The sequence below is a fragment of the Strigops habroptila genome, chromosome Z (genome assembly GCF_004027225.2).
Source record: "Strigops habroptila isolate Jane chromosome Z, bStrHab1.2.pri, whole genome shotgun sequence".
In the NCBI taxonomy this organism is placed as follows: domain Eukaryota; kingdom Metazoa; phylum Chordata; class Aves; order Psittaciformes; family Psittacidae; genus Strigops; species Strigops habroptila.
In genome coordinates this window covers 82,530,874-82,675,052 of record NC_044302.2, presented here as the reverse complement: position 1 = coordinate 82,675,052, position 144,179 = coordinate 82,530,874, and the positions used below count along the sequence as shown (strand labels likewise).

The 144,179-nt window shown below is 40.2% G+C and overlaps 3 protein-coding genes across 11 annotated transcripts in view; 2 read left to right on the top strand and 1 right to left on the bottom strand.

Annotated features, from left to right (window-relative positions):
• Positions 1–58,167: 58,167 nt before the first annotated feature.
• On the top strand, positions 58,168–116,377 carry MAP3K1 (mitogen-activated protein kinase kinase kinase 1). Of its 2 annotated transcripts, none has more exons than XM_030512739.1 (20): positions 58,168–58,392; positions 92,487–92,637; positions 95,002–95,208; positions 96,965–97,165; positions 98,077–98,193; positions 98,748–98,896; positions 101,346–101,467; positions 102,222–102,303; positions 102,431–102,608; positions 103,384–103,674; positions 104,106–104,227; positions 105,260–105,351; positions 105,597–105,786; positions 106,111–107,386; positions 108,309–108,461; positions 109,878–110,040; positions 111,487–111,618; positions 112,650–112,792; positions 113,262–113,393; positions 113,732–116,377. In XM_030512739.1, the coding sequence occupies exons 1-20, from the start codon at positions 58,385–58,387 to the stop codon at positions 113,879–113,881; spliced, it is 4,059 nt and encodes a 1,352-aa protein (XP_030368599.1). In that variant the 5' UTR covers positions 58,168–58,384; the 3' UTR covers positions 113,882–116,377. The 2 variants fall into 2 exon arrangements, with proteins under 2 accessions (XP_030368599.1, XP_030368598.1); XM_030512738.1 differs by lacking the exon at positions 58,168–58,392 and adding an exon at positions 58,849–59,480.
• Positions 116,378–118,590: 2,213 nt separating this feature from the next.
• Positions 118,591–127,369, top strand: SETD9 (SET domain containing 9). Of its 4 annotated transcripts, none has more exons than XM_030512740.1 (6): positions 118,591–118,754; positions 119,688–120,052; positions 121,843–121,966; positions 123,163–123,278; positions 124,519–124,624; positions 127,225–127,369. In XM_030512740.1, exons 1-6 carry the CDS (start codon positions 118,669–118,671, stop codon positions 127,310–127,312), a joined length of 885 nt encoding a protein of 294 aa, XP_030368600.1. In that variant the 5' UTR covers positions 118,591–118,668; the 3' UTR covers positions 127,313–127,369. The 4 variants fall into 4 exon arrangements, with proteins under 4 accessions (XP_030368600.1, XP_030368601.1, XP_030368602.1 ...); XM_030512741.1 differs by having other exon boundaries at positions 118,606–118,754; positions 119,688–120,013; XM_030512743.1 differs by lacking the exon at positions 118,591–118,754 and adding an exon at positions 118,821–118,893.
• A 6,768-nt stretch (positions 127,370–134,137) lies between these two features.
• Positions 134,138–144,179, bottom strand: part of MIER3 (MIER family member 3) — a 22,949-nt gene continuing 12,907 nt past the window's right edge. For all 5 annotated transcript variants that reach the window (XM_030469936.1, XM_030469937.1, XM_030469938.1 and 2 more), the window contains 4 exons: positions 140,426–140,520; positions 138,460–138,587; positions 138,132–138,277; positions 134,138–138,048 (listed from right to left, as the gene is read on the bottom strand). In XM_030469936.1, the coding sequence (XP_030325796.1) occupies positions 137,591–138,048; positions 138,132–138,277; positions 138,460–138,587; positions 140,426–140,520 (827 nt within the window). In that variant the 3' untranslated portion in view covers positions 134,138–137,590. The remainder of the gene's footprint in view (positions 138,049–138,131; positions 138,278–138,459; positions 138,588–140,425; positions 140,521–144,179) is intronic.

Genomic DNA, 144,179 nt, shown 5'->3' with positions numbered 1-144,179 from the left:
GCAGCAGAGGATACTTCACTACCATCTTCAAAAGAAGAAAAGCTGTGAGTGGCTTGTCCCCCATAAGTCCAGCTGCAGAGAGAGGGGTTACTTGGTCATTGTGGCCAGGGAGTCACCTTCCCTTTGTCTCTACTTTCACTCAATTTACACAATTGCTAGCATCATACTGGTACAGTCTTTGCTCTCCCATCTCTTTTAGCCACGCAAACTTCTCCATACTTTGTCATATGCTATTGCAGCTGTAGGGCCTGATCCTGTTATATCTGGGGTCCTTTATGGCCCTCAAAATGCCTTTGTGTTCAACAGGCAGCCCTAGGACTGGTTGTACTACTCCCAGGTTTGGGCAAGTGAAGACTAAACACATGGATGGGCTGTGGCCGTAAAGCTCAGTCCCGCTCCCATGGAAGTCCACAAGAGACTCCCACCATTTCACTGGGCACCAGCGCAGGCTCCTTCCAGTTCTCCCAGTGAAAGATGTCTTTCACAAAAGTTTCACTTCAGCAAGCCAGGGCATTTTTAAAACCAATAATAACTGGGAGAAAAATAAAGCATGGTTGTGCATCAGTGAAATAATTTACCTTTTTTTCTGCTTCTGAAACAAGAGTCCCTGCAGGTTCTCTGGTGGCTCCTTTCCTGGAGCACCACAACATCCCCTCCTGCAGATGAGAGAGTGTCCCTTTGGTTTGCCATGGTGGACCTAGGCTGCACCATGGTTGCTTTGCCATCTGCAAGCTGGGCTGCCAGGAGGAGCGCGGAAGGCATCAGGGGTCCCTGCAAGACTTTCCCCTCCCGCACCAAACCCCACCAGATGGCAGAAGCATAAGAGGGCTGGATCAGGGAGCTAGGGAGAGCCTGGAGAGAAGCCTGTGGGCTTGGACTAGTGTCACAACTCACCTCTCATCTATGACCCTTGCCCGTGGAGTACCTCCTCACAGCTGATGAGCTTGGGCACAGTAAGCTTGACTTCAAACTGGGTGTCTGTATTCGGGGTTCCTGTGTTAACATCCCACCCTATCCTCCCAGGGCAATGTCCTTACAGCAGCCCAGCATGGCTGACATACCCCATTTCATCTGGGACTGTCATGTCATCTGAGACTCACCCTGTGGGGTAAATTCACTTAAGTCAGCACCTATCTGTGTATGCTTCAGATCCTCTCTGGTTTTGCTGTGCAGAACCAAAGACCCACGCGACAAGCACCCTTTCTGGTTGTGTGCTTTCATGGTGTCCACCACAGTGGGTTTGAATCTACAGAGGTTTCCCTAACACACTTGAGCAGACTGAGCGATAGAGCATGCAGGCAGCTGAAATAAATCCTCTGTGCTATTGCTACCCCCGCTTTTTAGCTGCCTAATCAGGGCATAGCAGCAGCAAAGACAGAATTGTTTAATAACTTCTGCCCAGCATGAAAGACACAGAGGAATACCCAGATACCCAGGGAGAAAGAAGCTGCCCTTGGGCACAGACTTTAGATACACAACAATGAGACACAGGAGGGGGCACGACACATGACATTGCCTCTGGCCAAAACCTATTTCTCAGTGAAGTGTTCAGCAAAACAACAGCTATCACCACCACAGAGCTCTCTGGGTTGTCACAGGAGATGATTACACTGGTTAGCCTTGAAGTTAAAATCAGAAAAAAAAAATGTTTGGATCGATTCTTGCTAGCAATTGAAAAGAGAGGCTCAGACTGCCCTATATGGTAAAAGTGCAGCTCACATTCAGTGGGAAAATGTGGATTTTATTTTCTTCAGTTACAGTGGTTAATCCTGTCAGCTCATTTTAATAATGCTTTTTATAAACTCACTCTGAACCAGATGTGCTATGTTATATTGTGTTCTTTTTGGGGATGCTGGCCATTTAATCCGCATTTACAACACATTAATGATGCTCACATATAAAGAAGGGATCCAAAAGCTATGGTCCAATAATTATTTCTAACTTCTTTCCAGCACATTTTTCAAAACTCCTAAATTTGCTTTATCTCTACAGGATAGGGCTTGTCTGCATACCAGGTTTGAAAAAAGATAAAAGATCCTGGCTTGACCTGGGGTTGACCTTTCTGTACACAAGCTCTGCTATTGTAGAGGAACCGAAAGCAGCAGTGCTTAGCAAAACCAAACCAAACAAGCCCCAAGAAGCAGGCGGAGGGGCTGGTGCGGTCGCCCCACAGAGAAGTGCAGCTCTGAGTGCCAGCCCCTGCCTCTGAGCACCCCAGTGCCTGAGAGCCAAATCTCAGTGCAGACCTCAGGGAGCATTTGTCAGCAGTGAACCCCAACAGCCATGTTCCTGCCCAGCTTTGGAAAGCCTTGTGTCTAAAAGCAGATCCAAACAACTGTGGTGTTTGCTCACATCTACTCTTCAGAAGAAAAGGTTTTTTGGTTTGGTTTTTTTTGACTCAAACTTGCTGCAAGCCTCCTTGATTTCATCATCCTGAAAAAGGCACGTTCAAAGCAGGCTGCAACTGCTCAGAGATTGCTGAAGAATCTGGACTTGCAGTTACTTGCAGGAATTTGGATTATTACTCATCCTTTAAATCTGAGGCATTTTATACCCATGCAACTCCTAATTACAGAAGCTGCATCAACTTTGTGATTCCCTGGTTTTTAATGGGTCCTGTTATGTGATATGAGGATTTTTCACACGGACATGGGAATACACTCTTGGCTTCCTGGCCTAGTTCCCACATTTGAACTACTGGTGCTTTGACTTTGCTGCAGGAAGCTGCTGACCATGCTCCTGCTCTGCAGATCTTTGCTGTGCTCTGCACATCTCTGCTCTGCACATCTCTGCTGCTTAGCAGAACAAATCAGGAAGGGATATTTCCCTTAAGAGAAAATTGCCTCCAACTGAAAAACCCCACCACTTTTTAAAGAATTTCTTTGTCAAAAATTGGTTACGTTTTTGGTGGAACAATCTGAAAAGTGAGTCTTTGTGTAAAACCTTAGAGATGAGGGAGTCACAGCTTAGGGGGTACTCTGCAGTAAGGGCAGCTTCAGGGCTGACTGTGAGATGAGATTAATCTCCCTTCTTTGGTGCTGTGAGCTTGCTGGTAAGGCTGGATGATGCCCTGGGGGTGGCATGGGTCTGGAAACCTTTTGCAGCCCCCCACAGATCTTCTTCCCCCACTCCCACTAACACTCCATGGGCTGGCTTGCCCCGAGGGGCTGAGACACCCCCTGCACCTTAGCAAGAAGCTCAAGAGGGGATTTTGCTCCAGGGCACCCTGGGCCACTCTTTCCTAAGCAGCCAGCCAGTCTCACTGATTTTAATGCAATTGCTCCCATGAGTGACATGATCAGGATTAGGCCAGAGAAGTCCCACTCCTACTGCTGGCTATATAGATCCCTGTGTCAAAACCAGTTTTCCTTACAATATTCAGTGCTTCCTTTCCCAGCACTGGCCAGCCCTTGGCCTCCCAGAGTAGCAACAGATTACAGATGAAGAGGCTGAGAGGAACAACCTGACCTTCTCACAGGAGCTGCAGATCAGCTTGTGCTCTGGAGGAAAGGGGTGGTCTTACTGTATCAGAAATAGTGCAGCTGCCCGAGCCACTGAAATATTAACATGCTGCATCAATTTATGTGCTTCCTGAATGAACTATATTTTACTTTTGTCAGCCATCTGTTTTTCAGACTTGACATTGGTGGTTTCAGTTCTGCTGCTAAAATGCACTTTGCACTCAAGAAAATATTTCCTGTTCTGGTTCCTTCCCCGTGGCTTACAGAAACTGCGAGAGATCAGACAGCGATGGAAACTGTGGTCACGTCCTCCTGCAGCTGCTCAGCAGCAGAAACACACATGCAGCCAGCTACTGTTGCTGAGAGGGGACACAGACAGTGAAATCAACTGCCTGCCCAGTACCTGTGCTGAAAGAGAGCCCATACCAGAGCCCGGCCTACGTGGAGGAGGGAGTGAGACTCTGGGAGAACCGTCGCACTTACCCTCAGGGTTGCTCCCCTGCAACCTCTCTTGGAGCAGACGCACCCTCCCACATACAGCAGCAGGGCCAGCAGGAGCACTTCTGCCAGGATGTCTGTGCCTGGGCACAGCTGTACCTGGGATGTCCTCCAGTGCCTTGGCCCCAGCATGTGCCCTTGCTGTGCCCTGACCTAGCTGCCCCTTCATGGGCCACCATGCCCCAGGGCACAGCACCCTGCCCCAGCCCTGTGACCTCCTCTGCTTCTCGGCATTCCCTGTGCAAACCCAGCTTCTCCCAGGGCAGGGGCTGCAGCATTTAGGAAGCAACAGGGAAGGTGTCTGAATAAATGCAGACAGAAGTCTATTGAAAGCACAGAGATATTTGCCTTCACCTAAATAAATAAATTAAGCTGATTTAAGCAGTGGCTGGCAATTTCACGCTTTAAATTGGCCTGCATCTGGACAATCTGATTGGGATCAGGCTCTGTGTAAACTGTGAGTGATTTCACACTTCTATCACATTTAGTTCTTGCTATTATTTAGATCTAGTGTAAAATTTCATAAATGAGTACATAAACAACAGTGTTGCTCAAAAGGCACTATTAACAGGGAAGGGGAAGTCTAAGAAGTCAGTGCACTTGCCCAACAGGGCTACAATGGGCATCTTGATAATTAAATACTATTGGAAACGTGCATTAAATGGAACTGAGGCATGTATAGTAGTACACTGTGACAATACCAGTGGGAGCAAAGTTAGTCAGACCAACACTTCAGGTGCTTTATTAAGTCGGGGTGAATAATGTAGAAATAGCCATCAATAATTTAACCAGCGATTCACTGAAACGCTGAGGGATTTAAATTATTAAACAGTGCTCTTTGACTAATTTATAGAGCTGGATCTAAAACATGAAAAATTATTACTCAAACAATTTTATTATTTGACCACAGTTAAACAATACACAAATGTGTCATTTGTTTCTTAGATGTATTTATGCCCAGTGCTGAAGCTCTTCTGCTGTGGGCATGTTCATGGCTGTCAAACACATATGGCTGCCCTGCACACCCCAGTATGTGCATGGCACACATTGTCCTGCTGCCATAAACACACTGAAAGTTGTGAAATCAGTTTAAGTGGTGCTGATACTTACGTTTCTCTTTCCATCCATGATCCATTTTTATGCTAATCTTGCTATTAGCTGGTTGACACCAGTAAGAAGTGTGAACAAAGGTGTGTGGCCATTCCAGAGCCTGTTTATCCTGAATAAGGTATTTGAGTTTAGCTGTCACTCTCTGCTCCGACACTTCTGGGAATGCAGGGTCCCAGGTGCAGGCAGGTATTACCAGGTTGCTCAATAGTGTTCTGGATTACCATCTTCTCTTACAGACGTCTTTCCTGAAGCATTGGGCATCTAATTGCAACTAGAAGATTGAAGTTCTTCTTTGAAGTCTCTGTCTTTTTCTGTCTCTTTGCAATTAGGCTGGACTATAGTGTATGGCTATTTTTTTTTAATTTTGCCAAGCACAGGCTGCTTGCAATTTATACAGAAAGGAGCGAAGAAGGAGACAAAGATAGAAAGAAGGAAAAATTGCATGGTAAGGTCACTGGAGCACAAACTAAGCTTTTGGATATGTGAAGAATATCCAGCATGATGGAGCATTCATCTCTTCATATGAATTTCAGACGTTTTTCCAATACAAACACTGATAGTCACAACAAACCAACAATAATTAATCAAGGTAGCCAAGGTATTTTCTCCTTACTTATTTGTAAAGTGCAACATAGCTGTTTACACAGCAGTCTGTGAGAAACACAGATGGCAAGAACACATTGAAAAGGCAGCTCTTTCATGGCTTTCACCTGGCTTGCTCTTGAACAGACAGCATTCTTTATAAAACAGCAAACAGAGCAACATGGGAATCTACAAATTGTATCAGACTCTTGCAAAAGAACTGATGCTTTATCTTAATGTACATCTGTAATTACAAAGATTGTGAGAAAGCTGCAAAATAAACCGCAACCCTGGAGGATCTGGTTCTGCACATCTAACTGAAGGGAGCTGACAAAAACTTCTTTATGTGAAGCTCAGAAAGCACTGAAAGCTGAAAAACAGAGTTATATGTTATTTGTATATCCAAGCAATTGCCCAGAAAGGTTTCAACTTTTACGGTTAGATTTTGTACTGAAAAGAAAATGTAGTAACCTTTACAGTGAATGACAGCTCTGTGAAAACATAATACTGTGAGAAAATATATTACATTACATATTGCATCATGAGGTGGTTTAATTAATTAGACAATATTAGTTTCTGTTGACATCAAGTATTCTTCCTTTACCAAATCAAATCACAGACAATTTCACAATCAGAACAACATGTTTTTCACCAGAGGAAGAAGTAGGTAATCATGTTTTAACACCGTGGCCTCAGTTCTCAGGTTGTATTAACCTGCATTCTGTGAAACGTTTGTGGAATGGATCTTACCTTGGACCCCCACCAGCCAGGGCTTCCTCTGCATTCAGAGAATTATGTTTTCTTCATGCTACTAGAAAAAAAGCAAGCTGTGTCAGAGCTGCAAATTGAGTACTCCATCTTCATCAGCATAATTTGTTGGATAAATAATGTGGTCTGGCAGCTAGAAAAAGGCCTGGGAGACATGTCTCCTGGGTTATGTGCCTGTTTTTGCTACCAGCATACTTTACAAACACTCAGGAATCTCATAACCTTCCTGTGCTTCAGTCTCCTGCTTTACAAAAAAGGCTAGTAGTAACTTTGTAAGGAGTTTGGAGAGCAGTGGGTAGGTGTTATCTCCAGCCTATAGATTATCATTGTTAACTACCAAAAAAAAAAAAAACAAAAACGTTGCAATATATTAAGGAAAGAATCTTTTTAAATGAAAGGTTTAGTAGATTAAGTGTTCTGGATCACATGGTAGAGGAGATTTTGTACAGTAACAGTTCAGCTGACATAAAATCATAGAAAAGTAGAGCTGGAAATGACTCCAGTAACATTCCCACATTATAAAGACGTATAAAGAATAACCACAGCATCCCAGACAATATTCAGACAGAGACAGGGATATAGGTTTAGGGAAGACATGGTTGCCACAATGATCCTAAGACAATAACTTTTAAAAAACTTTAGACAGTAACTACCTGTGCAGTTAGAAAAGTTTTCCTCCTATCTAACTATGCTGACCTTTAGTTAACTTAATTATATCTTATCCCACTTTTAATGAATTTGGTAAGCAATTTATTCTTGCATTTTGTTCCAGGTATAGATAGTGTGTACTTTTTCAGTTTTCTCTTTTGGAGTCAGAATAAATCCGGCTCTTCAGAAGCTGCGTTTTCTGTCATTGTTATCTTTGAGCTTCTTTGGACTTTCTCTTAATTGTTTGCAATTTTAAATGCTGAGTCCACAAGTCGAAAATTCACTCCAGTTGAAAAACACCCCAGCAAACAGAGCGGAGTTACCTCTCATGACCTTCACATGATGGTCCTGCTAATATTTAACATTGGCCATTTTTGCAACAGCCTTGCAGTGCTGGCTCCACTACAACCTTGGTGTTCTATAGCAAGATCAATGCCTACCCATTTTGCATTTTACACTGACCTCTTCTTCATAAATATAGTATATCACATCTGTCTTTATTAAATGTAATTTGCTCATTTTTAGTCCTTTTTCCACTCTTGAAAGGCCTTCCTTTTTTATTATCCTGTCCTCCAAAACCCAGGCAATCCTTTTCAGCCAATTTTGTAGGTGCTTCCTTTATTCCCTCATCAAAATCACAACGGAAAAATACTGTATATAGAGAGTACTCGAATGTAGAACACTGTAGGCATCAACAGAACATCAAATCATTAATGGCACCTTTCTGAATACGACATTTTAGCTGACTATGACTCAAACATGATGCATAGCATATGTTCTTAATTTGCTCATGGTAAGAAAGGATGAGCAAATACTGGCATGAGACAGAAATCACAGAATATCAGTTCTTTAAATGAAATCCTATTACCATGTTGAAAACATGGACTATTTTCATTATATTTTCATCATATTTCAACCTTAAAGAAAGGCAGAACTAAACAGAGTTGAAGTAATCCAGTCCTGTTTGTATACTTAATCACAAAGGTCTCATACTGTAGCAGACAGTACTTGAACAGCCACTGAATTTTAAGTTAATTTTTTTGAACGTGAGTGTGTTCCACTGACATTTAAATGTAACATACCCTTGGATTCAGCATGGCCCCAGATCAGAGCTAGCTGCGTCTTCTTTAACCTCTGTCAATCTCTCCTGGGCCATTTAGGAGACCACGCTCCCCTTCTGCCCCATTATAGCAAAATCTTGTAGCTTATCCCTCAATCTTACAGCAGGAGCCTCTTCCCCGCTGATGCATTTGCCTCATGGGCTCAGCCTGGCACAGCTGCCTTGCAAGATATCCCTTTGGGATCTGTGACCGCACTGATCCCCAAACATACTTTTCGTAATAGCATCAATTTCTATAGAGGCTACCACAGCAAAAAGCCCACACTCCCAGACAGAGGAAGGCTCCTCTAGTTTTGTACCCTGGGGAGGAGGGGGGCTGTTGGGTTCCCCATTCACCCGGTGACTAGCTGCCAGGGCTGGGCAGGGAGCAAAATGCCTTCTATATCTGTGCCTCCCTTCAAGCTTATCTGGCTCTGCATGAGTGCAAATAGCAACATAACCCTGCATCTCCAGCAGCAGCAAGTCACATTGTCAAAAATGGGACCTCAAGTTAAAATTCCCAGCCCAATCCCATTTCCAAAAGCTGTGGGTGCCCTACTGCTCCCATTGGGTGCACTTTGCATTACAGACACACGGTCATATATCATGGCAGTAATGGAGCTGGAGACAACTGCTGGCGCTGGGGCACATACTCTACCAACTAACCTGGTCCGCCCTCGCAAGTGCAGGAATTGTATGTCTGTACAAACAGAGGAACTTTCACTTGGTGGCAGAGGCATGTGCAGAGAAAGTCAGTTTGTCAGTACAGTCCTTTCCCCCTTGCAGTGCTAATGTGGATTGTGCCTGCATCCAGATGCCCCAAAATGCAGCTAAAACCATCTGCTTGCCTTTCTCCTTTTGACATTAAAAATGTTAAACATCTAAAGGGCAGAATCTGACTTCTGTTTTGCACTGATTTAATGGCTGGTGGAGGCACTGGAGAATCAGTCTCCTCCAAAATGTACTATCTGACAACAGTGCTGATGTTACAAGCTTAATGTGATAGGTTCAAACCAGCTTAATAACATCCAAAGTGCAATCATCACATTTCCATCCTGAGCTGCTAGCTCTAGGCGAGTGGATATTCAGCTCCCCCAGTCCCTCCCTGGTAACAAAGGAGAAAGCGACACACCTAGAAAAAACAACGGACCAAGCTGTTTTTGAATACCACATTAAGGCTAAATGCCGACCTGCCTCTGCTGAAGACCTTCTGAACATTGCAGCTGAGTCAATAATGTCTTTTCAAATCAGCTTATTCTTTTGCAGGCAGTTGCCCAAGCAAGCACTTGGAGCAATCAATCCCAGCCCATGGAACCTGGTTTCTGCAGGCTGCTCACTCTCAGCCGCAAGGTAAACTGCAGCTGGCTCTGTGTCTGCATAAAAAGTGAGCACCCTGCAGCGGATGTGCTGGAGACTCCCCTTGGAAAGACAACCTCGGGACAGAGGAGTGGCTGCTTTCATGGCTGTCAAGTGGAACTGCTGAAATCCTTGTGGGCTGGAACCCGAGCCTTCCCACACTGCAGGGGTCTCCTACACTCACGCAGTACATTAATACAAAGTCTGCCCTGGAAGACCCTGTCTGCTCTGCAGGTGCTTTACTTCAGATGTGGCTGCAGATCAAAGATCTTGCAAAGACCAGGGGAACAGCAAACTGTTTTCAAGTGCTTTGCTAGTTGTGCATGTGCAAAATGTGCCTTTAGTACAAGCACATCCCACATGCAAGTTGGCTGGCTGACCATGGAAGTGCCAGTTGCTGGGTCCAAACATTTTGCTCTATGTGAAACTCACCAGAAACTTCTCTTGAATGTGTTTTCTCCTCTAAAGCACCTTGTACATTTCCTTAGCTTTCAAGAAACTTCCACACAGCAGTTAAGCCTGTAGTGTTAAATTAATTTCACTCACTATGTGACACCTACAAGAGCTGCCAGCTCAGTATGTCCTGGACATAGTTTATGACAAGGTTAACAAGCTTTTGGGTTTGCTACTTGTGTTTCTTGCACACCTGCCCTTCTTTTCAGATATTTTAGTTATTATAGCTGTTAAATCAAGGTAGAGGAAAATAGAAGCACTCTGCCATCAGTCACAGCTGGAGTATCACAGCCATTTTAAGCCTTTTTTTTTTTTTTTTGCCATTGGTGGAGAAGCTTGACCCTTTGAAAATGTTGAGATGTCTCTGGCAGACAGAGAGCAGATGATCTTCCAGGCTCCTTCCAGCCTCATGGTTCTTTGATTCCGTGAATAAAGAAGTAACTTCCTAAGGCGGTTGTGCTGCGTGCACTTATGCATGTGGTTAATTCATGAGATTGCCCATTAATAATAAAGCAGAACATCGCTACAGAGAGAATATTGTACTTATTACCAGCAACTCTCAAGAGATCTGTGGGGTGCAAGATTCTGCTTCTCTTAATAAATAATGTATAGCTCTGTTATTTCTGTAATATTATGCCACTAAAGAAAATCTTATTTAACCAGCTCTGTTCATCATCTTTCTCCTGCTATACAGGAGAAATTGTTGTGGTTTGTGTAAAGAGGATTACTTATCTCCCCTTATCTCCCCATAAAACAAGGACAATCTCTTTTCCCTTGACTGTTAGAACACCCTTTTTTCCGAAGGGACAACATTTATATTGCACCTGATGTATTGTCCAATATCCAAATGGAAGGCTGAACTTAGGCAACACATCTCCACAGATCATTCATCATGCTCCTGATTACTTGTCCATGTCCATACTGAAATGTATAGTTCCAGTGCTTTGTATTAACACACTGCACTGTTTCCTCTCTCCCAGAAGAGAATTAGCAATGTTTAAGGAGGCAAATTGGAGTCAGGGCCCTTTTTAGCTGCACATACTTGAAAAGGTGATAGCATACAAACATGACATAAGGTAAAAATACGAACTTTCAGAAAGCTAAATTCTCTTCTGCTTTAACGCTGACGTACACTTCAATCTCATTCAGATTGGGAGATCTGGGAATGCAAGACCTCTATGTTGCCATGGAAAAAAGGTGGCAACTCTTACCTTATGACACTTCATCTGACATGAGTAGGATAGACACATGTCTGGAGTAGGAACTTGATAATTTGTTTCCCGGAAAAAGAAGTATTTCTTTAAACCACTGATATGCTCTGACGTGATGTCAGATTATATCAGGTCATTTTCCATAAACCAATTTTGCATATGTGAGAGATGCTGCCCGTGACAGGCTCACAACTGAACTAGATAAATATTTAAATTATTTAAATATTTAGTTTATGAATTGTCCAAAATACTAATTTCAGTTCTCTCAGCTTTCCCTAGATAAGCCAGTGTGTCTCCTTCTCTTCCCCATGACTAATTGTCTGCAGCCTAAATATATAGAGAAGGTCTGCGTGCTTACCCACAAGGGCATTTATCAACAAAGAAAGATCTCCTGTTCATTTTTCACTGAACATGCTGTTCAACATGAAAATAGAGTACACTTTAAAATCATACCCATGCTGGTATTTGAAAACCTAAACATAAAACCAAAAAGTATTATCTCTCATCTAGAAGCTGATCTCAATCCCCTGTCAGGCAGTGGAAAAACTTCTGTTAGCGTAAGTGGGGCAGATTCAACACTTTTGGGAGAAATGTGGGTTCTCCTCCATCTCTGATTTCTGTCTGTACACCAGGACTCCCCTTTTCTCCTGACTTTGCTTAAGATAACAAGGGATGCCCCTGAGTTTCACTTTAACCATCCCTCATAACAGAGACATAAGTATTGGTTTCAAATTCCTCCCAAAATGGGGAGGGGGGAGAGAGGGAAGAGGGGGGAATATCTGAACAAAATCCTCCATGGCATATAATAGTGTATTTAAAACAACCACACATCATGAAGTTAGAAGTACATGTTGACAATGGCCAAACCAATCAGACATTTTACAACAGGCTCCAGGGATCATAACTGGGTAAGTCAAGAATCAGCTGTGGTGAAAGAGTCAGCTGTGGTAAGAGTCTGCATATCTGTAAATAGTATATCGCGCTAACATTTCACAGGATTTCTGAGATTCATTTAGCTCTGCCCCTGTGAAAAGCGATAAGCCCAGTCTGGTCACAGCCAGCAACTGGATGCAGCAGTGTAAACCGTAACAGCAGCAGTTGCTTTATGAAGCTGCAGGTGGGCATGCCTGAAGAGCTCTGTCCTGCAGACGTGGCCACACTAGTGCAGAGAGCAGATGGGTCAGGCCCAGCGGCTCACTGCTGCTGCAAAACTGGCCACAGATGTTTCGGGAAATCCCATTTACTGACCTATCCTGCAGCATGCAGACCTGTTCTTTTGATTCCCTCACACCTTGAAAGAGACAGAACAGGCACCCGTTTAATGCCACCATGGAAGTCAAACTGCCAACATGCCAGGCCAGCACTGTGCGGGAAACACACTGCAAGCAGAATATCAAGCTACATCTAATGTAAACACATCTAAACGTGAACTGATCAATCCATTAAACGAAGACACCCAAACCAGACCCAAAACAGGGCTGAGGAGCTCCAGCACTACATACACCAGTTTCAGGTGCCTATCTGCAAGAAAACAATTTTCCGAAAACCCGCCTAACCTGCTGAGGCACTTGAAATACCAAAAGCACTTACAGTTCCTGGTGAAAACATCCTCAGGCAACAGTAGCTGTGCTGTCTTGCATGCCCAATAGCACCACTCTCTTGGCTGGTGTGACTATCCAGGTACCTATCTCCTTGCCTGTGGCTCTTTACGTTTCAGAAATTAAGTGCCCCTGTGCCTAAATCCCCTGAAGAGCATGAATTTTTATGCATACCAGAACACACCTAACGCAAACTGAGAGGCTACATCTATTCTAATGAAGAAAATGGTTTCTCTAGCCCTCAGGGCAGCTAGCATGGCAGTGCCTGCACTTACATGGCTTCACCCTGCTCGCCTCCAGAGATGGGTTGCCACGTTCAAGCTGTTGCCCGGGAAAGTGGCTGGCAAAAGCTAACCCTGAGCTGCTCCTGCCCCTCGCCTGCTGCACCCTGGGCTCTCAATGGCCAAAACCATGCCAGGTCTCTGCAACTGTCTCAGCATTACGGACAGTTGCAAGCTGCTGCTCAGGTTCGTGTCTGGCCTCGGTTAGTTTATTAGTACGGACCCTGCGTCCTGAATGGCTCATACATTAGGGTGTTCCTGGCTTCACTCCAGACTGTGGGTGAGGGCATTTGGCAGGGAACACCCTACAGGGGTATGGAGAAATGCGATTTCATTTCAGATCCACTCTTCCTGATTTCGGATATATGCAGAATAAAAAAAAAGTTAGATTTCAGATAGAAACTGGAGATTCGCATTAGGATTTTTGCAGTGCAGATGGAAGTGCATGGAGAACAGCAACAGGTAAACTGTCCCTGCAGTTCCCTGCCTAACTTTCCATTGCCTACTGTCAAGGCTACCGCTGCTGCTTTGTGGTGACTTCATCGGTTAAATTTTGATTTGTTTTTGGTTTTTTCTCCATTCACAAACAGATTAGAACTACAGGAATATGCTGAAATGGGTCGTGCTCATTCGCCATCAGACAGAGCAAGAGTCCTTCTTCTCAGAGCTAGTGCAAGCTACCAGAGGTGTCAGAAGGCACCTCTGTTTCCTAAGCTCAGGAAAGAGAATTATAAAATGGTAACCTGTCTAGAAAGGATTTTGATTTCCTGATCTGCCACGAGGGCAAAGGGCCTGGTCTGGAAGTCTTTGCCTTTCACAAGGGAAGGCCGACGAGCGCTGTGAACCCTGCAGAGATGGGCTGCTCCCTGGGCTGCTTGAATGACAGACCGCTAGATGGTCCAGCCTGAGGGATGGGGAAGGGTTCATAGTAACATCTTTTCTGCTGTGTTTCATACTGTTCCATGTAGTGGTCATGACAAACTTCACAGAGCTCCTTCAATGATAGCCTGGATTAATGAATAACCTCAGTTTGGGCAGAGATATGGAAATCCACCCTTGTGAACTCTGCTCTCAGCCATTTGAGCTGAGAAGCAACAACAGCAATATTTCGGCTGAGCAGATTTAGGAAAGGGTGCAAGGATAAGAAAATGAGAGCATGGGAACAAGAAGGAGGGAAAATAACTTCCTCGTGATTACGAATGATTGGTAATGAGAAGTAGGATTGAAGATGGTTTCCTCTGTGGGAGCAGGTGTGCAAAAGTGAGGAGAGAAAGAAGCCAGAGCCACACGGACTTGTACATCTGTGAAGAAAAAGCATCTTTATGCAAATATTACATTCCTGGCATGTTCTGCAGCTGGAGCAGGCCACTCTTGCCTTTTGCCTATGAAGTCTGATGAAGTTCCACTCCTGGCTTGCAGCAAGAGCAGAGAGGCAACCTAGCCCTTCCTAAAGGATGCACATGATCATCTGGCTGAAAGAGGGGGAAAGAGAAAAAAAAAAGTATGTTCCCAGAAGGACAGACTGAGAAAGGGACATTGTCAGACAAATAGCAGACACGAACCAAAGCTTATGTGTCTGTGCTTTAAGATCCTGGCTAGGAGACAAGGTCGAAAGGCAGAGGGAAAAGTAATGGGTTTGAGGATGCTTGAGGTGAAAAAAACCCTACCAAAGGTGGAAAGCAGGAGAGGCAGAAGTGAAGAAAGGAGCTAGAAAGAGGAGAGGGAAAAAACATGAATGACATACTTGGGAAACTCATAGCGCTCTGTCAGGCACTCAGCAGAGCGAGACTGAAAACAAGAGGGGATGGGGCTGAGGATGAAGGGGGAAATCAGTGAGGGGTGAGTGCAGGGGAACGGCTGAGCATGGAGGTCCTGGGGACAGGAGCAAGGCCAGCACCCTCACAGGCAGTGCAGAGGCGAAACGCGCTCATGCATGCGTGCCTGGGTGTTAGGCTCGAGCTCTGGCAGCCACCTCTCTGTGCCAGCACTGTGTATTCCTTTTTCCGAGATAAAACGAGTTGCACAAGGTCGATGTGGGCTGATGTCCATACAAGGTCCAGGAAGGAGCTGTCGCTGGCAGCGACTCGCTGGGCATGGCACTCAGGGACTGCTGCTTCAACCCCAGCTTAGCAGTTGAGCAGGGAGAGACTGCTGAGTCTGAGGCCAAAGCTGAAAGGAGGGTAAGTTGCCAAACCGAGCACCAAAGCTGTTAGCAAAAAAGGCAATTGTCAGCAGTTCTTAACAAATATCTTTCATAAATATGCTTGGGCTGCGTTGCTGGGAGCATGCGTGTCTGTTGCTGCCATTAGCTCATGTATTTGCCTTTCAGAGATTCAGGAGCATGTGTGCTACATGGGCCTGAAATTGAAAGATGTTAAGCACTCTCCTCCCATAGTTGGCAACTCCAGTAGGTACCATGTCCTCTACAGCATCAGGTTGCTGCCAGGAACTGGCGTCACCAGGGCTAGAGCCACACACGTTTTGAGAGGGATGAATGACACTCTCCCAAGAGCTGCGTGCCTGTGTGGCCAGTGGCTCCAATGTGGAGTCATGAAGAGTATTCACGAGTTACAATTTTGTTATATAGAGCCCTCAATCACAAAACAGGGCCCCAAAATTTTAAGTGAATTAGGCCATAGAGTGGTCTGCCATTTCTAGAATAGCCTCCCTCCATTCTATCGCATACTGTGTGCCTTACTCCCCGAGGGCTTACATACTCCTAAATGAATACATTTATATATATAGCTCGCAATATAGCCTTGCTCTGAGATGGCCCTTGGAGCATATAGTCACCAGACACACAATTTGAGCTACTCTAAAAATTACTCTCCTTTGTCAGCTAGCTCTACAGTTCATTGATGTGTCACGTTATATATTAAAATGGCATGTATTTAAGAGGCTTAGTGGGAGCAATCTTTCTTCTTCCATCCTTTGGGACTTTTCACCACTACAATCAGATTACCCCAGTTTGCCACTCACCGAGTCCTCTGTACCATGTGCTGCTGAGCCTCATTTCCCCTTGCCTTGGGCACAGCCACACACTCTAATTTGCTCACATCACATCAGTGCTAGCACGGGTCAGCCGAGGTACTGGTGGCTTCACACAGTGCAGCTCTCCTCTCCGGGGTGCGTTTCGGGGAGGCAGTGCTGCCCCGGCACGCCGGGAGCCTCACCGAGGTGGGAGATCTGAGAGTGTTGCCTAAGAGCTGTAGGTGCTTCCGCTGAACTAAGGCTTTTCCTGGAGGTCTTTATTGTGCAACCCACAGTGATTAAGGATTCCATGTTTTCAAAAGGAAATGAATATTTTGCAGGCTACGTAAAGAAGAATTTCGGAACTTAGGAAGCTAGGAGGGAAGGAATACAGAAGCATGTAATTGGGTGAAAGATGAAATGCTTCAAAAATTGCTTCAAATGTTGCAGAATGAGAGGTTAGTTAACATCAAATTCACTGAAAGTTGTAGTAGAAGAAAGAAAAGATTTGCAGATTTTGGCTGAATTCACCAATCACCTTCATTTAGAAACAGAAGGCAGTTATATAAAAAGTTAAAGTGTTTTAAAGATTTTGAACTTCTGTCATTCATTCTGAAAAATCAAGCACTGCTTTTTCATATCATGGAAGCTTTGGTTTGAATTTGTGAGGTTTTGTTGGGTTTTTTTTGGTTTGGTTTGTTTTGGGTTTTTATGTGTGTGTGTGTGGGTTTTTTATTATCATTTTTATTATTTGGTAAAGGCCCTTTAAAATAGACCTAAGCACTAATGAGAAGATCAAGTAATAAATGTGTATCTTGAAGCAAAATGAAACATTGTGAGTGAAAAGAAACAGAGCACTTTGTGGAAATTATTTTTACAGGAAAAATAAAAAGTTCCACTTCAGGTTGACCTACCTTACATCTATTCCTCTCCATTTGACAGTGCGGTCCTCAAGGCAAAAACTCTAATTAGTGCTATAGTGAGCTCCAACTCCTTCTCAGGAATACCGAGTATAAAAGGTGGACCTCTTGTGTGAAACAGCATTATTACTGTGAAGCATCCTCAGTACTGAGGTATTTAGCATACCTTATTATCCTTGGCAGCTCTGGTGATCATTGTTATGCCAATAATCTTATTGAAAACATAGAGAAGGCAACTTGGCCAATTATTTGATAACCAAAACTAACTGCTAAGATCGGAGTCCAACAGTGGGGTATGGGAAAGATTTCAGTAACACTAATGCTTTAAAAAATGTTTATATCATTGTTCATTTTTTAAACAAACTATACTTGCAATATAGCTTAATTTTGTAAAATATTTGGGAACATGTGCAATTCTTAAAATCTTTGAACAGGTCATTTCTCATGTCTCACATTAAAAACACAAACTGAAAATCCTATTCTTCATTCTTTTACACTCTATATAGAAGGTATACTGGTATAGTCCCAGTGGAGTATAGGAATGCAACACATGTAATTCAGACTATGTAATTTCTGACTGTGCTGCAGAGGTAGTTTAGGCACAGTAACAGCTCCCTTCTTAAAATAGTCTATAATTCATTGTCTAGAAAGCCCAAGGAGGAGCTCAAGCATTCACTTTAACTTCTTGAGCAACCTGGTCTAGTGGAAGGGGGTTGGAACTAGATGATCTTTAAGGTCCCTTCCAACCCAAACCGCTCTATGATTCTTCATAATAAGCACCATTGTACTGCTTGAAGTTTAATGAGCTTTAATAGTATCACTTGAAGGAAGGGTGTTTCCTCCCTCCACAGAAACTGCCTTGTGAATCTGTACAGAAGTGTCCTGTTCCTCCTTCAGTGAACTAAGGCTTTGGTTAAGATCAGTTTCAGTGGTGAATTTCAGGAGTCGGGGGGCGGGGGGCGGGGAAGAGGGGCAGGCACATTTTTATAGTGCTGAATACACTGGGAACGTTTTGCTGAACGATCACCTTCTATGATGTAGCTGTAGCTGCACATGAAAATCTAATTAAAATATGCTTTGTTTATAAACTCCTCTTTTGAAATAGAGGAGATTTGGGACCAACAAACTCATTTAATAAATGAAAGCAGGAGGGAGTACATGATCTTAGATAGGCACATATTAATTTCTATTTTGGTTATATGGTAGATAGTGTAATCATAGGGGCAATATAAATAATACAATAATGGGTATACTGAAACTGCATTTAATTAGTATCTTGTTAATCAGAAATATTAGTCGGAGAGATCAGAGGCAGTATATTGGGAACAAAAAGAATCTTCAAAGAGAAGTGGGAGTTAAGGCATCTGAGAAGTCTGAAAAATTACAGGCAGTTAATTTAAAGGTAATAAAATGGAAATGCATATAAATAGCTGCCTGTTGACATTTCTTGTAATGGAAGTCGTACCTAAGAAGTGGGAGAGCAACCAATTTTAAATGTCAGAACGGGAAATTGTCTTTTTCCTTAGTGTCACTCTTTGAAACTCAAAGCTGGAAGATAGTATCGCAGTCAAGAGCTAGCAGGAATTTTGTATTTTTTATGTATCTATGGAAAAACATGAAGACAAGAAAATTGCCGAGCTTCATGGTATAAATCATCAGCTAAGAAAACAAGGGGCGATTAGTTTGTGGAAGTATTTTTCATTTGCAAGGTTTCTTGCTTTTTCGTTTACAGTACTTACTCCGAGCCTCTCTCAGAGGGAGGATGCTGGACACGAAAGGACATCTGACTGACTCCATGTCTGTTCCTATTGCATTCCCCCTGGAAAAAGCCAGTGGATACAGAGCACTTTTGAGTGGGAAAAAGAGCCAAGATAACGTAGAAAATGTTGGCCTGCTGTACATGTGAGATATAAATATTCCCTTGTCATGGCTTGGGAGGTTTGGGAGGCCTCAGACTGACTGGAGACACCATGTTGTCACATGCCAGCCTGTTGGAAAACAGCTGGGAAGTCACCACAGAACAAATTACTATTCACAAGGCAAAACCCTAAAACAAAGCCTGTCCTTCAAGTCCTGGTGGCCCAGTAGGATGCTGCATGGTTAAGGACACTGGGGCATCAGCTGCACAGCCGGAGGACCTCAGTGGCATATCGCCAAGAGCCCGATGGCTGTGTCTCATTTGCATGTGCGGGGTCGGATTTTAAGCAGAGTTCAGTGCACACAGTTAAAGCCCTGCCAGTAAACACAGCACTTCTTCAAACCTATAGAGAGAAAGGGCGTGTGTGGCAGTTTGATAGGCAGGGGGACAAGATGTGCCAAACCAGAGGTAGACATAGCAGCCAGCCTCTGAAACCATGGCCAGCTTTATTTCTGACACAATACATGGCAGTTTCAAACTGTCTGGTGATTATATTCCTTGGGCTTGTTCAGACCTGTGATATGAGATGCCTGCTCACAAATATATCAGTATTTCCAAAGACTCTTGTACAAACAGCACTCCTCGCATAATAACTGTCATCAACCAGGCAGCTGTACAAATTCACCTAGGCAAAGTCTGGGCTATAGCACCATTATCAATCAATTCTACTTCAGCTTTTGTCTCAGCTCTGCCAGGGTCTTTCCAATATATGGATACCTCTTTCCTTCCCAGGATAGGAACACTCTGAGACATGCTCCAAACTCTCCCATCCTTTCCTCCTGCAACTGGACAACAGGGATTGGGCGTGTTCAAACAGTTGCATCTGCTGAGGCAAGAAACCCTATGACTTCTAGTTGTTGATTTGGAGCCATTTGGGCTTTCCGTCTGCCTGGAGTACCTGGGCCTTCCTAGCTATGGGCTAGCATGTCTGAAGCAACATATATGAGATATCAGACATGTTTCTTAGAAGAAAGTTGCAAAGCCATTTCTTTCTTAGTCCTAAGGCTACAGATGGAATTAATGTAGATGCACAGTCAATTAAGCTGGTACTACCAGAGTTGCTCCTAATATTCAAAATGCCAACAGAATAATTCTTCTCACATGCATATCAAAAGGTTGAGAGATGTAGTGTGCTGGCTAAAACCCGATGCTTAATGTGACTATGTTTCTACCAGAAGCTCACTCAGGGATCATATTATCCTTTTTGTGCCTCGAAAGCTCAAAGTTGTTGTGGGATAATTATTGATTTATTGCTCCAGTTGGGACACTTTCCGACCTGCAGCAACTGATGTTTTATTTCATTCAAATTCCAAACAAGAAGCAATATGGTATTTTGCTATTGCTGGTTATGAATCTTTTTTTAAAGAACAAAACAAAACAAAACAAACACCACATAATAGTTATTGCCTTGATTTTCATTGTTTCTCATTGTCATTAGTGGCTGATGCTATCTCCGCTTTCTTGTCTGAATTTAATTTGTGACCTAGCTACGCTCGTTTTAAGCTTGCTTGACTTTCTTCATGGCAGTCACTTACCATTACTGTCTCATGCAGCTGCTGCTTTCCTAAATGGGTTCACTTGCAAGCCTTTATGGAGATTTTTTTCCTACATAATTTAGAACTCTTGAAAAATAAAAAAGATACACGCTAAAAAAAGAACATGGAAAGCTCAGAGAGCATTCCAATGCACGGAAAGCACTGGGGGAAGCTCCAAAAGGCTACAGGAGTGCTGTGGTTAATGCAGAAGCTTAGTAAGTGTCTGAGTGGTGTCAGTGTGTATGTGTGTATCTGGGTCAGCTGGAAGACCATGGCAGCAGCCTATAGAAGCAAGGCTGCAGTTCATAAAGCCCTAGAAAACAAAAAAAACATCCTGAAATAGCACTTAGGGAGAGCAGAGCTTCCAAGGGGGGTTGGAGAAGGACAGTCAGGAGACACAGTCTCCTCTTCAGTAACCTGGATGGAACCAGTACCTTGGGTCTCTCCCTGCATAGAGTCCTCTCTGGTCCTTAGTTGCTCTCAGCACTCTCCTCTGAGCTACCTTCAGTGCTTGAGCATCGCTTTGGGTGTACAGCTATTTAAACACTCCAAGAGATGGATATGTACCACCTACGGACAGAGGCAGTCTGCCTGGTGATGACAGATGACAGTTTGTCACCTCTTCCCATGACCTCCAACCCTCATGAGTGGCCTCTAGGCAGCGTATTCCCCTCTGCACAGCTGAGAGGGAAGCATATGCTGGAAGAGGATGGGGAGATCTCACTCACCATTGCAGATTGGAGGCTGCAGATTTTGCTGTAGCCCCGTGGCCGTTGGCCTTGGCTACAGAACTCATTGGTTTTCTTGCCTTGTACCTGATTATATACCACACTTTCCAGTTCCTTTTTCCACTGTTTGCTTTCCTGACCTGTAAACCTGGTTTGCTTTTGTGCCCAGGAGCATGATCATACAGTTGGCTTTTCTGAAATATTACTTGCCCACTGCCAACCCCACATAGCCCTCCAGTGGGTATTAGCAGCCTGGCCCTCTTCCACTTCTTAGTCATCATGTCAGTTGCAAATTCTGTTTGCAGTGATATTATGTTTTTTCCAAGCCACTTGATAGAATTATAAAATGACACAGGCTGCAGTGGCAGTAAATTTAACTGGTAAATGCTCACATGGAATTACATTTGTGACATATTAAGCAGAGTATTTAATCTATTTAATGCATTGATATGAGATTGATGTTTAAACGAGAGTATCGTATACAACCAAATTAAATGTCTTTTTATATCAGTAACTCTACCAAGAACACTCAACAAACAAATCTTAAAAAACTCAATAGCCTGCCTTTGGGAAGATTAATTTCCAGATATCTGTGTACTTTCACTTAAATTATACTGTCAAATCTCTAATTTTTTGTTAATTAAAACCTATCTCAACATTATTATTCCAAAAATCAAGATCAGGATGAGTCCTAGACTTATTTAGTTGTTTTCTTGTTTTAAATTTTAGCTCCAAAATAGCTGCCTCCCAGTTCTCTGGAACTTCTCAAGGGCTCCAGAAGGTGCTAAAAATAAGAAGTGTTGATCCACAAGCTTTTTTTAACATTCAGAGGTAAGTTATCTTGATTTGCTGATTTACTAATGACTTTCTAATAGATCAAGTTTTGTATTATCCCTTAATATCTTAGCAATGAGGAGTTTCATTGTTATGAATACTTTTTTTTTAAACACATACTGACCAGCTGTGATATTCCATCATTGTTATTGACAGTTCCCCTATTTCAATCCACAATTTTATTACTTACTTTTGTTCCTGAATATCTGCTTCTACCCACATTAGATTCTCTCTTGTGTTCTTTTCTTCACTTTATCAGTCTTTCATAGCATCTGGCTTCCTCTTTTTATACATTGTTATCAAATTTCCCCATTTCTCCTTTTTATTTTTTATTTTCTTTGTTCCTTTTTTTTTCCTTGGTCTTGCACTTTTGTAAAGATGTTTTTAATCAGAGTATTTTTCTGTTCTGACTATAGGTTGGCATTTTTAAGCTACATATATTTGTAAACAAATCTCTGTCATTAGTCATGGTTTCCCATTTATATTTTCCCTCTGATTGAGCCAACTTACAATTATTTTCAATTTTGAGAAATAGTTCCTTGAAAAGGACCTCTATATAAATATTTATTTATATATATTCAAGTACATATTTTTTACACATAAAATAACAAAATCATATGTCCTCTTAATTTTTTTCTAAACAAACATTAACTTGCATTTTGCAAACAATTTTTTCTTTATCTCCTAATATGAGATGCAGAATTCCCTGGGTTGGATATAACATGTTTTGAGGCATTCTTAAAATTCCAAGGACACTGAAACACTGACAGCATGAGCCCACCGCAAAGTCAACAAAAGTTCACCAATCTCTACAACATGGGCTGGCATTTTCCTTGTTTAGTGGAATTTGATCAGTTCTGCAAAATACCGTGCCTGGAAAAGCTATTAAGCATATGTTTGAAGTTTAGCACATGCTGAATAACTTTAGAGAATGAGACCAAATTTAAATAATTTTATAATGATTCCCTGGTACCTCTAGCACCCACCTGGAAAAAGAAGATACAAGTCACAAAAATACAGCAAGGGCAATTGCAGTTAGCAGATATTATCCAAATGTCTAAAATTAAGCATATCCTTAACATCTTTGCTACACTGCAGCGGGTGTGTTCAGACTGTAGTTTGTTATATTAGATAAGTAATTAAGAAGTAAGATATATCTGTATTTCACAGGGTTCGCATCTGTGTGCTTGCAGATGAAATGTTGTGGTCTGCTCTCCACAGCCTTGATCTACCAAGATACTTGTAGATCTCCAGAGGTGAGAGCAAGTAAATGATCCCACTCAATCGTAGAGCTATTGCTACATTTAAAGGCCTTAGTGATTTAGGGCTATAAATAGCAGACTAACAGAACAAGATCTAGCCATCCAAATTTCTGTCATTAAAACCTTCCATCACTCTTCCTGAAGCGGCGCCTGTCAGAGCTCATCAGTGTCCTGGCTAGCACATCTACCACTGCTTAGCAGTCTTGTATTGAAACAGTTACTTGCTGAAAATGTGCCTTTGCTGAAATCGAAAATAGCAGCAGATCTGATGCAGCATCAGCCACATCAATCAATGCTACTTGGCTCTGAAAATGAGTTTCTAGAGAAAGGAGAATGGCAGAGAAAGTGCATGTACAAGCCCTCTCAGAATCGCAGACAGGCTGATGTTCAGAGTTTCACTTCACCTGGAGAGGGAAAAGCTTCCTGCTGTGAGTGATTTACTGCCCAGGGCAAAACTCATCTTACTAGCCCAATGAATATTTAATTACTTACACAGTGTGAATCAATGGCAGCAGGAGAAAGTGCATCTTAAACAAATTCCCAGTATCAATCGGATGGAGCAAGGATTCGAACCTGTTCTAGATGCTCTAAAAGGGTATCTTGATGAGCAAGTAAATTACTATACTGGTGTTGGTAGGGATCAGAGGTAGGTTTTGCCTCCCATTTCTAGCTAAGAAAGCTAAAATATTAAAAGGAGTGTTAAGATTAACATGTGCAGCTCCTTTATTGCATCATTATAGGGCAGGATTGCAAAAACAGGCTCATATCTCTACGTGTAAATTGCCTGAAGAATGTGGAAGTGAAGAGCAGAATGGAGGAGAGCTGCTTGCAAAGCAGAAGCGGATGTACCTCTAACCAAATGAATGTGAATTTGCAACCACACCATGAGAAGTGAGGGCGAGTGCAGTACTCCCTGTGCTTTGAGGGAAGGGGCTGAGGGGCAAAAACCCCAGAGCTCCTTCTCCAGAGGAACTGGATCCTTGCTCAAAGCAAGAGAGGGAAAAAAGAGTTAGGAGTTTTTCCTTTTCTCTTCTGTTCCTCGGCTTGTTTTAGTTTGAAAAGAACAAGTCAAAACCTGTGGAGAGTGGTGGGACTCTTCTATTCCTGCTGGACCTACTTCGCCTCAGAAAGCAAATTGAAAGCATGGATTATCTAATCCATGAAGTGTGAAGTTTAATGGAATGAGGGGCCAGAGCCAGCCTCCCAGCCAGCCACCGTGCAGCACCAGTGCCTCCCTTACAGCTAGATCTATTATAATAAGCCCTACAAGCCCTGCCTTTTTGGAGAATGCTCTAAATTTTTAAATCACTCAAGACTTCAGTCTGATTTGAGGAATGCTCAGTGAAGACAATTAGGTCTAAAAATATGTGAGGTGCAAACACACGATGATTCAAACTTCTTATGCAGAAAATAGTAAATCCCTGAATAACATTTAAAAGCAAGCCTGAGTAAAAGTGTTCTGGGGTTTCTCTCTTTAAAAAATGCAGGCAATAAAGACAAGTAAATGCAAGAATCAACCAGTATATGCTGTTGCGTAAGGAAGGACACAAGTGAAAAACTGATTTGCACTGGCCTGTTGAAAATCCCTAGAGGTATTGCTGGGCACCCTGATGTAGCAACGCTTTGCTCCTAAGCCAGCTGACCCCTTTGAGCAGGGGTGCTCTCCCAAGTCATGCACCAGGGAGCATCCATGGGCAAGGCACTACTGGCTTAGGAATGCCACACTCCCGTCACTCTGTTTTCCCAGTTGTTGGCTCTGTTTATAAATTGTCCTCTTATAGCAAATCCAGCACCTGCTGTGGACACCTCAAGCTGCCAAGTGCTTGAATGTATCTCAAAAAGAGCCGTTCCATGCTTTAGCCCGTTATGCTCAAGTCTCTGACTAAAGCAGCTTCCTGGGATTTCTGAGGACAAGTTTAGGCTGTGGTGAACAAACCTCTAGAATTTCTTTTGGGTAGACCTAACATGTACAGTATTCCCTTTCAGAATAAATTGGCAGATCCGCTGGGCCTTGAACATACTACCCTCTGTAAGTGTAGTATGTTTGTCTTTCACACAGCATTTAAAGATGAATTCAGACCAGTAATACAGAAAAAAAAAAAAAAAAAAAAAAAAAAAAAGAAATAATCCCAGTGGATCTTTGGCTATTTAGTTCAACTGATTTGCACTTTTGATATTACCAGAATATGATGATTATTCATTAATAATTCCCAGGTGGAAAACATCAGATGCCTGGACTTGTTCAGACTCAAACAGCAGTGAGCAAACAGTTGGTTACACACAACAGAAAACACAAAAGGGTTGTATCACCCGAACTGCTTGACTGGCCCAAGCATAGTCCAAAACACAAGCTAACATAACCCAGCTCCTGCTGCAAAAGCAAAGCAACCCTGAGGAAAACTCTAGCTGACAGCCTGTGCAGATGGAGATCCCAGAGCTGTTAATATCTGGCTGACAGGGGAGCTGGGCTGGTGGATCTTCAGCTGAAGGAGGACTTCTGGGAGGCTGCATGATGATGCAGGGGCTCCTGGGTTGTGGAATTCACTCCTCCACCCCTATGGCCAGAAATAGTTCTGAATTCTTGACCTCAAAGCATAGTATAATTAGCCCATTTATTAGTCTGGGCTTTTGGGGAGGCTTCAGATGTACAAGGGGTGACAGGGCTCAGAGATTAATGATTTTTTGGGGGTGGTTGCTTTTCGTTGGCGTTAGTGATTTGTTTCTGCATTTCTTGCATTTTATGGGGCATAAATGGAATAACTCAAGGCTGGCAGAGTATAACATGGGCTTTCCTCATGCAGCCTAGTCAGAATTCATGCAGAGGTGAATGAAATGTGGCCTCAAATGCCTTGAATGTTATAGATCTCTGATTCTCTCTGGACTATTCATCTCATTTTCTCCACTGCAAAGTTGACCCATAATGATACTGAATAAAAATTCTTGAACAATAGTAGCTTTTTACCCAGGTCAGGCTGATGGCACAACTCATCAGTGACCCTGGCCTACAGGCGCTGTGGTGCTGACTTGCAGCTGGACCATGCTCACTCAGGAAGGGTCTTCACACTATGAATAAGGTGGTCCTGGTGGTCTGTCTTCAGGGAAGCCAGCACCCAGTGATGGTGAAGAGCAACACTCTAGAAACACTTCATTAATCTGCAAAGCTCTGTGCCCCGAAATAAAAGGAGGTCAAGTGCTCAAAAGGACTCCAACTGGATTCGGTTTTATACTGCTCCTGAAAACTTCTAATTGTACTTGACGTTCACAGACAACAGCAGAGAATCTTTCACATTACAAGGTATTATCCGAGCTTTCATGGAGTTAAGAAAGAAAAGACAAAAAAAATATTGTCCAAACAATTTCTCAGGGGCACCTGACAAGGTCTAGTAAAAGAGAAACAGTCCACCAGAGAGACACCACTGCCATACAAGCACTCCCAAATGCCTCCCAAGTGCCTCCTGACTTGCTGAATGTAAGCATGGGGCAAGTCCCCATCACTGCTTGGTTGACCCAGGAGGTGGTGATTGTGCAAATTATCAGCAACAGGTGGAAGCAGAGGTTTAGTGGGATGAGGCTTAGTGCAGTATGGATGCGAAGGGCTGGCATGACCAGCCACAGCAACCCTGACAGCTTGCACCTCATGGGAGCAGTGGTAGCGTCCTGGGCCCTTTGCAAGAGAAGGCAGGGAGCTGCCTCCTGACACAGTGCATGTGTACTAGCATATGATCCTACCATCCAGCCTTAGGCACTTACCTCAGAGAGAGCTTTGAATCTCTTCCAAAACACTGGTAGAATGATTTGAAATACATTGGTGTGGACTGCATTTTTACCAGCTTTCTCTTCCCCCTAAAATCAAACGGACAATATGCAGAAACCCCCCCCCCACATTTATCAGGTTTCTGAGATTTTACTTAAAACTCTGAAATGACATTTTTTTAAGCATATGGCCCAGACCTTAACACACAGTTTTGAAATATGTTTCTTTCCTCTGTATTTATTATGCAGAGAGATCTAAAATTCAGTCTTGAAATACACTTTAGACATCTAATGCTCTAAACTGACCCATATCTAACGTTGTTTCAGTTAATCTGAAAAATGTTACTCACTTTTGTGATTATGTTTTCAAACCAAGGTGTTTAAGAATACAGTGCAGGGTATTGTAAGAACACGAGCTCACTTGCAGACCAGTCTTTCACACCACAGACTTCAAAAATAATTTCTAAGCACCTGAGTCTAAAAACTCATTACTTCTTCTGACCATGGATTAGAAGTCAAGAGAGATTATGCAGATCTAAATTCACCTTCTGCTACCAAATATAGGAAAAGGGAACCTTTGAAGCCCAAGAACAGCTAAGAATAATTGCCAGTAAGGAGATGGAGTCATGTGGACAGGAAGCAATACTCACATTGCAGCCTTAGGCAACTATCAAGCTGAAATAAGAAACCAAAGAGTTTTCACCTCATCAGTAATGTTTAGGTTTACTATCCTCCATATAGTACTCCTACACCTGTGAATCCTTTCAGATGAACTGCTTTTCCTTTCCTTTTCTTTTCTTTTTCTTTTCCCTTTCCCTTCCCTTCCTTTCCTTTTTCTTTTCCCTTTCCTTTCCTTTCCTTTCCTTTCCTTTCCTTTCCTTTCCTTTCCTTTCCTTTCCTTTCCTTTCCTTTCCTTTCCTTTCCTTTCCTTTCCTTTCCTTTCCTTTCCTCTCCTCTCCTTTCCTTTTTTCTTTTTTCTTTTTTTCCTTTCCTTTCCTTTCCTTTCCTTTCCTTTCCTTTCCTTTCCTTTCCTTTCCTTTCCTTTCCTTTCCTTTCCTTTCCTTTCCTTTCCTTTCCTTTCCTTTCCTTTCCTTTCCTTTTTTCTCTTCTTTTCTCTACTTTTCTCTTCTTTTCTCTTCTTTTCTTTTTTCTTTTTTTTTATTTCTTTTCTGTTTCTCACCAGTGATTAAAATTCCTTTCTCAATAAAATCTTGAAATACTCCATATAGACATACAACCATGTTAAATCCTAATAATCAATGAATAATAGTTCAGAAAATGCCCACTGAAGTGTACTGACACAATCAAAGCTGTTTACAAGAGCTTAGAAACCACAACTAAACCTATTCTCAAATTAGGTTAGCTCTCAAATGCACATTAGCATTTGCTCTCAGTTCTTCGAGACAGCTCGAAAAGTTGTGTCTTAGGAGTTTTTTGGAATGTGGCCATCAGTTCCACTGTGAGAGTGGCTGGGTGTTGAGTGAGCACTTCTGGAAGTGCTTTCCAGTTGTGTTTGAGAGCTGAGTATTGGAAAGCATGACCTACTTCAAAAATCTGGCCCACTGCATAGAGTAACAAAAATATGGTAACTGTCAAGGAGCACATGTAAGCATCACGCAGTACATCGTTACATAGACTACTGTAAACATTCACTGCTCTGGAAGTCATTATACTGGAATAGGTTTCCAATAACGGAAATGCATTAAGGAAATCATTATATATACCTGGATGCTGGTGAATCATGTCCAACAGGTATTCAGTGACAGAGAACAAATAACTGTTGCAGGCTTAAGGACATTCACATTTTCAAGGTTAAAGTCTTCCAGTGTGTTTAGATATTTGAGAAGACTCAGTTTTACATGTCACATTGTACTGACACGACAGATACCTGCACTCATGCCACACAACTTGTACATGCATGTAGTCCTTAAAAGAAGCTGCAGCTTTTGGCTCCAGCCAATGGTACGTGCATCTTGACACATTACTTTTGTTTAAGATCTTGGCTGGGACTCCAGCCTTTGGGTCACTGAGTCAATACTGCACAGAAGATATTTTCCTGTATTTGGTAACACCAGTTTTCTCACAAACATATCAGTAGTGCTAAGTGCCCTTTTCATTTTCATATTCCATATTTTCACATATGCATCTCAGCGGATCGCATTATATACCACCTACGTATGCTGGCCTGCAACAGTTCCACTGACCTCTGATATATCTTCAGTGCCAGTTGTAAGGAATTTGATGGTGAATATTTGAACTCTGCCTGATATGCACCTTTTTCAGTAGAGAAGTTACTGTGCAACTGGTCATGCTCCGTTTCCTAGCATGTTTCGAACCATGCATTGGAATAGGTAGCCTTGCTCCTAAACCTACCCTGGATTTTGCCTGACACATTGTTATCTGCAAGAATTAACATACTAATTGCTGTAAATTTCACATCCGTTCTCTTACTGCAACCCAGTTCCATGCTGTGTGATATTTTCTCCCCTAGCTGATATGAGAATACTGCACCTAATTATATAAAACTTTCTTCACTTCAACATTCTTTGAAAACAATGAGCAAAGCATCAGGCCTGAGTTGCCCATACAGAACAGACCCAAACTGCAAGTGATAGGCAACATACCTCAAAATGCTGTACAAATGGTTCCCATGCAACTAAATGCCTCTTTCTTAAAAATTAACATTGCTGCATACATACAAGACACAAGTCTTCAGCAGCTTCCCTTCACTGCAGTGCTCAGCTTGAAGACTAAAAGATACACCACAAGAGCATCACCAGACCCCGCTCTGGTCAAACTGTCTGAGATAGGGGATGGCTTGTGAGATCAAGTCCTTTGTAACAGGCTAAATCCTGCTATGTTAACTCATCTTTTACACAGACTAGTGGTGGGATCTGGATCAAGAAACCTAAGCTCTCTTCACAGCTTGTTTGTCCAGGAACTGACTGGGTCACCTCACAGAAAGCCCTTTACTTCAGACTTCAGTTTCACTGTCTCTGAAATAGGACTAGCAATGTTTGCTTGTGGTGCTTGAAGACCAACTGCTGAGGAGAGTTATTTTACTATTATTTAGATGATAAAAACATTTACAGCTTTGTCGAAGCTCTGCACAAATGAAGAGGAGATAAGTACTTTCCCTGATGTGCACATCACAGCACATGAATCTCTCTGAAGTACAGAAATACTGTTGTCTCCATATGACAGGTAGGGAACTGATAACAGGCTAACACTGCTGCTTTGCGTCTACCTCTCACTGCCTCCGCACAGATGCACAAACCCAAATCTCTCTGGACACCTCATGTCCCACCAGCGCCCTGCTACAAAGCCACATTGCTTCACAGCTGAGACCTTGATCAAGGTCTGAACGGTTACAGCCACAGTCTGAGACGACAAGTGCTGGCATTAAGGTCCCACCCCAAAGGTAACATTTTGTTTGCTACACAGAGCAGTGCAGTTCAGAGGGATCCACTGGCCATGGTCGATGTGCCAAGCTAGGACATAGAAAATGGTCAGATTATCCATCTGAATCAGCCAGCAAGAGGATTTGAACTGAAGACTCTCACATAAGCAGCCTGCAACTCGCTGTCATGTCTTGGCAGTGGGGTGAAATTTGAAAAACAGAGAAAGAAAAACAAGGTGAAAGAAAGCGGCTCGTTTAGATGCCTTTAGATAAGGAGCTTCAGATAGAAGACATTACTTCCCAGCAGACAACTTATTCCAGAAGCAGTGCTCCTCAGCTTTTTCCCCTACAGACTCACATATACAACATGCTGACCTTCATGGGTTTCATTTTGGGTGACTGCTTGCCCCTTGGGAAGAGCCTGTGTTGGGTCTGGAGCAGTGGGTGCACTAACATTATTCATACACTGAAACTACTTACTACAACACCTTAGCGTGGCTTCCAAATATAGCATCTGCTTAGCTTGGATACATTTTATCATGAGCTTTCATTGTACTTTCCTGGTATTCCTGGTGCTCCTGACCAAGGTACTCAGCAGAAGTCTATGAAAATGGATGAGATAAAAAGAATTTCTTTTTTTTTTTCCCCCGAATTCTTCTGTCTCTGTCACAAGTAGTCAGAAGGCCCTCTCATAGGGGTGAGGTACTATTGTTAAGTCCTCCACACAGCTCTAAAATTGCTATAGCTATAAAATGGCTCTTAGTGAGTCCTAGTTACTTACTTGTGGGAAAAGGAAAACAGTATTATGTCCCACAGCATAGCAAGCAAAACATATTTCATTTTAGACTACTATAAAAGCAAATACTAAAAATTGCCACATGAAAACCTCAAGGTATTCACCAAAACATTTTCTGATCTTTTTCTTTTTTTTTTTTTTTTTTTTTAAATAAAAATGGTTGTGTTTTTCTTCCTTTTATACATAGATAGAGGACACTTGTTTCCCAGGATGCCTTCCTGGGGGTAAGTCTTTGGGATGGGGGTGGAAGTTAAAATTAGGATTACTTATTTATTTATTTATTCTATCTAGGTATATGATTGGCACTTTGTTGCATTGTTTCCTCTTAGAGTAAGTAATCAACTTTTTTTTCTCATACAGCATTTCAATCTTCATTTAGCAGTAGTTTAAACATATGAGAATTAACAATTGTAAGCATACCCTGAAATAAACACACTGTGGTGCAAGATGCCTCCTGCTCTGCTTTTAATTCCAATTAAAGGTTTAGTAGAAACTCTCCTAGAAGAAAATATAACCTCAAGCAAACTATTTTAATGCTGTAAGGACAAACAAACTCTCATGGAAAGCTAAACACAGCTCACTGTAAATTACAGGCCAGTCTTTCCCAGAGTATGAAAGGATATAAGCAGACTAAACTGACTTTCTCCACTCCAAAGAAGAATGAACACGTAGCAGAGAGAGAAGTCATTTGTCTGACCCTGAAATAAAGACCCAAGGTAATGTTATGATTATGGTTGTGGATGTTCTCAATAGAACTGCTCTGCTGTATGCCCATCCCTGCAGACAGATCTCAGATGTGCAATCATGCTCCTTTATAAAGATCTCCCATAAAAGACTAGAAAATATGAAAAATGGGAAAGTGAGAAGAAGCCCACTTGTAACTTGTCTAACATTAGGCAGGGATGTGACAGACCTGTAGTCTGACTGACGTCAAACACAGACCCTGTAGGGCCATTACTCTGTGTTATATAAATAAACAACTACTCCTGTGCCCTGACTTCCAAGACCAAGAAGATATTCTTGTTTAAGGTCGCAAGGAAAACAGAAGAAGCAAAAAGAGCCTAGCAGTTTTTGAAGGAGAAACACCTTAGTTACAAGGAGACAGACAGATTGCCTGCCAGAGAAAAGCGAAGTCTGCTAGCTAGGCTTGATGTAAACTGGCCACCTCCTGAAAAGCTTTCCCATTTAGTATTTGCTTAGGAGATAGCTAACCAAAATGAAACCCCTTGTACTTCATTAATAGATGTTGTTACTAAAATGAAACTGATTTCCTGGATTCTTTTAAATAAAGCTACCCAAAATAGTCTCATACCACTGCCAAAAATTTAACGCAGTCCAAATTCCCATGGAAAGCATTAGTGCGTAGTATTTTCTTCAGCTGGTATATAATTACTGCCCAAATGAAATGCCATGTACCTCACCTGGAGTCTAGGAGCCACTGCCATCAGCCATAAAAAGGAGGCTGTGTAGCATGATATTCCTTTTTCATGTGGTGTTGAAAGGAGAATGCTTATAATAATGAGGCATTTGAGGCAATGTTGTACTATAAGGGTCATTGAATAGATCAAATACAAAACACGCTCTGTTCTAAAAAAATTTGGCAATGGCTCTACATTAAAAACTAATAAGGTTAATGGGAGTATATATAGAAATCTGGAGTCTAAGGGCCAAATTTTACGAGATGCTGAGTGAGTCTCATCTTGCTCAGAGTATTAAGTATTGTGTAGTCTCTGTAGCTAGCCCCACTGACTCAAAGTAATAACTTACATCACAAGGTCAGAAAGACTAATACTGATTCTAAAAAAATGATTGTTTCTTATGTGTTTTTAACTGGCCGAGCCCCTTTTCTTGCAGTTATGGGACACTACTCCTTTAACTGAGAACATGTTAATCTTCCCATTTGAATTTCAGTATGTCATCTTGGGGTGCCCTGTGTGACCCGAGATGGCTCTTAGGAGCTGTTTTATAAATAAGTACTTGTGGCTAAGCTTGTACATTCTGACATCTTTGTTAACTGCAGCAGTTTGCTAGTGTGACAGGCTGTGCTATTAGCATTTAATTTCAGTATCCTTTATGAGCTTTGTGTGAGGCTCTGTTTTGTGCATTCCTTTGAAAAAGGACAGGATCAATATTGTTTCAATTGTGATTTGGTTCTTTTTGTGTGCAAGATACACAAGAAACTCTCATCCTTAAAAGCATTTCCCTGCAATACAACACTGTTCATTGTGACAGGGAGCAGGAAACACTGTGGAAACTGGGGATGGTTGAAGTCAGAAGAATGTAATTATGTAATGGGAAATTAGCTGCAGCAATACTTTTCAACCTCTTTCTTTTGGGAACCCCTAAAAATCTGCAAGTGGGTACAAATCACTTTTCAGAACAGAAGAAGTTACTTGCTAATGTACTGGTGTTTGGGTTGTCTTTCACAAACCCTTTAAAAGAGTAACTGCTAAACTACGACATTATTATAGAGGCTCCTTCTTCACAGTCTGGGAAATGCCAAAGGTTCTTTATGGTGACTTGTGGTGAGAACCTCAGTTACTAGGATTTTAACCACTGAAAAGATATTAATTTCCGCAATAGCATGCACAAACACCCTCCTAATTTGAGCTGTTGCAAAGAAAAGCCATATTGGTATTTTCTGACAGTTATTTGGATTCTTCTTGGCTAAATGCTATACAGTTTTAGTAATACTTAATTTTATATTTCCTGTCATCATGGACTGAAATGATCTATTTCTAACAGTCATTCTTAATTGTCTGTATTAGCTAGCATGGATTCTGTTGTTCAGTGGTTACATAGCTATGTTCTTGCTGAATGGTGTTCTATAATTTGACTGTACTTACTGAATAATTTGTGTCTTAGAATATTTGTTTGTTCATTTTTAAAACAGAGAGAGAATAATGTCAGCTTCTGTGTCCTTTTTTCCTCGTACAACTTTATCTAGTAAATGTCCTATCTACATTTCATCCCTCTACATATCTGAAATCAAAGATACAAGTTCTGTCAGAGATATATGGAACAGATTATAAAGTATCATTCTCAAGGAAGAATCTTAATCAATTTGCATCTCTGCTTTTTTGTATTTAGAGGACTAGACTTCCAGTATCGTAATCGCATATTTTGGAGGGACTTTAGACTCCAATACTATTTCCTATTCAAGCACAGGAAGTATCCACATTGTAGGAATTCTTTCTTTCATAAATATCCAATAAAGACTTATTTCTTGCATACAAATGCCCTCCTCCTCTGAGCTTTGAGAAACTGTGAATCCTTCCCAGGGTGAATCATAAAAAAAGATTCTTGCTAGACTGAATTTCTACAGAAGAGCCTCTAGCCTCCAGCATTAGTAATCAAGCTTGGTTACTAAAACATTTGGTTATTTTTGGTTAATGAGAACTTTTGAAGTTACATTTGAATGTTGGGGTTTTTTCCTTTCCCTGTATCTCCATGTTCCTAGCATTTTTCATTAGCAGTTGTGACAACATGGCTTAGAGAAATGGAAAGGAAACAAGCTGGAAGACTTTTAGCATGTACTCACTTTGTGGTATAAAGGTACTTACACAGATCATTAAAAAATTTTAAACACCTGCTGTGGATAAAAGACACATGAATAATTTCAGATGGTCCATAATCTCCTTATGTTAAAGCAGCCATTGGGCTCTGCTTGGAAATAGAATTTGGTGATTTATTGCCATTTTCAATAGAAACCAGTATTTACTGTTTAGTCTCTTTAGACATCTTTAGTCATCCTTAAAAGTATTTCCTTGCAACATAACACTGCTCATGGAAATTGGAGGTTTGTGTGAAGAAATGAGAAGAAAGGAAACAAATTGACATCACAATTGGTAATTTTGAAATAAATGTTGCAACATAAAACCATTTTTATGCTCCATAATAGAGCCCCGGGTTTCAATGTGACTACGTGGACCATCCAGCTTTGTGCTGGAACCAGGCTGCCACAGAAACTGTTCCAGAATTTCTCCCTACAGCTTGAGCCTTCATCAGAGCTGTAGGAAGTGTTTTTCTGCTTTTGAGCACACACATAAGTGTGTAGCTTGACAGCTTCAAATTTATTACAGAAAGATGCGTTGTCACGTGCAGTCACTGTGGAGTCTGTCTCTAACATAATTTTAGTAGGAAGATAATGTGCAATAGAGAGCTCCAAGGTAAACTAGTGACAGTGAACTAGATGATTTATTGTAAAATAAGGTGCCCTCATTTGAGCCCAGCTTGTGAGAAGGATAGATTTTGTTCTGACAAATAACTGCTAGAAAGCTTCTCTTGATTCCTGACGTAGAGGTCTCAGCGTCGTGTAGAAGTCATCTAGGACATGTACTGAGTGGATATTCTCAAAGTGAGTAGTTTTGAGATCTTTCCTCACATGGAAACAGCCTCATTTAAAGAGATGGCTCGAGACAAATGAAGTTTAAATCTGAACATCTCTGGAGAAGTAGCTAGCAAACAAAACAGCTGATGATCTTAATGAGTCATCTGAAGATTTAAGAAAATAAAAGGTAGGTAATTTCTTAGAGGAAGAAAAGATCAAAGAGATTGCACATTTTAGGAGATCAGTTGTGTTCATAAAGTCAGCGAGAGAGAAGGATCGCAAACTCTAGTCAGTAGAGATCCTGCTCGCAGAGTGCTGAACCCAAATTTGTAAAAATGTGAAAGATGTAGTTGTTTGATTTACATATTTGTTGAGCCACACAATGTGCTCTGTGTGTCAGGGGTTGTTTGCCTGGAGAGAGAAAGCAGTGAACTGAAGCACTCACTTGGTCAGACTCCTAGAAAGTCTGGGCTGCAGGCATGGAGCGCTGCTATGGCACCCAGACCAGAGAGTCCTGTTAATAAGCAGGACAGCAAAGGGCATCTGAGCAACCTTAGCTCAACCACCCAGTGATGCAGGAGCCAGGGATTTAGCTGGGGGAGCACAGACCAGTCCTTGTACCTTTGCAATCTGAGATTGAAAATGCTTTGGGGCAGAGATTGCCTCACTGTTTCTGGTATAACAGTGGGATTCACGTCTTGAGCACCACAATAAAGCAAATGATGACAGTCATCTCCCGTAAACCTATTGAACCCCTGACTCTATTTCAAGGAAGGCACCAGGATTATTGGTTCCTTGCTGAGTAACAAGTATAAACTCTCAACATCTATTTTGCCCTCTAATTTTTTTTAAAGATTTTTTTTTTTAGTTAACTAAAATAAACTGCATTTTAATGGATAGCTTTTGAGCAGGTAAATACCGAGAGTGGATTTTTTATTAAGAGTTAGCTAATTTGAATTTGAATTAGCTACTTCTGTCTTTACCTCTGTTTTTAAAGTACTTGTCAGAGGGGAAGCTATAAATAAAGTAATCTTCTACTTCCTGTTTGTAGGACAGAAAATGCAAATGCCAGTACATGCCTGAATGAGGACTGCAACTAAGCAGACTAGCCCATACTAACATTTTGATGTGTTATTACACATTATTAACGTATTAATGTGTTAGAAACCATGGAAACACCTGAGAATGGTCACATAGGAATTAGGGCTTCTCCCCTGGAAAAGGTGGTGGAATCAACAGCCCGATTGAAGTGCATCTACACCAATGCATACAGGATGGGCAACAAACAGGAGGAGCTGGAAGCCATTATGCAGCTGGAAAATTATGACATAGTTGCTGTCATGGATGGTAGGATGACTTGCACAACTGGAGTGCAGTGGATGGCTATAACCTCTACAGAAGGGCTAGGCAAGGAATGAGAGGCAGTTGAGTAGCCTTGTGTGGTAGGGAGGGTTTTGATTGTTTAGAGTTTAATGATGGTGATGGTAGGGTTGAATGTTTATGGGTAGGAAACAGGTAGAAGGCCAAAAAGGCAGATTCCATGGTGGGAGTCTGTTGTAGACCACCCAACCAGGAGGAGGCAGATAAAATTTTCTATAAGCAGCAGGAAGAAGTCTGACAGTCACTAGCCCTTGTTCTTGTGGGGGACTTGAACTTGCCAGGTGTCTGCTGGAAATACAACATAATGGAGAGGAAACAGCCTAGGAGGTTCCTGGAGTGTGTGGAAGGTAACTTCCTGACAAGCTGATGGGGAAGAAGTCCTGGCTGAACAGAGAGCTTTGGCTGGGAATCAAGAAAAAGAGGGTGCACGATTTTTGGAAAAAGGAACAGGCAGCTCAGGAGGACTACAGGGATGTCATGAGGTTATGCAGGGAGAAAATTACAAGGCCCGAAGAAAAACTAGAACTTAACCTGGCCATTGCTGTAAAAGACAAGAAAAATTGTTTCTATAGATACATTAGCAACAAAAGGAGGGCTGAGGAGAATCTCTGACCTTTATCAGATGCAGGGGGAAACAGTGACAAAGGATGAAGAAAAGGCTGAGGTACTTAACATCTTCTTTGCCCCAGCCTTTAATAGTCAGACCAGTTGTTCTCCAGGTAGTACCCAGCCCTCTGAGCTGGAAGACAGGGACGGGGAGCACAATGAAGCCCTCATAATCCAAAGGAACATGGTCAGCAACCTGCCACATGACTTAGGCACGCAAGTCTATGGGGCAGATGGGATCGACCCAAGGGAACTGAGGGAGCTGGTGGAAGTGCTCACCCAGCCACTTCCCATCGTGTATCAGCAGTCCTGGCTAACCAGGGAGGTCCCAGCTGACTGGGGGTTTACAAATGTGGCTCCCATCTACAAGAAGGAGGACATGAGGAACTACACGCCTGTCAGCCTGGCCCCGGTGCCAGAGGAAGGTTATGGAGCAGATCATCTTGAATGCCATCACACGGCACATAAAGGACACCCAGTTGATCAGGTGCCGTCAGCACGGGGTTAGGAAAGGCAGCTCCTGCTTGACCAACCTGATCTTCTATCACAAGGTGACCCACTTAGTGGGTGAGGGAAAGGCTGTGGATGTCTACCTAGACTTTAGTAAAGCATTTAGTAGAGCCTTCCTACCCTCCAGCAGATCAACACTCCAGCCCAAATTGGTGTCAACTTTGCACCAACTTGGTGCAAACTCACTGAATTTGCACTTGACCCCCTTGTCCAGGTCATTGATACAGATATTAAACAGAACTTGAGAACTGGCCCCAATACTGAGCCCTGGTATATTTGGTATCCAACATATCCGAATCCAAGTGGTATGACTTAAATCTAACCAAAGGTTGTCACAGATTTTCATGCTATGCATAATCCCATCTGGCTATTTAATAGTGAGCAAAACACATGAAAAATAATCTACACACACTTTTATAACAGAGTTATATAAGAAACAGGCTCTTCTATAAGATATGCATCTTAAAGGCTACTGACTGTGAGCAATAGAGATGTCAAATGAATTAATTTCTAAAAACCAGGCTACTTACTTAACTGCCACATATGGATTTAGGTGCACAGATGTAAACATGTATTTTAAGAGCCTTAAGACATGTGGCCTTTTCAGATATGGATCAAATTGTGCTCAGGCAGTCATGTGCCTCAATTAACTTCAAGAAAGGCTGCAGCAGCACATTTGACACTGAAGAAGGGCTCAAATGGTCCAATACTTGCATGAGAAGGGAGGACAGATACTGCATAGACCTTCATGCCTTGACTTGTAATCTCATTCCCTGGCTCTGATCTGTTGTAAAGCTGCCATTAGTTCAGTGCCTGGATGTGCTGGAAACCATTGGTGGAGACACTGTTTTGACAGCGAAAAATGTTAGGCTGATAATGGCTGAATGTCTCCCACTGACAACATGGCAGTCAACAGCAGGCTCTCACCTGGGATTTATCTGTATTTCTATAGGGTACAAAGGCTTCCAATCCTATGTGCTATGTGTGTATAAAACTGGGCATCTCCCAGATGACTTTTAAGGGGACTACAGGCTATTATTTTTACCTATTTACAAGAATGACTCATAAATAATTACCAGGACTTGCTCACTTCCTAATAGCTCAGCCATTCATTTGTACTGATGCTCCTCATTCCATTACTTTTTCAAGGCCCTGGGTCATGTTTGCTGCTGACCCAATTACTGCCTCAAGGCCAGGGGTCCCCATCAGTCCAGGGGTGACCCTCTAAAAGGTCTAGCTTAATCTCTAATATCAGGTAAAATAAGAGACAATTGGGTGGGTTTTTTTGAGGAAATTACAGATCTGTGTTTTCGGTCTAATTTGTTTCCATGCCACCCCTCATTCTTCAGAATATAGCAGGGAATGAGCACTCCAGGAGCCAGTGGTCTGAAATCAGATTGTTGCAAAGGCAGTCATTCTCAAATCATAAATCCAAGAGAGAAATAGATGTCAGGCTGTTGGGTTCCTCTCATTGACAGTTTCCAGTTGTCAGAACATTTTCTAGCTGTTATCTGACAACGAGCTGTTAACTAAAAGACAAACATGGCACCTTTCTGAACTAATTTTAAACCTTCAATTTGTTTAATGGGTGGGGAATTGAAAATGACAAACAAATGTCTCTATTTTTCATCCTATAAAGGCTGGAATGCTGCTTTTTGAAGTGTACAAAATAGTAACATATGGTGACATTTTAGCTTCATGTCATTTCTATAACTGGTCACGCAGCATTATTTTATCCTGTTTGCTTTTGGGGTACTTGATTTAGGTACTGACAACCCAGGATGAGCATGAACTCTGTTTCATATTTTATGACACATAAATAATCTCAAAGAAGAGAAACGCAAGGCTGTCTCCATTTTGTGGGGCTGGTTAGGTTACAGATCTTTTAAAAAAGCAGCAAGTTATAATTTCTATTAATATAGAATTGCTACTGTGGTTCTTATAACACCAGTAGTCTCTAAATTAGCATATAGATGTAAAGGGCTGGTCTGAGGAAACCCAAGTGTGCTGCTAGTATTTCCACAGCCAGTCACTGAGATTATAGCGAATTCATGCCAGAAATACTTAGACTGTAAAATTTCCCCCTGTAAGAGCTAAGTAGATCATTCTTATCAAAGAAGCTGGTGAAAAGTAGGTGAAAAGCAGGAACATATAAGCATTTCATGTTTTGACATCCTCAGCAGATTATGTTGTTTCTTCATATAATAAAACATTTATAATTAACCATACGAATTGTTCATGGCATGATTTGTAGCAGTTTCTGCTTTTACTGCTGGTGCTCATATAACAGAAGTTTCTGACAGCACTTCGATTTTTAAAAGGCTTCCTGTGAGTTCTTACCACAGTTTAAAAATAATACATGGTGATCAATCCTTTTACTAAATCTGGAAAAGAAAATACATAACACTTTTAACTGCATACTCTGATCAATCAAAGGCAGCAGTAAATACACAAGAGGTCTGAATAAGATACTTTTTTATGTCTTCGTCACTTTTTCCTGTTACTAATGTTCAGATTTGCTTCCCAAAGTGTAGGCAAACAACACCCTGAATTTTGTAAATACAAGTTTGTGATCATAGCACGCAAGTTTAAACCATGCAGAAATGATATGTGTTCACTTATAAAAGATAAGGCTCAGACCTTTGGTCTGCCTGCTTTCTGTCTCCAGTCTTACGCTTCTGCTTTTCTGTCTCGGCATTTTATCACCTCGAAGTGGCCTTTATCTATGCTGTGTCTTCTCTGACTTTTCTTTCTCCCTTAGGTACTGATTCGGTCCTTGGTGGTTTAGGGCACTGAAGACCCCCAGGTAACTTCTTGTCTAAGGACAGGATAAGATGAACTACAGAACACAGCAGAGGTATGCTGTCCTAAACTCAGCGTAAGCCTCTGGTTTGTAGGGCTATCCTGTCTTCTCTTTGATCAGTTCATGTGATCCTTGTGAGTGTGCATGATGCCCTTGCTACAGCCTTGCATTTATGGCAGCACAGGATTGTATAATCATGCACATCTTGAATCAGATTTTCCAATGTTTAGGTCCAGAAGCCTGCAAAAATACAAGCTGAAGTGTAACTTGGTAATATATAGACTCAAACCTGCTTCCAATTCTTGTGTATATATATATAAACAAGTCAGGGCCAGGTTGGACAAGGCTTCAAGCGGCCTGGTCTGGTGGAATGTGTCCCTGCCCATGGCAGGGGGTGTTGGTACTACATGATCTTTAAGGTCCCTTCCAACCCAAACCATTCTATGATTCTATGAAACACAAATGCATCAGGGTTTACTTAAGTCAACTTCCAGGTAAGTGTAAGTCCAGGAGAGCAGCTCTGTTCTCCTTGGCTCATAGCTCCTAGGAGCATCCTATGCATGGGTGTATCTGCAGTCCTTCTCAATGCTTTCGGCAGAGCAAGTTCAACCTGATGAGAATGATGAGTTTCCTGAAAGAAGAAACAGTCTATGCCCTGAAACTCCAGCAAACTGAGAGCCTTCAAATCATGTTAAAGAAATCCAGATATAACATGCTCTGTAATCCTTCAGAACCTGATGATCTAAGTCCTGTAACAGATACACAGACAATCTTAAAGATTTTTCGGGGTTGTATTAAACTCTGCACTTATGTAGTAAGTACTTATGTAGTAAGTACTTCCTAAGAAACTACAACACAACAACTTTTAGGGCCAGTCAAGTAACCTATCCGACATTTCCCAAACAATGGGACATAAGGAAGCATTCTGGCACAGATATTATCCTAAGCACCAGCTAATTTAGTCCATTCCAGCAGCATAAGGCAGTGATAAAACTTTCTGTAATCTCTCTTTAGTATTTTGCAAAATGCATCTTGGCCAAATGGACAATTCTGAATTTTGTATTCTTTTTTGAGTACAGGAAAATATGTTTCACCCCAATCAATCACAGTAATACAAAAAAGACTTCTATTTAAATTAAACACTGCTGCCTTCTTCCCTGTCGATATCCATGTGTTACTTTACATTTTTAAAGAAAAATTAACCTTGCTCTGCCTTTAATGTAAGTGCCAAAGGACTACGTTTTCATATTCATTCCAATGCAAATTTTATTCCAAACTTTGGAATGAAGACAGGTATTCCCTAGTCAGTCCCTTTGCCCCTAACAGAATCTGGTATACTATAGAGGAGCAGGGCTAAAGCCAGTGTGGACTAACAGTAAAATTCAGACAAGGCACCACATGCCTGTGTTGCAGCAACTAGCTATAAGAATGGTCTGATCTTATATAAATTGTACATTCCTTTCCCTGAACATAAGGCTTTCTTGTGCATCAAACTGCACCAAAAAGAAAGTGTTTTCAAGTGTTCTCCTAGGGTAAACAAAAAAACAACAAAAACCAAACCACAACCAAAAAAACCTTTCTCTGATTACTTTGTTTTTTCTGGACTTGAAGATTATTCCCCCAGTTTTCTGTTGGGGTAACTGGTACCATGAAAAACAAGTTGAGAAGAGACACATTAAGCCTGAAATTTTCACCGCTGTGCCAAAAAGCCATAAATGGTTTGGCAGAAAATAAATGACTTAAATTAGGCTCCAAATCTCTTTCCAATAAAGCCATTTCATGGTTTAATAAAAGCACTATGTTTTTGTGACTGCAAGAGCTATGAAGCTCCCTTATTTAAGCAGTACATAACAGGTTACATGACAAAAGTACCCATTTGTGAATACAGTGTTACTGCTGCAATCCTTTCCTGCCCTGGGAGTCTCTTGACCTCTCATTTATAAAGCTGATCTCTTCTCATGATCATTCCTTAGCCTCAGACTGTCAACTGTATAGCAATAGAGATGAGGATATGGAGCCCTTAAGATATGAAAGATAGGCATTCAGGAATCACACAGTAGTCTTTTTTAATTACTGTCATGATCTACCCCAGAGCAGAACTAGAAATTATTCTAACTGATCTAATTATTCTAACCCAATCTAATTGTCTGCAAAATGACCAATACCTTTTACTTTTTATTTTCAGACATGGTCAGCCACCACTGTCTTTTGTCTAACAGTTTACTTAATTGACTACCTCTGTATGAAGCTATAAAAGAACAGAAGAAATAATTCAAATCCATGCATAGCATGCTTTCAGTTTGTTGGGGGGTTTTTTTGCCCCTCTTAATAAGTGTTAGAGGGCATATTTCTATGGACTTTCTGAATAGATATTAAAAAAATGAGTTTTAAATGATAAAAAGTGAAATAATAAGAAAATTTACGGCTCTGGCATCAATAATCTTCCATTTCTTTCCAGAGAATATGATACTGGAGACATGTTTTGAACTAGATTTTTCTAAGTAGGTAGTCTTGAGTGATTCATCTGTGTAAAACATACATTAGCAAGCCTTCCATCATTTCTTACACACTGTGAAGAAAGTATCACATGTAGACACAGCTGCATTCTCATGTGTTTTTTAAAGCATGTTTTGCCTTCATTTTACACTTCAGGGAGAGACAGTACCCAGCTGATGAGTGTTTGTACAGATCATATAGCTCTTAGTAGGCTTTAAAACTGTCTTAATTATAAGTAGAGTAGGCCCAGAGCATGCATACCTTCAAACCTATTTAATCCTTGTTGAAATCAGATCAGCTTGTCTAAACACAGGATGCTCCCTTTGCACATTGCTTATAAGATAATGATTGCTCTAAGGGACTTTATAATGCATATTCCCTTTCAGGTCTTTGAATTTTGATCTCCAAAATGGCATTAGTAGAATTGTTCTTGTGTTACAGGTTGTTAAAATACATGAATGTATTGTAATTGAAAGAATACTGAAATTTTGCATGGCTATTCTGCGTTTACTAAATATACAACTTCCAGTGCTAAGTACATGCAGCTGTATCCGTACGACCATGTTTCATCTTCTCTGCCTTTCTCAGCTGCTAATCCTCTGCCAGGTTTCACTGCTGGCAGTTTTGTATAATATAAAGGTTTGAAATCAGTATGCAGTTGGCAATAATTACAGAAATTAGCTAAAAGATCCCAGTCCGTTATTTATTTTTAAAGTGTCTGGACATTTTTCTTTCTCAAGTTAGTAGCACCAATCATGCCTTTTGTGTCTTGGGCTAGCCTTCTTTCAATTGCTGTTTCACAATATCAGTTTCACAATGCTGAGGCAACAGACAAACTCGTCTGCCTTGGCAACAGACATTGCTATCCATTTACATTTCCTTTTAAATATTGCTGGAAAATTAGGGAGGAGGAGGGTTGCTGCAAAAATACATTTTAATTTCATTGTCATTGAGTTAGACATGAAAGTAATGTTTATCTTTGACTATAATTGCAAGAATTCTGTATGAGGTGTAATTAATGAATCTTGATGTGACTTCAAATGTCTCAAGCTTTTTCTCAGAAGGACATGAGACCATGTTCTGGGCTTTGTCACCTCACAGGAGGCAGATGGAAGAACTGAGGTGACGACCATGGGCTTAGGTGGCTGGGACCATACCACTAAGTCAAAACCCCAAAGAGGAGGTACTGCTGGAAAACACATTATCCTGCTGTTGTAGCCAGCCTGACGAGGCCTTTGTCTCATGGCTTCCCAGAGCAAAAGAAAGCATGTCATGCTTTGCTGCCAGTTCCAGTGTCACAGGCTTGTAGTGGGGCACATTTGTAGCTATCACTACATTTATAACAAGGACCTGTCCATCCCTGGCAGTGAGCTGTGCTGGCCATTAGCATCCTGCTGCCGCCACAGGCAAAAGACTTCCTGTCACTGCAAAGCACAGATATACGGTAATTTCTTTGTCTGCAGAGATTAAACTGGATCATTTTCTCATTCTTTTTATTTACAGAGGGAAACATTAGGAGTTCACAAATACAACAATGCAGTGGTGACACTCATCTCTACTGCCTTCTTCGAGGTCTTTGATGTTCCAATCCCAGATAAATTATTTCTTTTGTCTGTTGTGTCTTCAAGTCAGTAAGACTTTTATCTACATTTAGATGCATGTAGTCATGGCCTTTATTTACATAGTTCAGATGTTAGGGAAGAAATTATGCTTCTGATCTTGAAGGCTCTGCCACTGGACTATTAAAACTCTGCACATATGGTTCTTATATGTCTGGCTTACAAAACGCAAGAGACGACTATCTGTTTCTTACCTCTGCTTGCTGTTTTTTGTGGCTGGATAGAATGAGGTTTAGAAGTGGTTTGGATAGGAATGAGGGTGATGTCTCAGTGTCCCACTGCTCTGTGCAGGGTAGGCCGGGCTGTGTCCAGAGCTTTTGCCAGCCTCTGTTGGCTTATTTCTCTTCAGAGGGAAGGGGCCTGGCTACTTAACACTCTCCATGTCAACACACCCTGCCCACAATTGCTTTCAAATCCTGTCTGTCAAAACGTCCCTAGTGTGGCAGCCACAGCCAGACACGGCAGACAGAGCTGGGTATCAGTATGTGTGGGGACAGTCCCTCCCCGGAAAGCACATCAAGTTGGGTTGAGTAAGTCTATGCCAAGCTCCAGAAAAATCACAGGTCCCCCAAGCCTTGTCCCATCAACTTCTCTGAACTCCACTGGGTCTCGGTCATGCCAGGATCTCCCACAACTGCGGGCAAAGGGCCCCAATGAGGTTTGAGCTGGGAAGAACTACTGCAGAGGATGAGAATGCTTGTGAGGCCCATCTGACAGAAGATAGCATTATCAGGGTGGGGACAGCAGGACATATCTTGCTGTAGATAACAGTACAGGGAGACACTTGCAGTCAGTGGACCGAATTGCCATACTAGAGCAGGGGTGTGGTTGCGCATCATCTCTGTTGAGGCAGAATGTGGTTTTCAAGGTTATCAGGCATGGTCCCTTGTTTCTGCCTTCCAGGCTAGAAGCTGCCATCCCTCTGTTTTGCCAGTAGCTGTTGCTGTGGCTGCTCTTAAACTGTCTGTGCTTATGATCTGATTCAGAAAATAGTAAACAAACCAGAAGAGTGGCCTTTAGAAAAGGTTCTAATTCACCAGAGGGGGGAAGCATACCTTGGGATGGCTGGCAGGGTCACTACTGACAAATTCATTTGCCACTCCCCAGTTGCAGAGGTGAACATGAACGAGCTGCTGAACCAGCACGGTTTACAGCAAAATTTGAACGCAAATGCCACATTGTCATTTGCAGTATTTTGGCAGCTCATCTGCGAGCAGCTCAGCTGTCCGTGCATGGAGGGCAGTGTCCTGAGCCGCCAGCCTCAGCCATGCTGCATCTGCTCAGGAGTCAGTGCTCTTGGCAGAATTTGTTAGGTTTTTAAGCAAGGTCATTGCACAACTTTAATTTAGACAAGCCATATAAGAATCAGAATAAACACAACTGTGGGGACAGAAACTTTTGGGATGCTGAGACCAAGCTGCTGGGCCCAGAAGTTTGGTAATGTCTTGAACAGATCTGCTCCCAACAGATTAGTCGTGTAATGGGAATCCAGTTTGGATGCAGAGATAACCCAGATCAGAGTGCAGGGTTTGACTGTGACACAGCTTGTGATTCAGAAGGCTATAAAAGGAGAATGTATGCATCCTGTAGTGCCAGTATTTGGAGTTTTATGCTCCCAAAATTTTCTCGGGTTTATGTGGTGAAAAAAATTGCTGTGTATGAAAAAAACCAACCTAAACTAAGAGAGACTAATAAGAAACATAAGTTTATTCAGTTTAAAATGTAGCAACAAAAAAGCTTTCTTCATACACCAGTGCTTTAGGAAAAGTTAGAAATCTATGGCCTATTCCTGTAAATTCTTATTTGCAGCAAGTTCTTCCACATGTATATCTTCATTTCCTGTACTGCATTCTTCTTTAAATACACATTGCCAAAAAGCCTGTACATCCTCTTCCCTTCTGAAAACATTTCAAAGTATCTTTCAGAATATCCAACAAAGATAAGATTATTGAACTTGAAACTTCACTTAATTTATTGCATATCCATTTTTCTTGATGTATCAAGTCATGTCAGATGCATGAGCTAACAGTTTGTCAGCTGTTCCTCATTTGATGGTACTGCGAGCAGTTACGTAAAAGGATGACATATGGCTTTTGCAGCAACAAAAATCAGCAGGACCCTTGACTTAACATCTTAAAATGTGCCTAATATGTGTCTGTTGCTATGTACATTGCTTTAGTTCTCAGCAGAAAAAAAAAAAAATAGGACTTTGGATATGTCTTCTTAGCATCTTGCTACTTTTCTGTAACTAATGATTTCTAGAGTTATAAAATAACCACAATGAACCTATGCTTAGCAAGAACTCCAACGTTCTCACGTTGATACTGTCTGCTTCTGATTTTGTCTTGATTTGTACATATTTCTTCTAGGAAGATACTGTTCTGTGGATGAGCTTAGCAGGAGACACTGAGTAAATACCATTAACTTTCACTCTAAGCAAAATAACTTTGATAGCTTTGATAAATGCCATCCTAATTCTGCTTTACTGTTGCTCCAAGAACATCCAGTTCATCATCAACTGCTCTGGGAAAACTCAGCAATATACAAAGATTGTTCACAGTTGCACAGCAATATACAGAAGTGTTTGAAACCCAATATATTTTAGGTGTCCCCAAAGAAAAAGCCTTGAACATAAGCACATAATTTGCTCAAAACCCAATACTTCTACCCAAAGGTTACCACTGCAGTCAGAGTAAAAACTTCCAATGACGTAAAGGAAGCCAAAATTTCACTTGTCTCTAAGAGTTTTCCAGAATCTTGCAAATGTGACTGGTAACAGTGCTGAGCACAGCAATACATCAGCAGAAGGGTTTCTTCATTTAAAAGTCTGGCTTTCTTTTGAATTCTAAATTAATATTCCAAGGAAAAAGTCTGAGGAATTAAAAAAAAAAAAAAATAGCTGAAATCAACACAAATGTTTCGTTCTGATAAGACATTTCATTTCAGGTCTGACCGCTGACGATCAATTTATATACTGTAATATGAGATAAAAACTTTAAATGCACAGAAAGAAAAAATAACTAGAATACAGCACAATAGGACATTTATACCTCACAGAATCCTTACAGGGCTTTTTTACCCAAACAAAATGTAGTCAAAGAACTATACGCCAAACACTGTTTGAGATGTGATTACATTTCTAGGTAGAAAATGTTTCCCGTAACTGTTTCTGCCTGGCTCTAATTAGCAGTAATGCATAGTATGTATGTGAAAATGGTTGCTTTAGATTAGCTATGCCCTACACAGAAGATAACACGGATGTTAGTACTTCTTTTGCTTTGTCTTTTTCCCTGTAACAAAAGGGAAAGACAAAATGTCTTCCTATTTCTGATAAAGCACTGGTAATAAAATGAGACTGTGGTACCTTTCCCATACTTGGATTTTTCTTGCAAGTTAGTAGCCTTTAGAAGCACTGGGCAAAAAGGAATGAGAAAGGTTACAGATCACAGTACAGATCACAAAAATTGCTGAGCTACATAATTTTCTCTTTTTGTTGCAAAGGAAAAGACAAATCCAAAAAGAGCTAAGTATCATTTTGAACAGGATCTCACCTTCTTATTCACCTATAGAACTGGGTTGACAACTGCAACCTATTAATAAAATGCTTCAACATTTCTTATACACAATACAAGATTTAGTTTATCTAAAAAACTGATTAATTCTTCCCTTGACACAACAGACAGCATACCACAGCAAATCAAGTGTGTCCATTTTTCTGAGATGAAGAATTTCACTAACTTGGCAATTCTACAAGAGTTCATCCATTCTCACGCTTTCCTTTTTTTTTTTCCAGATATTACAGGCCAATCCAAATGTAAGATCCATTGCATTCACACCAAGTTTAAAATTGCAAGACTGTAGAAATGTTGTTTGGAAGGACTCTCTTGAGATTATCTAGTCCAACCTCTTGCTCAAAGCAAGACTATTGCCAGCATTAAATCAGGTCAGTTGTGGTGCTGTCTAACTGAGCCTTGGAAACCTCCAAGGATGGAGATGTCACTACTCCCCTCAGGTTCCAGTGACAGAGGAAGAGTATTTAACAGATAAAACATCCACCAGCAGTCCACAACTTGATAGCCCAGTGTTAGAACAGCCTTAATGAAAGCATAACCTGAGCTTATCTCTGCATCACGAAGGCTGGATGGAAAACGAGGTGGTACATTCACTCATTTTTATTGCTTCTTGCTGCTTGTTAAATTAGTTGTGTCCTTACACTTTGGCTGTTTTGTGTTCTGCTATAGCACTGTATTTTGGGTATTAGATGGTTATTTATGATCTGAACATAACTTTGGAGTGAATTTTCTGTGGTCTGACTTTGATGGAGGAAGAGAGTCTCTAGACATTTTACAGGTGATTCCAATAATTTTTTGCATGGCAAAAAGTAAGTTCTAAGAGATGGAGATTCTGCTAGGAGCTAACATTATACAAAATATACTTTAAAGTACAGCAAATAAGACCTATTACTTTGGTTTTTTTTTTCAAGTTGATTATGACTACCATGAAATCCCTGGCACATCATTATAAGGTTAGCAGAAATGTGATCCTCAAAGCACATTCGTGGCAGGAAAACTTGGAAACCCCATGTGGCTTTGTGGCTGAAACACTGAATTGGGCAGACACAGGTTTTTATTCCCAGCTTTCTACTTGCCCACATTAGGCAAATCATTTCATCTGTTCCCCATCTGAAAAACAGAGTAAATGACAGTGACCTACTTTATAAACTGCTTTGAGATCTACAGAAGGAAAAAAAAAAAAGAGACTTTGCTGATACTAAATAAAAGGCCTTGTCTCTGGAAATTACTCAGAGGGGCTCTGAGTTTTCCTACAAGAGGATTGCTCTGATTTAAATATGTTCCTTTAGAAAGTGATTGAGTTAAATCATTGCAATTTCTGTGGTATAGACTGGACCAAAGAAAAAATCTGAAGCAGTAAGTACAGGGGAAAGGGAATGTATTAATAGGTCTAGCAGTGCAGAGCAAAATTCTCTGAAGCAAGCACTTTAGTAACAACCAGTTCTCACTGGCTTTCATCTCCTCCTGCTTTAACTTTGGATCACGCGATACAGAAAAGATCCAGCCTGTTTACCTGAAGCTCAACCACACCTTACTCTGTGCTGCAGTATAAACCATTCTTGTAACTTTCTGTAGATCGTGAGGCCACAGAGCATAATTAAAAAGAGCTAAGGAACAACCTGTGCTAGACATGGACTTCCTAGTACATTTTAAAGCAGAGATGATTCATTTTGGCAGCAGTACAAAGCCTGAGGCGGGGGGGCAGAGGGCGAGGGGGAGTGGGGAGCAGGCTGTAGGGTGCTTAGCCTGAAGGATAGATGGTGTTGTCACTGTCATCCTTCCTCATAGTTTTGTCTGGAACAGCTTAAGAGCCTTTTCAGCAGAGCATGCTGAATCAACTCATTCTTGGCCAGCTCAGTTTGCTTTTTGCCGAGTCCAGTGCAGGCAAAGAGGAGGGTGTGACCACCACAGCCTCTTTATTCTGCAGACTTCCTAGCCCCTTTGTCATGGTTTCTGCTACCTGGACCTACTGAAAATTGAACTGTGTCCATTGTCCAGTGTGTCTTGTGACAGGAGTTGTAATTTTTGTGCATATTCCTGAAGTGAAAAAAATCTTTGTAATCTACTATGATGCTGCTACAAACCCCCTTATCTGATTCATGTTATCAAAAAATTATTAGAGCTCAAAAATATTAATATGGGGTTTTTTGCCTGCAACAAGAAGAGGCAATAAGTGACATAGAACGTAGTCGCCTAGATCAACCAATTCAAGCCTGGATGACATTCTATTAATTTGTGGGAGAAGTACATGTGTTTGCAGCAAAGAGAGTTAAATATGTTTGCTTTAGATGAGTCTGTAAGGATTCTGGTAAGAGCATTTTGATGCTTGAATCCAAGAGAAACAGTATCTAGCCAACCTACTATCTTAAGTAAAATCAATAGCATTTAGACTAAAAAGCACTGAACAGAGCACTAGATCTCTCTCTTCGAAACATTTGCTGCTGAGGCAAAAACAAAGCCCAAGCCATGACATGGAATCTCTGTAAGTCCTTTATCTTTCCACAAGAAGACTGGGAAGTCTTCTTTCCACAAGTGCCTGGGCCTAGTAACCAGAGCAGATGGTCTCATCTGATCTTACTTTCAGGTTAGACCATGAGTTTTCTGTGTGATGGCAAGTTGTTTCACTTGTCTGTGCTTTAGGAATTGCTGTTATACAAATAAAGTCTGGATTTCAGAATTAAAGTGTGTGGGGCAATCTTAGCACTTTACCTGGCAATGAACGCTTTGCAGTATTAATACAATATGCCACACACCTTTCATTCTTTAGACATATGGGAGGATGACACACAGTATTTTCATTTATCTTTGCCTTATTTAGATAAAAATAGCTTTCATTTTTTTAAGAGGCTGTTCTAAACATCTCACAGGGACAAGATCCAGAACCTTTAAAGTTGGGGTCTGGACAAGACAGGATTTTAGGCAGATGTTGCCTTCACTGGGCCCAGGGACCTTAGCAGGAATGATAACAGCATCCTCCCCCTGTCACTGGAGTTGAACCATCTGGACCATGACTGTTGCTCTACAAAAGCTTAGCTGAGATTGCAATGGAGAAGTGGACAGATTTTGTCTTTTCTCTGTAAATTTGGAGCCTGTATATACCATCTTCTAGACCAATGAATGCCAAAATACTCAAAAAATCATACGGTAAGCTTGGGCTTATTCGCAAGATTTTCATTCATACTTTCCCATCTTCTGCAGCAAGACTAGAATGCAAGATATCAGTGGAATTCAGACCTACGACCTTCTGAATATTCACAATGAACCCGCTTTGAAAGCATTATACACTTCAATCTCAGGACGGCTTTTGTTATCTTTGGTGTGGTACAATTACTAAAATAAGATGGTTGGAATGCCTTTCCATGTACCAACATACACTACCAACACCCTCTTGTAGCTCATGCATCTGACATGAAATTTAGTTTTGGTTATGGTTTCAAACAAACTAACTGACAGACTTACAAAGCCAGTCTAAGTCTCAGATAGGAATCTATTATTCCAAATAGTAGCTGTTTATCTCATGCTTTGTTGAGGGCAGAGGAAATAATAGAAACATTTCTACAACTTTGGTTTTCATGACATCATAAAAATGCATTGGAACTTAGCTTCTCTACTTTCAGTGCTTTAAGAAAAAAGAGGTAAAGAGGAAGGAGTCAGGAGTTTATGTTACATACATCTCTAACCTGCTGTCATTAGTAAGAGTTTCAGAATGAAAAATCAGAACTAAAGATAATTTTTAGGGGAAAAATTACATACAAAGAATTTTGCATTTGTTGAATGATTAACACAGATATTCAGATAAGTTAGAGAAATAGTTCTATTTTAGACATAAGTTGCTTTATATCACTCATATTAGGGGAAATTCTGGGTTTAAAAGATAGGATTGATGTCTCCCTGCAGGCACTTCCAATCGGCCATATTCTTCTTTCATCATTACTCTTCAGCTTCCTTCAAACTTTGGATAACTTAGAATGGTGACAAAATGTGCTGTGATGTTCTCTGATACCCAGACTCAGATAGTAGTGTATATATTACCCCAAATCCTTCAAAATCTGAAAGAGAAGCTTCTGGTGGACGAGTATAATGCTCTGTAGAAGTATTTATCTGACCATTGTGTTAAGACTGAAAATTCCCCTAAACAAAGTTGAGTTTTAGAAACCTGGAGGGATTTTTGGAAATGTGGAAAAGAACCAGGACTCTACTAGTCAGGGAGATAAGAGAGCTATGTACTGATTAGTGATGCAGTGAATGGCAATCTACTGTATTAAAATTTAATTGGCAGGATAAGAGAATAAAGGATTAACCTGAACTATGAGGCTGCTTTAACATATGAAAAGTACCTTTTCTTAGGATTTAATGAGTTTAATGTCTGCCTGTAGCTTAACTGACATGGAGAGCTGCAGAGCTGGGCTTTCCTCACACTAAAAATGTTGCTGCAATTACATGTCTTTCCTCACATTAAAATAAAATGTTGCTGTAATTATGTGTAAGCGCTTCCACTGAACTAAACCCAAATAAATCTAACTTCTCCATGAAAAAGAAGAAATACATATTGTCACAGTTCATAGCAAATATGGGGAGTTAGAATATACAAAAGAATCTGGGAATAACTTGGAAAGTTTGGGGTTTAGGAGATTAAAAATAAGATAAGGTGCTATTTTCTTTATTTAGCTTCTTCACCCTGCATTTTATCTCTACATTTTGTACCTTTCCACACTTAAAATATACGTAAGTATGACTCAGAGGGTGAAAGAAGTTATTAGAAAGGGGCCTGCAGTAGTTCTGACTGTAGGCTGAAAGGTATGTTACCACCCTTAAAAGTATCGTTTGTTTTGGTAAGGGTTGTTTGTTCTGGTTAAACAGAGCAAACAAACAGTTACAATCTCAAGCAAGCAGCGTACTCCGTGGAAGGTGTTCTTGCCAGTTCCTTGCCATCTGGTGATTATTTAGGGAGGCAGTTGTCCAGAGGTAGCTGTCAAATTGTGTCGCTTTTGTCTGCTCCTCTTCTACAACATTCTCGTAAGGCTTGTGCGGTATGTGCTGGATATACCAACCACACGAGACTGTTGGTTCTCAGCCACAGCCATGCTGAGACACACCAACAAGACTTGGCCTTATTTTTCCATTTGTTGATGGCTGAATGTTTATGCTGTTGTCGTGTTACCGTCCTCTAGTAGCTGCTGTTTATTGTTGGTACTGTATGATTCTGCTGCTGGCAGGAGGATGACAGAGCAGCTGGCAGAGGAAAAGAGTAACTGAAGGGTCTCTTTGGTGAAAGGGAGAAAGTGGCCCTTCTTCCATTGGCCTTTCATGCTCCCTTTCAGTAGGTTTCTGTATTGTCCTTAGAGACAAAAATAAGAGTGAAACTCTTGCATCTGTTACCTGGTAATTTGGAAATCTATAGCTTCCAGTGGAGAAAAGCTTCCACAGTTTGTTAGCAGCTAGTGCTTATATAGTGCTTACATCTGTGTCTTTGTCCCACAGAACAGAAGGAATAATAAGCACCTAGGCTGAAAGAGATGTAACAGCCAGTGGCAGCAGTAGGGTAAAGGAAAACTAAGCTATTGCTGGTCTCCCAAGTCTGAAATGGTACAGTTACTTCCCCCTGGAGAGGGAATAGATAGTGGTGCTTACAATGGATGTAACTGCTGATCCAGGCAAGAGCTATGTGGCCAGTTAGTAGTCTTCAAAAATATAAGAAAAAGAGATGAGAGCTGCAATAATTTCTTTAGTTCTTCATAAGTGATGTACAAGAAGAGGTTTGACAGGTCTTGCTCACTTCATGACTATATAGCCTCTGAGCAAGGTTTACTTGGAAACTCAGTATTAAATCCTTTGTGTCAGGCCTGAGGTAGGTAAATGTATTTGTCACCCAGTTACAGTTGGAGAAAATTAAGGCATGAAAGGATGGCGACTTATTCAAGGTCAGAAAAGTCCTCAGTAGCACAGCCAAGAAAAATATTCAAATTAGACATCAAAGTAACGATATTTTAAAGACTATTTGAGGTCACAAACTGAACTGATTTTAGTAGTTAACGAAAGATATACAAAATGGTGACCAAAAAAAATCAAGGCAGAAGATAGACTTCAGCTGTACAAGGACTGCAACCTAGCTTGATTATTGCTCTGCTCCTTGTCTGGCTTTCGTATTTAAATTGCAAATGCTTTGGAAACAGATCATCTTTTTGCTTTGGATCATATGGTGAACAGACCAAAAGATTCCCCAGTCCATAAGCAGATACTATAGGAAGAAAATTGATAACTGTCATGAATGTGACTAGATAGCTCAAGGCTGCTAGAAGAAACATTGGTATTCTTAGCTCTCGAAAAGAAACAGAAAACTGTTATTACATGCTTTGGCAGACAAAGGAGGTTTAAGTACACCTCTTCTCTTATATAATGTGCCTGACACCTAGGTCAAGACATATTCTTAAGTTTTGTGGATCCAAAATACATCTGTAACAAAAGTTCAGCTCTGTGTGAGGGAAGAAATTTTTAAACACATGTTCCATGGAAATCAACGCTGAAATTGTTAGGTAAACCAGTAAGAAAAATACTTAAGTAACAATGAGACTAGATATTCCCAGTGTCTCTAATAAACCCACAGAATTCCCTGCAACAGATTCTGGGTTTTCTCCCCTGAAAAGTCATATGCCATCCTGATTTTCTGAGGTGAAATTTCTTCTAAAAGGCATACACTATGAAGTTAGAACTGAGCATCAGCAAGACGGCAAAGCATTTCTACAGGCGAGACACCAGCAGATCTTCTTCAGGTCCTAGGAAGAAAGAATGAAAAGGGCCTCAGATTATACGTCCTAATTTAGTTGCTTGACTTCTCCATTACACACAGGAGTAAACAGGAAAGGATTATGGCTTAGGAGCAAGTTTGTTTTCCCTTTCTCACAATGGAAAGAATGAATGGAAGATCAAGGTCAGGATAAGTCTTTCTACACAGAAGTACAAGAGTGGGAGAATCTAGCCTGTATGCACTATTAAAGTACTTTTTGCATGTTTAGTCAAGATCAGAAGCTACGGACTTATCTCTCATATTTATTCTGTTTGTGGATGATGATGCCTAGGTTATGTATTCAGGGGCACAGCAGATTCCTATCTCTAGCATGTTGAAAATTGTTGGTAATTCATGACACTGTTACAGGTTTTGTGCAACAAGGAAACTCCTTGGCTTGCAAAATCTGAGTATGTTCTCAAACAGAAGTTTCTTTGTGTACAACAGTTGATGTTCCAAATGTTGCACGATGCTAATTTGAGGCCAAAGGCTTCTGTTTCATAACAAACCCTGGGTGCCGCTAGTTACGACTTAGGGGAAACAGGCCCACAGAAAACTGCTAAAAGTCTCATGTTACCCTCCAGAGCTGTATTTTAGTTAGACTGAGAAATAATCTGTGCAAGAGGTAACTGACTGTCTTTCTGAGCCCTTCTGTAAATTTTGTGCTTTTTACAAAAAGGTCAACTCACATTGATTAAGCACAGAAGGATTTTTAAAAGCAGATACTGAGAAAACACAGCTGTCAATCAGCGTGTTCCATTACTGATTTCTTAATTTAGTACTTCCATTAAAGTCTCAACGTTGTGCATAAATCTACATTGTATACAGGCACTGCAGTACCTAGAATTCTGAACTAAGGCATTGCAGGTGTTTTCTCTTTCTTTTGCCACTGCACCTGCCCTGGTCAAGGTAGAGGGGAGAAACATCCAGCTGAAAAAGTAAGGTGAACTTAAGGTTCATAGGCAAATTGTAACTCATTAGAGTTGGATTTCAGCCAGTAATCAGGAGATAGATAGCCCTTATAAGTCATGCCATGTATTCTTTAATGACTAAATAGTGAGTTTTTTCCACTTTCCATCTTATCCAAAAGTAACTCAAAACCTTGATAAAGCTGGCCTTACTCAAAAGGCAAAGTCATTCCTTAACAGGAACGGTGACAGCACTTGTCTGCGCTTAATTATTTCTTACACTGGTGCCTCCCACTGTCCTTGGATTTCATGTTTTGCCCTGTTCTTAGCTGCTTTCCAGAAAGCATTTCACCTCAGTGCACATGCACATTCCTCAGCACCCATTGCCACCCCGACATTTTGCCTTGAATTTCCCAAGTTTCCTTCTCCTTTAAGCCTTGTTGGAGCCTTGGCACTCTAGGAGAGGTGTCCCCTAGGACTCTGTCCAGCTGAAAGGATGCGTATGCACTCTTACCTCCTAGATTTACTTTTATTAGAGGTTTGCTTTTTCTTTTCTGTATCCTTTTCCAGCCACTTGCTATTCGAAGCTATATTCCTCCTCCATGCGACAAGTGTTTACTAAATTCATAAAGCTGTTTTCTTTTCTGTTTAGAGTATTTCAAAAGCATAGTTGTTTAGGGGCTTGGGGGGGGTGTTTGGTCTGGGTTTTTTGTTTGCTTGTTTGTTTTCACATTAATGTGATTTTATGGCAGAGAGGAATATTTGAAAAATATAATAGTGTAGTGTTTGTTGGTTTATTTTCCTGTTGAAGACTAGAGGATCCTGTGTACATGCAGCTTACACTACCAACAACTGCTAATAATTTGAGTTTGTTTCAACCATCTGCTTCAGAATTTGCATACAACTAATCTCATGCTGCTTGTACAAAGAAAAAACTTTGTTCTCTTCTTCCCCACATTTAGTAACATACTAAGTCTGACAATAATGCTTGGTTTAGGAATCTTCCAGAAAACTACCCCTAATTTATAGAAGAGGGTTTAAACAAGTGTCAAATACTATCTTTATGAAATTCAGAATTCATTTCTCTTTACACGTACATCCCTGAGTTGTACATTATAAGAGCACATTTAGATGACCTGTTTATCCCAAAGGCACCCTACTTGCAGGATGATAATGACGAAACTTCCTCACAACAACCTTCACTGAAAAACCCTCACATCGGTGGTTACAGTGTGGCATCTTGACAGACCACCTAAGCGACGCGTTTAGTGTGACCTGGCGGCCATGTGCATACTGACACTATTCTGCAGTTACATGCAGAGCAAAGAGTCTCTTCGGGCTTTTGCTCTTGCAAGTCTAGAGGTAAAGACCTGTTCTAAACTGCCTGTCACATCCTTTAGCAAAGACTCTACGTTTAGGTCAGCATCTGAACACGTATGTAAGGCAAGAAGGAATCTGCTTCTGCTAGGAGGCACTTCTCACTCAACTAGTGTTCAGATCAAAGCAGTGATCCCAGCAAAGTGACCGTGCTAATAATCATTGCCGAGGTGCTTAGTTAATGTTACACTGGGGTATGCATAGGCAAATTCCGAGAAATAAGGAACTTACTCAGCTAAAGAAAAGCGCTTTGAACTGCGTGACTTCTACGTGCGTGGAGAATCACTCCAGCCTGAAAACAGCCTCGTAAGCATAGTGACATTTAGTTTTCCCTCCCTCATCTCAGATTAAGCCAGCATTCGAACATGTAGGCTAGTTTAACGGCAGCAAAACCTTTCTGACAGCAACGCACGCCACTCTGTTCTTGCAAAACTGTAAGCCCCTTCTCTGCAGCTCGCGGGATGAAAGCAAAACTACCCAGTTGTGGTCGGGTGGAAAACTAGACCAAGAGTAAATTCTGCTTGGACCTCCCCAAGGTTCTGGTCATGTGATGCCTCCTGCCTTTCTTCTCTTTCCCTTCCCAGCCTGTCGGGACGCAGCCGCAGCGGTCGGGGTGTGTGTTATAACCCAAGCTGGATGTGCGTGCGTGTAGTTACGGTGTGCTCCGCGGAGGTTAGCGCTTCTGAGTAGTTACGGAGATGGAAAAGCGGCCGGGGACGGGTGGAGCGGCGCCTGCCAAGTGAGGGCAGCCCAGGGAAGGACGCGTGCAGGCTGCAAGCAAGGATGCGCATTGAATTTCGTGCTAATCCCAGAGAGGAATGAGCAGGTAAGCTCGGGCACAGCACCGATTTCCCGGCGGCGAGGCACCGTGGGTAACTCAAACTCCCTCCTGCCCCATGGCCGGCTCCATCCCCGGGAGGACGCCGCCGCCTGGGGATGTTCTGCGGGACGGGGGCACACAGCACACGCCGGCGCGCCGCGGCTCTGCCCGGAGCCGGCGCCACTTTCGGGAAGGGCTCCCCCACGCCTCAGCTCCTCACGCGGAGGCGGCTGCTCCGCGGAGCCCCCGCCGCGCTCCCGCACCTGAGAACGGCCGCGTGGGGGCGGGGGCGCCCTCCCCGCCCGGCGCCTCCGCGGGCTCCCGGGCGCGGCCCGTCCCGTCGGTCCGTCTGCGGGCGTCCGGTCCCGGGCCGGGCCCTTCCCCTCACGGCCGGGAGCGGCGCCTCCAACAGCCGACACCTGCGCGGGGGCGGGCGGGGCGGGGCACCGCACCTACAGGCGGCCGCCCCGCCCCTCGCCGCCCGCCGCCACCAATCGGCGGCCGCCTCCCGCCCCCTCCCTACGCCGGTTGCGCAGGCAGCGCAGTTTGCGCAGCGGGTCAGAGTGCTGGCTCCCCCCACCCCGGTCCTCGGGAGCCCGATGTGACCCGCCAGAGAAAATGGCGGCGGCGGCGGGGAATAGCACCTCGTCGTCGGGATTGCCCTCGGGCGGCGGCGCGGAGGCGGCCGCCGCCGCCGCCTGCGGGAGCCTGAAGGGTGGCGCGGTCGCGGGCAGCGTTGCTGGGAGCGGCGGGGGGCTCCTGCGGGAGGCGGGCGGCGGCTACCGGGAGCAGCGCTCTGACTGGAGACGGAAGCAGCTGCGCAAAGTGCGGAGCGTGGAGCTGGACCGGCTGCCGGAGGCGCCCCTGTTCCTCGCCGCCGCCCCGGCCGCCGCCTCCTCCTCCTCCTCCTCGTCGCCAGAGCCCCCTGAGACGCTGCTGCTCCACTACCTGCCCGGGCCGCCGCGCTCCAGCCCCGCCAGCCCGGCTGCCTCCCCTAGCCGCTGCGCCGAGCTCCTGGAGCTGCTGACGGCGGGGAGCCCGGCGGGGACCGACCCCGCCGCGGAGCGGAGGATGGAGCCGTCCCCTCCCGGGAGGTGAGGGGGCACCGGGGGGAACTGAAGGGGTGTGTAAGGCTCGACCCCGCGCGGCGGCGGTGACAGCAGTGGCGGCGCGGCTGTTCCCGCGGGGAGCGCTCGGGCTGGGCTCCGGCGCCTCGTTCCCGGCTGCGGGGCGGCGGGAGCTGCCCTCGGAGCGCAGGGCTGGGGCGCGGGGGCGCTCGGTGCGGTGTTGGGGTGCCCGCAGCTGTCAGCGGCGGCGGCTGCGCGGGGCCCGGTCGCTGGAGGAGCGGGTCGGGCTGCGCGGCGTCCGAGCCGCGGGGGGTGGCGTGTGTGTTTGCGGGGAGTGCTTTTGTGTTTGACTCCTGCCGGAGTCCCGAAAGGCTTTGAAGTGTGAGTTGGGGTGGTGGCGGGGCCCGGGCCGGATGTGTCAGCCATTGGGTGTCGGGGCGAGCGCAGCCCGTGAGCTCTGCCGCAGCTCCGCCGTGCGGGGCAGGGCGCGGGCTGTGCTCCTGCCGCCTCGCTGCTCACCGGGCACCTGGCCGCTGCCTGCGCCGTCCTAGCGGTTCGCTGCACGAAGTTACGGGTTTGTTTTTTGTAGTGTTGTTATTATTGAAGGACTTCTCCGAAATCTTAATTACGATTTGTAGCATCGTGATATTGCAGAACTGATTTCTTTAATCCTTACGAACGGGGGGGTGTGGGGGGGGGAAGAATCCTTTCAAACGTCCACTCTTTTCTCCAAGAGAAAGTAATTTTGTGGTGGTTTACTCTAGATCATGCATTCCAGTGGATCAATTTAGTGCCTCGGTATTTGTAGCCCCTGTTTCCTTTCCATATGTATTATTCGATAAGTCCATTTTCTTGAGGTTTTATAGTACTGACCATATTCTGCCTTACATGTGGAGAAGTATGCAGGATGAAAGCGAAGTCATGTCCGCGGTGAAGCAGTACTTCAGAGTACTTTGAGCTTTAACGTGCACTTGATAGGTCCAACTGGTACGTGTGTGGGAAGGCACTGCAGTGGTGACGGTGTAATTTTGATGTGAAGTTGACAAATTCATATGGATTTCTTGTAAGGTTTTAGATGATGTGGACTTTGTAGTTTAAGAACTTAGTATCAACATCCGAGGGCCTGTTTTAGTGCTGACTTACAGTTTGCCTAATTATTTAAATTTCGTAAGAAATCTAGTTCCAGCTTGGACTCATGACTTGTATATTCTTTTCTGTTGTGCCTTATGTCAGGTAAACCTCAAGGATATTTTTTTAAAGGTGGACTTCTCTTGGGACTACTGTGATAATAACTGTTTTGTAGAGTAATGTCCTATTTATATGAATTCCAAGCAATTCAGATGGTTTTGGGACTATTTCTAAGACAGTGTAAAAATACTTGATACAGTGTGGTCATAACAGGTACGAAATGCCTCTGTACTTAGAGGATTAGTGAGAAATCTTGGGGGGGAGGAGGATAATGTTTTAATTTTAGCGAATTACTTGTCTTTTTATGACTCTTAGCACCATCTTTGTCTCTATCGAGTAGTGAAATTATAATGTACTGTATCTTGTGTTATGATTGTAACCAGTTTCATGGCTTTCAAGGAAAATAAGAATAGGTGTCGGGATGTTTTTAAAATAAATCAGAGCCTCACAGTGATAGCAAGTGAGAGGCTTGATATTAGAGGTTCAGGAAGGTCAATATATGTTGTGTTGATGCTGAAATGCTTTAGTCTGTCCTTGCTAGTCAGTCCCACAGCAGCAATGACAGAGCAGCTGTGGACTTTTTTCCTTTCCCCTGGACGGTTTTGCTTACTTTTGAGTACCTGCCTTTGGACAAGTGAGTGTGTGTACAAGTTAACCTTTCTTCTAAATGCTCTCTAACATTTGACTAGAAATGTTAACAAATCATAGAAAATACTAAATGCCAAGTGCTTTTCTCTCTAATAGTGAGATAATCTACTTAGAATTTATTAAAAATACAGTTGAAAGTACACGGCAACAGTAATAGTCATTGTTCTTCAGAAATATCCTATAAATGCTCATGTAGAGTATCTCTGTAATTCTGTATGTCATGTTACCAGTAAACAGATGTTAGACAAAGTACTACTTTGTCGGGCTCTATCAAGAATTTAAAACATCTCTCTGCCGTTATTGTGATATTAATTGACTTGCTCTAGCCAAAGGAGGGAGGTTTAATTTTTCTGTAGGTGTATTACACATTAAATTTGTACGTGCGGCTGTTGCCTAGACATTTATTAAGAAGCAAACTGAAGGGCATAATCAGAATAATGTATTACGTGGAGGTTTCCTATTCTGTTTTTAAATACAGTAGTCATACTTCCCTATAACGATCTACTGTTAGTTAAGATACTGTGCTTGCTCTGAAGTCCCCCTACCAGTCTCCTTGGTATTACAATTACTTTCATTTTAAACAGATTTTCTGTTTCTGTTTATGCTGGAAGACCTGCATGAGCCTCAAAATGAAGCTGAGAAAGGAAATTGACTCTGCTGTTAAGTCCCAAATGTAAATATTACCTTTTTTTTCTTTAATCCCTCAAGCATTCTGCTTGTTACAGCAGCGAGCAAATATTTTCACTAAAAGCTGTGAACGTTGTAAGCTATCTTTTTGTATCACTGTAAGGAGGAAGGAGTTGTTTTACTAGGAAGTGCAGCTTCAACATAAAGCACTTCAGACCTCTTATCCTGTATCTGTAGCGACAGCGTATTGATTTGGTTTATATTAAAAGATCCAAACAGTGAGCTCAGTTATAATTGTAGTATGATTTCTTGTAACTTGAGGGAAATCCATGAAGGCGAAATGAACCTCCTTCTCTGCAGCCTTAACAATGTTCTTTTAAAACATTCAGACCCTGTAAGTGATGTTTATTTGTGTCTGAGATTGGTGCAGGTGACTTTACATCCGCAAATACAGGATTAGTTATGCTGCCACTACCATGTTTTTATAAAAATGAAAAGCAGGAAATGCTGCAATTCATCTCCTCAGCATACAGTAACCATGTGGTTTGTGTGAAAATTGTTTGAATTTGAAAATATATATGCTAGGTATGGCAGATTTGTCAAACAGTTCTGCTGCAAGACAATCTTGGCAAATATTTATACTGTATTTTCTGCAGTTGCTGTTTGATGCCTGCTAGAAACACCAAAGACACACAGTGAAACTGGAGTTTTAACTGTATCTATAAGCGTACTAGAAAAAGCTTCTTGGTTTTAGCTCTGCTCATCAATTTGTAGCACCTTTGGTGACTTTCAGACGAGGGCACGAACGCTTTAACAGAGCATTGGACTGGGCAGTGGGATGGGAACAGAGAGCGTGTACAGTGAAAGCACAGTGTGGCCAAGGTTTGTTTTGGGGTTTTTTTAATGAAATGATGATGACTTTCTCTGTGTTGTCAAAAATGCAGCTAAGGTAAAAAATACAGCTTGTTATTGACCTTGGCTATTCTTAGCTGAGGTAAAATATTTTATGTTTTAACCAAGTCCATAATGCTCAATCTTTTGAACTGGCTGCTTAAATAAGCCACCAAATATTCTGCTGGATACTGCTATGAGAGAAAATTCACTTCCCACCTCTTCTGTGTTCTGTAGCTTGAGAGTACTTTTGGAAGAGAGTCACCCTCTACTGTGTCTGATTTTTATCACTCTTAGTTATTGCAAGTGGTAGGGTTCTGCTTAAATGGTCTGATCTGTTATGGCAGTTTCTTTGTTCCTGTGCAAAGTAAATAGATTGTAACTAACTAATCTGGAGCTTTCTGTCTCATTGGATTTACTGATACTAAAGGTTCAGTCTCCATTGTCACTTAGTGGAGTCTAAATGGTGCTCAGTGCAATACCTGTGTGCAGACATGCGCAATTTGTGCCTTACCGAAAGGTCAAGCATGTAGAGCATGAGACTTGACGATCAGTTTTTCCTTCTGTGTGATAGATTTAAGTTTCATGAGATCTTTCAGTGTGCTGATGCACTTGTTTTGAAGTTGGAGTAAAGGTAGTGGTGCAGCTGTGCAAAAGCTTATCCTGGTGCAAAAGAGAATGAGGCAGGAGTAGGAACAAGCTGTTGGGGGTGGGGTGACTGTGGGAATGCTTCTGTTGGCTTTCACAGGCTTCCAGTATTGGTGAAACTTGGCTTAAGCTTGTTTAAAATAGAAATTATACGTTGGCATGTAGCTGTTCTTTAAACAAACTTGTAAAGCTAGTTTTCAGCAGCAGTGGTGATAAGAGAACGGATCTGGTTTGAGTTTCTGAGTTTCTAATGCTAATCTTTGTGTTCTTGGAGGATTCTCTGCAAAGACCCAAGGGTCGTCTTATTTTACTTTTTATCTGCTCTCACTTAAAACTCTAGAATTACTGTTCATTCTTTTGCTTAAGGGAAAGTGGACAGAAAGGCTTTAAGAGGGCTTCATTACTTGTGTCTAGCTGACTTGGAGAAGATGGTTAAGTCGAAAGCTGCTTTCTGTTGCTTCCCTCCCTTTTTATCTTCACCCGGAGGCTGAGTGTGTTGCCTGCAGGATGCTTCCAATTTCCTGTCTCACTGTGCTGCAGAACTGGAGAAACCTGGTCAGTGATGAATAGTCTTGATTATTTTTTGTCTGAGAGAGATGTTTAGGGGCTTTTTGTTGATGTTTGTTTGTTTCTTGGTTTGTGGGGGTTTGGGGTGTGTTGGTTTTTTTCCTTGGGTTTTGGTTGTTAGCTTTTTTTGGTGGGGGGGGGGTTTGTCTGGGGGGGTTTTTTTTTGTGTGTGTTTTTTTTTTTTTTTTTTTTTTTTTTTTGAATCTTGGCTGAAAAATGTCTTGAAAAAAGAGTAGTGCTATTTACTTGGTACTTAAGAGCCATTTGAAACTGGGATTTGTTTACCTTCTGTCTGGAAATGGATGAAATGCTTCTCAAATTTTCCTAATAAAAGCTTATACAGCCATAACTCCCTGTCAGAAAATTGGACACTTAAGAGCAAAATTTATAGTGCATAGCATCTGATGACTGAGGATTTGAAGGTGTTTGCAAAAGGGATGTGTTTTTAAAAAAATGTCATTGAATATTCCTGTTTCTTTGCTGTAAGATTAAACTGGAAATCAAGTCAGTCTACCTTTGTTTCACACTATCTCCACATATTTCCTTTGTGTCCCTAAAGTGTTAACTATTTACATCATTCATGGAAATATAATACTGTTCTCATCTCTGTTATCCTAATATTCTAATTTGTAGTGGAATATCTGGTAATACACTTAAAATGCCAGGTGACTACAAGTCGTCTGTAGAACTTCTCATCAGTAGATTTCACACTGCTGTTGATACTGCAGCTCCTTGTAACTTAGACAGGGCCACTGTGGAAGGTGGGAGTGCTGGAAAAATGAATGGTGTCTGCTAGACCACACTGACATCGGACCACATCTGACATCTCGTTTTCTAAGCTCTTTCATCCTTTTCTTGAGCATCTAGTCATCTTGCTTTTGCGCGAACTGAAATTAGTCTTTTCTCAGCGGTCAGCAGTGATGATCAGGTCCCTTTGTGAGCTGGTAAGTTAACCCTCAAAGGTGTGCAGCCAACACTCCTTGTTTTGGCCCATAGATATGAATTTCATTTCACTAGTTATTTCTCTCAAATACCCTCTTAAACCCTGAGGATTTTTTATATGTCCTGTATGACCATCATGCTTGTATTTTCAGGATTGTTATGTTCAGATACTGAAAAGTCTTGATGCAAATATTTTAAGTGTTGAAGAAATTAATTTGTGATTATACCAAATTGAGGGTTTTTTTTTAAAACAAATTAAGTGTTACCACCCATTCTACTGCCAATAAATGCCTGCAGAGTTTTATTATCCCAATTCTTTGCATTTTCTAAAAGGGATGCTTCAAAACTCAGTCTATAATAGGATCTCCTGATTACCTCCAGGTAATATTTAACTGTGCTGCATCTGGAGAGGCATACAAAATGCAAATACCTGAAATGTGTGGTGAAACTTGTAGTGACCTCCAGTTTGCAGTTCATGGAGAGTTTATTGAGCTTGTCAGATTAATACACTCCAGCAGGCAAGTGTTTGTTTGTCGTCATGGTTAAGACAATATTCTAATTGCTTTGGATTATGACAGAACCTTAATTTCTGGTTGCTGAATCTGTACTTTGAAAATTCATGTGTAGTCAGTGAGTTTCTCAATTTATCAATATTTTATGCCTTTTTTTTTTTTTTTACTACTTTTTTTTTTTTTTTTTTGCTTCCTGCATGGTTTTAGACTGTGGAGTTGCCAGGTATGATAATAATATTACTTTTGATTATTTTTTTTACCCCTCTTGTTGCAAGTTCTAACTTTACCACTGGTATCTTAAATGTTGCCATAAAATACATCTGAAATAAGTTTATTTCACTAAAGTAAATGCCTCTAGAGATGCCTAGCTTATGACTAAAGACTTGTTTGCTTAATGTATGAAAATATTGTAGTTGTGACTAGTATGGAAGCTCACTGAAGTAGCGCTAATGTGTTCTTAAAAATTTTGGAAAGGATCTCCGCTGTTAAGGATCTGTATTGCTTACTGGTTTTTTTGGATTATTCATGTAAATAAAACATAGGTGATGGCTTTTATAGTTTTGTCAAGTTCTTAGGCAGTTCAAACTTGAAATGGAAATGTGAACAGCTGGTTTTTAAAAGAAGTGGAGCTGGATGGAATTTCCCTTAGAACTGTATTAGTATGTGTAAGTGTATTTCTAAAAGTTACTTCAGTAATGCCTGCATATAGTTCCAGAACATGAAGTCTTCTGTAAATATAGGATGGACATTAATTTGTGGGGGTTTTTAACCGTAAGTTATGCATTTATTCTGTAGACTCAGTATGGTAGGTTTCCTGATCTCTGCAGTCACATTGGGTGCCCCAGCCTGTAGGAAGTGCCTGGGTGCTGCAGTCTGTGTTAGGTTTCCCATGGTGAGTGTGAAAACTAGTTTTTCCATACTGCCCAGCAAACACAGCCCAGCTCTTCACCGCCTGCCCTGCAGTCGTGGCTGCTGACTTCTGGCAAGTTCACAATAAGGAGCAGAGCTAACTTTCCCTTTCAATCTCTAAGGTTAGGGCCAGGATCTCCTGCAGTGGTATGTGCTACTCCACACAGCCTTGTTCACTCCTTCGAACATGTTCCTAAAACCAAGTGTTCCAGTTTCTTCCCCTGACAAGAATTTTCAGCTACATGTTTCTTATCCCTCGCAGAATCTCTTGGGAGGAAGAGCTAGGGTACATGAGAAGAGGACTTAGACATGCAGATTGTTCTCTGTGTTTCAAGCCAGTATTATAGGAAGAGGGAAGGGAAGGAGCTCCCCCTCCCTCCGGCCTTGTGTAGGAGAAGTCATGAAACAAAACTCCTTAAGCCACACAGATCTCTGACAGAGAGCAATGCAGATAGTCTTCAGGGTGGTTGTTTTAGAAGTGTGCTTTACTGAACTGATATAGAAGTGACTAGGTGACTGATGTATTTGGTTTCTCTCACTGTGAAGAGACATACAGACTTGCCACTCAGACTGCATTGTTTTTGTGGGAAGAAGGCAGATAATCCCTGTCAGGGAGCTGAGTAATAAAACATTCTGGATTAAACTAGTGTGTTCCATCTGTGCAAAGTTGTAAGGTGCTTTCATGTAAGGATGTGTTCAGTGTTGTAAACCTGCATATTCTGATTCCCTCAGTGAGCAGAGTGAGGAGGAATATTAACGACTGGCAAAGTGTTTGGCTTGGGTGATACCAGGCAATTTAGAATTGCTCCAGTGGGTTACACAGTGGTGTAATGTCTGACCATGGCTTTTGGATTCTGCTGCAGGTCAGCATGCCTCCATTCACAGTGGTTACTGTTGTCAGTCATTTCAGCTGTGTGGTTCATAGTGAAGGATTCAATTCTTGGAGAAAGCTTTTTCTTTGTATAAGTACTTTAGGCCCGGATGGGTCCAAGTAACTCACTTGGGAATGGAAAACTGGGCAAAAGAGTTAGAAAGTAGATCAGTAAAATAAACAAAGGTGAACTGTTTCCTTGTACCTAGGGTGCTCGTGATTTCAGCCCAAAAGAATTTCTCAGGCCACGCTTTTTTTCTATCTGCAAAAGAGAAGTTTGAGTTTGCAGAGTGCACTCCTAAACTCTCGTATAAATTCTCTTTAGTACAGTGGAAGCTGGACTTCCCTTTCTGAAGGGAAAAAAAATTGTTGAAAGGGTTTGAGCTGAAAGTTGCCGTGTGAGATGCCCATGAGAAAGGTCTTGATGACCTTATTCAAATGTTTACTGTCTGTACCTAATACATCAATGGCAGTAACTTTCCTGGGCTTTTGCTCTTGCAATAGTCTATGTGAAGTTTACTGATAACATCACAAACCTTTGTGAAAACCCTGGCCTTTCTCAGAAAGGTACCATCTTTAACCAAATCTCTCCCCCGTTTTCTCTAATGATATTAAACTAATGAAACTGTTTCATGTTCCTTTTTCTATACTCAGAGTATAATTATCCTTGGTCTTGAAATTGCGTTATTTACATTGAAAACTTTGAAGTGTAGATTAGCTCTTTAGAAAGTTATGTGTACTTACGGTAAGAGGAAAAGAGCTACTGTTTCTTCAGTTTTCTCTTTTAAGCATGTGGTTAAGTTCCAGCATGTTCAGGTACAATGGTAAACCATCTTGTCCTGGTAAATGTGCTGAAGTGTATAATTCGCCTTAGTATCTCAGCAGAAAATTAGTATGCTCTACTGTTTGCTTGTTCTGACCTGCTGAGCTGCATGTTTATGGCAGAATTTTACAGTTCTGCCACTAGTAAGGATGCCCAGGAAAATTAAGTGGGGAAGGACAATTGGTTCAGTATTTTGAAATCAGCCGTGTATGAATTGTGTTGCTGTATTTTAAAATTGACTTCAAAGGGAATATAGTCCAGTGCCAGGGCAGGCCACTTGTAGACCCTGCGAATCAAGGCTGCAGAGGAGAGCACATCCAGGGCTTCTGGCTTCCTTTCAGCCCATAGTGTGGGCTGCCGAGGAGCTAGCAAGGGGAATTAGTAGGAAATCTGCCAGGTTCTACCATGTAGGTAAAGTTCCTTAGGAGCTTCATCAAAAGGGGTCTCTGACTTTTTCTGAATGGACAATTTTTTTTTAAAAGGGTTTCATACAGCATCTTAGCTGTATGCGTAAGTATTTCCACTGTCTTTAGAGTACTCACATGCGCATAAGTAGTTGAGACCTAAATAACCATAAATAGCTGGGACTTAAACAAAAATACACGTTTTAATCTAGTGAGTGAGCCTCTAATAAACCCCTTATGCCACAGTGAAACCTTACAAGTTTTTTTGCTATTCTTTATGAGCAAGTGTTCACTTCTTGTGTATCTATCCCATTTGCAGGGGATAGCCTAAGGTGCCTTAGGCTGAGTATGTGAAACTATTCCAAATTGAGTTTTGCTCAGAATATGTATCCCAGGTTAGAGGGAAAACAGGACCTGATTTACCACTGTGCCCACCTTGGAGTTGCATGTGATTTGCAGGATTCTGAGAGAAGCTTCTCTGCTCATCAATTCTGTGAAGCTACTGGCATCAGGGCAATACTAGCATAAAATATATGGCACTCACAATGACTATGTAAGTGCTGTGCATCTTCCAGTCCTTGGGGAAAAAGAAGGATGCAGGATCTGGTAGTGTAGTATGTGTTACAAACTGCAAGACCTCCTGGTTCAAACAGAATCTCCACATGTAAATGTGTGTTTCAGTTTACATAGGTTTAATACTCCTTGGTTGCTTCTGCCTAGGCCACGCTAATAGTGTTTTGATACCTGATAGTTTCTGTGGTGATCAAAAAGGTGACTCAAAGGATAAAACAGTGAAAATTGCCAAAAAGTATGGTTGTTTTTTCTCTAATACGTGTACGACCTTTTTAATTATAAATAGCTATACTTAAGGAGCCATAAGATTTTGAAAAAAATTATTTTATTCTTCTGTCATTCAGAGATAATTCATCTCTGTTCCAATTAATGTTTGTAAGGGATAGACTACTGAACAAATTTGCCTTCTCCAGTTGCCATTGTTACAAAATGTAGAATAACTTTCTCTGATCATAGAGCCAAACGGGCTACACATCTCTCTGATGTGCAATCCAGTTTACCTGGTCAGTAAGTAAACTGAGTTGGAACAAAGCCAAAAACACATGGAGGACTGATTTATGCAGTTGCAGCATTTTCAGATCTGTGAAACATGGTCGTCTGTATAAAAGCCCTTCTGGTTATACGAGTTGGGACCGGCTGTGCTCTGTCTCCCCTCTGTGGGAAGAACGCAGCATGTGTTATGGGAGTTGGTACCTTAACGAGGGCAGGCTCTTTTTTCCATTAAGTATTCTCAGTTTATCTCTGGGGAAGAAGACGCCATTGCCTCTGGATTTCAGAACACTTTCTTGTGCAGCAAATACGATGACAAATACATTTGTGATTTGTTAGAGGCACAAAGCAGGCCTATGGATGTTGCCCTAAAAGCTTTAAAACTATTTTTTCCCTTGAAACCACAAATAGTGCGTAAACATAAATGCAGTCAAAGTTTTCATTGTAGTTATAATTGTGCAAGGTTTTGGCATTTGTCAGTAGCAGTCAGTCTATCCAATCTTTCCTTAGTTTCTTTACAATAACTTTTGGAAAATAAAATATACTGTGCAGAACTTGCTCTTCCTTCCACCCCTTACTCCTCACCCAAGTTCACTTTAGAGAACCAGCATTTCACTTTCTCTCCTGAAGGCCCAGTATCTGCTTCATTGCATTTCTGAGCCTTATTGTGACAAGGTCTGCATTTTGATACCTAAAAGGAAATAGGAAATGAGGCAATATGCGTCCTTTCCATGTTCAAATAAATGGCATGTTTTTATAGCTGGGCGGGAATAAAGCTGGCTCTCACAAGGGAAGTGGTTAGTGTAGCTAGTTCTTACCGTGGTGACTTTTGATAAGGATTTGTTGGGTTACTGTATACTTTGCAGTTGCTAAAATAATCTGTAATTGCAGGATTTAAAATGCTGGAGTCTTTCAGTTTAACTATTCCTTCAGAAGCTGTGAATGGGCAGTCAGTCTATGAGAACTGAAAACTGTGCTTATCCATATTCACACAGAAGCTGTATTTAGAAATCCATGTAGATGCGTGGTTGGCTGGCTAATGCTTAACCCAGACCTATTAAGCAAGTAGATAGAAAGGCTGTCTTTTGAAACTGTTGACCTTTCCTGTCTGCAGTGTTCAAAGAGCTGCAGTTTGGGTCCTGTACCTGAATGTTCACCTAGAATTTGTTGCTGGAAGTATGACTGAAGCTGACTATGTAAATGCCTTTAGTCTTCCAGGGCAGGATTATGTGGCAGTGTGTTCTTTACTGGTTGTGCGCAGTCTGGGTTGAAGTTGGCCTTGTTCTAACTCTGTTTCAAAGGTGCATCTTCCTCTGACATCTGTGTGGACATGGGGCTCCAACACCCTACTTGCAGACTGCCTGTCAGTTTGATGTAGCAATTAATTTAACAGGTGACATCAGTCTTTAGCTTCTATTTCACAGCTAGGTCAATTCCAGTACACAGTATAAGATTAACTTGTTGAAAGAGGCATTGCTGTAAACAGTCCATTAGTAAAACACAAGGGCATGACTTGTGTCACACATGGACTTTTCCCCAACTGTAGTTCTACCAGTGTTTCCTGGAAACTAGTCTTTATTTCTGGTCTCTTATATATGCGGTACAGTTTCATAGTGGTTTGAAAAGCACTTGCACACCTGTTTAAACAACTGAGACTGCTTTCTTGGTTACTGTCCCATTTTTAAGATGCTGCTTCTGTGATACAAGTCCTCATGGTGAGAAGTAAAATGAATCTGAAGTCTTTTGTGATCACATATGTTTGCTTAATCTTTTAATATTTTATTAAAATTTGATAAGGAATTTACCTGTGTGTTAGAGAAAAGCTTTTTACTTCCTCTTAGACATTTGTCTTGCAAAGATCTTTGAGAATAGCATTCTTCTCATTGACCTTAAAATCAGCATATTGCAAATGTTTCAGTAATGTAAGATGTCTAAAATGTCTTACAAGTTTAACTACTACTAACAAGATCATGCATTGACTTGACGTAAGATTCGTTTTGTAATTTCGCAATATGTGGCAATGCCATTAAAGTGGAGTACCTTCCAGAGTTGTAAGAGGTGTGGATTTTTTTCCCACTCTTTTCATTCTTTCAAAGTACATTGTATAGCAGAGTAGGGAAAATGAAATTTGATTACAAATCTCTAATAATTAGACATATCCTGAGATCTCTTACTATGTCATGTTAACACAAGTTGTTTTTAACTCAGGTTGAAAGTCCATTCAAAGGAGTCATCATACAGCAGGGTGGTCACAAATGTGACTAAACTAGTGCAGCTGCCATGCTGGTCAGACTGCTTGGCAGGTCACCTGTTTAATTTGTTGCTGCTTTACCCGTTCATATGCTGAAGCACAGCTGATGAGTAAAAGCTTTCTTGGTAGAACCTCAGGGAACTACTTAAGATTCAGTTGTTGTTACTGATTTCCTTTGGGTGAAAGATATTTCCTCTCTAAGAAAGGAAGTAATTTACTCTTAAGTTGGTTCAGTGAAACCTTGCAATCTTATTTCCCACACTTCTATGGCTATTTCACTATTACAAATTACTAGGTATTACCACTTCAAGTCACAGTCCGAGTTTGTTTTCTCTATTTGTGTTGCTTAAAAACAAAGCAAAACAAAAAACCCCACTCTGCTTTAGATTACTACTGATTTTCATGTAGATTCAGATTTTAAATCCTCAAAAACGGTGGAAGTGTGGACAACATGCGACTTACTGAGATTTCACTTATGACTTTCTGGAAAAAACACTTGTGACACTTTTGGAGGAAAGCTTTATGTGGCAGACTTGACAATTTGGTATTTCCAAATAAGAAGAAATGATCTTGAAGAAAATTAGCTCTTCATTTCACTTAATTTTAAGTAAGACAGTTACAGCTGCTTGCAAGTAAGTCAGTTTAAAAATTGTATATTGGTCTAAGTCTAGTACTAGACCACTGGAGTGAGCCACTAATAACTTGCTTCAGAAGGAAGAAAAGAATATAAAGCCATGAATATAGACACTCTTTTGAGCTGTGCATGTTTAGGTTTTTTACAATGTGAAGATACTTTAATGTAATTGAGTATACAGAGAATTACAGGAATCAGTTCAAACAGAAATGAATTATGCTTCATCAAATACCAAAAAAAAAAAAAAAAAAAAAAGGATTAGGTGAGTTGGGCCTCACCTGTGTGTTAAGTACATGCTGGTACTTGAGTAGGATCACAAACCATACCAGAACTCCTAGCTAGCAACTTCTTTATTTTTTTTCTATTTCATATCCAGTTGTATTCTTACTCAATGTAGTCTCATTTGCCTCATGATTAGGCTTTTTTCAAAGTAACTCTCATGTTCCTTCTTCAAAGTTTTTTAATACTGGAGTTTTAAAACACATTCTAGTCTTCTGTTCCTGCGTTCTAGATTGATTGTACTTCTGTCTGAATGTTCATACAAAAAAAAACCCCAACCTTCAAGTTACTCAAATTTTGATTACATTTGAATAAATAGTTCTGAATTTCTCTTGCTAGTATTTGATTTATGTTTTCTGGAGAGGAATGTATCTTCTTTTTGCTTTACTGTACCCTCTTTGATTAGAATTGCTTATGCAGAAAGTGAAGGTTGGATTTTAAATACAGCTGAAATATGGAATTGAGTACTTAAATGTGAAGCCTAAATTTGGTAACAGCTTTGGTGGGGTTTTTTTTTTGTTTTGGTTTTTGTGGGGTTTTTTTGTTTTGTTTTGTTTTTTGTTTTTTTTTTTTTAAAACCAAATTGCTCCTATGGATACTTCCATATGAATTGGGAAGCTTTTGTAATGTGAAGGCAGGGAGGAGAACCATCCAGAACAGCAGTCACTGCTGATCTTTCACCTCCTTCAGAAATGCAGTGTCGTCGTTTTTCTGAAGCCGGCAATGGGAACAAATTAACAGAAGAGTATGTTAGCCAGTTTGCTCACAGTGATGTGGTTTATTCTGACTTTTCTTAGGATTGAGTGCACGTATTAAATGTTACTTGCGTTATTAATTTGAAGTTGGAAGCGGTTAAGAATCTTCTAACTATATTGGCGGAATTTTACTTTTCGTTTGCTTGAGGTGCTTTTTTGTGAAATGTTTTCGAAGAGACACTGTTTTGGCTTTTGCCCACCAATTTGAAAACCAGTAAGATTTCTTTTTTTTTTTTAAGGTTGTCATTCTAATGGACCAGAATTTGTTGTTGCATGAAGAAATTTTCTGTTTGAACAGAAATGCCAGATCTGGTCAATGTTTGTATGACCTTCCCTTAGACCACCGATAGAAAATTGGTGAAAAGCTCCAGAAACCAGATTAATATACACTTGAAAGCATGGTTTCACTTAGTCCCTTTCTTATTTTAGGACATCATGGTGGCCAAAACTACAGGAAAATCTTCAGGAGAAACTGGTAATAGATTGAAGAAAAAATTGCAGCAGGAATGTATAGATTAGTTTCAGAAATTTCTGTTAAAACTGCAGTGCAGAAAGACAATTGGCAAATTTGGCACTGTAAAGTGATCGAGGTACTCTTCTAGGTTAGTCACAAAGTGAAATGGTAGCACAATCAGGCCTTTGGACCTGTTGTAAGATAAAATGGTTTCCCAGCCAGCCTCCAAAGTTGTAGTCTGTGTTGGTAGGGATTTGTGTCTGGCAGTGAGATGCGGGGAGGAAAAGAGACAGGTCTTGGCATTACTGAAACTCTGGAGCTGGTTCAGCATTGTCATTTATGGCCTATTCTTCTGGGTTTGCCTTTGTTGTACACATATGTTTCAAGTATTTTCCATTTGTTGTTCTTCACTGTGCTGAACAGTATGGTCAAAGTTAAAGGAAAAATATTTCTGTAGTTAGGTTCTGTACTAGAACCTAGTTCTTGGGAGGTGGGTTTCTGATTTTGGCTTTTTTTCTTGAAGGCACAGACACCCAAAGAAGGCTGATTTAAATAAAGCTGGTTTTGTAGATGCAAAACCATGTAGATGGCTTTCAAACATAAGATTAAAAAATAAAAGCACATATTCTTCCTTAATTATTCCTATGTCTAGGTCTGATACTGTTATTTAAAACCCGTTAAATTTATGAAATATTTTTGAATAGTGTCTACTACCAAGCCAGTTCTGCAGAGTACTTAGTTTTAGTATTTTCTGGAATGTTTTCTTCAGGTTTTAAAATCAGAGAAATTGTATAATTATGCAGTTTGCTTTCATTGCAGATGCAAAAATCTTAACCTGCAGTGTGAAATTTTCTATCGGATAACCATTTACATCGCATCTCATACCTGAGTTAGAAAGGTGTCCTAGATACACAGGGATAAAATCACCACGGGGTATTTGCTATGAGGTAGGAAATCTGGAAGCCACTTTTAAAGAGTAGTGGTTTAAAAAAAAAAAAAAAAAAAGGTGGGAAACAAATATAAAAACTCCAGATAACTAACTTGCTTCACACATTGATCAGATTTTTTGTTGGCAACACTTTCACGCATGGGCTAGTTGTCATGCTCAGCTTTCTTCTTAGTAAGAACATTGCTTTTAGATTGATACTGTTACATACATGTGAACACCTCTCTTTGCTTATTGGGTCCTGGCCTGAGGAGAATATGGTATGCTGTTGTATGGATAAGAGATGCCCATGTCCTATGGATATATAAATTGTTTACTCTTTAAGGCACTGTGAAATTGGAGCTGGTAAGTTGCAAATGGAACAGCCAGCTGCTACTTACATAGTAGCATCTCTCAAATTAGCTAATGTTTTCTTTACTGTACTGCTTCCAACTAGATGTATTCTATGGGAATGACACAAGATTTCTTTTGCTATGAAGAGGATAATTTTGTAAGAGCAATATTTGCATTTCATGAACTGTAAAATGACTCTCCTTAAAGGCAGATCTGAGTTCGTTGTTCCTTTATGAACTTTTAAAAATACTGCTGTAAAAGTCTGCTGAGATAAATTGCAGGTAACAAGTGCCTTGTACTTTTTTAGCTTAACTCATGCAGCTGAATCTCTAGTGGATGGTGACTTTGCTGTGGACTTGATGCGAAGTAACTAACCAAATGGTTACTGCAGAGAATGGGCCCAGTGAGTGCATTCTGCAGTGCAAAGAAACAAAGTCCTGATCTCCAGTGAAATGCTTCCTGTTGTGTTCTTAACGGCTCTGTGGCAGTAAATTGTTTATTACTTAAACAAGTCATCTAAGGAGAAGCTGAATTGTGACAGATTGTATAGCGTAGTAAAATTCAGTTCTGTGCTGGTCATATCTATTAAGTTTATTTAACCATTATGTACTTTAAATTGAGTCAACACTGTACTGTGCTGTTCATAACAATTCAGTGCAAAAGTCATTTAAGACTGTTACACACACATTTCCCTTTTTATAATTGTTGAAACAAACAGCTGTATTTCTACATTGTCCATCCATTCTGGTTCTTTGAGTGTAATGATCCATCAAAAAGGAATCGCATCATGAAACATGCTGGGATGTTAGAATAGCACTTGAAAATAATTTGTTTTCCAGATTTCTGCCTCCCATTTTCACAGATTTTTTTGCGTGGTACAACAGGAAAGAGAAGAGTATTTTCTTAGCCAGATAAAAGAAACTGAAAGCATGCAGCTAACTTCTGCAAAATATCTTTTCATTCTCCATTTCTGCAAGGGAAGGAGAACTTATGAAGCTGCTTTTAACTTCTGTTAGTAACTATTTTTGTCTTCATGTTGTTTGTGTTACAGCAAACATCATTTGAAATTCCTGTCTTTATGTATTTATGTTTCAGAGAGAGCATGAGACTGTGTCTTTTTTGACTAATGTCTGGTCTTGTTCTGTCTAGGCCTTGGGAAGAGATTGCCTTTTTTTGTTGATGCCTTGAGGAATTTGAGGATGTTTTTTGGTTTTGTTTATCTTTAATTCTGCTGTCAGCTTTCCTTCATAGTGTGTTAATAAAACACTGTCAGCATTGAGGTACGATAATCTGTTCATGTCTGCCTGTTAAATGTTGAAAAAGGGACAGTCGTTTTGATAGCTTTGCAAAGCAGGAAATTGCAGACTTCTTACGCTTTGTCAGAAACTTCAATGCCTAGAGCAGGAAGAACTGCTGAGATCCCTAAGAACGTGTTCCAAGATACAAACACAGTGTTTCTGTTTTAGCTTCACTGTTTGTGAGGAAATGTTTAACTGAACACTTTTTTTTTTTTTTTTTTTCCTTCTTAATAGTTTGTAGTAATTGATAATTATCTTGGGATTTGCTTAGGTATGACTTGCAAGTCATTTTTCAACAAGCCAAGGTGTGATTGGACCTTACTTCTAAGAATTCATTGCTAGTATAGTAACCTCAGGAAAAGCCTTCATGAAATGGAACTTGCCTGCCTTCTTCGTCTTTTCTGGGCTGTATGTATGTGATAACACTAACAGATCTGTTTGTTGAACATCTGGTTGCATGGACAGCTTTTTCCAGAGGTTTAACATAAACTAGATTTGTACAATTTCTCCTTGTTCCCTCCCCCAAAGGTCAAGTAGGTCATTTGGGATTTTCCATTTGCCTGTTTGATTTGAGTGAAACTTACTCACTGAACACATATCAAGCATTTCATGGCAATATCAGATCTCCTAACTTTAAGTACTATTTCTCTGCCTCCTCATCCATCTCTTTTCCCAAAGGGGACAGGAGTTTTAAGGAAAGCTAAGATAGTAGGTTATGTATATTGCTAGGAAATGCTATCTGTATAACTCATGGTAATATATATTGGAGCCTATTGTTCTCTGCATTGGGAGAATTACTTGGGTTTTGTAGTTTAAATGCAATTATGTGTAATGCATTTCTTGTGTAAGATTTTTCTAAATATTGAAACAGTGGGATTTCTTGAGTATTCTTGTGTATTAAAGATAATGACATGTAATTAAGGACATGCAACGTCTTTTACCTAGAGAAGATAAGAACCTTCTTAAGATAAACTTATTCAAAGTAAAAATAAGGAAAGCAAAGCCTGTACTTTGAGTATCAATTAGTTTTTTCAATACTTAGAAGGGTACCTGAGTACCTTCCTCCTTTTTGACTTATCTGCAGGAGCAGATTTGATGATTACAACTCTTTTTATCTTGCCTCAGGATTTCAAAAGAAAGGAGGAAGCTCAAGGGGTGTGTGTATCTTTATGGGAATTCTTTAAGTTGTTGTATTCCCAGGCCTTCAGTATTTCTGTTTTGTAACAGTGAGTTTTGGTCCCTGACCTACATTTGTACACAAAGCTGGCATGTAAATTGGACTAAACAATGTGCATTTACTGCTAACATCACTTCTGTTAGTTTCAGCTGTTTTTCCCTGAGGTCAGCCCAGCTTTTTTTGAACATCTTGGGTCACTTCATGTGACATACCTTTGGTTTCCAGAGTGCAGACTACCTACAAACCAGCAGATGAAAGATTACAGAAGATCAAAAATAATTGGGTAGACTCACATAAAGTCATCCTCCTCTGATTCCTCTCTGAAGCTACACATTGCTGGTGAACATGGGGCAGAATCTAGGGGAAGAGGTTGCTCAGAGGTTGTTCCTGTGGTTTTACTACAGCATGCACAGGCAGTTGCTGTTTGACATAGGATACTGGGCTGGGTGGGCTTCCATTTGGTCTTGTAGAGATGCTTTTATGGGGAGATCCTGTGGGGTGGCAGGCTATGCAGCTGGGAGCCTTGTGAATGCACGGAGTCTGCAGTTGCCTGTAAGCTCTGAGCTCTGTTCTTATATTTATCTTTGGGTCACTTTGGTGTGCTTACTTTCTGTCCTGAGAATACAGCAGTTTATTCCTACCGTAAATGGGAAACGAAGTAGTTATTTTTTGGGATCAACCTATTGAACAGAAAACAAAAAACAAACAAACAAAAGTATTATTTGCTTTCAGAGTGTTCAGCTTTCCAGTACATAGAATCATAGAATGGTTTGGGTTGGAAAGGACCCTAAGATCATCTAGTTTCAACCCCCCTGCCATGGGCAGGGATGCCTGGGCTCCATCCAACCTGGCCTTGAACAGTGCCAGGGATGGAGCATTTACTGTTTCTTTGGGCAACCTGTTCCAGTGCCTCACCACCCTCACAGTAAAGAATTTCTTCCTTATATCTAACCTGAACTTCCCCCGTTTAAGTTTAAATGCGTTACCCCTTGTCCTATCGCTATACATCTAATCTCATGGCTCCAGGACATAACCCCTGTTAACTTGCTGAGTAAATTCAGGTTGAAGAACAAACTTCAGATTTTGGCGGCTGTGGTTCCTACTTCTGCAGCTTCATTTTAATAATAAAACTTTCTTCATCCTGTGAAACTGTAGTCTCTAGTGTGGTAAATTCCACCACTGCATGTGGGGCATCTCCTCTACTGGAATAATTTGTTATTACAGCATGAGTACTGTTAAAATGGAAGACCTTACTATTATGTGTTAGAAGACTGACTGAAGCTTGTTCATCAAAAATGCCATCCTATCTGTTTTCTTGGGAAATCGGTGCAGGACCATGTTATGAATTGTATTGGAGATAAAATCCAGTTCAGCAGTTTTCCCTTTTTATCCGTACCAACTTCAAGTTTCAGAATGTGCGGTGTTGGTTTTGGGGGTTTTTGTTGTTGTTTGGGTTTTTTCGTTTGGGTTGGGGTGTTTTTGTTTGGTTGTTGGTTTTGAGTCAGATCCGTATCAGTAGGGAGGAGTAGAAATTAATAATTGAGGTGGGGAGCAGGAACTCCTCAAACTGACATTGCTGCTGAGAAGATGGTATATGCAACTGTTTCAACAGGTTACCTACCCAAGTTAGGATAACTTCTGGCCCCTCCTTCCTCTGTAGTGGCATATATAGCTGTTTATTCAGACCCAAGGTATTTAAATTACCTAATGTGTTTCCAGGCTTATTACCATGCCAGTTCTAATGTTAGTACTTGATCTAAGAGTATAATTCAAGTTCCTGCTTGCATGTAAATATTTTATGGACCTTTGCTCTTTGATTATTACTTTTTAAATACTCAGTGTTATATTTTTGATGCTTAAAAGCATCTTAATCTATGTAACTTAAGTATTTATGTCTGAAATTTAGGTTCATAACCAAACTGAAAAACTTAAAGTACCCACAACAGCTGTAACTTGGCTTTGCTTTAATGGATATGGAATAGCAGATAAGGGAGTTACAAGAAATTAAATTTGGATGTCTTGCTTAAGTGGGTTTGCTCTCAGATGAATACTCTGAAAAACTATGTTAACTTTTTTGCTTTTCATTCCTCATATATTTTGAAAGCTGCTTAGTAAAGAAACAAAAAAATTGCAGTTTTTATTTTTTCTTTGTTGTCCCTGGAATAAATTTTCAGTAATCATTATGAATCTCCAGTTTTAAAAACGTTCTGTATGTCCTTTGGTTTGCCAGCATTCCATGAGATTCAATTCAGCTTTTTTTAAAGACTGTATTATAATGTTCTAATCATTCTATGATTCTATAATGCAAAAATATCTCTTGTCACATACTGCTAGTAGATTGGAGGGGTTTAGAACTTTGTTGCAGCCTGCTGTGAGCTGATTAATATTGCAAACAAAAATGCAGTACTTGTAATATTTCTGGTTTATGATCTAGTTCACCTCTGGCCTGTAAAGTAGACTCTGTGTCTTAATTTCCCTTTTGTTGTATGAGTACATCATTTGGAATATTGAAAATATTATTATTGGAACATTAAAAATGTAATTGTTAGCTTTACTTGGGTTTTAGTTAAAATTCAACGTTCCTATTTGGTTGATTTTTGTGTTTTTTCATGAGCTAATTAGGAAAAATGTTGTATCTTGTGTTTATGCCTGACAGGTTTTAAGAGATGACTTGCACAGTGTTTTTCCTTATTAGCCTAACTTTAATATTTCCTAATGTATTGAACTTTAGGAAGTAGATTTTAAAAACTGCCATCAGGAAGTAGTTATTTTGAACTGAACTGCAGAGAAAACAAAGCTTTCCATTGAGGATGATGTTTGAAATCTGCTGCTTTCATGTAGTAGCTAGCCCTATGCCGACAATACATCATCTCTTAACTGTGCCTCTTTCTTGAAAAGGCGAGCACAGCAGTCCTTATGAGTCTAAATGCATGTCACACGTCACACACTGCTGTAACTGCATTTTGTCACTAATACTTGAACTAATTTAAGGATGGCATTTTTACAGTAGCATGGTCTCTCCTGGTCTGACTGCGTGTTTGCACGCTTCACCAGTGCTGAATTTTGTATTACATCAGTTGTAATCACAGACAAGGGCTGCGATTTTGTTGTATCCCCCTGGAGCAGGTGAGTGTGGCTGTAAGCATGACCATGTTTCCTACCTTTTCTTATATTTAAATTGTCTGAAATACAACATTGTTGGGGGGCAGCATTAAAGTTTAATACGTTAATGAATACAGGTAATGGGTAAAATACATCTGTGCATTAAAACAGTATTCCTGTTGAAGTTTCCTTGTAGGGAAGGATACATGTGATACGCTTGCAGCAGCATCCAGAGTTGTTCTATCCTGCTTTTGAAACTTGACAGAGCTACAGAAATACTGTCCTATACATAGGGCTTTTTTAACAGGCTCGCTGCTTAACGTGTGGATTTCTAAAATGTTCAATGTACTTTTGGCAAAATAATTTATAATTAAGTGCATTCATTTTATGATACCTTCATAAACAATACACTCATACCAGGGACTGACATAGTTTTATGTGCTTTCCCCATATTACTTTAACTTCCCTCCAGGACCCTTCTTATAAAATAAGTTTCTGAAGACAGTGCTAATACATGTGAAACTCTGGTACTTTTTCACTTTACAAAACCAAAGGCATGCATGGATAATTCGAATAAAATCTCTGCTATTCAAAACCGAAGCTTTTCTTGAGCTGTTTTACTTAAAACGCAAAAATGTTTTCAATTCCACTGCTGCCTGAATCATGCTTGCTAATTTCTAATGATCAAAGAATCAGTTAGGTTGGAAAAGACCTTTAAGATTATCAAGTCCAACTGTTACCCCAGGACCATTCTTGTGGTGGTAATAGTGACAACTAGGAAGCAGAGAAATATAAGCAAAATATTTGTAATCTGGCTTTCCCTTATTTCAAATTACTTCAGGATGGGCATGTTGGATTTTTTTTTTTTAGGGAGGCATGCTAAGAAATGTAGAAAAACAATAGTTGGGACAAGGAAGTGCTTTCAGTTGAGTATGTTGCTGGCAGTGGAATTCTGTGCTAAAGAATTCCAGGGTTAAATATAAATGAATGATACGCAGCTACATAAGTCTCCAAATTTGCTTAGTGATGGAAGGCACCTTAAAAAAATAAAAAAGTGGATGTTGATATTTGACTCTATTATTTCTATGCTCTACAACAGGCAAGCCTGAAACAGGGGCCCATGTGTTTCTCAGGGTTTATAGCTTAGTTATAGTTCACAAGTTTTGTAAAAATAAGAAAAGCAAGGCTTTTTTGTACTAAGGTGTAATTTTAAAATGAAAAATAGCCTGCAAATCAAGATGTTTGAAAACCATGCTGTGAATTTGGGCTTGGTAAGAAAGCATTCTATAGAAAACTTAATTTCTTGTCATTTTAACTTCATTATGGCCTTGCTTCTCATGTGTTGTAGTGAAATGTCATCTTCCAGATGGGTGATTGGAGGTTTCTCTTTTGTTTATACAACTTTCTCAAACATGTTTCATGTTTGATGTACGAGAAGTTTGAGATAACTGTGGAAATTCTTTGCATATATGTGTAACTAAATGATTGTTCGACCTATCAAAACTGGTTTTAACAATTTTAATCTTGGCACACTGGATAAAGTTTACTTTCTGTATACCTTAATTTTGTTTTTTTAGTAAAGTTGCTGTTATAAACACATTAGTACATTCTGTTTTCTGGTCACAAGGAGGCAGTACCACTGCTTTCACTTCACTGTAAAGTTCAGGTAAGTATTAATACTTCATAATAGCCTGACCACATGTTTTGTATCAGTTTTTAAAATTAGTTCTTTTGGGTGGGGAGGCAGTGATGAAGCAAGGAAACCTTGTCATTGCTGTACATGAATACTTAGGCATTGTGAACTTCACGTGGGAGTATCCCAGCATTCTTCCTTGTATTGGGAACTTTTATGAAAGGGTCTTGCTATTGTTGTTTTAGATTTCTTAACGTAAGTTTATTGATAATGTTAGAATTCCAGATAACTGCTCTGTTAAATTTTAGACTTGATTTGTGGAGTGTGAACACAATTGTGGACGAAGATGGGTGTCTGAGGCTTGCATTGTGAGCTTACAGGAGAAGTCCACAAAAACCTAGTGTGTTAGTATTGCAGAACGAACACAATCTTTGTCTTTTGGGCTATGTGGGAGAGCAATTTAAATATCTGGAAGTACACCTGTGTGTTAATGTTTGTCTGCTTTTTCTTTGAAGCCATGGACTTCATAGCTATCTCAGCTGAAACAATGCTTGAGGGTACTGCACGAATGGTTAATAACCACTTCCTTTCTTACCCTTCAGGGTCCTTTAGCATGGATGAATTGCATGGCAATTCTTAGCCAAATTTTAATTGCATTTCTTGCTGGTTCACAGCTTGCAGTTCTGCTTTGACTAAGTTAATCAAAAAGCTTGAGTGGCCTCAGGCTTATTCTATCAGCTACCTTAGAGATGATCTGACTAGTTGTAGATCATATATACTGAAGAAAAATTGGTATCACTGGTCTTAAATGGTAACTGATATCTTAACTGGTCAACAAACAGGAAATCAAAACCTATTAGTTTGAATGCTGACAGCTGATTTCTGATGAAATAAGAAATTTAAATAGGCAGATAGTTTAAAAGAAGTATCTCGTATCATGCACTTGTACTAAATATTCTATTTATTCCATTTCTGATGATCGTCAGTATTAAATATTTAAAACAAGTGTCAAATAAATAAAAACTCAAATTTTAAGAGCATCAGTGTAATCCTGTTCAAGTTCCCTTTTCAAGGGAATCCAGTATGTGAGAGAGATCTTTGTCATTGAAAATATGTCTCCTCTGCCTGAAGTATATGTGTATCTCTATATTTTCAGGTGCTCCAGATAATTATCTTACAGATATACTTGGCCTGCATCCCACTGAAAGCACCTTTGGTGCTTATCTTATAACCAGTGCTGTTGAATACAGTTCTCTCAATAAGCAAGTAAATGCTTTTTTTTAATCATACTTATTTTGTAGCTTCAGCAATGTAAGATTACTTCCTCTTCTAAAACAATGGTTGTTTCTTCTTTTGTGCTTGTGGGTGAGGATAAATGAAAAAGCTTTCTTACAAGTCACTTCAATGTGATGCCTGTCCGTGGCAATAAAGAAAACTACTTGAGTGCTGCTCGTGATGCTTTTGAAATAAGTGTGTTTGAGGTTTTTGACAGTTTCAATTGTTTGACTTTTTACAGTTTGTTGAACTCTCTTGTATGCCCACAAAACTTGTGTACCAGGGTTGCCTCTGCTTATTCCTGTTCAGAATTTCCAACTTTTTTTCCTCCTTCCCTGATGATCCCTTTTGGAGCAATAAAAAGATGAATTGGTAAACTTAGCTATTCTGATTCAACAGTAGTATAGGAAAGTTTGAGTTACAGTTGTAATCCCTTCCTAGCCAAAACCCATATGGTTACCTTGGGGAGGAGATCTCAGAGTGGAGTTAAGAGCTGGAATTGCTTTTTGGTTCTGCTGTGCTGCTGTTTAGAAAGCACAGTGAAAGATTAACTTTCTAGGTAAAGATTCCTTTCTAACAGCAGTAAGAAATTGTTCATCATTTTGCCAAACATACAGTTGACATGATCTAGTGTTTATTATTAATTTTAAAATATTACTACTTATTTTCAATATATTTTGTAGCCTCAAAGCCCTACATGAGTTTAGAGACAGATTTGTTCCAACTACTATGTAAGAAGATACGACAGAATGTTCGAATAATGCAATACTGGGAAATGGGTGAATGTGAGTGTAGATTCGGGGTTGTTCTATAGCGTGGTTTATTTTGTCCTGTTGGTCATGTCTTAATCTTTACGTACTTACTTAGATACAGGATTGCTTTCAGTGTTCAAAGTGATGTGGTGGCATAATCAGTGATGATATTTTACAAATTTTTACAAAACAATAACTCTATACAGTCTTGATGGAAGGAAAAGACTTCTTGTAGCCAGAAGCATGGGAATCCTAAAAAGTACTATCCTTGAATCAGAAAGTGCTATTTCATTTCAGAAATAAATGCAAGAAATGAGAAGTAGCCAAAGCATTTTCTGGTGTACTGCTGAAAGGCAGAAGTGAAGTCACCACCCCCAGCTTCCCCATAGCATTTACTTTATTTGAATTCAAAATGTTATTTGACTTTTTGCAGGAAAGTGTAGGCTTGCTTTTTTGTGTATTTTATTTTTCACTTACTGTTTTCCTTTTAATGGTTGCTGATGCTGTTGGTCTTGAGAACCTGGGGAGTGTGGTCAGAGTGGGATGCAGAGAGCTGGTTTGTAGAGCTGTACATACTGGGCACTGGTTCTAGCAAGGAGAGATATGACAGTGCTTGATGGCCCACAAAACTTGCTGAGGGTTGGCAGTGCTCTGGGAAATCAGTGGCATAATAGAAATCTGACGGTAATAAAGGCATCTTTATTCACTACCCCTGTGTCTTTAAAGCTTTGTACATTGTCAAATAATGTTATTCTTTCATGAACCTGGTCTTAGTAGAACTGCATACATTTCAATAGATAAAAATAAATTTTGCTTGTTTCATTTAGTAAGATTGTTTCAGAGGTAGGAAAAATTATATTCAGTTAACCCAAAAGCTTTTACTTATTACATTCCCCCTCAAATACTGTATAAATGCTCAGTACTGCTTCTATTTGCTGTTGCATAAGTTAGCATGTTTTGTGTAAGCGTAATATCTATCTGTATGATTTCATGCTCATAGAATCATAGAATAGTTAGGGTTGGAAAGGACCTTAAGATCATCTAGTTCCAACGCCCCTACCACGGGCAGGGACATGTCACACTAAACCTCATGTATCTTTCTAGATGTATGTAATGCCATTTTTATCTTTTTTGGCGGGGAGACCATTGTTTGTGAAACTGTTTTTCCCAAGTGCTTGCGTATGGGAGATTATATTGTGCTTAGGAGCCTGAGAGGGAATGGCTAAACTGAAACTTGAATGCAAAGCCTTTCTGATCAAATTCACATGTAACATAGTGTCCTTTCTCAAATCACTGGTGACTTCTAGGTGATGTGTCTCTTCTAGGCGATGTGTCTCTTCTAGGCGATGTGTCTCTTCTAGGCGATGTGTCTCTTCTAGGCGATGTGTCTCTTCTAGGCGATGTGTCTCTTCTAGGCGATGTGTCTCTTCTAGGCGATGTGTCTCTTCTAGGCGATGTGTCTCTTCTAGGCGATGTGTCTCTTCTAGGCGATGTGTCTCTTCTAGGCGATGTGTCTCTTCTAGGCGATGTGTCTCTTCTAGGCGATGTGTCTCTTCTAGGCGATGTGTCTCTTCTAGGCGATGTGTCTCTTCTAGGCGATGTGTCTCTTCTAGGCGATGTGTCTCTTCTAGGCGATGTGTCTCTTCTAGGCGATGTGTCTCTTCTAGGCGATGTGTCTCTTCTAGGCGATGTGTCTCTTCTAGGCGATGTGTCTCTTCTAGGCGATGTGTCTCTTCTAGGCGATGTGTCTCTTCTAGGCGATGTGTCTCTAGTGTTATGCTTTCAGACTGCTATGTGAATGTGTCTGCAATTCGTATGTCAATTTTTAAGCAAATACTGGAGATACCCCTTTTCCTTTATCTGGGCTCCTTTCGAAGGACTGTGTACTCACCGCATTTTCACTCTGACAGTATGCAATTTGTAATTAGTACCAAGAATTTAATTTCTAAAGAAGCATGTGTTACTATAAATTAAGACCCTAAGTACATTGTTAAAGCTGGATATGAATGCAGCAAAGTATTTTTTTTTTTTTTTTAAATAAAATCTCAGGAATACACTGAAGATGATAAAAAATGGTATATTTTTGTTAAGGAATAGTATGTATTATTCTCCTGTAATTGGCTTCCTTGCTTTGTTATCACAGACCTATATGGTTATTACGCTTGCTATAACATTATATTTTTAAGTTACCTCACCCAATACTCCTTCCTCATCAGGTAAGATTCCTGCACCTAATTTCTGTTTATACTATGGACTTTGAAGAAGCTGAAATAGGACTTACTGAAACGATAACCATTTTTAGCCATATGTTTGCAGAAGTTTTGAATGCCTTTTCCTGTCATTTTTTGTCATGCTAGCTTGTTGTTATCTTACATAAATAAACATTTGTAATAGTAGCTGCCATTGTTGGAGTGGGTGTAGTTACTGTATGCTTGGCCTGTGGCTAGATTAGTTGACAGATATCACAGGAAGGTCTCCTTGTCGCACAGGGAGATCATGCTCTCCCCATACAGCACAGACTTTACAGGATAATAACATTGTGAATGGTTCTGTATTGGGCAGACATGCATCTCTTTAGCAAGCTTTAGTGCTTATTTAGTACAGTTTATTATTCCTGTATCAGAAGAAAACATTACTTATATTAATTCCCAGCGTAACTCAGATTGATAAATATATGAACAAGAAATATGAAGAGAATTGTAAACAAAGTAGAGCAGAAGTTTAAAAAAGTAAGACCAGTAAAACCAGACACAGGCAAGATACATGAAAAAAACAAAATGGGATGATTAGCATACTAGGATCCTGCTTCTTAAGTCCTAAATGCTACTTCAGTACAACTGGTAGATGATAATATTAGCAAACCTCTTTAATATGAAAGTGAAGAGCTTGAGAGATCATGTAATGTAACTACTATTTTTATATCCTGAAAATACCATAATACGTGTATACCTTGATGCATTTGGGTTGGTACTGGGAGATTAAATAACAGCAGGAAAGATTAGAGCCCTGGGAGCATTTGCAATACCTCTTTCAAATGTCTGGTAGCCTTAGGAAACATGCAGAAGAGAAGCCCATTTCATTAACTTTGTGACAAGCATCTGTTGCAAAGAAGGGCTGGTATTTATTGGCTTGTTTTGTAGGACTCATTTTCAGTGGCTATTGAATAGTGCCAAAATCTCAAAGTGTGGCTAGGTGCCTTCAAAATCCAGCCAATGGGAGCAATACAGAGAAGCTGTTTGAGCAGCCAGGGATGAGGTTAGGAAAGCTAAAATCCTGGTAGAATTAAATCTGGCCAGGGATGTTAATGGCAATCTGTAGGTATGTTGGTGATAAAATGAAGACTGGGGAAAATGTGGGCCCTCGCAAGAAGGAAACGGGAGACGCTGTTACACAGGATATGGAGAAGCCTGAGGTACTGCGAGAATGAAGAACCGCTCACTGTAGGAGAAGATCAGGTTTGAGACCATCTAAGGAACCTTAAGGTGCACAAGTCCGTGGGACCTGGTGACATGCATCCATGGGTCATAGGGAACTGGTGGATGAAGTGGCTCAGCCACTCTGCATCATATCTAAAAAGTTGTGGCACAGTCTGCTGGATAAAAAAGGGGAAACATAACTCCCATTTTTAAAAAGGGAAAAAAGGGCGACCTGGGGAACTACAGGATGGTCAGTCTAACCTCTGTGCCTGCCATGATCATGTAGCAGATCCTCCTGCAAACTATGTTAAGAAACGTGGAAAACGAGGTGATTGGCGACAGACAACATGGCTTCACTATGGGCAAATTTGCTGGCCTTCACAACAGGGTAACTGTTCATGAATAAGAGAAGAGTGCCTGATGTCATCTACCTGGACTTGTGCAAGACATTTGGCACTGTCCTGCATGACATCCTTGTCTCTAAACTGGAGAGGCATAGATTTGACAGATGGACCACTTACTGGATAAGGAATTGGTTGGATGGTCACACTCAGAGTTAGTTCTTCTTAATTCTTGCTTAAAGTCCCCAAAATGATCTCTGTACATCCATCTGAGCTCACACTCAATATTGACTGTCACCATATATGGCATTTGCACTGAGCAGAATATATAATTCTTGCATATTTGTTCCTTCTCATTCAGTCCTATTCCATAGAACCCTGGGCTCTTCTCCTCACAACCTGTTGTTAAATGCACTGATTGTTCCGTTAGAGCTGCTGTGCAACCACTTGTTCATGAATGTTTTCTATGGTCACCAATGGTTTGACCACTGCTGGTATGCAGGTTACCTTTGCTAATTTGCTTCAGGCAAATGTAAAATAAAAATAAAATAAAAAAAAATTAATAAAATTACTAGGCAACTTACAACTTTTTTTCCTCCCTTGGATTGAGTATTTGTGGATATAGCAGACAGAGCTTCCCTTTTCTTGGTGAATTGACTCTTAGCTCTTTCAGAACTTGCCTTTTTCCTGTTTTCCTGCTGCTCATAAAATCTGGTCCAGCTTGGCTACTGGATAAAGCTGTTTGCCCAAATACAATAGCAGAGAAGCAAAGAAGCTGTTTCTAAACATTAAGAACAGGAAGATTATTTGGAACTATGATTCAGCTTTCCCAAATTGTTATATGCCCTTTGTAAGAATAATGCTTGCAGAGAATTAGTATTAAATTTACTGAGCTATTCAGAAGTGAGTCTTGCTTGTGCATTTCGCAGTAGTTTGCTAAATAACAAGTGTATTGCATGCCTTGTTTTAAAATATTGAATCATTGATCCATAGAGAGCAAGTTGTTAATGATCTAACTATTCAATTACTCTTTGCAAGTCTTCAAAATAAAGACAGAAACAAAGGACAATGTTTCGCCGCCTTTATTGCACAAGATGTTCAGTTGTCTGTTTCCATGCAGTACATTAATCTTATTGTAGTTAGTTTCATAGTTCATGAAGCAAATAATCCAAAGTGAATAATGCAGTTATTAATGTGCACACCACTGAGCTTATGCATTAAAAAATGGTAGTCATCACACTGTTGAGCTTGCTTAGTACTTTAGAATTAAGATTTGGGTTCATTTCCTTGGCATTTCTGGACTAGTAATACAGGAGTAATGCTGTTGGTTTGAAACTGCTAATGAAAATAATTGAGAAGATCTGTAATGCTGCTTTTTTTGGGGGGTGCAAAGTTTGAAAGTTAAATTTTATCTGGAAGAAAAAGCCTTTTATCTTTTTCTTCTGATTCATGAGAAGCTGAAACATTTGAGAGCAAAATCCTTGCTCCCTTATGAAGCTGGGGTTGGACTGTTGAGAAATGTCAGACACCCTAAGGGTGTCAAAGCTGGAGTTTCTCTGAGATTTGGTTTTTGGCCCGCTAATTAATTTTGTCACTGCAGTTCAAATAAAGCACCACCTGGCAGTCGCTTCAGCACGTCATTACCTTGATTTATGAATAGGTTTTGCTGTATGAAGATCAGAATGCTCCCTACCCTGCAGGATTAAGTCCTCAGTGGAATATGCTCTGGATTTATTAATTTTATATTGTGCTGAAGTACGGTGATAGGGAGACTAGCAACCGAGCTGTTGTGTATCTATAGGGAAGCTTCAGCTTGCCTGGAATAGATGAGGGGGTTTGCTTTAAATTAAATCAAAACAATAAGAATTTAAAAAGTGCAGGATCAGAGACACAAAATGAAGATTTCTTGTAGTATGCAGGGGTTCTGTGCAGTCACAGGAAAATATTTTTCCACAGACCTAACAGCATCAGAATATTTAATAAATATTTTAGCCAAGCTTGAGTTAAAATATGAAGTTTTCTTGAGCACTTCAGAAAACATGTTCTATAAAAATACACATAATACTTGAATTCTGCAAAAAATATAATCATGGCTTACTCAGCAAAAGCTTTCAGACTCGGTTGGTCTTTCCCACCTGCATGGAGGAAAGGCACAAGAGTTCTTTGTGCAGGCGAGAGTAGATCGGTTTAGCTGTCACATGAGAGGAAGATAGCTGCTTCTGCTTTTTAGAGAACAAGCAGAGATTGTGAAGCCTCCACTGTTGTATTACATTGTTCATGAATTCATGTCCAAGGGCCTCTAAAAGACTTTTTTTTTTTTTCTATATCAGTTGGGAAGTTAATCATGGTTATGTGAACAAATGAAATACTGTCTCATTCTTTCACTGCTGGGATAGTGTTTTCTGTCTTGTATACAAAATACTCATGCAACTAAGATGGTTCATGTCACGGAATAACTAATACAAAAAAGAGTAACTCTAGGTTTTGAACTTGCAGCTATATAATTTCAGAGCTGTACTGTTCTTATGCAAAGATTTTTGTCTTTGAAGAGATTTTTTGACTGAGGATAAAATATGACTTTGACCCTTCTTACACATAAGCTGTTCCCTTATTTTAAATTTTTAAGGCACGTTCTCCATTTGGAGTCATCCTGCTGCTATTACATCTTTGTTTTTCATGAATTATCACTACGGGGGTTTTTTTAGAAAGCAATAATATAGAATTTGGTGCTGGAACAAAAATAATTGTCAGTTGGCATTGGTTTTGAAGTTATGCATTAATACTTAACCTCTGAAAAAAATTCTTAGGTGGGTTGTGTTTCTATTTATAAACGTTTTAAAGTCTTCAATTGCTAGACAGAGTTCTGAGTGTCTAAAATCAGTTACTAACAGTAGGTTTAGATGCTACTTGAAAGAAAATATATTTTGTTTACAGTATCCATCTGCTTATTACGTTTCAGCACTAAACAGGAAGAATTATTTCCTGCCTCAGAATACTTTGTTTCCTTTGTCTTTACAATGAGAGAAAAAAAAAAAATGTAACAGGAATACTCCTTCTGACCAGGGAAAACTAGTCATTTTTCTAAGTAGGGTTTTGTCATAAGTAAACCTTAGTAATACATTGCTGATGAAGACAGGAATTTTAATTTTAACATCTTACTGCAATGAATGTTACGTATGCTATAGGTCATCATAGCATACATAAATGTAGTTTTAACTGCATAGCTAAATGTTGTAGAAGCTAAAGACTACATGCATGAAATCAGCAGTTGAAACTATTATATAGACTTATCTCCTACTTTAAGTTGTGATTTTAGTTTTTCAAACAATTTTGTTTTGAGAGTTGGCTTAATCAAACTTGCTTATTTTTAAAGACAGCTAACTTCAAGAAGATGGGTGGGGATCATGTGCTGCTGCTTAAGAATGTGGTTTTCTTGGTGATTTAGCAGATAGCTCAACAGAATCAGGAAATCTTCCAGACTGTTCATATTTTTCAGTGTCTGACTGTTTTTTGCTTTTTTGTTGTTGTTGCCAGCAATCACAATGAACTACTTTGCTGTAGGTCAAAAAGCGCAAGCCTAGATAGATTACACTTTCATTTTACAGATACAAACTTGCTGTGAATTCTGCTGTAATTGTATATGACTTGAAGAGCTTTTGAGTCATCAGTCACTTGGAAAGCAGTTCTCAAGGCCACTAGCCTTACTTTCATGACTTCCATGTCAAGTTTAAACATACTGTGTATTAGTTTAGAAGGCTTTTTTGAGGAAGAGTTCATGTCTAGGAAGAGGCACTATATACATAGTTTCACGCTTATGCACCATATGAAGATAGAAAATTTTCACCATTGATTTACATTCATTTTGTAAACTGTTTTAAAGCAGAGATTGCAAGCTTTGAATTGCTAAGGAGTACATGAACCATCACAACACTTGTGAAACCTTTGGTGAATGACATGACATGACATGACATGACATATAGGGTTATTTTTGTATTGGTTTAATACTTGCCAAGACCTTCCTTTTTACTGGGTGTCCAAACAGTACACACATTTTAATGAAATAGCCCTCCAAACAGGTATGCTGCAAACGGCAGACTAGCAAACTAGTCTTGAAAAGCTTGCTGCAGTCGATTGGAAGTAATGTTTTAGCAGCTGTGTTGTAAAGAGAGGAAGAATAGGATGGCACAAAGTTTAGGAATGCTGTGGTGGTATACTTTAACTAAAATCAATTGTGTGTATGACCCTTTTTCTCTTTTTTCTCCTTTTTTTTTTTTTTTTTTCCTTCTTTACTGTAGTCGTGACATGGAGAATAAAGAAACCCTCAGGGGGCTGCAAAAGATGGATGACCGCCCAGAAGAGCGCATGATCAGGGAGAAACTCAAGGCAACGTGTATGCCAGCCTGGAAGCATGAATGGCTGGAAAGAAGAAGCAGGAGAGGTCCTGTGGTAAGTAGCACTGATGAAAGGGCAGTATGTGTAACAGCTATTACAAAGAAAAATCCCTTAAATTCCTCTCTATTAGAAACCTTGTTTTCTTAACAATTTGCATACTCATAATTATGGTCCTCCTGTTCATTTTTTTGAGCTGTTTAACAGGAAACTGTGGCTGACTTTCTGAAATGTACGCATTTCTTATGCTGTATTTTTAAAGGAAAAAGCATATAGCTGTGCAGCTGACTTGTGTAGTATAAAATACTGGAAGAACACTGCCCTCTAATGTCAATAACAAAAGCAGCTCCAGTGCTCTATACTCCCTGATTCTTAGGAGTTTCATGACTTCACTTTTCCTTAGTTGGAAAATGTTAATCTTTTGTGTATTGAAAAAGAAGTATATGGAATTTTTGCTAGAAGAAAAAACAAACTGCAATCTTACTAGAACCAGACAAAAGGAAACTTGTGTAACTCCTTCACACAAGCCTCAACTCTGCTAAACTTCGACTGCCAAAGTGTTCAAATAGCCTTTTGAGTAATGCTTTTGAATAAATGGCTCAGAAGTGATTTTAAGAAATTGCAGGCAGATCAAATACAAAACTTACTAACATAGTTAAAATTCTATTTAGTATAATGCTCATTGATTAACAGCCATTGGTTACCTGTAAGCATAATTGTGTTAGTTGATGTGATTCCCATGTACTACTTGGTGGCAGTGCTAATTTAAAGCTAAGATCATCTGATGCAGTAAACAAGTGTTTGGGGACAGCTTTTCTAGAACAGAAATAAGAGGGTTCAGTTGTTAACTTTTTGTCATGAGAAAGAACATTGAAAATACTTAGTGCACCGAAAAAACAATACCTCAAAGGGTCAAATAACACAAAACAGTTCTTTAATAATTTTTAAATGCATCTTGGTTACTGCATAGCTTGAAGTTGTTACCTTGCTCAGGCCACTTCCTTTGATGTTTCTGGTGTAACTTGTCCATAGGCACATGAATCTGCATTGTGACCTTCCAGGAAAGAGAAAGCGTTACAGTAATTAGTAGATTAGTAGGAGGGGGGAAAAAAAAAATGGCTACCCTGCTTTTTATACTTCTCCTTTATCCTGTTCACATTCATAATCAGACAGCAATCTGTTTAAAAACAATATGATGCCTTTTTAAAGTAAAATGAGCAGTTCTTGGATCAAGGCTATAAATGTGGGCTTTTCTTCTCTTTGGCAGTGCCTAACTACTAGATCACAACCTCCTCATTGTCCTCTTCTCTCTGTAGCCTGCTGAAACTGAAATGCATTTCTGGATAGTGAAATAGCTTCAGTTGGATGAGTTAAATGCTTCAGTTTAAAATAGCATTTGACCTTATGGATGCAGTCCAAATCATCAGGTAGAAAGGCACTGAGTCTGCATGTCTCTTCCTCCCCGTACCCCGAGCAGAGAAAGCTGCTTCCTTTTTTGGCCTAAATCAGAAATCTCTGGAACTTTCTGGGAGAGGTCTGCTCTTAACCTGAAGTGTTACCTGAAGCTTCCTTTCAGCTTTGAGTCAAGCCTCTAAGACATGGGGAAATGCAGAACTAAAATTGAATCTGCCCACTGTGTCTGCTTTTAATTTGATTCCCAGGGGCCTTACTCTTACGAGTTATGTGCATCTGAGAGGCAGGCGGCTGAAAGTTGTCTTGAAATATTCCATACCTCAGTGTCAAAGTTCAGTGTTAGTACAACAACGCACTTTACAGGAAGTGTATGTACTCACTCTGCTTGACCACGTGTCTACTTTTGTAATGCAGCACTGTGCACAATGATTAGCTCAGATACCAGATGTGGCATACTTCTTTTACTTGTATGGCTGGCAGAAAACCCAGGTGTGATTCTTACAGAGCGCAGCACACCTTAATTCTGCTGCATTGTCTCCATGTTTAAAGTAATTTTTATTTTGCAACAAGTGATGTACTGTAGAAATAGCAACCCTAGTATTTCTCAATTGATACTGTATAAAACAGACAGATCCAATGTTTTGGCTCTTAATAAGCAGACAACGCCTGTAGAAAACAGTCTTTTGGCTCCAATTATCCAAATGAGGGAACTGCTGTCCTTTGAGAGGTCATGAATGACAATTACGGAAGTACTTGGAGAATCAAATCAGTAGCTGCAACAGCTAACATAAGCAGCAGGAAAAATTATTCTCACTTTTTTTATTGCATATAGATTAACAAGATAACTCGTATTAAATGTTGATAATAGAACCTAGGGAATATGCAGACTTCAGGTGTCTGGATAATGTCTTAATTATATAATGCTAGCAAAACAATTTTCAATGAATTTGTCTTGCTCTAGTGTAAAATGATCAGTTTGTAATTCTAACATGTTTTAATTTCTGCAAGGTGGTGAAACCTATCCCTGCTAAAGGAGATGGATCAGACATGAACAAACTCTCTCTAGAACTTCAAGCTGAAGGACAAAGTACTGCTTCTTCACCTACACAGAAAGGAAGACGTAGTCCTTCTCCTAGTAGCTCCTCTTCATCTTCATCTAGGACAGTTAAATCTGAATCACCAGGTGTTAGAAGAAAAAGGGTATCTCCAGTGCCTGTAAGTTGCAAGCTGTGATGTAATTTTTAATTTGCCTATATTGTGCAATATTTTGCTTATAGAGGCAATTAATCCTCCTTGTGTAGGGCAAAACGCTGATACAAAGCGGTTATGACAGGATACCGCTTGAGTGAGGTATGCAGAGCATATCTCATGTTACATTTCTCATGTGTGGAATTTTATTCTCTGCTCTTCAGTGTGAGTTTTCTGTTTAATTCAGTCCTGCTTTCAATTTTTATTTGTAGGAAATAAAAAAAGTAGAGATAGTCATGAAGATGTGTATTTTCTCTTAACTTGATTTGCACAAAGAATTGCTAATAGTTCGGGTTTTTTCCTGCAGTTTTGCATGTCAGTTCTCCAGGCAGGTATATTCCATCAGGGATAGCATTGTTGACTGTATTAAGATTCCTGCAGAAAGGCGTTACTGGTATTCTATTTGTGATCCTCTATTCCAGAACTGATCTTTATGTACAGATTAGGTAAGATCTAGATATATGCATTGTTAGAAGACTGAACTCCGTAATTGCATTTGAGAAGATCTGGAATAGAATGTCTGGAGCAATAGTAACTGGCTTCATTAAAGATCAAGAGTATAATGTTTTGAGTGACAGTATTTAATGGGTTTCCTTCTAATAAAAATGCTCATCCACAATTAAGCTTCAGTTGACTTGTCTAAAACTTCACAGTGTAATTAGAGTAAGAATATGATCTAATTGCTTTTATTGTCCTAGTGCTCTAAACAAAGTTTCTAAAATAAAATATGTACTGCCATTCCACATTCCTCTGAACTGGGGATGAATGTCACAAGTTACAGTACTGCAGCACAGCCCCTTTCCTCTTGACAAGAGAAATTGAAACGGGGGAAAAAAAAACCCAACCAAAAAAATCTCAGAAAATGCGAAACCCCACCAAACTATTTAATTTAGTCTTTGATCCATATTTACTCTATTGGTTTTCTTTGTTTTACCTTAACCTTTCACATGAAAAGCCTTAGATGTCCAGACTATCTTTTACTTAATCCATGGATAGTGAGTTTATTATAACCTGTATTATAACATAAAATTCAAAGTGGATGTAAACCAAAGCAAAAGATCTGAAACTGGACAGAGTCATTAATGCATATTGTAACATTAGAAATGTGAAGAATTTAAATGAAGAAAAACTTTAAAATGTTTGGGCCATTGAATTTTTGATCATGGGGAAATGAAACACAAAAACCATCCTGAGCTGAAAGTTGCTTTAATTGTGCAAAGGAGAGGAAGCTGTATCCTTTTTCCTTTTCTTTGGAATTTCTTTTGTTCTTCATTGACTGTACAGTCCCTTTTGTAAACTGTAGTCATAGGATTTCCTCATTTCTGAAATGTGTTAGCATTATAGCCTTATATAATAATTTCCTGTATTAAGTCACAAGTCTATGATTATCTTCTGATTGAATTATACTTGATAATTCCATAGTAATATGGTAAGGCAACCAATGAAGACTTAGAAATAGAAGCAATTTAAAAGACTTCTGTCATAATGACAAAATTCTGGTTACCAAAAGCTTCACTTTTCCTTCTGCCCTCAAGTTCTGGGCATGGAAGAAAAGTAATCCTTTTGTTGTCTTATAGTCTAAGCAGGTTTTAATAGTTTTAGGGGCTCTTATCTGCCACTTGGAGGAAAAAAAAAATCCCAAACAAGATATACCCCACCAATTCAACACCTAATTAAACTTGCTGTGGTCCTGGAAATGCTTATGATGGTACCACTTATTTAGTTTCAGAGTGGACGAATAACACCACCTCGACGAGCCCCATCTCCAGATGGGTTCTCTCCATACAGCCCTGAGGAAACAAATCGTCGTGTCAACAAAGTTATGCGAGCCAGGCTGTACTTGCTGCAGCAGATTGGACCCAACTCTTTCTTAATTGGAGGAGACAGCCCTGATAACAAATACAGAGTGTTTATTGGGCCTCAGGTAGAGAACATCTTTGTGTTGTCTGTAGCTTTTATTAATTTAGACTTAATTAATTTATTAATTAATTTAATCTTGGAAAACTGTTCAAAACCAAATTAGGTCCAGTTAGTTGCCAGCCATGATAATAGCTGTATAAAGTAATGTTTAAAAGTTGTAATCTGTGCTCCTGTGATGTAGTGATCAGCTTACATTTTGTCAAACATGTAGCAAGTATATTAGTTTTGTCTAAAGTCTATCTTTAAAAAAAGACTCCAGTTTGGAAGTCTATTTCTCATTCCTAGAAATGGCTCCAAATTATGTCTTCAGTACTTTGGTTAAAATTTGATCACTTCATTTTCCTAGTTTCTCACTCTGATTTATCTCATCTGTTCATGGCATATATATAAATAACAAGCACATGACATCATTCCTTTAATAGTGTGATAACTTCATTAATATACACATAGTGAGGTCCTTTTTGTGGACTTTAATAGTACTAATCTGGTGCTGTATTGGGGAATATTTAGGGTTTTGAGTAAACTGAAGCATCTCATTTAAGTTCGATTGCTGTCATGTTACGGATATATGGAGATTATATACATAAATTCCTTTCAGTATGAAGCATAGCAATAACCTCAGTCAGTCAAAAAAAGAAAAAAGAGTAGAAAATTGGTAAAAAGGGTCAATTAAAACCTGGTGTTGTTATTTTCTGCTTTTCAGTATATATTCCTGAATAATATTTTAGGAAATATTGTAGACTATGTAAGCCATTTATGCCTATATGTGAAATATTTTGCATTAACAACTTTTTTTTTTTTTTTTTTTCTTTTCAGGGCTGGGGGCAGTATATGTTTTATGATGCTTTTGAATATGGAAAATTATCTATGTAATTATTGATTCAGTAGAGCCTTAGCATATATTTTTCTTTGCAGACTTGTAGCTGTGGCCGTGGGACGTTTTGTATTCATCTGCTGTTTGTTATGCTGCGGGTGTTCCAGCTTGAACCCTCAGATCCAATGCTCTGGAGAAAGACACTGAAAAACTTTGAGGTAATTGATTTCTAATAGATCTAATAGACCTAAAATACACTCTCTAGGTAAAATTCTTTTGGACAGTATCTTAAAAATGCTGAAAACCATTGCTTTGAAAAGCAACAAGAATATATGTTTTTAATTATATCTTTAATTCAGTCTCAAGAGCTCTCCAAATAGAAAAAAAGGTAGCTGAAAATAAAAGACATAACTAAGAGGAGTAGTGGAGAGCTGTAGTTTAGTGAGCAATTCAAATCCTGAATTTTCTGCTCAAATTTGTATACGTGTCTCGCCAGTTAGCTGAAAGGTAAACAGAAAGAGGGTCTTCAGGAGTGATAGTGTGTATACTTAAAGCTCTTGTTTAATAAGCAAATAAGTTTTTTCTTTTAAAGTGTCTCCTGTGATCTGTTTATTAGACTTCTGAAATTCCTGCTGCTGCTACTACTGCTAATGTATTATTGTGAAGGTGAATAGAACTTTTTGTAGCAGTAGTTAAGCTTCAGTAATGTTACTTTTAATTACAAGCTATTCATAGCATAAATACGACTGTTGCTGTCTCTTTCTGATGTTAGGTTGAGAGTTTGTTCCAGAAATATCACAGTAGGCGTAGCTCGAGGATCAAAGCTCCATCTCGTAACACCATCCAGAAGTTTGTCTCACGCATGTCAAATTCTCATACATTGTCATCATCTAGTACTTCTACATCTAGTTCAGAAAACAGGTTAGTATTTTTCTAAAGGAATTAAAAGCTTTATTCTGTAGTTTTCTTTGAATTTTGGAGGTTTAGAATCACCTGCATTCTTTTCTGTTGAAAGCTGCTTTCATTTCAAGCCATGTTAAGTCTCTGTATTTGCAAACAATTGAGTCAAGCATGCATTAGTCACTGTGGTACCAAGTGGGCATATTTGCTTTATAAACCCTGTTTGAAAAATGTTAGGTAGAGTCGTGAAAAGATTTTTTTTCTTTTTTTTTTTTTTTTTTTTTTTTTTGACCCTTTCTGGATTTGGAAAACAAACTTTTGAAATGTAAGTGCAGACTGAAGCGTATATTACCTTTGGAAACCTGTTTGTGTGCATTTGTTCAAATATAGCATTTGTGCAAATGTTGACAAATGAACAAACAGGATTTTTCTTTTTCTCTTATCCCACTTTGGAAAATGCTTGTGCCTATGGTAGTATGCTGCAAAATTTTTGGGCAAATGCAGTCTGTGTAAACATATATAAAATATATGTTCACTTGCATTTTTTTACGTATATATATTTAAAAAAAACCCATGTCACCTAAAATAAGTGATTACATTATTTTGAGTGCTATTAAACTATTAAAATTTTTAAAATTTATACAATATTAAACAGTGCCTTATTTATGAATGTTAAGTGAAGTTTGATTCTTAAGTTATTTTTCCCCTGACTACTTCTACTTGAGTGCTTTTGCATGTTCTTTTCCTTGATTTTGAGAAGATTAATTTTAAAAGACTAATTTGAAAATATTAATTTGGTTAATTTTTAAACAAGTGATTTGTGCATTCATTACTGGGTGAACTAGACATCCTCTAGAGTGGTCAAACCATAGAAGGCAACCTAAATTGTGTCTTGAGTAAAGTAAAACATAATTTAAGGAGTACCTTGATAGGTTGCTTTTTCGTAATAAGCTTATAGTTAGATTAATATATTCAGACAGGTTTATAATCCTGATGTACAGATTAAGACCTTCATTTCCTATCATCTTTTATTTATTTTTCCAGCTTGCCAAATTGTGTCAATGTAAATAAATTGCATAAACAAAGCAGTTAAATACGTAGGCTCCTCTGGAACTACTTGTCTGTCACGCCAGTTCCTTTAATGTAGATACCTTGTATAGGAACTTTTTTTTTTTTTTTTTATTTTATAGAATTGGCTTCACTGGACTGTGAACTTCACTACAATAGTTGTCATTTTTACAGGGTGGAAGATTCTTCAGTTGTTTGCCAGTACAGCTGTTGATTAGTTCCTAGAATTACTGGTTCCATGAGATAAATTACTATTTTGTGCAAGTCTAATCTTGCATCATATAAGTATGTGAGCATCAGATGCATTTGAGATAAAAGTTTACTCTGTTCTTACAATTAGTATGACTTGCAATTATCTTCGATTTACTGCTAGTTCTTCAAAAATAAGTTTTAATTTAATACTTGTCTTTCTATACTTGCTGTGGAAATGAGTTTCTCTGTAAGCTTATTTTTGTGAATTTTTCAAGGAAAAAAGCATCAACCATTTGCAAGGAAGTAGAAGTAAATATATGTGTATAGAAATAATGTGTGAACACATTGATTTAAAAATATATCAAGTACGGGGTTCCAGCAGACTTTTGGACACTCACAAACTATAACTTAAATTTTTGCTATGAATAGTAAGTTTTGTACATTTAAACAATATTACAGAGGATTAAAATCTGTGTTTTTCACTACATGTCGTTTAAGTTGAGAATAATTTTTCTGACTAAATCTCTTGTGATATGTATTTAAAAATTATAGTGAGGATAAACAAAATGGAAGCAACTGTAAAACGGAAAATGTTGGGTTTTAAAAAATCTGCATGTGATGTGTGTTCATGTGAATCTATTGCATCTGTTTCTGTTAGTGGCAGAGAATTATTGAGGGGCTGTTATCTTCTGGTCATTTTTTGTGTATTACGTAAGTTCATTAAATAGTATTTACAGTTTCCTGTAACGGGCTAAAAACTACCTTGTGACTCCATACTGTGAAAGGATTGTGATGGAAAAAAATGTGAGTAGTTTCCAAAATAGAAAACAATCAAGTTTTTTTCAAAACCAAATGATGAGTAAAAAAGTAAAGGTTAGTTTGTTTTAAGAAACCTTAGGGGGGGGCAAAAAAAAAGTTAAGTGCCCAACACTGGGCCTTTCAATCTAATTGGTATCTGACCTGGTTTGAAAAGATGTCATGGGTTTTGTGACTTTCCTTTTCATTTTAATGAAGTGTTGTCTGTACTCAGTGCTTCTAAAGTTTGATGGCTTAATTATTCAGACCAAGGTTCAGCAGTATGATCTGTGAATAACTGTAGTTATTCATAAGTGACTTTTTCAAAGCTGGAAGTTGTATCTTTTTTCACTGTTAAAGCCTGTTCTGAATTTTGATATGCCACTTTTACAATCACAAATATCTATTTTTATAGCATGAAGGATGAAGAAGAACAGATGTGCCCCATTTGTTTGTTAGGCATGCTGGATGAAGAAAGCCTAACTGTGTGTGAAGATGGCTGCAGGAACAAATTACACCACCACTGCATGTCAATATGTACGTTGTCATCTTTGTCTTGTTAAGTTCTGGTGACTCTAAATATGCGAAAGTTTTACAACTTAGTGTGTTTTCATTGTTTTTTTGTTTGTTTTAAGAGTAAAAAAAAACCAAACCTGCTGATAAGTGATGACTGGTAGCTCTTTGTGAGAGTTTGGTATCATTCAGGTACTATTGATATGCCTTACTTTATCAGCTATTCACAATAAAATTTGTAATTTGATGCTTTGAGAAAGAAGTTAAATGCAGGGCTAGAGGGTTGAGCCTCTTTTACCTGAGTGAAAAGACTATGTCCAGTTTGAGCAATGTTAGGAACAGATTTTTAGCCCCGTGACTTGTCATTAGAATGCATGAAGTTCATCTACTATGAGCTAGGGTTATATAGTGAATTATGAAGTATGCTTACATACTACATTAAATAAAGTATATGAATACTTACAGTTTGCTTTAACAAATAAAATTCCATCTCCCATATTTTAATACTTTTGAAAAAATATTGCCTGTGTTTCAGGTTCAAAAGGAACTGCATTTCAGTTCATAACTTTAAATGTTAATTGTAGTGATAAACTGCAGATTTCTGCATGCAAAAAAAAGTTTAAACGCCTGTATTTATCAGGCTGCTGCAAATGGCTCAGTTCAGAAGTGTTTATCCTGAAACTAACATTCTTCAGTAAAACATTAAACCAGAAGATGGCGTTACTATTTCTAAACACTGTAAAACAGAAGTACGCATTATCCTGTTGCTGTGTTCCAGGGGCAGAAGAATGCAGAAGAAACAGAGAGCCACTTATTTGTCCTCTTTGCAGATCTAAATGGAGATCTCATGATTTCTATAGGTAAGGATTCAGTCTGTGTATAACAAACTGTTTCTGGATCCTTAGTTGATGTTCCAAAATATGCTGAAGTATTTACTTCAGTACATGTTTAATTTGTTAATCCACATCATTTGTTGCTACTCTGTAGTCATGAATTGCCAAGCCCTGTGGATTCTTCTGTTCTCCGTATGGTTCAGCAACAAACTCAGCAGCAATCTACAGCTGGATCACAGAGAAGAACCCAAGATAGCAGTTTTAACCTTACTCATTATGGAGTCCAGCAGATCCCTTCTCCTTATAAAGATTTAGCTGAGCCATGGATTCAGGTAATCTTACTTTGTATAAGAAGCTTCAAATGTAAAAACTGATTTTTGAATGGTTTTGCTAGATTTGACTTATCAATTCAAAAATTTTTTTCTGAATCCCATCAGCTTTATGGTTGATTATTATTGGAAAGCATTATATTTAACTTGCATCAGAAGAGAAGGTTTTCCAGTCTTGTTTACCTGGAGTTTCAGTTTTGGACTTCATCTCAGGCCTCATATTAAAAGGTCCATGTAATAAAATGTAGTATTCTTCACTCTAGTTTTGCCTGTGCAAGTGTCACATCAATACAAAGTTGGCACTTACTGTTACTGAAGTTGTGCTGCAGGAGCTGAATGACATTCTAGTTAACATCATCTAGAGGTGGGTTCAGCTGAGCAGGGGTCACACACTTAAAAGTGGGAGAATTTGTATTGCCTATATTCTGCTGTAATTTTTGTCTGGTATAGATGGAACTTGTTTTTAGGGTTGTTAATATCAGTGTCTAGAAACAAACTCCGTAGTAAGTAATTAAAATTCAGAGTAAATGAAACCATACAGTCATCCCCTTACTTATCTTAAGAGAGTGTTTGAAGAACCAATAACTTAAAATTTATGGTGTTTCTTTTCTGTCACAGAATCTTATTTTAAGACACTGTACCTTCTTACACATTTTTGCTGTCAGGCTTCTTAAGGTGTTTGTTTGTTTGTTTTTCACCAGAAACATTTCTTTGCTCTTCTTAGGTACTTGCAGTATCACTCAGTTTGATTTCTGTAATGTTGCTGGTTCCTTGGCAGGTATTTGGGATGGAGTTAGTTGGCTGTTTGTTTTCCCGGAACTGGAATATACGAGAGATGGCACTTAGACGTCTTTCCCATGATGTTAGTGGTGCTCTGTTACTGGCTAATGGTGAAAGCACAGGAAATTCTGGAAGTAGCAATGGAAACAACACAACTGCTGGAGCTCTGGGAGCAGCTAGTGGGTCATCTCAGACCAGTATCTCAGGAGATGTGGTGGTAGAATCCTGCTGCAGTGTGCTGTCCATGGTCTGTGCTGACCCTGTCTACAAAGTGTATGTTGCTGCTTTAGTAAGTAGTTGTTTTCTTGTTGTATACTAGCAATTTCAAAACTACTTCATTTTTGAAGGGGAGTGAAAGGGAGGAGATGGATGAAGTCAGGAATCTAGTAATGGTTGTTGGGCACCACTGATAACTTTTAACCATCATCTGAAATTGGGATGAGCAAAATCCTCAGCAAGAGTGAAATGGTGTAACTCCATTGGCCAAATAAAAGGAAATACTTACTACAGTGCTAAGTATTAACGGTACTTGTATGACTAGGTTCTTTCCAGTCTCAAAAGATACATGACTACTTGTAATAATGAATATGTAGTAAGCTATTTATCATTTGAATGTTTCTCTGGTATTTTGAATGCAATTTATATAAAACAATTTAAAACTCTTAAAAAAATGTGTAGTGAACTTAATTTCCTGCGTATTGCTTTTTTCCTTTCTCTTAGAAAACTTTGAGAGCCATGCTGGTATATACTCCGTGTCATACTTTGGCAGAGAGGACTAAACTACAGCGACTTCTCAAGCCAGTTGTAGAGACTATATTAGTTAAATGTGCAGATGCCAACAGGTATGGTGTCTCATGAACTTCAAATTCATTTTGGATTGTTACTGAAATGTCTCCAAGCTTCATTTATGCTATTTATGTGGAACTAGGAGACTATTTATAGTTGGTGATGAAATGTGTGGATCATAAGTATAAATATATCATGGTAAGATCTGATTGCTACCAACAAACATCTGGCTTTAAAGATGCAGGTTTTGAAGGCACCTGACTGTACTTTTCAAAACCTTACAGATCTTAAATGATACGTTCATAAGGCCTTTTTCTCCCTTAAAGTAAAGGAAGATGTTGGGTGCAGTCATGAACCATCCCCTCCATCTCAGTTGATACTGTATTGGTTTAATTCACCCTCAAGCAGTCAGCAAGTACCCTTCAGCAAGTACCAGTCATGTATGTTTCCTACTTTAACGAAAGCTGTTGCCTGTCTGTGTCATGAAATGTTAATGTAACAATTCTACTTTTGTTTTTTACAAATGTGATTTTTACAAATGTGATATTAGGAAATAGCTGTTGTGAGTAAATGCCCTTGGGATTTCTGGCTCGAGTAGGCCTTGTCTTCCTATTCCTAGCTACCCTGTTGGATTTGCTGGACCAACCATTTCTTCACATGTCCTGCAAATAGATGCAGAAGTCCATCAGCTTCATTTTTGTCTGTTTAGGTTTAGTTCCTAAGCAGCATTTCTTCTGATACTGTAGCTAGAGATGCTCAGGCAATAGTCTAGCGATAGAATATCTAAAGTTAAAGGAATAAGTGAAATCAGACTGCTCCTGCATGCCTGTTCTTGCAAGAGGAAGAAGTCCTATTTGTTTTTTGTTTATTAGTGATAGACATTACACTTCTGGAAGTATCCTTGTAAAAAGTCCTACAACTATTGGTAGGTTACAGATGGCGGATGATAGAAATTATTTGGAATAAAGTCATGTGAAATTATTTTCCACACACAATTCTCAGCCAATGATTATTGAAATATAACTATTAGAATGTTTTTCTCTGAAAGCATCTACGAAGAGAGTTACTTTTGTTTTAATTTCTTATAGTCGAACAAGTCAACTTTCAGTCTCAACACTACTGGAGATGTGTAAAGGCCAAGCAGGCGAGCTGGCAGTTGGGAGAGAAATACTTAAATCTGGTAATAATAGCTTTTAATATATAATTGAATTATAATTACAAACAAATATACTGAAGTGTTATAAATTTAATACAGGATTTATCCAGTATCAGCATGGCAAAAAGAACTGTATTTCAGCAGTTTGGGAGAGGGATGATTTGGGCACACAATATGTATTTCTGTACAGTACAGTCCTGATATTTATTTAAATAAGATATTAGACTGCGAACATATCTAATCCTTATTTTATCAACTTTATTTTATAGGATCCATTGGTATTGGTGGTGTTGATTATGTCTTAACTTGTATTCTTGGAACCCAAACTGAATCAAGCAACTGGCAAGCACTACTGGGGCGACTCTGTCTAATAGACAGGCTCCTGTTGGAATTTCCTGGTGAATTTTATCCCCACATTGTCTGTGGAGATGTTCTACAGGCTGATACTGTAGCAGACAGGTACTTGCTTACAGTATGTGACTACTACTCTTTGTAGCTGAATGTGTTGTTGGTGACTTCTTAAAAAAACCCAGCTGTTCTAAGTCCTGTAAAGAAATAGTATTTATTTATATGCAAAAGTGTCCTTACTTTACAAAGTATATGGTTGTTTTTTGTTTGTTTTTTTTTTCTAAAAACTTCTGACCTGTGAATCAATTTTGAAGCACCAGTGTAGCAAGAAGTCTCCTTTCTGCTAAATAGAAAATAAGTTCTCTTGAAATGGCTTTCTTGGCACTAATTAACTCGAGCATATTGGTGTATAAAATACCTCTTTTCTTTTTTTAGGTATAAGAAACTTCTCTCCCTCTTAACTTTCGCCTTGCAGTCAATTGACAATTCCCACTCAATGGTTGGTAAACTATCACGGAGAGTATTTTTGAGTGCAGCAAGAATGGTGGCAAGAGTGCCCCATGTTTTTGTAAAGCTGTTAGAAATGTTGAGTGTGACAAGCTCCACTCATTATGCAAGGATGCGCCGACGTCTGATGGCAATAGCAGATGAAATGGAAATTGCAGAAGCCATCCAGCTAGGCATGGAAGACATGCACTCTGGGGAATGCCAACATGAAGACTTTTTGCAGCCACCTGTACCAGATAACTCTCCAGAAGCCACAGAAAGTAATACTCCTAACAATACTGTCCAGTTATCAGGGAAAAGTGGGAAAGGTTTCAGTGATAAAAAACTGAGTGCCAGTCCAGAGGATGTTTCCGAGATGCTGGCTGGCCTTGCTGTGGGACTTCCTGTTTCATCAGTAACCACTGAGCAACCAAAGCCAGCCATTCAAACAAAAGGAAAACCCCCCAGTCAGTGTTTGAACTCCTCTCCCTCGTCCAATCATCCTCAGTCACTATTCCCAACACTTCTGTCTCCTTCAAACCCATCTGTACCAGCTGGCACTGTAACAGATGTCTCCAAACTCAGAACTCCAGGATTCGTTCCCTGCAAAATCCCCTCACCTTCTCCTCAAACACAGCGGAAACTTTCTCTCCAATTTCAAAGAAGCTATTGTGAAAATAAAGAATCAGAGAAGCTCTCTCCAGTTTTTACCCAAGCCAGGCCATTGCCATCCAGTCATATACACAGGCCAAAGCCATCACGACCCACCCCAGGTGATGTGAACAAGCAGGGAGAAACCTTAAAAAACAGTATGACACTTGATCTGAATGATATTTCACAATGTGATGGCAATAGTAGTAGCAGCAGTGCAGTTATACCAAGTGAAGAGACGGTGTTTACACCAGTAGATGAAAAATGTCGATTGGATGTTAATGCAGAGCTCAATTCCAGTATTGAGGACCTGCTCGAGGCCTCCATGCCAGCAAGTGATGGCACAGTTACATTCAAGTCTGAAGTTGCAGTTCTTTCTCCTGAGCGGGCAGAAAATGATGATACTTACAAAGATGATGTAAATCATAATCAGAAATGCAAAGAAAAAATGGAAGCTGAAGAGGAGGAAGCTTTAGCTATTGCTATGGCAATGTCAGCGTCTCAAGATGCCCTGCCAGTAATTCCCCAACTACAGGTCGAAAATGGTGAAGATATCATAATCATTCAGCAGGATGTAAGTATGCCATATGGGAATTTAGCATGAGTCACAATTGAAGTTCACTGAATTTATAAAGTAGGGCTGTTACATTTCTGAAGTTACATAAAATGCAAAGGTACTCAATACCTTCTCCTAGGAGTTGGAGTATAAACAGATTGCCAGTTGAGAGTGCTGACAGAATCCTTCCATGTTGTTTTCAAGTTTAGAGAGGGTATTTGGAAGAGAAACATATATATATACTTGTATGTCATATACCAGCCTTTCAAAAGGCAGAAAAAGAAGTGTAGAAATTGGGAAACCAGGAGACGAGAGCAAAGTTTTTAAGCAGGAGTAGAACCATGCTGAATCTTAATGCTGATTTACTTTGAAGGCAATTGTACACAACCAAACTAGTTTCTGAAAGAAAAGGCAGAGTTGGAAGAGATTTTGTTGTCAGCGCATCTTGAGAAAGAAGATGCGAGACACTTTAGAAGTCAGAAAAAACATACTTGTTTGTAAATACACACAAGCCAAAGAAATAAAAATCAAAAAGTATTTTATTTGTGATCCTTCGAATGATTTAACAACATGTGAAGCATAAAATGGGGGAAATAAGTAAAAAAACCAGCATTATTTTGGGTCTCTTTACTATAGGGGCTAATGAAAACCTTAACTAGATGTGAGATCAGGAATAGAAAAGAAGTCTTGCTCCCAGTTGCATCATTAAATCTTGCCTTTCCTCTTTGGATTGTAACATAGAGGAAGCTCTGTTCTTGCATACAGTAGAAGTATGTGCATTAGAGAATACACTGGTGTTCTGATCTCAGCTGAAAAATATATAACCTGCAGAACACAGAACTGTAGGGGAGAGGCAGAAAAGCTTGGATATTTCATAACTTTACAGGATGTCTACATTTTAGGTGCGTGCTGGTAAATTGATTTCAAATTTAATTTGCAGACACCAGAAACCCTGCCTGGACATACCAAAGCAAAACACCATTACAGAGAAGATGCAGAATGGCTTAAAGGTCAGCAAATAGGTCTTGGAGCTTTCTCTTCCTGTTACCAAGCTCAAGACGTAGGAACGGGGACGTTAATGGCTGTAAAACAGGTAAAAACTTCAAATACTTCATTTTCTTGAATATATTGTGCTTGTTGTTCAATATTTCTTTGGAATATTAAATATAAAAGCTCTCTGCTCTCACAGACTTTGTGTTCCTTGCTTCCTATGCTCCCTGTCATGTTTTTTCACATAACAAAAAGTCTTTATGTGCATATAATGTTTTATAATGTCATATGACATAATGTTTTCAGGTTTTTACTTCTTAAAATGAAAACAAAAACCCCTGTACTTTTTTTATATGCATGCTTTTTTCATAGTTCTTCAAATGCATTTTTACTTTTTATCAAGTCCATAAATGAGCGACAGAGTTAGGAATGTAGCCCAGATTTCCTGATTCCAAATGCCATATATGCAAGGTAGCTATTAAAACTAGTTTCCCCTTACTTGTCAAGTTTGGTTTGTTTTGTTTTGTTTTGTTTTTTTTTGGGGGGGGGGTGTGTGTCATAAAATAGTTTAAGCAGAGGAAATGTAGTTTAATGCTTGTTTCCTCTGATCTAACAGCAAACTTTGAGGCAAGTAGGTTTAATATTTAAATGAATAGATAGAGAATTGTGACTGAGAAGAGGCCCAAAAGCACATAGTCATTCAAGATTTTTGAAGGTTCTAGATGTGAGTATATCTTTGACACTTTAGGTGCCCTAGGTCTAAATTGGTGATACCAACACAGAGAGAATCATAGTTCTAACATTTCATTCTAGAATTGGTAAGAAAGTTATAGTTGGGGAACCAAGCAATTTCAAGACATTTAGTCAGGGAAAGAATATCTGCCACCAGCTATTCCTTCTTTGAAACTCTCTTACTTGTGAAAGAGTAGGACTGTCCATGTAGACCTTTAGGCTCCTTCTGGAGATATGAAGTTGATTCTGATGCCCAGAGGACATTCTCTGCAGCATACTGTTGTTTCAGATTTAGTATGGATCAGAGCTGGGGTTGGCTCCAGTTCCATTATGCAACTTCTGATCTGTTTTCCTCACCACCATCACACTCCCAATGAATTTCTGGGATAAAAGGTTTAGTTATGGAAAAAGCTAGTATGGTATTAAAGTCATAAAAATCTGACAGATAACATTGTCAGAATCACATTTCAATCCTTACCTTTCTTCCTTTTCTTCAACATCTGGAATTTTTTTTCTAGCTGATGCAGAGGAGAGTAAAGAGAAGTTTTCCCACTCCATTCTTGGAGATATTTCTGTTTATATTTCCCCAGAAGATCACTCTTAATTTTCTGTGACTGTCTCACATGGAAATACATTCTCAGCTGAAGAAGCTTGAGATAAAAATAATTGCTTTTTACAGATGGTGAAAAGGGATGGAAAACCATCCATTCTTGTTACTGTAAGGAAAGGGGGGTTACAGGACTGGTAAATTACGTAAAGTAAGTCTGAATACTGTATTTCAAAACAGGTGACATATGTCAGGAACACATCATCTGAGCAAGAAGAGGTAGTTGAAGCACTGAGAGAAGAAATAAGAATGATGAGTCATCTGAACCATCCTAACATTATTCGAATGTTGGGTGCTACATGTGAGAAGAGCAACTATAACCTCTTTATTGAATGGATGGCAGGTAAACAACTATGGTGCCAAAGAAAATGAAAATATTGGTTGAGTATAGAACTATGTAATTTCATGCTGTGTTTTGCATCACTTCAGTTTGCAAATTTGTATCATCATTGCTCTTGGTAACCAGTATAAAAGTGTACTTACAGAACAGCTTGAGTGCTAATAGCAGTACTCTTACTGGTGCATCCTTTTTTTTTTATTTGGAATTTTACATACCTAATCTGTCATATAGTTAAAGCAGTAGGAAGCCCTGAACAAAAGTTCTGCTACTTTCTCGTCAATCTCTGAATAGGGAATTAGACCATGTAGACAAGGCCCTTAGTGACATGGTTTAGTGGTGAACTTGGCAGTCCTGGGGTAATGGTTGGGCTTGATGATCTTAAAGGTCTCTTCCAACCTGGTTGATTCTAAACTGTTGCATTTTTGGTGCATTTTTTACTATAAAGTTTGGAATACCTGTCAGTTGTTTTTGTCCCAAGGATTTCATAAAAATTGTGTCAGTAACAAGCCAAAGACATTTAAGAACTTAAAAGTAAATTTGTAATTTACTAGTAAGTAGTAAGCAGGATGCTTCTGGAAAAACATGTTCAAATGTCAAGTAGTAATTTAGGAACAAATAGTGAAATCTTTTCATTATTGTGTAAAGCAGGGAAAAGACAGTCTATATCCTTTTTTTCAAGAAGGAGCTTTATTAATTTTGTGATGAGATTATATGTCTAGTTTGCCAAGACTATATTTGGTGTTCTGTATGTCCTTATTTCTTAAAAAAGAAAGCATTGCACCTTAACTTACGTTCTTTGGAAGAAACCACTTAGCAATACCTAAGTGCTAACAAGCAAAGCCCAAGTACGTGTTATTACAAGTAATGCAGAAAATATTTTCTCGGAACTAAGGGTGGGGTTGGTTGGCTGAGTATAGTTTTCCTGACATAATATTACTTAGACAATGAAATATCAGGTTGTCTTTACCTCATTCAAACCTAACTTCTATTAGAATATTTAGAGAGGCACAATGGAAATCAAAAATCTTGAGGATCTATATACCAACTGGGGGGGCAGATGGGGAAGAGGAAGATAATGCTTTTTCTTGCTTGTCTACTTGCTTCTGTGTATGGGTACTTGGATAGTAACCGAAGTAAATTAAGATCCTCAGAGGGAGGGCTTGCTGGAGGCCCTTATCTATTGCTCCAAAGAAAGCTGCTGCTTAAAAGTTAATGCAACATATGGATAAATAGATGTCTTTCATGTGTACAGTTCCAGGTAGAAAGTAATTAACTAAGTATATTACTTTCTGCCTATGAAGCTTTTTTATGTGTTAGGGGAAGGGGAGAAATCTAATTATAAATTAGGAATACCAATACCAAGTTCCCATTTCAGGAAGCAGTGCTGCATTCTACTAATACAAAATGTAAGTGATGATATAATGGTTTTGGGGTTTTTTTATCTTCTAGGGGGTTCAGTTGCTCATTTGTTAAGTAAATATGGAGCCTTCAAAGAATCGGTTATTATTAATTACACAGAACAACTGCTACGTGGCCTTTCTTACCTCCATGAGAATCAGATAATCCATAGAGATGTCAAAGGTAAAAATTACCTGGAATGTCTTTTCAAAAGGTATATTCAGAAAGCAGCAACCTGGAATGTCTTTTAAAAAGGAATATTCGGAAAGCAGCATCTATTTTGGCTTGAGACCTTTTGCTTCTCTCAGATACCATCTTAGGAGTGGTATTTCTCTTGTGTTTCTCTGATCATTCTTAAGAATCTTTAATTACTAAAATTAATCAGAATGTTCATAGCATGCTTGGGGATATTTGCTATTTGTGCTGATAGTTTAGAAAAATTGGTTTTCTAAATTTGTTCGAATAAAATACAAGTTGCCATGTAGCTTTGAAGATAGCTGGTTTAACATAAACATTTACACTGAAATAATAGTAACATCTGTGAACAGACCAAGATAAAGGGGTCAGGTTTCCAATATATAGGAATACTGTAATGAGTTTTCTTCCTTCATCCTAATTGAACATAAATACAGGTGTATTATACTTGAGCAAAATGTGGACTTGATTGGAGAAATACCAGTCTTAACTAAACTTTTCGCTTTAATGTCACTGTAACTGTCCATGAACTGGTGAGATACCCAGATAAGTAGCAACGTAGCCATGGCAAATATTTGTCCTTTAACATTTATTCTTGAAATAGGAAAACTTGTAATTCGCTAATTCTCTTCAAGACAAACCAAAGTTGCTTAAGGATGAAATAAGTTTAAATTTCACAGGGAGCTGCAGACAATGAAAACCTTCAGGGTTTTCAGTCACCATTTTCTTTCATTATTCCATCTCCAGGCATTGCTCCAGAATCCTATGTTTGCCCTACTTTGAAAGTTTTATTGCTTCTCTAAATCTCTGACAGCCTCAAGCTGTGTGCAGTATCATTCAGGCATAACAGAAAACTGACATTATCAGACTTAGTCCTTGATTTTTAGATTTCCTTGATACTGGGGGTGGAGAACGTCAACCTATGCATAGTTTTGAAACGGAGGGTGGAAGAGTGTCTGTTCATCCTTTTGCCTTTAACAGAAAGCCAACGAGCAATATTTTTATTATACTGTTGACAGGTGCCAATTTGCTAATTGACAGCACAGGTCATAGATTAAGAATTGCTGATTTTGGAGCTGCAGCCAGGTTGGCATCAAAAGGAACTGGTGCTGGGGAGTTTCAGGGACAGTTGTTGGGAACTATTGCATTTATGGCACCAGAGGTAAGAAACCAGTTTCGGAAATTACTTCAAAAACTCTTTTTAAACTCTTTGAGCTAATTCATACAGCCAAATAACAGAAAATTGATGTAAATGCTTCAAATATGTGTTAAATGTACTTGTTACAAAGAATGATTCCAACATAGCAGTAATGACATTTCTTTCTTGCTTTCAGAGTTGGTTTAATTAGTTTTTTACAAGATATATCTATCAAAGTATTGTCACAAAAGCCCAAATGACCATTTGGTCAAAAGCTAACTATTGCAAGGTATGCATGCTTTTCCCCTGATCAGGCATTTTATTTACTAGCTCTCTACAGCTGTATAAATCTTACAACATTTACAGCACTGATCACTATCTCAACCTGAAATGTCAATCAGAGTGCATTTAGCTGATGATATTGGGGTTTTTACATCTAAATCACTTAAGAGTTAAGCAGGTAATCGGAGTTTTGGTCTGTCTGTCTGTTTAGGTTCTGAGAGGCCAGCAGTATGGTAGGAGCTGCGATGTATGGAGTGTTGGCTGTGTTGTTATAGAAATGGCATGTGCTAAACCTCCCTGGAATGCAGAGAAACACTCCAATCATCTTGCTCTGATATTCAAGGTGAGGTATTTTGTTGCTACCAATATGCTACAAAAGATGCTGACTAATTTCATATACAGCAATATGAATTACAGAAAAGTATGCAAGTAGTAGGGGTTGTTGCAATAGCTCTTTATATTGGAGCTGTTAATACAAAACCAATACCAACATACTTGCCTTTTTTTTTTTTTTTTTTTATTAAAGCAGTAATGATCTTCAGATGGCAGTAGAAAATATGCTAAGTGGAGAAAAGCTCATAAATACGACTTGTCAGCTGAAAATTACAAGGTTGTGGAAGGTTTTGGGGGTAGGAGAGGGTGCTTAATTGACTTCTAAAAAGTTATTTTCCCTTTGTTCAGATTGCTAGTGCAACTACGGCTCCATCAATCCCTACGCATCTGTCTCCTGGCTTGAAAGATGTGACTCTTCGGTGTTTAGAACTTCAACCTCAGGACAGACCCCCATCAAGGGAGCTGCTGAAACACCCAGTCTTCCGTACTACATGGTAGCTTCTTACGTACAAGGCTGATATACTGAAGAAGATGCTACTGTATATACAATAACTGTCTCACAGTGCAGTTAAGCACAGCAAATTGTATTACTCTGCTGCCTTTAATAATAGATACGTCAAGGACTTAAGGCCAGTGGAGGACCCTATCTAAGTATGTGATTGACAAATCGAGATCTTTACCTAAGCTCAGTATGCAATGTTTTACAACTTGTGCAGAGATTTGTAAACTGTGCCTTTTTCAAACATCTGGCTCTTTGTGAACACAAAAGCATTCTTCCTTAAATCTGCATGATTATTTAGCAGATAAGTGATTTTTATTTTATTTGGAGCACTTTTTCAGCGGTATTAGCAGCTGAGGGGCTCAAGATCTATTTTAATATAGCAATCACTGTTCTATTTTACATCATGTAGATGTAAGCAGGGGGTTCTGCAATTAGTCAGTTTTCGGAACTGGTTCAAAGGAAGTTCTGTGTTTGTCCCTTTCAATTACACGAAGTTTTCCGAGTAACAAATCCAAACATTGATGGATACTTTAAAAAGAAAAACATTTTGCCTTCCTTAAAGTACGATCAGGCAGTTATGGTTCACTGTGCATTTACTGCTAGCCATGTAATTTCTTTTGAAATTAGTTTGTTTTCATTGTATTTTTAACTTTGAGATAAAGGGGATATTTTAAAATAGTCTTTAGAAAAAGATGCAAGCTGTGTCATGGAACATCGTTGTGACACAAGAGTTTTAAAAACAGATTTGCTGGAAATCTGGAATAAAATAAAATACCACCTTCAACAAGGTAGTGTTGAAGGCTCTGATAGTAAAGGTTATTTAAATAAACAATTTAGTCTGAATCATGCTAAAAGTTGCTGAGCCTTTTTATATAGCAGCTTCTTCTGGCAAATCATGTAGAGAAGTTTCATGTCAAAGGCTCTAAACCCAGTTCCCATTAAAGTTTATGGGAGGCTTTATCCTGTACTTCAGTGGGAGCAGGTGCAAACTATGAGCAAATCTCATTCTTTGTATAACAAAGCTGAGGTCACATTCTCTACTGATAACAAGTTTTACCTGCTGTTTTCCTTCTGCCGTACATCATCTATTTACTGTAGCCATTAGAGATAATTTAATTTGAAATGTTAAAAATATTACCACAAGAAAGGTATTTATTTTAACAAGAAACAAACTTGGACTTGAAAAGCAAGATAAAGTAAAATGTGAAGTAAAGCTTCACCTCTAGTGCAAAACTTGTGGGTTTTAGCAGGTGTTTTTTTAAAAACAGATTTTTAAAATTATTTTAAAGGCAGGTTTTTAGATTCTGATGCATGTAATTCTGAAGGAAAATGGCAGCTTTTCTTTTGCTTTTTTTAAAGGGGATCTTTTTAAATCAAATACTGATTGTGTTTAATCCATTTGGAGAAAAATACTGTTTGTCTTCTAACTCTTCAGAAGCCAGTTGGATTGTTGGACTGAAATAGAATTGGTTATTTCAAAGACTCAGGACAAACTAAATAAGCTATAGTACCTTAAAAATGTACAACACAAATTGGAAGTAAAACATCTTTAAGATAAGTTTACAGAAATGATAGTGCTCATACTAATAAAGAAAAAGCGGTGTCATTAGTCGTGAATGTGTTTCTTTTGGAAATTTTACATTCCTTTGTTTTGGAAGATTGGTGGACTTCGAAGAGTTAAAAAGATAATATCGAAATGTGAAGTTTGGTAGCTCTGTTTTGTACTTGACTTTTTTGTTTTTTTGACCACTTTAGAATTTCTCATTCTAATAAGATTGTTTCCAAGTCTTTCTTATGTGCAAGCTTTAAAGGATGCACTCTTGCCAATTCATGTACTGGAAGATCAGTTGTCAGATTAATACTGTTTCTGACAGAAACGTAAACTGTATAAACTGATGAACCTCAGCTAATCAGTATTACTTTGTAGATCACCATGCCTACCACATTTCAAACTCAAACTGCGTCTAGGTGTCCAAATGCATTTGTTTGAGTTTGTTTGCATTTCCCTTGGCTTGCTGGTAATTGTGGTGTTTTTAAAATGCAGATGTGATGTAATATTCTTATTTTCTTTGGATCAAAGCTGGACTGAAAATTGTATTGTGTAATTATTTTTTCGTGTTCTTAATGTTATTTGGTACTTAAGTTGTAAATAACGTCTACTGCTGTTTATTCCAGTTTCTACTACCTCAGGTGTCCTATAGAGTTTCTTCTACCAAAGTTCACTTTCACAATGAAATTATATTTGCTATGTGACTGATTCCTAAGACTTCCAGGGCTTAAGGGCTAACTTCTATTAGCACCTTACTGTGCAAGCAAATTTTACAGAAATCTCTGGGTTAAGAAATTTGGCTTCATTGTATCCTTTGTTATTTTAAATATATCAAGATATTTTAATTAAAAGTTTTTACCCCATTGAACCAATTTTATATAGTATAATTTGTATGTATTTTGGTGGTTTCTGTCTTTATAGTAAATAAAAGCTTTTGAACAAATCTTGTCCTTTGCTTATTGTAAACACCTTCAGTTTACTGATGCGAGTAAAATTTCTGGTACACTTAACTGTTTAAACACAATTTCATACACAATACTCAATATCTCAAGACTTAGTTTCTAGTATTATATAACACATATGAATGATTATTGGCTGATATAGATACATTTTAGTTTTATCAATAAAGAATGCTTGAATAAAGGGCAGGAACAAACACTAATTTTTTTAATGTTGATAATAAATGTAGGAATTTCTCTTACGAAACACTGTTTATGAACCTCACTTGCTTATTCCTTATATAAAACACGAAATGCCTAAATTTTGCATTACCGCAAATGTAGCTATTAATTACCAAGTTGAGCAAGCTGATTTGGTTAGATCAGTTCTGAAGCCACTGAGGTGTATCCAGGAGGTTAATCTGCTATTTCATGTTTTCAGTGAAATGATTCTGTTGCTTGTGATTTAAGTAGCAAACTTAAGCCTTTCCTTATTCAGGCTGTCTGAATACATATTGCAAAGCTAGAGCTCATTTCAGTTGCTTGTCTTTCTTATGATTTATATTTTTAAAGTATTTTTATAGTTGCAAATCCAGTGTTCTGTAGCCTTTTTTGTGAGGACTAAATTCTACATCTCGTGAGATCCCACCTGCAGTACTGTGTTCAGCTCGCGGGCCCACAATGCGAGAGGGGCATGAACCTGTTGGAGTGAGTCCAGAGGAGGCTGTGGTCATGCTCAGAGGGCTGGAGCAGCTCTCCTATGGAGACAGACTGAGACCTGGGGTTGTTCAGCCTGGAAATCTGGAGAGGGGCTTTTTACAAGAAGTGACAAGACAATGGGGGAATGCCTTTAAAATGGGAGATTGAGATTAGACATTAGGAAGAAATTCTTCCTAGTTCCTGAGGGTGGTGAGGTGCTGGCACAGGTTGCCCAAAGAAGTGGGCATGCTCCATCCCTGGCAGTGTTCAAGGCCAGGTTGGACAGGGCTCAGAGCAACCTGGTCTAAGTGGAAGGTGTCTTTGCCCGGCAGGGGGGTTGGACTGGATGAGCTTTAAGGTCCTTCTAAACCAAACCATTTTACAATCATCCTCTTTTACAGTCTCCCTTACTTATCTCCAACTAGAGATGAATGTGTCAATTCACCAGCAGAAATTGGCAACAGAAATCTTCAGTTATAATACCTGATTTTTAAAATCAGAAAAACGTGCTAACTGAAATATCAAGAAAAATGTATAACAAGGATTAAATAAAAGATACACTAGACTCAATTTATCTTCCTTTATTTGATTTACTACAGAACTGAACCTTACAGTACTGTGTAGTAATTAGTGTTGCCGTATCCTTTTTAGGAACAAGGGATGGCGGAGACCGCTGTCCCCAGCCGTCAGCTGTAAATGTCAAAGACACCTACTTATAGAAACACATGTCTTCATTTGTAAAGGGCATGTTCAGTTCTTCTGCAGGCGAGTAGTAAACTATGCCCGCTTTGGTTTCTCTGGTGGGAGTAACATTACATTCAGTGACGGTTGCAGGTTGAAGCCTGGCAGCGTTTCAACTTCACAAGCTCCTGTTGAAAGCTAATGAGTGCTTCCAGAACGTGTCGGGTTGTCACGAGGATCATGTATTTCCTCGTCAACTCGTATGTGTGGCTGCTCTGACCTGACTGCCCTCTCCCGGGACACTGCATTTCCCTACTAACGTTTCTCTCGCTGCTTAGTCTTCCTTGCTGAGCTGAATCACGAATGTGAAAGGCTTTTTAAGAGCCACACTATGCGCATACGGTGGCAAAGGTGCGTGTTTTCTCACCGTGGCACGCAGCTGCTGGAATCCACAAGTTGTGAATCCTGACTTTTCTTCCCTGTTATTACCGAGGGCGCCCCGCAGATGGCAGGGCAGCATGCTGAGGCAGCGACTACGCCGTTCCCTCAATCACTTCAGTTTGCAGTGTATCACCGCTTGGCTCCTCTTCTGTGCCAGCGCCTCACCTCCCTCTCAGTGGAGAAGTCCTTCCTTACCTCTAATCCAACGCAACCCTCTTTTAACGCGTAACTACCAACGCTGCTATCGCACCCCTCAGGCCGACGAGCGCCCGCCGGCCCCGGGGCTTGCCCCGGCTCCCCCGAGCCCCGCGGGCCCCCAACCGACCAATGGCAGCTCCGTACGCGCAGACGGCACCGCCCGTCCGGCGCGGTGATTGGTTGGGCCGTTTGCGCGGGCGCGGCTGAAGGGGGGTCGGCGGTCATGGCGGCCGGGGAGGAGCGGAGGTGAGGGTGGCGGCGCCGCTCGGCCGCTGCCATGCTGCGAGCGCTGCGGCGGCGCTGGGACGCCTACAAGTACCGCTTCGTGCCCTGGCTGGCCCTCAACCTCCGCCGCAAGCGCAGGTGAGGCGAAGGGGAAGGTCCTGAGCGCTGCCGGGCAGCGGGGAGGCCCGCCCCGCCGTCCTTTCTGCCCGCCGGCGGCGTGAGGTGGCGGCAGCCGGTGGTGGTGGGTTTCCCGCAGGGTATTTCGGCCTGGAGCAGGGTGAGAGCTTCCCTCAGGGTGCGAGGAGCTGCCGTGGCCGCGACCCCGCTCCCCGGTCTCGGGAGCGACCGGGTGTGCAGCGCCTGGTGCTTTTCACCGGGGGTTCTGCGAGTGGTGCCGCCGTGTGTGTCATTTCACCGGCCTGAACTCTAACACTGGGGTACTTCAGAGTGGTATTTAACGTTAAAAGTAGGTAGATTGGGGTGGGGGTGTGGGGGGGTGTGTGGGTGGGGGTGGGTGGGGGTTGTGTGTGTGTGTGTGTGTGTGTGTGTGTGTGTGTTTTGTGTAGGAGCTTTTTAATGTGTTTTTGCCTAAAATTCTAATACTGGGATATTTTGAAGTGGTATTTAACGTTGAAACTAGGTAGATAGGGGTTTTTTTCGAGGGGGGTGTGTGTGTGTGTTTTGTGTGTTCTCTTTTTAGATGTGAAAGTAGTGATTGAAGTTAAATGTCTGCGCCATTGTTACATGTAGTATAAATCACAGCCCTCCTAGTCAGCATAATGTTTGTCCTCGCCTCATTTAAAGTGTAATGAGCCGTACATAAACTTTGGTAATCACATATATTTTCTTTTTGGTATGCCTGTCATTAAGAACTCAGTTTAACCTACTTGCCTTGCTGTAAATACACAGATGATGATTGTATAGTAGGCTGGGCATGAAAGAACATGTTTTTGAGTTTTGGGTTGTTTAAAACAACAGTGCGTATAAGCTGCTGCTGTGAAATTGCTCTTCTATATTTTATTTAGGATAAATGTAACTTTAAAATACTTTTTTTTTTTCTCCCTCTTACAGGACCCTCCGATATGTTCCCGAAAGCTCCCAAGACAAAATTATTTCTGATGAAGATGTCTTTGAAACACTACTGAAAATATTTAAAGCTCTGTTCATAAATGACTTCAGTAGACAAGCACCTATTTTGGCCTTTCTTCCAGAAATCAAATATAAATACCTGGAGTTACTGACTGCGGAGCAGAAGCTGTCAAAAGTACATTCATGTGATCGTCAGAGTCAACATGTGTTTAGTCCAGAGGAAGTTCTGTTTAATACACTAGGGTTCATGGTTAGTCGGGACCGAAGTTCCCTGGTGTCTGCTGGAACTGGAGTCTTTGTTACCAAAGGTTTTGTACCAAAGGGAACGGTTGTATCTATGTATCCTGGTAATGCAGTGTTCCTATTTCTGGTTGGGTTAGATGTGATTTCTAACTATCTAATTATAGAATGCCAAAGTGCTACACAAATTTTTATTTCACGAGTTTAATTTCTGTCATCCCTTAACTAAATCACAAGTTACAGTGAATGAGAATATACCTGTATAAGCTGACGAGGTCTTTTGCAAATGAGCTAAGCAATATGGAGGGGGGATAATTTTGTTTATTAAAAAAAAACTACAAAACCAACCAAAACAAAAACCCAAAAACTTTCAGTACTCAAAGTCTGATTTTTCAGCTGCTAGAAAAGTTGTTCCATGTTCTTGAAACACAGATGCAGGGGAGCAGTTTCAAGTAGATGAATGATACCGTTTAATTCTTGAGGGCTTCTGTTGAATAAGGATCTGAGAATGAGGTTTTGAGATACCCACACAGATCAGCAGATATGACTATGAACTTTTTCAAAGCACAAAAACGCAAATTGGAGAATGAAAGTAAAACCTTTATTTAGCAGAACTCTCCCATAAAGCATATTTGGAAAACTGGCATTTCTCTTTTCCTTTTCCTCATTTCTTGGACCTGTATTTGCTTACATTTAAAAAAAATTGTAATTCTGTCAGGATGACCAAGCTAGGACAGCTCTGCTGAAGTGCTTTGGGTTTGTTTCCTTCTCATCTGTCAACAGAATTGTCCCCTGCATGTGGTCCCTCGCTTCTGCAGCATTGCCAGTCAAGACCAGTTGAAGCACTGGGCAGTGGAACATGTTTTTGCCGTGGCAAAGCAGGAGCGTGGCCATTACCACTGACTAGTAAACTGACCAATGGCCAAATGACAGTCAGGGAATGAGCCTGCCACCTTGCAGCTTGCTTCAGATTTCAGGCACATGCTAAATGTGAGAGTAGATTCATTGAGTCCCCAGTAGTGGCTTATCTAGCAACACAGAGGATGAGCTGTTGCCATGCCTGCCTTTTTCAGGGGCACGAAGGGAGCTGCAGGGTTGCTGGCTGGGGAAGGGACCCTGTGGAGAGAGCAGGTCAGCGCTCTCCTGCTTGTTTGGCAGCAAGTGCAGCCTGCTGGCAAGGCCTTCACCCGCCTCCTTGTGAGATAGCAGTGAAGGGTTTCTGCAGAGGGTTGCAGAAGATGTAGTGGGTGTGTGTGAGAGATATAGGACTGCAATGTCATGAAAACTTGCAAGCTAGTCTGCAGTCACTTCTCTGTGCTTGGAACCCAGGGCAGGTTAAATCCTGTCCGTAGATTTGGGAAATGCTCTGCTGAAATAACCTGTCTGTTCTCAGTTTGGCATTCATTTCCCTCTCCTGTTCCAAACAAACTCTTCAGTCTGGGTGGTGGAGGGGAGTGTTTCAGGTGCTTCACTGTCTGTGTGTGTGCTTCTCGAAGAGCCCTGACACAGGAGTAACAATACAGCTTAATGTCTTCAGCTGCGCTTTCCTAAACAAACTTCACTTCATGTTTTCCTCTACAAAGCAGGTCAGTTGGCTGTGATGCTTTAGCGACCTCTCTCATCGATTCTGGACAAAGGCCTTCTCTTTCATGATTTCCTTCAGTGGCTTTTCTTTTTGGAATATCTCAGTTCATGTAGTGTTGGCATGTTTTTGCATCCCACAAAATGTGTCTAAAAGCTTGTAGGTTAACAAGTGTTAATGTTATTAATTGAGAGAGGAGTTCTATCCCTGTTGTCTCCATTGAGTTTCTGTATGGATGGGACTGGATAATATCATAAGCCCATTCTGACAATTAACTTACTTTCTTCTGAAATAACCATATCTGTCTTGCAACAGGTACGGTATACAGAAAGCATGAGCCCATCTTTTTCCAGTCCCTTGGCAATCCCTTTATTTTTAGGTGCATAGATGGTGTCCTTATTGATGGGAATGATAAAGGACTATCAAGATCAGTGTACAGGTAAGGAGTCAAAAGGAATGGGCCATTGCCACTCAACTGATTTCAAACAGTGGCACTAATAGTCTCAGTTCCCTTTTTTTTTATGCTAAATCGAGTTACATTTGAGTATCTTCTATCTATGTGCACAAGAGTAAGATCTGCTGGATGGGATCCTTTATGTACTACTTGTGTCTTCATCTGTAATGCCAGTGAGAGGTGTTTTGATGTACAGAAACTGTTCCCTGTAAACAAAATAGTTTTAATAGGAGCAGGATGTAGCATAAAAGTTTTTAAATGCTTCTGAGCTGTTCAAATATCCTTAGTGTATGAAAAAAAACCAAACCTGAAAGGCCTCTATATGCACTTGGTAATGCCACAAAGGTGACTCTGGTAACTCTGGCTCCAGTCCACAGGTGAGCAGCGCTTAGGAAGAGATCAGTAAGTCTTACAATAATGATAATCATTATTATCTCACATTGGAAGGGGCCCATAGGGACCATCGAGTCCAACTTGCTGCTCCTTGCCGGACTGCCTAAAATTAAACCATATGACCAAGAGCATCATCCAGACACTCCTTGAACTCTGATAGTGTTGGTGCTGTGACCACTTCCCTGGGGAGCCTGTTCAGTGACCAACCACGTCTCAGTGAAGAACCTTTTCCTAATGTCTGGTCCGAATTCCCCTGGCACAGCTAGGCTGGAGGTTTCAGCTTACCTGGAAATATAATTGGTAGCAATTTGTGTTCAAATATGACATGAAAAGAAAACAATAACAAGAAAAATGATCTAAAATAATTCCTAATTTGAATAGTGATACCTATTTTTAGGTATCAGATTTTAATTCCAGGAATGAGTTTGAAGTTGATACTGTAAAGATCCTTCACATCTTTAGAGGTGGATGAGATGCGTTGACACTTCTGAAATGGCAACGTTTGATGCTGATTTCTGGAACTGTACGTGGTACTTTTGTACTGGTTCTTCCGACAAAGTCTGAAAGACACCACACAGTAGTGGGAGGTTTAAATGTACTTTAAAAGTATCAGCGAGGTACTGATCCGTGCACACACACACCCCCCCGGTGCTGTCCTGTCTCCCAGGTGGGTTGGACAGCCGTGGCTTTGCTTAGTGACGGTGGCCATTTCTGCAGGAGGAAGTACAGATTACCCTTAAGTTAAGTGAAGGAGCTGTGGTTCCTGTTAAAGCTGTTGGTCATTACAGGTCTTGCTGCAGAAGAGACCAACTTGGCCCGTTTCAGATGAGCGATGAGAGCTGGCTCACAGCTGCCCCACAGAACCCACTCGCGGTGGGACAGTATGTCAACAACTGCTCACATGGTAAGTTACCAGGTAAATTTTCCAGCCTTGAGTTTGTGTTTATGGGTATAAATTATTTTGGAGGTGACACAGAGAATCAGATGATTATCTTGGGGGACAATAGAGCTGTTTAAAGATAAACACTTAATGGATAAAGAGTTTTTGAGGCCTTTTGTGACAGCTAGGTGTTAGAATCCTTCAGTGCAGCAACGCTTCAAATATCCTTGTGCTTTTCTTACCGACTCCCCCAGTCTCCCTCCTGGTATGTAGAATTAAAGGCACACATCCCAAAATGTGAGATGGTGGGAAAGGATACCTGGCAGAGGACAGCATAGCTGAGGCAGCACACGGAGTTGCAGATCAAGTTCTCCAGTATGTCTCCAGCAGGTTTCATGAGAAAACCATACACTTACATGTACAGTAAGATTCTGTCACTGCTCAGTTTAAACTATAAAACTTCTTTTAGGCTTCCTTACATTTATGTTCAAAATCTAGGAAACTCTTGGTATGATCTAGCTGTTGGGCGTGAAGGAGGAAGCTCTTTACTTATTCTATCTCATGCAGTATGTGTTGGGCTTTAAGGTCTGGGAGAATAAAGAACTCATGGGAATGGTTGTGATACAGAAGGTTGAACTACCATACCTTCTGCTTCTAGATGGCTTTCAGAGCCTGCACTACACTAAAAATACCCTGCTTCCAGGCTGCATCCAGAAGGGTTGCTGGAGTAGCAAATGAGGTACACTAGGAAACTGGTATGGAAACAAAGGCCGTGCCATCAAACCGTTTCTCCGAGGCCCAATGTCCATGTAAAGAAAACTCTCTTTTTCCTGCTGGACAGATGGTGACTTTATCTCTGGCTGTATTTAAGACATGTTCTGCTACCAGGAATTGTTAAGATTTTTTTTCACCTATAAAAGCAAATGTTATGTATTAACATTTAGCAATGCAGAGAGCTACCGCTGGTCCTATGCAAGTTGTGCCCCTTCATATGCCTACATATACAGGTAATCCTGTTGAATGCAGTAAGGATGAATTAAAGCTCCTATAGTTGGTTGTGTATATCTTGTGTCAGTTCAAAGCAGGATGTCAGAGGAGTGTAGTAGCTCCCAACAGAGACATGGTTTTCAGGCTTGATGAAACATCTCGTTTCATCAAGAAAATGTACTTTTGCAGCACTACATTTGGTGTTTTTACACATCTTTAAACCCTGTGTAAGATTTTCTCAGTATCACAAAGACTTTTCTTTTTTTCTTGTTGCTAGAAAAAGCAGCCAACGTGTGTTACCAGGAGTTTGATGTGCCAGCATATTTTCCAGTAGAACTGAAACAGTATCTTCCAAACGTCATCTACAGCCACGACATAGAGAGGTTAGCAGTGAATCAAAGAACTCATAGATCTGTATGATACAAAGCATACTGCATGTGTGAGAAAGACAAACTTGGTTGGAGAATAATGTTATTCCGTATGAAGATGAGTTACATGAAAGTGTGCACCTGTATGAAGAAATCTAGTTCTTTGAGTAGACTAATTTTAAGTGATTTACAAGACTATTTCTTTTCGTTTCTGTTTCCATGTCTTTATAAATGAGATCAGAATAGCTTTGAAGACTTGTTTTTACAAGCAGTGGTTACACTGTAGTGTGACTCTTCCGAATCCAATAAGGCAGTAGTTATATTTTGCTTGTATCACACCACCGAGGTTTTTGAGTATGTATTTCAAATGCAGTTAGCAGCCCTTGACCAGTCAAAGCCCTTCTGAGGTAGTTGAGATGTAGGCTTCTTACTCTCCTGTTTTCCAATCTTTATTATGTGAGAAATAAGCAGATTAATTTGCAAAAAAACCTCCTAAAATTAATTTGTATTGAGGCAAGTGAAATACTCTGCAGTATAAAGGCATGTGGCTTGTAGTTACACTGCACAATTACAACATCCTCATTGTCACCTGAAAATCCACCTCTTTTAGAAATTAAAACACATAGAAATCTTTCTCAGATTTTTGTTTGGAAATGTAGGAAAAGCAACAATTAGATGAATATGTACAAGGAGCAGCATGGACAGCAAGGAGAGACAGTATGTCTGAGTGTCCTGTACTGGGATGTAGTCAATAACTTTGAAGCTATGAGAAAGTAAGTTGTAATGTTGGTGCTGAATTTAATACAAAAAAGAAATTGCATCTAGAGGATGTATAAGGATTTTAAAGCAGTTTATCTAGATTTTCATGTAATTCTGGAGCTATTTTAAAACTCTTGACATTTGCTTGGAGAAACTTACAGTGCATATTGGAAAACTGGCTTTTCTGATTAAACTTAACTTTGTTGAGGCAAGGTTAGACACTCATAATCTGCAGATAAATAAATAAATGCTAATAAAAGAAACTAAGACTGAACTTTCAGAAAGTCTTGAATGCTATGCTTGAAATGTGAAAGCACAGTGAGCAGAGCTAAGCTACGGGACCATTTCAGGAAGGGAAAATTTTGCTCTCTTCCTTGGAATCTGTCCAAGAAAATACAGTCTTTCAGTCACCAGTTCTCCCAGTGTACAGCTACTAGATGGAAGATCCCACTGCTTCTAGCTGCTTGTTTTGATGCTGATATTTACAGTGCTGATAACATAGGTAATCTGGTTTCTAAATCTTTTCCTGTCTTGTAAAAGAGTCCTTAGTACTTATTTACCTTTTTGTGGTTTGATTTATTCCAAAATGGCCTCACACTGTATTTCTTAGTAGTGGGGGCTGTGTGGGTTGGTGCTGTTCTTCACTTTCACATTCCTTGGCATCAGAAGAATGTGCTCTCCTTCCTGGGATAGATACTCAGCTTTAGGGCATTGTCATTTACTTAAGAACTTGGGGGTGGGTTCCTAAATCTCTCTGTAAGAAAACTGTTTGCCAGCCACTGATTTGAGCTCAGGATTTGTGGAGAATTCGCCTGTTGCTGTCAGTCACCGCAGGTCTCTGATGTAGATCAGCGTGTGAACTGCAGAGAGTGGGTTTAGCCAACTATCACCTGTAGGTGTGCCTAGAGGAATGATTTCTGCTCCGTGAACCTTGCTGTAGCTTCTGTGTCTTTGTCTTGACTAATTAGTTCTTTTCATTTCTGAATAATTTTGTGAGTGGAAAAGTTATTTGCATACCCACAGAGGCTGTGCTTTTTATTTTATTTTTCGTAATTATATTGGTTTGCTTATACTTGCTATCTGTATTTCAGTGTTGTTTTTCCAGGCTCCCTGGCCTGTGTTATGCACATGTGTCATGGTTTAAGCCCAGCCAGTAACTCAGCACCACGCAGCCGCTCACTCACTGCCTCTTTTTCCCCTACTCCCGGGTGGGATGGGAAGGAGAATCGGAAGAATGTAACTCCCACGTGTTGAGATAAGAACAGTCCAATAACTAAAGTATAATATAAAACTACTGCTGCTACTAATAATAATAAAACTAATGACAAGGGAAACAACAAGGGGAGAGAATGTAAGACTAAAAGGTGAAAGGAAAAAGAAACAATAAACCCAAATGATGCGCAGTACAATTGCTCACCACCCACCGATACCCAGCAGTGATCTGCCCTTCTGGGTGACTCCCCCCAGTTTCTATACTGGGCATGACGTGCTGTGGAATGGAACACCCCTTTGGCCAGTTTGGGTCAGATCTCCTGTGTCTGCTTCCTCCCAGCTTCTTGTGCCTCTCCTCACTGGCAGAGCATGAGACTGAAAAAGTCCTTGAACAGAGTAAACATTATTTAGCAACAACTAAAACATCAGTGTGTTACCAGCATTGTTTTCAGACTAAAGCCAAAACACAGCACTGTGCCAGCTGCTGGGTAGGAAAGAACTAACTTACAGCTGAACCCAGGACAATATTACTCCCAGAAGTAATCCAGAGACATTGTTTTAGCTCCTTGCCATGGAGAGTTAAAAAAAAAAAAAATCAAAGGGAAATACAATCATTCACATGTTTTGCTTTTCTTTTTTCACAGCCACCTGCGGTGCATTGTGCTTGTCACTCTCAGAGACATCAAGCAAGGAGAAGAACTTTTTTCTAATTACTACACTGTTGTCAGCTGAATTAATAAATTTAAGACTGAAGAAATCTGTGTCATTAAAATAGTTATGGAGTGGGTACTTCAAGCTTCACGAGCATTTCTACCTAATGGAAGGCTGTAGCTTTACCATGTAGAAGGCAAGCTGCAGGCTTGTAATTCCCTGAAAATACTCCACGTTTGGTGCAGAGGTGAAGGTGTAACCATTTACATCATTAGGTTCTCAGCTGTCTACTGTTGTTGATAGTATTGCTTATTGGTGTTCAGCTGTCCATACAATAGCTCTTAAGGTAAAAAACTAGGTTCTGGACACATCAGTTAATCTTCTGGTTTGCACAGTTGTCTGTCGCTCAGTTTTAATATTCTGCCATTTCACTTGTGCTTACAGTGGACACAGTTCATGAAAATTACTTCCCTTTCATGAACTGTTCCTCAGAAAATCCTTGTAGTTCATGTTAATTACTAGTTCTGGTTTTCTTGGAGTTGGTTCCTTTGGTACCTGCTTCCTTGTAGAAAGTATTTCAGCATAGCCAGTTGTCCAAATTTTTTATGAAGCCAGTTTTGGAGCAGTGCCAATGGGCACTTCAGGTGTGCCTGTCAGGTGTGTGTGTATCCTGGGGCCTGTCCAATCCGAGTTTCAGTGGTTCAGTGAAAGGTTCCTGTCATGTGGCAACTTTCACAGCTTTTATTCCCCAAGAGAGAGAATGTCATGTGCTGTATAGCTGGGGGAAATAATGCTAACCAAGTGTGCTGTGTATGTTTGAATGAGTTACTGACATAAACAGAGCCAGCCGTTCCTACGTTAATTCTTGCTGCTGTCTGCAAACTGCCTTCGGAAAGTAAACAGACAGCTTGTCGGTTTCAGTCTGGCTAAACAGCTTGGGAAAGGAAAATCATCCTAGCATTTACTGCGAAAACTCCAAGGAAGCATCCCAGTGAATGAATATGTGGTTGGCATAAGTTCATGAGAAAGAAGGGGCGGGAAGCTGTGTGCTCTGATGCCTCTGGCAGTGGTTGTGGCAGCCGGAGTCCCTGCTTAGCTGCAGAAGCATCTAGTCTCTTGTTCAGAATGCAAAGGTTTTTGTAGTCACTGTTACTTGATCTGCTTCCAAGCCTGAACCTTGTCTTTCATATTCATCTGGAATCCCTTCCAGCCAGAGAAGGCCGGCTTTTTCAGGAAGCTTTAAATAGCAGAGCCGTGAGGGAGCGGCATGTGGCTCAGTGTGGGTTGGACAAGTTTTATGGAGGTGCTGGGGACAACTTCTAGTGACAGTCCTTTTGTCTTCACTTGCATGGTAGCAGATGAGAGCAGGCAGTGTTCCGCAGTCTACTGAAGGGGATGCTCATCTTCTGCCTGAGGACCCCTTCTCTCCAGAGCGGGATTCTCCCCAGCGCTCCAGGTGGAAGTCACTGGGTATCTCCCAACCCCTGAAGAGGAGGCTGGTCCTCAGGCTGCCTGCCTCAGCAAGTCTGGGCTCATGGGTAGGTGGGGAATATTGGCCTCAGCATGCCAGAAAGGCAAGTGCTGTTGGTGTTCCCCAGGCAGAGATGTTCTCAGGTGAGGGCATGAATTACCTCAGCTATCTCATTATACACTTGTTCACACTTTTAAATGGCCGGGTTTGGAAGCGTGCTCCTGTCTGACAGCTGTGGAGTTTAACACAGCTCTGTTACTGAGAAAGGTTTGCTTGACTGCACTCGCGGCCTCCTGCACGTGGATGGTGCGCAGCTGTGGAGGACCGCATTGATCAAGTGCAGGCTGCCTGTCACTGATGGCGTACTTGGGGCTGGCTTCTCCTCACTGAAGTACTGAAACCTGGCAGCCTGCTTCAGGGACTGCTCAGGCACGAGGGAAAGCAGGACCTGGCTTCAACAGGCAGCAGCAACTGATTTCTATCAGCTGTTGGTTGCAGAGGGCCAAAAAGCAGGAGGAGGAGGAGATGCAGTCAGGCTGTGCTTCTGAGCAAGAAGCAGCACAACAGGGGGACTGAGCAGGAGAGAGTAAATTGGAAGACTAGAAATAATGGTGCCGTAAAGTACCGCAGCCTGCAAAAGGGTGCCAGGTGTGCCAGATCTTCCTTGTCATCTTCAGCTTCCCATGTGTCCATTGAAGGTGAAGGTCATTCTAACCCCCTGTGTGTCCACTCATTGCCACCAAAAGGACACCGCCAGTGCCTGAGAGGAGGAGGTGTTCTGATGTTACGTCAGATGCAATATGCGCTCTGATAATAACCCTGTGAAATTCTCTGTGCAATCTGTTTATGATTCGTTAATAAGAAATTTGCTACAGTAAGTACAGTCTCTCTCTTGAAAGATGATTTGCCTGGGTGATTTTCGTTGGAATTCCTTACAAAAAGGGACTTACATAGCTAACTTTTCCTCTATACACCTGTACACTTAGTGATAGAAGGAGGAAAGGAAAATTGAGCTAAAACTGAAGGAAGTTTCAGTTACTGACAAGGCAGATCTGCTAAGTCTGTCTCCCAGATGTGAACCCATGCATGTCTTAAATACTGGACTGATTCAGGATAGTGTCTTTGTTTAAATGTGTTGCCAGCTGTGACGCACAGGCTGGGATCCTCCGTGGGGATCTCCAACTGCCTCAGGCCTGGATGGGACAGAGTCCCCCTTCCCTGCAGCATCCCTCATGGAGCGGAGTGTTGGTACCTGGCAGAGTGCTGGTGCCAGGCAGTGCTCCAGCTGCTGCCGAGCAGTGCTCCCAGCACAGCACCCAGGCTGTCCCCCAGCTCCCTTCCCCAGTGGCTGGGGGTTGAAAGAGGCTGGGAGGGGGCAGAGCCAGGACGGCTGTCCCAAGCTGACCAAAGGGACGTTCCATACCATATGATGCCATGCTCAGCAATAAAAGATGATAAAGGAGCGAGAGGAGGCATTCGTTATCATCAACGTGTTTGTCTTCTGGACCAGCCGCTCTGTGTGCCGAGGCCCTGCTCCCCAGGCAGTGGCTGGATGTGCCTGCTGTTGGGCAGTGGAGAATATTTTTGTTTACCTTTGCTTCTGCACGGCCTTTGCTTTTCCTTTATTGAACTGCCTTTGTTTGGACTCACGATTTCTTTTCATCCTGCTTTCTCCCCCACTGTCATGCTGAGGAGGGGAGTGCTACTGCAGCTTGGTGGGCACCTGGTGTCCAGCAGAAGAGCAAAACCAGGAGCGTGTGGGGAAGGTGGACAGGGTCACCACTGCACAGAGGGTTTAAGGCTTGTTTTTCCTGCATTTGCCTAACTCCTTCCCCCTGTGGTAAATGCCCTGGTACTCCTGCTGCTGGCAGCAGCGATGTCCCTGATAGCAGGCACCCAAGTGCAGCTTGCCGACCAGGGTGAGGTTGAAAGGCTGGGATGCATAACAGGGGAGGCTGAACCCATGTCCCTCCTCAGCAGAAGCATGAGGATGGAGCCCTTGACGCTGCAGTGTAGATTTGGAAATACTGAGGGACAGCTGCTGCTGTTCGGATGGTGAAATCAGATTTTGGAATAAAGGCAGTTTCGACCAGAGGCACCCAGCTGGTCTCACCAGGTGATGCTGAAGAAAATTGGTGTGCAAAGCTCTGACTTCTTAGCTCAAAAGTTGAAGCTGGTGGCAACAGTCAGGTGCGTTTCTCCAGGAGGTTACGTTGTTAACTGGGGATTTGGCACAGCAGAACGGAGGTGCTTGAAACATCAGGAGCTGAGCTAACAAACTTTGCAGGGGTGCTGCAGACGCATAGGAAGAATAGAGATGTCGCACAGCATGGGAGAAGAGGCTACAAGGGGTCAGCACAAGAACCAGACACACTTTAAAACAGCAATTCTTAACCAAGCTACTGAAGTACCTGGTGATGAAGGTGCTGAACTGTCACCAGTGTGATTTGGAGCAGGTGGACACGAAACAACCCGTGTCAGGCTTCCTGGTCAGCACACCTGTGTTTGGAATGCCTGTCAGCGTGGCAGCACGCTGTCCACTCTGCAGCACTGCACTGGGGAGCGACTGGTGGCAGCTTGGAGGAAATCCAGCCCTCGGCGCTTTGTTCTGGGAGCTGTTTCATCCATCACCACTGGTGTGGCCGTGGAGAGCGTGGTCGAGGCAAACTGCATCTCCCTGCGGCGGCGCTTCGATGTGGAATGGCTGAGAATGCGTTTGCTAGGCACTAACTAAAATATGATCTGCTGAAGTGCTGAAGGTGCGTGTGAGGGTGCTGAGGCCCTGGCACAGGCTGCCCAGTGAAACTGTGGCTGCCCCATCCCTGGCAGTGTTCAAGGCCAGGTTGGACGGGGCTTGGAGAAACCTGCTCTAGTGGAAGGTGTCCCTGCCCATGGCAGGGGGGTTGGAACTGGATGATCTTAAGGTTCCTTCCAACCCAAACCATTCTATGATTCTCTATGTATATATATAGTCATACATATGCATATGTGTGTGTATAGATATATTTATATACACAGACACGTACACAGGTGTGTTTCTATACAAGCACACATGTCTCTAAGATGGACTGGTGCAGGGGATACAGTTCTCCAGGCAACTCCCAGAGCACTCTGGTAGGAGGAGAGAGGGAAAGGTGCGAGTGTGTGTAAACGCTGCTGCATGCCCGTCCCTCCTGCCTTGCTCTCAAAGCCCACCGTTCCTTCCCGGCCACTGCTCACCTACCCTGGGCTGATCTGACTTGCTGAGACAGCACAAATCTCAGCCTCTCCCCCTTGTTTTGCGCTCTGCTGTCGCAGGGAGCTGATGATACAGCTCAGAGCGGCCAGAGCGAGCCAGCCCGCAGGCAGCCTGTAGGTGGTGGCTGCGCGTTGCTAATTTAACTCGCTGGATGTTACGAAGTTTTTGACACTTCTATGTTGCACATGAAGGCGATGCTGTGCTCACCTGGCAGCCTCTTGCTTCCTGCCGGGCTGCTCTGCTCCTTCCCTGTGATAGCGCTGGAGCTCTCCCGGCGACACAGGAGACCGAGTCAGTCGCTGCAGCAAAGGGGAGCGATGCGCCTCTGCCAGGTTATGGAGCTGCAGAGCGGCAGGGCTGCAGCGCGGAGGCAGGGGGGCCGGTGGGGGTAAGCACGATGCCGCGGGGCAGGATGGCAGCAGGAGAACGCGTTCGTACTGGCCTCCCCCCTCATCCCGGGGCCAAGGTTTGCCGGGAGCAATAAATTACTTCTCCCGAAGTAATTTAATTACAGAGAGGGAACAGAAACCCAGGAACTAGTAAAAAAAGTGCTTTAGCAAATGCATCGCTGGGGTTTATGGTTCCAGTCTTTGTTGCCTCGTGTTTCGTGCACAAACCAAGGTCTTGGGCACCCAACAGCCAAGCACCATAAGGACTTCAGGGGCTGCTCATCTTTTTAGTGGCAGAAGTGGATGTGTCCTTGTTACCTGGTAATGAAGAAGTTAAGATTCTGTGAAGGACCATGTGTGTGAAAGCTTAAAAATCTCGAGCTTTAGGAAGCAATGTTCCCTAAGCTAAGTTTTGAAAAGCTGAGCAAAACAGATTATTGTGTCTCTAAAGGAACTTGGTCCATTATAATACAAAAAATCACACCCCCTGAGACACCACTGCCCCCAGAGACCCCTGCTCTTGTGACATGCATAGCGACATAACTATGAACCTTGTCTTTAAATGGCAAGAGAGAATGTAAGAGCCAGTGATTGTAGATACAGACTGTTACACAGAGAATAGTGATTCTTGCTGTTCAATGTGTGGAAGAGGGCAGCTGGCAGGCTGAGGTTGCGAGGTGGTGTTCCACAAAGGCAGCGCACCCAACTTTGCACAAATATGAATCAAACAGTATCTCAACTCTGTGTGACTGGCTCATTGCACAGCAGATGAACCATCCACATTTGGGACATCCTCGCACTACTTCAATAGAAATGCAAGTTGCTAAAGTAACTGCTATGTTGGGAGGAGAGCCTACATTACATATACACTAATTAAAACCATTTTTAAGACTCCAGCATCACACAGCTAACAACTGCATCAAAACAAGGACGACATGGGGCCAGTCATTATGATTTGTTAAACACCACATATCTTTATGCTGAACAACTAGAGGAAGGGATGTGCAGCTTGTCACCAAAGTTTTGGATGAGTGTTTTGTTTCGCACCTCTACCACCCACCACTATAGACACTTGTCTGGTATCTCCCCATCAGGGGAAGTAAAGCTCATCACGCTACCTGGCAAATTACAACTTTTCCTGTTTGGGATGGTATCAGCTTGTATGCTACCTCATTTTAAAAAAATTAACCATTTCTTTGCCTGAGGCTTTATTGTGCCAGAAACAAGCAGAAACAAGCACACTAGACCTAGGAAAGTAGAGCCTTTAACAGAATAGGTATGCAAGATTCTACAAGTAATACGGTGCTTTTCAGGGTCCAAGGTTAGTGTTCATTTTCTTGAGGGAAAGGAAAATCAAGACGAAAAGCATTTGAAATAGTTTAACTTTGCCATTAAGGCCTAAACTGAGTGGAATTTTTGTATTCTCACCTGTAATCCAGATTGCCGTGGATTTAAGGATTTGGGCAAGTTTTCTTATACCAGAGAATGGGAATGCAGGTCCCCCAAGGCTCACCATGCACTCTGAATGCTAGGTTACACTGCTGGCATATGTTACTCTGAGGAGATGTTCAAGTCCCATCTATGATTTTGCTATACTTAACCCACGATGTTTTCATGTTTGAGGGAAAACTTACTGTTTTACCCGCATGGCTGCATTTTTCACTCTTCTCTATGTACGCTGGGTAGCGTGGCAGCGCGCGCTTTAGCAGTACCTGGAGTTCTTAAAGTGCATTTAGAGTTACTGCTAAGTATCTCTGAAAATGAGGTAGCAAACATAGTGCAGATGCATGAAAAGCTTCACAAGCAAAAAAGGTTTCCAGACATTTATTTCTGGAACTGTACACCAGGTATTAAAGTACAACAAATACAAAATAAGGCTCAAAAAAATCAGTGTTTATGTACAAATATTAAAACCAATGCAACAATAGCGACTTCCTCTTGAACATCTGATACTAAAACATGTTCCGATTGTCACTAGATTTGTTGTTATGCACAGGGTATGTACTTTGAACTGAGAATAACTAGAATCTCTGTTTTATTAGGAGGACTATAACCATTCCTACTGTATTTTACAAATGATAGTATTTTCCTCCTCCTTTCAATGAAAAATAGAAATAAAAAAAATAGTAACCTTGTCATTACTTTATAAATTACTGTATTTAGTTTCCCTGTCTGTAGACAATGTGCTTGTAATGCTGGGCAAATAGTGTCCCTGTTGGTCAGTTTATCCATTAGTTTACATTCAAAGTTGAAATATTCCCTATAGACTTTGGTTAAATTAAGTAGTATCGCTATGTTCTACTTGATCTGAAGTTTTCCTATGTTTTTGACCCTCAGTTTTAAAAATTAAAAACAGGAAACAATTGCACAGTTCATTGACCTAATTGTACACAATTTAGTATTCTTCTAACAGTATTGTACATCCTTCAAGTAAATTCAGCGGCATGACAAGAGGAAAACTAAACATTTAAAAACCTATCATGAGAAGACGTATGACTTATCAAAGTAAAAGTATTGCTATAATCACAGCACCAGTTACACTTCTAAATGAATCAGCTACCCTCTTCAGGTTCCCTGTACATACAAAGGATACATCTACCAACACTGCAATTGCCCATCATGGATTTTTTGGTTTGTCTGTAGGAAGAACAAGTGTGGCAAAGGACAAAGAATTCATCACAGTTTGTTAGAAGAATTGTGCTTCACCATCTGAGGACCAAGGCAATGTAATTTCTTCATATGGCTGCAATTCAGTTATCTTCATGCTGACTTTCAAAACACAATTCTTTTAATAAACAGTAACAAGTTCTCCATTTAAATGTTTAAACTGAGAGAAAAATAAGTAAGTCCAGCTTTTAAAAGGAAAGTTCAATAAATAGCTATTTTACATGGATAAAGTCATAGTGGTACAAATTTATGAATGTCACATCAAGCATGCACAAAAATGTTACTATACACGGAAGTAGTCAGAAAATATTGAAATAGATATCTAAAAAGATATGAAGAATTTACATATTTACAAAATCTTGCAAATTATTGCCTCATTTTAACAAGGAATTAAAAGTAAACGATACCAGCTAGCTAGCCAACAGGCTAAATATGATCAGCATTTAAAAATCTATTAGACTAGCTGGAATTCATTTTTCTCTCATATCATTTTCTGAATTTTGGTCAAAAGTCTTTATTAAATAACTAAAGTGTCCATTCAACTTGCTGACAACCCAAACCTTAGACAAGCCTCTGTCTACATTAAGAGCCCAGCAATGCATAGATAAACTGAATATATTACTGCATCAGCTAATGAGAATGGGCATGTTCATTTAAGTGCAACTGGTATAAGCATTCAGTCATCTTTGTATAATGATTTCTGTACAGACCAGCCACTCACTGTAAACCCATAGATAAACTTGAATGTATAACAATGGAAGATCATGGCCAGTATTTTACAAAATTACATAAAACGTGCTGATTCATAAAGAAAAGAAACCAGGTACAAAGTTCAGCACAAAACGCAGCAAGAAGCTGACAACTTGGCTAAAAATGTCAAGAGTACAACACAGGGCCAAGGCTACCCGTTATTTACTGTGTACTTACTAAAGTTACATATTTCAGATGTGTAAGTTAAGAACTGATTACAAAATCATCTCTACTTTTGTCCACTGTGCTAAACTAATTTGTTTTTAATATGGTAAATGTGCTATTGCATGAACACTTAAAAGCAATCTTCATTACAATGCTGTAAAGAGAACTCCACATGCTGCATCCCAAACTCAGGATGTCAATGCAGTTCACAGTATGCATAATAAATACCCTCTTCCCTTTCAAATATTTAAGTCATTACTTTCTAATTACTCAGCATAACCTTGAAGCAACCATTACAAATATCAACAATACAAACTTAATCACTTGAATAATGAAAACAAAGCAGTGGCAATTAAATCTGTAATACAAACAGTGCAAAGAAAAAGTATGGAGGGAAAGGGGTCATTCTACTGAAGTGAGGTTCAGATTCTCATTGAAAAACCCTGTAAGTTGTGTGCTACAACGACATGTTGCAATCCAGTCCTATGGTTTGACTTCCCTGCAGGAATTAGAACAAATGTTAGCCAGACAAGCTTCCTGGATGGCTAAATTGCACTCAATGTTTAAAATAAAAAATTTATGGAAGTTAAGTAGCTGCTGAGAAACATATTTACTTATCGTTTCCTATTTGACCAATGGAGCGAAGTGCCATTTTTAAGCCAATGACTTGCCTAAACAAATAAATGCAACCCATACTAAAGAAAAACTTTAAAATACATACTTCAAGGTTCTACTGTTCCTATCTAAACTACACAGTCCCTCAAAACTGTAACACTTTGAACTGCAGTGCTCCAAACAATTTAAGATGTCTTCCAAATGTAGACTGTTTGTTTAGTGGTAAATCCCAAGCTGTGCAGACTGTAGCTTTATACACCACCAGCTGTCTTAGGAAAGTTTAGGTACATGATTACATTACTCTCCAAGGTTGTGGACAAAACCCATCCAAACACAATATAGCCTAAATCGCATCTGTTTCAGCCAGTAATTTTGAAGTACACAGACACCTATGGCAGCATTATTACTTCTGTGTAAGGTAGCCATGGCCTGTAGTTTTTTGCAACGGCATCGAAGTGTAGGTCTTCACACTTTACCCACGTTAAGTCCCTTGTGCTAGCTTCCACCAAGATGAACTTGCTGTTTTGTAAACTGAAGTGCTCTAGTTTAGTATCACATGAGAGAAGGTTCCATTTAAAAAACATCCATGTATGTTTGTGCAGTTTAAATTAAAGAAACCCATCCCTGCCTTTATAAGAAAAAAAAATAAATGCTACATTGAGCAGGGATCAGGATCGGTACCTGTAAACATTGTTATTCCACTGCATCCGTCACAGCAAAAGTAACTTAGACTAAAAAGCCACTCCAATCCATTCAGAACTTCTGTGCTGGTTTTGAAATGGTGGCCTCCGTCTACAGGCTTTAAAAAAAAATGGAAGCAGAGCTTAAAGCTGCACCACAGAGTTCTCTGAGTCCCAAACGCCGCCTAACATCCTATGACATTTCCACATTTATGGACTGAAAAAAGAAATTACTCTTGATAAATCAAGATATAGTTCTATACATACAAAGACATCACTGATGTCATAAAGTTCAAACTTCCAGTGAAAGACTAAGCAAACCTGATAGCTCCCATCAAGTTTACTACTGCATAAAGTACCCACTGTTTGTTTAGTTTTCCACAGTCATTCTGAGTGAAGGGCAGCATGTTGGTGAAGAGCATGGGTACTGATAAAACCATTTGTTTCATTTGCAGATAGACTGCTGAAGTCAGCCACTGAAACAGCCATTTTGGCACTGGTAATATGGTGTGTGTGGTTCTCGAAGTCTACGCCGAGGTTATTTACAGAGACATCATTCATGAAAGATTCTGGGACAGCAATCCCCATTTTCAATCTCTTTGCAGGCCTTTCTGTCTCCTCACTGCACATGTTCATTGGGTTTAGCTCTGAATGATAAAAGCCAGTCTCAAATAAATTAAAACAATCACTTTCACCATTGCTAGGCAAGTTGAGCAATTCTTCTGTTCCAACAGGCACATGATTAACTGGTGCTCGGGGTAAGCTGTCCATAGGAGGAAAGGCATCATCCAGGCAGTTCACATCTGAAGTATGGCAGACTGTAGCTACACTGTTCGTCAATGCTGAAAAAAAGGTGAACACAAATGCAAATGAATTAGCTGTTTGCATAATTACAACTAAAAGATTTCTTTTTTTCTTGATTTACCTGTCAACTCATTGGCAGTGATAGAGTTCAGAATGCTCAGCTGTTGATCGGGAATGGTTTCTGTTCGATTATTAGATGTTAAGGCTGAAGAATGCACAGCTCCACCAAGGGCTTCTGCTTCATCTACCAAACGATCCATATAGTCCCTAGGAAGAATTTTGTATCCATAATGTTACTACTTAACAGGACCACAAAGCCTAAAAATGATGATGGATTTAACGTCAGCTGCCATAGCCACTGCAGCATTACACTGCAATGACAGTAGGGAAAAAATAATCCATGTTTATGATTTGTAACAGAAAACACATTCCAAGAATGTTTTACTTACGTAACTCCTGGATGATGGTTGTATCTCTTCTTTCCAAATCTTGTTTGCTGAGCAAAGTAGTCATAACGTTCTGACTTCTTCCACATGTAATAGAAAGCCACACACTCAGCAACCGTTCTGGTTCTTACCTAAAAAAAGGCAGGAGGAATTGACAAGATTACTGCAAAGACTTCTGTTTTGTCATTTCCCCAATTCCCACTCCTGCAATACTGTTAGTTTTACTGTTCCAGTATCTGAAACAAACCAATTAAATCAGGAGACTTCAAACAGATTAACAGTATTGCCTGAATATTACATTTGTTCTACTGTATACATTACTAGCTTTTTAAAAAACAGACTGAAACTGTATCTGCATCTGAAGCATTTATATATATAAATAACAATTTTTTAAACTTTTAAGATGGAAAAAGCTGAGCAGATCAATGACCTAAGAGAAGTGAAGCAGAAAAGATTTGGGTACTTATGCCTTTTGGGAAAGTGGAGGCTTTCAACGATAAATGTTTAAACAACAAAATAAAATTGCAGTCTTTTTGAATATGTATAGAGGACTCAAAAGACTCATTTTGATCTATGTTAACTGTTTGTCTCTCTCCCCAAAATGCAGACAGCTATGTGAAGTCAGATTCTTTGAGAAAAAGTAATTACTTCTACCTATATTCTTACAAACTACATCCATTTTTAGATGCAGAAACATTTCACATCATGATCAGCCCACAGTTCCAGTTTAAGTTTTACAACTATAATATACAGCTCTATCCAGATATAGTCTGGCAGTAAACTATACTTGAGCTTCATCAAACTTAGAGAAACATCAGAGGAGAATCCAAAACGCCTTGGGTATAAGTACTAAACCTTGCTAGTTTAGACACAAACATACCAGCCAGGGGAGGAAATGAACAGACACCCTTATGCTAGTACATAAACTCCCAGTTAACAACGCTTTGCCAGTACCGTGGTAAGCATACATCTCTTGTTAAATCTCTACACATACTCATCTTGACTAGCTGATACTTTCCATATACAAATGACATCAGCTACACTGGGTCCCAGAACTTTCCCTGAACTTTCTGGCATTTTACCTACTTGGAAAAAAAAACATTGCAGATTTCTTAGACAAATTCTGCTCCCTCGTGGCAGATACATCAACCCATGTACTTTGCTGCACGTTGGGAAAAGCATTTTTAAATTATTTCTTTGCATCTCTGATGAATTACTGTTTATTGGTAAGGTCTATTTAAAATCTGAACCACCCAAACATTATTTAGGGCAGGTTAAACCAGGTATTGAGAAGGCGCAGCTGACTATTGTTGAACAACAACCGCCAGTTTCTATAAAGTTCACCTGAAATAAAACAAAAACACCAGACTCCTGAAGAAAAAAACCTTCAAGGTTGTATCCAAGTATAAAGGAGATAAACAGAAAATTTGGAAACAACCATATTGTCAACTGTTGCTTTTTGGTCACAAAAAAAATACCCCTATCCTGCAGGCATAGAGGAGTCAATCAGAAGCAGTCCAGAGCAAGATCAGAACTCCTTCCCTGGCCAGAAAAGAGTACTGATGGAAGACTACACTTCCTGAGAACACAAATAGCTAAGGCTGTTTCTGTAAAGTACACTTTCCTCATGACAAAAGTAAGTTAAGATGCAACTTCCCCTCCCACAGCCATAGTATTGAAATACTGTACTTCTAGGAGAGCACACATTTAAAATAAATTACAATACAAATGTACAAATGGATGTAATGTCAACATAAGCCGATTTCAGAGCTAATACATTTACTCATCTTGCAATGCCTAGCTTTTCCAATGACATCTAAGAAAAAATTAGCACAAAAATTCCAAGCTGGTTTTAATATATTGGTTCTAATTTCAGTCTTCTGCATGGCTTCTGACAAAGGTGTTGCTTTTACAGATTTTCAGCATTGTATCACCTACCAATTCTTCCATTTAACTGTAAAATACTAACCTTGTTTTTCTGTATGAGATGAAAGTCTTTTCCATAAATCCGAAGTGCGTCTTCAAAGCTTCTGCATTCTTCTTCCGTCCATGCTGTCATCTCCTCTAGAAAATTTCAAAAGTAGCATGATAAGCTCACCAAGCTTTTACAAAGAATAAAATATTTGTTGCTAATGGATGAGTATCCAAATGCAGTTTAAAAAACCCAACAGTCCAGTTATTTAGATCCATGTTCTCTTCTCTATGGTACAGATATCCTACCTGAAACCTAACATTCGTTATAAAGACTCATAGAAGAGTTTGATTTCTAAGATCTTTTATCCTTAAGGGCAAAGGACATTCAACAGATTTATTATTAAATAAGTTTGTCATCAAAAAACAAAGTTTGATAACATCACCGAGGTGTAAGTGAGATAAATTGTCTGAATATTTCTTCTCTTCTTCTTTGTATAAGATACAAAGAACAGTGGTTGTTGGAAAAAAAAAGCAAAGGAATCACCTGTTGTGATGGACAAGCCCACTAAACTCTCCTGTACAGCAGCAGGCTGCAAAGACATGACCTCCCCTACAGCAGGGAATGGACATCTCTCAAGATGACCCTTCAGGGTTGAGACACCTCTTATCCAGCACCTCACAGCTATAACAAGGTAAGTGGCATTTTACCTAAAGCCTAAAAGTATATGGTATGCTAGTGATATGTATTTATATTAAGCTATAGCTTAATTATTAGAATTATAGTAAGCAGAGTCTGACCACTACCCAATTACTGATTGTTATTGTTAAATCATTGTTTAATTATTATTCAATTATTGCTTAATTTGATCATTTAATCATTTATAAAACCATTTAGTTAATCCCGTAACAATGACATTTAATAATCTACCTGTGTCAAAAATTGGTGCAGTTGTCAGGATGGCGCTGACTACTTACAGAGGCATGGAGTTAACCCTCCATTGAAATTTTCAGATGACTGGGTGTGTGAAAAGCAGGACAATTGGAATAAGATAAAATAACAAGAGGGAAAGAGAGAAACTGAAAGATGGCAAATAATAAAATGGTAATAATAAAATACAAGATGTTGGAAGGGTATTTAGTAGCCGCATATCAGTATAAGGAATGTGGACAAGAAATGAGACTGTTACAAGATGAGGTTGAATAAACAAAGCAACAAGAAATGCTGTTACCTCTGTGAACAGACTAATTGCTTGAACAACTTGGGGACATGACAGAAAGAAGCATGAACGCAGAGGATAAACTAGAACTCATGATAATTTGGGCCACCCAGATTATCCAGATCTTGTAAAATTCCCAGATCTTGTAAAACTCATAAGCTAATCATTTCCCTAAGATACTGATGGAGAGATCAGAATTCAATATAGCCCCTGTTATTAAAACAAGTATATGCTGGGCCTCAAGGAGGTAACTGGAGAAATACCATAAAGACCACTCCATGGGGCCCCCTTCAACTGGCCAATCTGCACAAAAAATATGGGTAGAAATCTGGTGAAAGCAAGACTGAGTATCTTTGCACGTCCCCTTAATTGAAGGAGATTTTATTATGTTAGATCATTATGGCTTTTGGGGACCAGGAGTGCTCTTGAATAAGGGATCACCCTCTAACACTGAACCACACTACTACATGCTGAGTATCATACTGGTCGGGAGGCACAGACCCTCACGACAGAGGTCAGCCCGTAAGATTAAGAGAACTTTCTACTGCTGTAGACTACAAAAGCAGTCTGCCTTCAGGGTATGAATGACAGTGCACATAATGATTACCCTATTTCTGCCCCGTAGATATACCTCAAAGCCATGAAACTACTTGTTTCACTTGGGATACAGATAATTCTTTCTAGCAGCTGGCACAGTGCTGTGTTTTGGCATTAGTCTGAAAACAATGCTGGTAACACACCAATGTTTTAGTTGTTGCTCAGTAGCTCTTACTCTGATCAAGCACTTTTCAGTCTCTCATGCTCTACCAGTGAGGAGGGGAACAAGAAACCAGGAAAAAGCAGAGACAGGACACCTGACCCAAACTAGCCAAAGGGGTATTCCATACCACAGCACGTCATGCCCAGCATATAACTGGGGGGAGTTACCTGGAAGGCCCAGACCGCTGCTCGGGTCGGGCTGGGTATTGGTTAGCTGGTGGTGAGCAACTGTACTGTGCACTACTTGTGTTTATTGGGTTTTCGTCCCTTCCCTTTTTAGTTGCATATTCTCTCCCCTTGTTACTTCCCTTATCATTACTATTATTAGTCGTGGTTTTGTATCATACTTTGGTTATTGGACTGTTCTTATCTCAACCCATGGGGTTTACACATTCTTTCAATTCTCCTCCCCATCCTGCCCAGGAGCTGGGGGAAAAGAGGGAGTGAGTGAGATTTCTTAAAAAGGACCTCCAAATCCCCCTCACCCCCCCATTTTTATAATGATAAAACATGCAGTTTCCAAAACTGAATTTTACAAACAAAAAAAACCCCAAAAAACACTAAAAAAGAGTAAGATTTTTAAAACAAAATAGCTCATTTGAATAGTTTGGTCTTGTCTCAAGTATTGCTGCTTCCCTATCTTGATTATGGCTTTGGGTTTAATTAAGAAGGGATATTTCAGGCATTTTACATTCATAATGGTGATCCAGAAAGTTTCCAATAAGCTGACATTTAAATTCAATGGGAGGAAAAAATACCCCCGTGTTTCAAAACATTTCTGGAAGCAGACACTGAAACCAAGACCCTTCTGCTCCCAGGTGAAGGTGACAATCATTCCACTGCAAGGCCATTTCTTTCTTCCTCACCCCATTAATTTTGCACTCCTTACTACAGAGCTCTCAAGCTTGGAAGAGAAGATACCAGTGTAAAGTCTCACTGTTAAGAAATTATCTTGGGAGTGGTGGATTTTTAATTCTTGTCTTGTGAATAGCAGTGAACTTCAGTGGGTAGAGCAGGTCATAGCATAACGGTTACTCTAAAAGACAGGCAGTGAAAGTATTATCATCCTTTACCATTTTTAATGAGGGTACAATGAGTCCCATCTGACTGGGACAGGGTGGGTACTAGGCCTTAGGATAGAATTTTGGGCTCTGAACCACAAATGGGCAGAGGTATTTTTTAATCCCCAAACAGGAATCCAAATCCTAGACAGGTATGTGAGTTTGGATACAACCCTGCAACTGATACTTCCTTATTGATTAGGTCTACACAATCTTTTCTTGTACATGAGCTTTCTGAAGCACTGCTCTAATAGTCCTTATTATTCCCTTCAGCTTTACCTTAGATACTTCCACAGCCCTCGTAAACACCAAAGTTCCCTCTGGATCCAGTTCTTAGTAGGGAATATCTGTGAGAATATCAACTTATACCAAGGCTCATACTCCATTTCTGCTTTATGCAACACATATGTTAAAATACAGGCCAAAGAACTGTCTTTGTTAAATGACAAACTCTGATTTTCACTTAAGGGAACGATAAGTTAGGGACAAACAAGATAGAAGCTTGTTGTCACTGTAAACTCGAGCAAAGCTTTACCTGCTCTACTAAAGACCTGTGGAACTATACAGTAGAACAAATTTAGGTTTGGCACAGCATAATGTTAGCACTGAGGAAGAGAGTGAGACCTATTTATATAGCTAGCTATATTTTGGTATAAATATCATTGGATTACAATTGATCATGATCTCGGAAAGATACTGTAATGTGGGTGAGAACTGCCCATGAGCAAACTCACTGCTCCCCCAACCCCTCTCCGCAAGTCTGTGCCATTGT

Coding starts and splice junctions, on each gene's coding strand:
- SETD9 (XM_030512740.1), top strand. CDS start 118,669: ATGCTGCGAGCGCTGCGGCGGCGCTGGGACGCCTACAAGTACCGCTTC. Junction 118,755..119,687: donor AACCTCCGCCGCAAGCGCAG/GTGAGGCGAAGG, acceptor TCCCTCTTACAG/GACCCTCCGATATGTTCCCG. Junction 121,967..123,162: donor CTATCAAGATCAGTGTACAG/GTAAGGAGTCAA, acceptor TGGTCATTACAG/GTCTTGCTGCAGAAGAGACC.
- MAP3K1 (XM_030512738.1), top strand. CDS start 59,005: ATGGCGGCGGCGGCGGGGAATAGCACCTCGTCGTCGGGATTGCCCTCG. Junction 108,462..109,877: donor CGTTAATGGCTGTAAAACAG/GTAAAAACTTCA, acceptor ATTTCAAAACAG/GTGACATATGTCAGGAACAC. Junction 110,041..111,486: donor CTTTATTGAATGGATGGCAG/GTAAACAACTAT, acceptor TTTATCTTCTAG/GGGGTTCAGTTGCTCATTTG.